This window comes from Sorex araneus, chromosome 3 (assembly GCF_027595985.1).
Source record: "Sorex araneus isolate mSorAra2 chromosome 3, mSorAra2.pri, whole genome shotgun sequence".
NCBI classification, from domain to species: Eukaryota; Metazoa; Chordata; class Mammalia; order Eulipotyphla; family Soricidae; genus Sorex; species Sorex araneus.
This window is the reverse complement of record NC_073304.1, coordinates 110,065,196-110,190,023: the sequence shown is the minus strand read 5'-3', so window position 1 is coordinate 110,190,023 and position 124,828 is coordinate 110,065,196. Positions and strand designations below refer to the sequence as shown.

Here is a 124,828-nt window from a genome sequence, read left to right as displayed (position 1 = left end):
AAAAAAAATTTTTTTTGACGATACTCTACCTGGTTTTCTCTTTTCCTGGACGGTTTAGCATTGCTTTCTATATGGACGGGTTTTGATTTTTTTGGTTTTTTTTTTTTTTTCATTATGTGTCAATGATCTTTTTTCTTTTTTTTCCCTGAATTACCGTGAGCTACAGTTACAAAGCTTTCATGCTTGAGTTTGATTGTTTTAAACCAATCAATATTTACCCTTTATGCTTTATACTTCTCCCATTGAACACATTTTACTAAAAAGAGCAAGAAATACCCAAGAAGCATATTTAACATTCAGTCTACAAATCTCCTTGTAAGACTTCCTGTTCATATGTTTTGTTTTCTGCTTTTACTCTTGGAAAAGAATTTCACACATGCATGATAGAACTATTTAAAGAGCAACTTTTTTTTCTCAGTCACCATAATAGACATTTTTATTGTATTGAATCTTCAAAGTAGTCCAGTTTTTATTGCTTATGGTAAAAGCAACATGTAAGAGTGCCGGTGAAAGCTCACTGGGCTTGGTACAGGCTCTGCATGCAGGGGTCCCCATTTGAATCCCAACATTTCAAGGTCTTCAAACCCCTCCAGGAGTGATCCCTGAATATCGCTCGGTGTGTTCCCCACACTGGAAATTAAAACAACAAAGTAAAGAAAACCGCTATTGTATCTGCTTTGGCTTTCTCTGCACACACATACAATCCTGCTACATCAGTTGAAGCTTACCTGCGGACAAGTCTCTGTGCTCTAGATACTTCGCTATGTGTGCACCTTCCGCAAATAGCAACCCCCAAGTAATCACGGCCAGTTCCATGCCAGAGAAAATGCCGTGTTTTCATAATGCTTTTGGATCTGAATCATTTTCATTGTGTTCCAGTAGATTCTAGAACATCTAGAAATAAGAAGACCAATCCAGACAAAAACACAAGGCAGGGAACTTGCCAAAACTTGCCATGTGGGGTCCCTGTCCCCGGACCTCGGGAAGGGTGTAGGGAGTGCTGTGGAGAAGCTGTGGCCCCAGGAATGTGAGCCAAGGGCCAAGGGGGCGAGGAAGCAGGGCATTTGGGGTGCAAGGGCACGGAGGGGTTGTGGGGGTGCAGTGGGCGGTGAGTTCAGTGGGTACAGGAGGTGCGAGGTCAAGTGTGTGTGTGAGGGAATTCAAGCCGAGCCACTGTGGGTGCAGGGGTGTGACTGCCCTCCTCCCTGCACGCCCACCTGCCTCGCTAGCCTCTGATGCAGCCCTGGCACTTCAGCCTGGGCATCTAGGATGAACCTTCTCTGCCCTGGCCCCGGAGCCCCTTTTGAGATAGAGACAGACTTGGAGCCCAGGCCCCCGGGCCTGAGACCCTGGCACATATTTGCCCCAGGTCGTGGGAAACAGAGACTGTCAGCTCTACCTGCATCTTTGGGCAGCAGGCCCAGATTTGGGGGGCCAGGAGCATAGGGGTGCAGAGCTGGTGAAGGGAGTGATGGCTTGTGTGGTGTGCTGAGCCAGTGAGTGGGCCATCAACCAGGGTGAGGGGACAGTCCCCGCCAGGGCTATGCACCAGCTCATCTAGGGCCTGTGGGCCTCCCCACATCCCTCCAGGTGCCCGTGAGTGGGTGGGCCCTGGAAGGGGTGTCCCAGATCACAGCCAGGGTGTGGGAGCTCGAGAGGGCAGGCTGGGGGTGGGGAGGCAGGAGAGACACGGTGCAGTGGGTCAGGCCCAACAGCTTCTGCCCTTGGCTGGGACTAGGCAGTGGGTGGACGCTATGTGGGAAGTAGGACTGGGTAGAGAGATGCCAGCTGGGCTTGGAACTGGACACTCACCCTCCAGAGTGCCCATCCCGTGGTCACTAACATCCCAAGCCCCACAACCGGCTCATGGGACCTGGGACAGCCCAGACCTCCGCCTACACCCTGGCCTCTCTCAGTGGAGAAGTCCATGCAGACTGGGGGGGCCTGGAGACACAATTTCTGCAAGACACATCTTAGATCTCTCCAGCTGCTTGGTCTGGGACAGCTCCTGGCCGTGACAGAGGGAGGAGGGGCTGCTGTTGCCTTGCCCGCCACCTCTATTCTTTTTTTTTTTTTTTTTTTTTTTTTTGCTTTTTGGGTCACACCTGGCGATGCACAGGGGTCACTCCTGGCTCTGCACTCAGGAATTACCCCTGGCAGTGCTCAGGGGACCATATGGGATGCTGGGATTCGAACCCGGGTTGGCCGCGTGCAAGGCAAACGCCCTACCCGCTGTGCTATCACTCCAGCCCCGCCACCTCTATTCTTAAACTACCTCTCTTCTTCCAGGAACGGCTGAGTCTCCTGTGAAACTCGGGAAAACAATGCAGCAACCGAACTGGCTGGACACTCAGGGCAGGAGAGCCCAGCGTTGACCCTGTATCCTCTGCCAGGCCAGGAGGCGGCTCTTAAGGGCCGCGGCACCTTCTCTCTCTTCCCTGGGTTTCTGGGCAGCGCTGGAAGCCTTTCCTGGGAGTGACCAGCCAGCGTGCGTGGCAGCACCTCTCACACAGCCTAAGGGCACCAGCAGGTCATTGTCTTTTCATCTCCCTGGACTGTTGATTTGCAACCAGATGACTCGGGATGTGTTACAGAAATCTGCGTCACATCTGAGTGTTTCCGCATGGGCATGTGCCCTGCCACTGTCCATCGCACACAACTCCCAGGACGTGCGGTGGCTAGAGATGCAGTTGCTTCCACACAGGATGCAGGAGAGTGTTGAAAAAGAATATGAAATTTATTTTAAATGTTGTTTATTTTGAAATGGTATTTTGGTATATTGGGCTAAATGTAAACACTGATCCTTTCTAATATAGCTAATAAAGCTTACCATGTGGCTTGTTATACACACGCTTTGTGTCACAGCTATAGTGCATTTTTATGAGAGCATGGGTCTAGTGTATCTATGAACATATACCTTAATAAACTTTAAAGACACTTTGTCCACAAAAACACGAGGGATTTTTGTGGACAGTGTAGAGCTGTGCGCAGTCTTCACAGGTATAGTCTGGATGTAAATGTCCTATTCTGTCTCATGAGGCCTAGATCTCTGGCAAGTGATTTGGGGGCATCTGGAATCACTGTCTGTGATTTCCAGAGTCTAGAGAGAAGACTCTATGACCACTCCCCGACCACTCTCACTGCTGGGAAGATCAAGAGCATTCCCTGAGCCCTTGGGATCTGCACAAGACATAAAATTTGCAACTAGAGAAATAGAGTGCAGGGCACGTGCCTTGCTCTCCAGGTCATCACAGAGCTGTGCCAGGAGTAGTTCCTTAGTGCAGAGGCAGGAATAGACCCCCTCACCACTGGGCGTGTCCCCCCAGTCTCCTCCCACCAAAGACACAAGGTCTGACTCTGCATGGCTGGTGTCAAAGGGAAACCTCCAGCAGGAAGACGCAGTGTACATTAGAAAATGCCTAGCCCATAGATTGAGTTAAAAAAAAAAGGCAGGCCAACACCCCCCTTCTAGCTCCCTACAGGGAGAGCCTGTGCTCCAGGTCAGGGCTCCCGCCTATGCTCTGGGTCGGTTGCTCTTGTGCTCCGGGTCCCGGGCTCCCGCGTTTTATCTGGGTCGTGAGCTCCTGTGCTCTGGGTGAGGAGCTCCTGTGAAATGACTCAGGGGCTCCCACATGTGCTTTGGGTCAGAGGCTCCCACAGGTGTTTGGGTGGGGGCCTCCGCATTTGCTCTGGGTTGGGGGCTCCTGTGCTCTGGGTCGGGGCTCACGCGTGTGCTATGTGTCGGGGGCTCCTGCATGTGTTCTGAGTCAGGGGCTCCCATGTGTAATCTTGGTTGGGGGCTCCCACCGCAGCACATGAGGCCGCGTCTCCCCTGCAGCTCCTGCCCAGCTCGTGGGCACCCGGGGACTCGCCTTCCAGTGTCTGTCTTCCCTCTAAGACTGTCTTCTCCATCGACCAAACTCCTGCCATCTTCTGCTTCAGAAATGATCCAAATTATCTGCTTTTCTTTTTTTGCTTGACAGCCATGATGGAGGTTTTTTTGGTTTGTCTGTTTTAAGTTGTGAAGTGAGATTTTGGAAAGGCTGGAAAAAAGTCAGCTCTCAGGGTGCTCTCTCCCGCCATGTAAATTTGACTCACAAATGAGTAAATGTGCCTGCTGCATTTTTCTTTTTTGAGAAGCTGAGGAGCAGAGGCCAGGGTGAGGTGTGTAAGTTAGCTCAGACCTCACCACCTGCACTCTGCTTAGCCTCTTCCCGAGAGAACAGGACAAATGCCTAAGTAAATGAATTGTAAAATTCAAATGAATCAACTACTGACTCATCTGAAAATACAGCCTGATGGGTCATTATATCCTTCAAGAGATTGGGGAGAGAAAGACAATTTCTGATGTAGCAGAGCCAATTTCTATAAAACGGAGCCCACTCCTGGGAGGGCAGCTTGTGGCCAGCAAGACTCCAGCCTGTGGTCTGAGGGGGGCTGGGGACTGAACTCAGGGCCTTGTATATGTCAGGCATGTGGAACAGAACTGGAATTTATTTTCGTTTCATTTTATTTTAAATTTTTTATTAGAAAATCACTGTGATGTACAGTTACAAACTTATGAACTTTTGTGTTTGCATTTCACTCATACAGTGATCGTTTACCCATCCCTCCAAAGCCCATTCACCTCCACCAATGATCCCAGTATCCCTCTCACCACCTCCACTCTACCCCCCCACCACCTCACCCTGCCTCTGTGGCAGGTAATTCCCTTTTCTCTCTCCTTTGGGGTGTTATAGTTTGCAATAGAGGTAGTGAGTGTTCATGTTCAGTCTATAGTCTACTTCCAGTTAGCATCTTCCAACCCGAATGGGTCGTCCCAACATCCTCTACTTGGTGTTCCCTTCTCTCTCTGAGCTGCCTTTTCCCCCAGCATGTGAGGCCAGTTTCCAAGTTGTGGGGCAGACTTCCTGGTCCTTATTGATACAACTCTTGGGTGTTAGTCTTCCACTGTTATTTTATATTCCACAGAGGAGTGCAATCTTTCTATTTCTATGTCTGTCTCTCTCTTTCTGACTCATTTCACTTAACATGATACTTTCCATGTTGATCTACTTATATGCAAATTTCATGACTTCATCTTTTCTAACAGCTGCATAATATTCCATTGTGTAGATGAACCAAAATTTTTTTAACCAGTCATCTGTTTTTGGGCACTCAGGTTTTTTCCAGATTTTGGCTATTGTGAACAGTGCTACAATGAACATACAAACACAGATGTCATTTCTACTACACCTATTTGCCTCTCCGGGATATATTCCCAGAAGTGGTACTGCTGGGCCAAATGGGAGCTCAATTTCTAATTTTTTGAGAAGCATCCATATTGTTTTCCAAAAGGGCTGAACCGTCGGCATTCACACCAGCAGTGAGAGTCCCTTTCTCCCCACATCCATGCCAACACTGGTTGCTTTTGTTCTTTTGGGTGTGGGACAGTCTGTGGTGTGAAATGATATCTCATTGTTGTTTTAATCTGCATCTCCCTGATTAGTGATGTAGAGCATTTTCTCATGTGTCATTTAGCCATTCGGATTTCTTCTTTGAGAAAATTTATTTCCATCTCCCATTTTTTTAATGGGGTTGGAAGTTTTCTTCTTGTAGAGTTCAACCGGTATTATCCTTAATATCAAGGATATTAACCCCGTATCAGATGGGTATTGGGTGAATATCCTTTCCCATTCTGTAGACTGTCTTTGTATTTTGGTCACTGTTTCTTTTGAGGTGCAGAAGCTTCTTAGTTTAAGTTAGTCCCATTTGTTTATCTGTTTTCACTTGCTTGGGAAGTGGCATGTCATCTTTTAAAATACCTTTAGCTTCAATGCTGTAGAGGGTTTTGCCAACCTTGTCTTCCATGTAACTTATGGATTCTGGTCTGATGTTGAGATGTTTAATCCATTTTTATCTGACTTTTGTACATGGTGTTAGGTAGAGATCTAAGCCCCATTTTTTTGCATGTAGCTATCCAGTTTTGCCAGCACCATTTGTTAAAGAGGCTTTCCTTGCACCAATTCACATTTTTTGCTTCCTTATCAAAGATTAGATGATAATATATTTGAGGATGTCAGGATAGTCAACCCTGTTCCATTGGTCTGTGGCTCTGCCTTTGTTCCAGTTCCATGCTGTTTTAATTATTACCACTTTGTAGTAGAGATTGAGGTTGGGGAGGGTGATTCCTCCCATAATCTTTTCCCCAAGAGTTGCTTTGGCTACTCGTGGAGGCTTATTTTTCCATATGAATTTCAGGAGTGTTTGTTCCATTTCTTTGAAGAATGTCATGGGTATCCTTATAGGGATCGCACTGAATGTGTACAATGCTTTGGGGAGTATTGCCATTTTGACAATATTAATTCTTCCAATCCATGAGCAGGGGATATCTTTCCAATTCCTCGTGTCCTCTATTATTTCTTGAAGTAGCGTTTTATACTTTTCTTTGTACAAGTCCTTTACCTCCTTAGTTAAGCTGATTCCGAGGTACTTGATTTTCTGAGGCACTATTGTGAATGGGATTGCTTTTTCCATGTCACTTTCTTCTCCCTTGTTATTTGTATATAGGAAAGCCATAAACTTTGGGGTATTGTTTTTATAGACTGCAACTTTACTATACAAGTCTATTGTTTCTAAGAGTTTCTTGATAGTTTTTGGGGTTCTCTAAGTATAGTATCATATCATCTGCAAATAGTGATATCTTGATTTCTTCCTTTCCTACCTGAATGCCCTTGATACCTTTTTCTTGCCTAACCACGACTGAAAGTACTTCCAGTACTATATTGACAGAAGTGGAGAGAGTGGGCATCCTTGTCTCATCCCTGTTCTTAGAGGGAAGGCCCTTAGTTTTTCCCCATTGAGGATGATGCTTGCCGTAGGCTTGTAGTAAATGGCTTTGACTATATTGAGGAAAGTCCCTTCTATACACATTTTGGCAAGAGTTTTCATCATAAATGGGTACTGGATCTTGTCAAATGCTTTCTTTGCATCTACTGATATGATCATATGGTTCTTTTCTTTTGTTGATATGATGGATTATGTTGATTTCTGAATGTTAAACCATCCTTGCATCCCTGGAATGAATCCCACTTGGTCGTGGTGTATGATCTTTTTGATGAGTTGTTGAATTCAGTTTGCTAATATTTTGTTGAGAATCTTTGCATCTGTGTTCATCAGGGACATTGGCCTGTAGTTTTCTTTTTTTGTGTGTTGTCTTTGTTTGCTTTTGGTATTAGGGAGATATAAGCCTCACAGAAACTGTTTAGGAGGGTTTCTGTTTCTTCAATTTCCTGGAAAAGCTTGAGAGGAACTGGCAATAGGTCCTCTTTAAATGTTTGGAAGGATTCGCTAGTGAATCCATCTGAACCTGGGCTTTTGTTTTTGGGAAGACTTTTGATTACAGTTTCAATTTCCTTGATATTAATAGGACTGTTCAGGTATTCCAGGTCTTCTTGATTCAGCCTTGGGAGATGATAGGAATCCAGCAATTTATCCATTTCTTCTAGGTTCTCGTTTCATGGCATACATATTTTCAAAGTAGTCTCTGATGATCTTTTGAATTTCTTTGGTTTCTGTTGTGATATTCCCCCTTTTCATTTCTGATTTGGTTTATAAGGGATCTCTCTCTCTTTGTGAGTCTTGCTAGTGATTTATCAATCTTGTTTATTTTCTTGAAGAACCAGCTCTTGGTTTTGTTGATCTTTCGGATTGTCTTTTGGGTTTCCATGTTGTTGATATCTGCTCTAAGTTTTATTATCTCTTTCCTTCTGCCTGGTTTGGACTTTTTTTGGTCCTTTTCCAAAATCTTAAGCTGTAAAGTTATTTATGTGGGCCCCTTCTTCCTTCCTGAGAAATGCTTGCAGAGCTATAATTTTTCCCCTTAACACGACTTTAGCTGCATCCCACAGGTTCTGGTAGCTTGTGTCTTCATTCTCATTTGTTTCCAGGTACCTTTTGATTTCTTCTTTGATTTCCTTCCTGACCCACTCATTGTTCAACATCGAGTTAATTTCCACGTGTTTGATTTGGTTTTCTGCATGATTAACTTCTATCTTCAGTACATCATGGTCTGAAAAGATAGCTGATACAATGTCTATCTTCCTGATTCTGTTGAGGTATGTTGTGTGGCCCAGCACATGGTCTATTCTGGAAAATGTTCCATGTGCACTGGAAAAGAATGTGTATTCTTTTTTGGGGGGATAATAAGCCCTGTATAGATCTATTAGCCCTCTCTCTTCTATTTCTTCTTTCAAACCTAGTATTTCATTGATGAGTTTTAATCTTCTTGATCTATCCAGAGGTGATAGGGCGGTGTTGAAGTCTCCACCTACTATTGTCTTGCTCACAATGTCCTTCTTAAGGTCTGTTCGCAGTTGTTGTAAGTATTTAGCTGGTCCCTCATTGGGTGCATACATGTTTAGGAGTGTGATTTCTTCCTGCTGTACATATCCCTTGATTAATAAAAAATGGCTTTCACTATCCCTTCTGATCTTTTTCAACCTGAAGTCTATGTTGTCCGATACTAGTAAGGCCACCCCACCTTTCTTGAGGGAGTTGTTTGCTTGCAGTATTGTTTTCCATCCTTTGACTTTGAGTCTGTGTTTGTTCTGGCTATTCAGATGTTTCTTGCAGGCAGCAGAATGTTGGGTTCAGTCTCTGAATCCATTTTGCCAGTCTGTGTCTCTTATTTGGTGAATTGACACTGAGAGAGATTACTGTTATGGGATTTTGCACCATCTTTCTGTAAGGGTTTGTTGTACTTGTAGGGGGTTTTCTTGTCTTACAATAGCCCATTTAGTCCTTCTTTTAGGTTTGGTTTTGAGTCTACGAAGTTCCTGAGTTGTTGTTTATCCACAAAGTAGTGTATTATTCCTTCGAGTTTGAATGAGATTTTAGCCGGATAAAGTATTCTTGGTGAAGTGTTCATTTCATTGAGCTTTTTCACTATATCTCACCATTGCCTTCGGGCTTGGAGGGTTTCCTCTGATAGGTCTGCTGTGAATATAAGAGGTGCTCCTTTGTATGGGATTTCCTTCTTTGACCTTGCTGTGTGCAGTATTGTGTCTTTATCCATGACGTCCATCATCCTAACTATGATATGTCTTGGAGTTTTTCTGTTAGGGTCTCTTTCAGCTGGCACCCTTCGGGCTCCTTGAATCTGGATGCCTGCATTCTCCAGCCTTGGGAACTTTTCAGCAATAATTTCTTTGACTGTGGCTTTTTCACTGGGGTTTCTTTCCTGTCCTCCTGGTACTCCAATGATTCTAATGTTGTTCCTCTTGAAATCATCCCCTAGGACTCTGATTCACCTTACAGCTATTTTGAGGTCTCTTACCATTTTTTGTTGTTGCCTGTAGGCTTCCTGCAGCTCATCTTCAAGCTCACTCATTCTGTCTTCTGCTGTAGCCATTCTATTGTTGAGGGCACCCAGTTTTTTTTTTTTATCTACCGAATCCTTCATTCGTGACATTTCTTTTTGTAGCTTTTTTATTTCTGCTCTCATTTCTTCCCATACTTTCTTGGCTGTCTGTTATATTGTTTCTGTCAGGCCCTCCTTTAATTTAATGGATACCTTTTCAATCTTTACATTGAGTTCATTGAACATCTTCAGTATTTCAACTCTGAATTTTTTATCGGAGAGGCCAAGTTTGTAGGAAATGCCTATTGAGGCATCTGGACTCCTTTCATTGTCCTCTCTTTGTGGTGGGGATTTGCACTGTTTCTTTATGTTTTTTGGTGGTATGGAAGCGGGACCTTCAAGTTCACTATCCCTGTTCCCTCTTGTTATGAAAAAGGATTCTGGATGGGCTCCGTCAGTGATGGTTGCTTTTTTTATTTTCCCCTTCTAGAACATGCTCTTCCTCTCAGATGTTCTTCTAATCCTTACGTGAGGCCTAAAGTGATGCTTTCGGAGAATGTGCTCTTTTACATTGGGCTTTGCACAGGTACTTGTAATCATTGGTATTTGGGTGAAATTAGGATAGACTTGTGGCCTATTGTCTTACTGTTTTTTGTATAGCTAGGATGTTACTCATAGACATGGGTAACGAGGCTGAGATGTAATAAAAGATTGCTGGGTGTCGAGAAAATAACTGCCGCCCAAAATTAGACCACGCCCACTTTGGCTGAGGCCACGCCCCTGAGGATTAGGCCATGCCCTTTGCCGCACTATAGCTGAGTCTGAGAGGTTGTCTGGGACATGGGAAGGGCGGGCCAGGGGATGTCACACACCTGGGCCGGAAGAGAAAATGGCTACAGTGCTGTGGATTGGCCTGCCACCATCCAGGGCGACAGTCTAGGGCAGGGATCATTACATTTTCTTTTGGTCACATATAGTGGTGCTTTGTAGACGAGTACCTGGGGCTAAAACTGGGGCTCCTGCATGCAAAGTATATGTCCTCGCTCTGTGAGTTATCTCCCAGGCCCAGCTCTGGATTTTGCAGGGGAGGGGTAGAATTTGGTCTAGAGCTGATGGTGTCCACAGCTTACTCCAGGCTTTGTCATCACCCAAGCGTTGCTGCTGGCAGTTCTTGGGGAACCATATGTGGCGCCGAGGAACACACAGGGTTAGTATACACGGCAACTTCTCACCTCTGCACTGTCTCTCCAGCCTTTCAGAGCTGAGCTTTTAACGGCGCAATGGAAAACAAGGCGAGGTCCCAGGTTAACCAATATCAATACCAACTGGTAGATTATCTAACTCATGCTTCTGTCTTACCAATCACCTCATAAGTTCAAAACTTAAAACGAGGGGGCAGAGCACAGTAGACTAGGGCTCAATCCCTGGCACCCTCTAGGACCCACTGAGCTTTCTCAGGCGTGGTCCTCGAGCGCAGAACCTAGGTGTGTGCTGTGAGAACCGCCAGGTATGCCCCAAACCAACTCATCAACTCAACTTAAAATATGCTGGTGAACCAAAAGTACCTTCTATGTTGGATGGGATCTAATTTCTGGTTCCCTCCAGAGGGCTGTAGCACTCCTTAGCCCCTCCCCACCTGTTGTAGATCCTCCCTTTCTCCTCGTTCCCCACTCAGGAAAGCAAAGCACATGTCCAAATTAATTTTTATTTCGCATACATAGGAAACAGAACCCTATCAAAATAGAACAAAAGAGACAGGAATGAGCCAAGTGCCACCAAGGAAAAACATGCATGGACCCTCTCCAAGTTCATGCTTAAGCACCTGGACCTGCAGGAGCCAGATGGCGCCAGCCACAGCAGCGCAGAGGGCAGGAGACAGCTGGGGATGTGACCCAGTGGGATTTCCACACGCAGCAGGAGTGGACACTGCAGCGGGCTCTCACTGTGGTCCAAGGGGGAAGCCACACTCATCTTAGACAAAGGTGGGCATAGAAAACTGCTCAGCACTAACCTCGAAGCGTCCAGTCTGTTATGACCATTTTCTATCAAAAAAGATAAACAAAATTTGGGGTGGACAATTGGGTGCTCTTCGGTGGCACCTGGGTGGAGTCCAGGCCAGCTTGAGTGTGCTTTCAGACCAGAAAAGGAAAGGGTCAAGTTGAAGTTGAAAAGGCAAAACAAATGACCTAGAGGAGAGACTGTTTGGAGCCCTGTCATTGTCCCTGGTTGTAAACAGCAAATGTTGTGCTTTGTTACCTCGGGCGTGTGTGAGGACTTGGCCATGGGCAGTCCTCCTCAGGGGCCGGGATCCAGAAGTCGAGTGAGGGTGGTCCCAGGGCTGGCATCAGTGTCTGCGCTCTCAGGGGCATTTCCTGTGCCATAACCCGAAGTCTCCCAGATTATCTGTCCTCTAAGGAAGGTGCTGGAACTCCCCCCTGCTCCCCTAGAAGCTGTCTCAATAGAGCAGGGTGCCAGATGCACGATGGAGAGGGATGGAGACACCCAGCATCCACCTCAGTAAGACACTTATTGCTCAAGTTCAAGGAACTGCACTTCTTCAAGAGGTTCCAATTGGTTTGTTTAAACCTTAGCTCAATCCCCAACCCCAGGCCCCACCCCCCACCCTGTCCCACTACTACACACATATGGATCTATGTCACTCTCCCCTTCCTGTCTCAGGCAGGCTAACCACAATGTCAACACCACTAACTCTGCTCACTGTCCGGGCCCGGGACGGTGGTGGGGGGAAAAGTTTCGGACCCAAGCTTGCCGGGCCAGCCACAGCACTTGCTGACGTGGATCTCGGGGCTGTTTCAGTACCTTCTGAGAGACCTACCGCAGTCCTGGATTCATTTGCCTACTCTGTCCGTTTCCTCAGCATCTCACCAGGTGAGGTTAGAGCACGGGCCATGGCTGGCGTGGACATGGAGGCTGCTGTGTGACCTCCTGCCTTTGGGGTGTCCGCCAACACACCCCAGCCAGGGAGCTGCTGCAGGAAAGGCTGTGGGGAATCTGAGCGACTGAGCAGAGGCCCTTAGAGGACAGCGCTCCACACATACCACAAAGAGCAAATGTCTCTCCAGCAGGGCAGATTGAAGCTCACAAAATGCGAGGTCTCTGGGCGGGGCAGGAAGCCGTCTGAATTTAGGTGGTTTTCCTCCGGTTTTCAGGTGACTGCAGACATCCAGCCGGGCCCAATGCTGGATTCATGTTACTGCAGCTCTCCCAGCCTCCCTCATCTCTGGGAAGCCAGTGGAGATGAAAATGTGCTAAGAGGCTCGCCCCATGGGCTGATTCTAAGGGCTTCTAAGTGAGCAAGACAGAGAAGACCATAGGCCCCTTTGGTTCTGCTGCTGCTGGCACAGCCCACGAAGCCTCTTTCACCTCCCAGTCTCTCCTGAGGGTCTTGGTGCACTCTGGGGATTTGGGAGGATCCCCTCTGTCCCAGCAGAAACAGGCCACAGAGAGACAGAGAATGGATGTGGACGTTGGTCCTCCTGGGGCAACTCGGGGCCGTATTGGCTCTGGAGGCCCAAGAGTGTTTGCCTCTAGTGGCTCACAAGACAGTTCCTGGAAGCAGATGACAGAGAGGGGAGCGAGGGCGGAGCCTCTGCCTGTGTCCCTGCACTTTCCATCACTGGGCGGGCGGCGGCCCTACTTGGCCTTCACCACTTGCTCATAGGGGGGCGGCGGGGTGTTGCAGTAGGATGGGGGCGGTGGGTAGGTGGTGCTGCCCTGCGGGGAATGTGGCTGCACCTGGAAAGCCATGGCCATGGCGCTGCCTGCAGGAGTCAGCACTGGTCCTCCGGGGTCGGCGTAGTACGGGAGCCCCGGGGGCTGGACACCTGCAAGACAGAAGAGCAGAGGTGACGCAGTGACAGAGCCGAGTCCCAGGGAGAGCCCACACAGGGAGGACCACAGCCCGGGCACTGGGAGCACTGGCGGAGGAACAAGCTCCGCCATGGAGCAGCTGTGCCGGGTGCGGCGATGGAAGGTGATGACTAGGGTCAGACCCAGAAATGGCATGAGGGCTCAAAACCATTCAGCTGAGGTTTGAATGACTCAACTTATGGGCCCTGGGAGGCTGCAAAACCATAGCTGGAGAGGGCGGCCAGGAGCACCAGCTGGAGAGGTGACCAGGGAGAAGCTGGGCTTCCTGGGCCCCTGAGAGTGTCCCTCACTGGCCTCTGCATGGCACAGTGAGATGGATGGGGAGCTGGTCCAGCTCTGCCTCCAGGCTTGCCTGCTGGGGCGGGCTTTCTGTAGGGCGGAGATTACTTGTCACTCAGGAGAGAGCCTCTAAGCAAGCCTGGGAAGGTGCTGGGTGCTGATGGAGCCCCTGTCTATGCTGATGCTACTAGAGGAAGGTGTTCTCGGGTGGGCTGGAGGTTTGCACAGAGCAGGCTCGTTGCTCGGTTCCCAAATCTAGCACTAACTCAGTCTAATCTTTGGGTGTGTTTGTTATCTGGCCACACCAGGTAATACTCAAAGTATCAAAGTTTTGGTGATATTCAAAACTTCTTCCTGACTCTGTGCTTAGAGGTTACTCCTGGTGGTATTCAAAGGACCAAACCTGGGTCAGCCTTGCTGGTAAGGCAAGCATCTTACCTGCTGTACTATCTCGAACCCCCTAATTTTTTTCTGCCTTTTGGCTCACACCTAGCATTGCTCAGGGGTTACTCCTGGCTCTGCACTTAGAAATTATTCCTGATGGTGCATATAGGATGCCGGGGATTGAACCCAGGTTGGCCACATGCAAGGCAAACGTCCTACCTGCTGTGCTATTACTCTGGCTCCCCTAATTCATTTTTAATGGGTAGAATATATGAGATACAGTTTGGAGTCTAATATTTGGACCTTGTTCCTCTGATAATATTAATAGCATGATAAAATACCAAATGAAAAAAATCAAGGCAAGGGCCAGGATTATAGTGCAGTGGGTAGGGCATTTACCTAGCATGTGGCTGACCTGGGTTCAGTCCCTGGCATCCCAAAAGAAGCCCGAGCCCGCCAGGAGTGATCCCTGAGTGCTGAGCCAGGAGTAAGCCTGAGCACTGCTGGATGTGACCCCAAAACAAAACAAACAAGAATCAATGCACTCGGGAGCTTTAGGGAATTGCAGGGCTACCCTCCTTTTCGAGAGGACTTGGGACTCGGCCTCTACTAATGCAGGAGCTCCTTGGGGCACCCGAAAAGCTGCTGGGAGTCTGATGTGGTACTAGGACACATGGATTTTCCCCCTCAAATGGCTCACTGCAAAAGTCTCAACAAAGTCTGACTCGTGGATGTCTCCACCTGCAGCATGAAGGACCCCCACAAAGGACGAACTGTCTCAGCCTCCAGATGGCATGAATCAGCTCATGGTACCTGGAGATGTACTGAAGAACAGAAACAAAGCCAGACATGCATGCATCCCAGGGTCAACACAGACTGTCAACCTCAGTCACTGCCCTGCTACCCTGGTGACCTCACCACAACTACACACCTAGTCTACCGTACATCTCACCTGCTGCTAATAAATATTTCTGTACAGTTCATGACTGGCTGTGACTGTGAGTTTTTCAAAGGCAAAGATTAATTTGGGGGACACATCCAGGTGTGCTCTGGGACTAGTCTTGGTTCTACACTCAAGAATCACTCCTGGCAGGCAAATGAGGTGCTAGGGCTTGGACCCAGGTCAGCTTGTTGGGAGACAAGTGTCTTGCCCCCTGTAATATTCCTTTAGCTTCAAAGATTAATTTTTTAATTTCTGGAGCAATATTTTATACAAACACAGAGCCTTAAACAATTTTATATAAATAAGAAATTAAATATTAAAGAAGAGATCATGTTTTTTCTTGTTGTTTTATAAGTTCTTTATATATTTTGGATATTATCCCTTTGTTAGATGAGAGGTGGACAATTATTTTCTCCTTATCTGTCAACCCCATGCAAAAATGGGGAAGAAGGAAAACAAATTTCCTCAAGAAAGGCATAGAGATGGCCTTTTTCTTCATATTGTGAAGAAGTGCTTTACATCACTCATCAGGGAAACGCAAATCAAAACAAAAATAAAATATCATCTCATGCCGGTAAGACTGCCGTACATCACAAAGAACAAAAGAAACCAGTGACAGTGTGAATATGAGGTTGAAAGGCCCCTCATTCACTGCTGGTGGGATTGCTGACAGGAAGGAGAGAGGAAAAGAGCGAGCATGAGGAAGTCTCCAGTGATCTGGGGAGGTCTCCATGAAATGCTGGAGATACCCAACACTGAAGATCCTCTGGGGCTATTTAAGTCTGAATAACTGAAACAGCCAGGAGGCTGCTAAGTCCCAGTGTGCCCGGGAACCCGCCCTACCAGGGCAGAACCAGACAACTTGGGTCTATGTTCCCCTGGCTGCAATCTGTCTTTTTTGCCTTACTCAATAATTTGAGGACCAAATGCATATGTGATGGAGTCGGCTGCCTGCAAGCAAGCCTCTGCCCTCTCTATGATTTCTCTGGGTCCTGCAGTTAATGCTTCAAATGAATACTTTTCCTTGCTGTGATTCAACCAGGATTCCAGTCTGCAGAAGAAAGAAGAGGTCAAAAGAAAAAAGAAAAAAAAGTTTCTTTCCTTTACCTCTAAACTCCAGGGTTTCAAAATTTGAGCTATCAATGACTTTGTAATACACGGTGCTTTAACAAAATAAAATCTGGGAAAGAAGAAAAGAGTGAAGGGCTACTTGCCATCTCTCTCAGGGGATCTACCAAGAGAGCCCAGGGGCAGGAGGGTGGGGCAGAAGGAAATTCAACCAGCTCCTGGGGAAGCCTGACAGCTCAGGGGTCTCTGTAGAGGAGGTAAGAAAAACAGAGATGTGATGAAAAACACCCATGAAGCGTGCAGGGTGAGAAAACACGGAGGAAAATACCGAGGCTGGCAGAGAACTGCAGCAAAGGCAAACACAAAGTGGAAAAGGAAGCAGAACATCTAAAGTAGATGAAAAGAATCCAAAGGAAACTGGGAAGAAACAGAACAGGGAATTAGGAGCTGCACTCTGGGAGCCAAGGGGGAAGAGGCATGTTTTGTTCTTGTTTCATGAAAACAGAGGCACCCCAGGGTCTGACTGAGTGAAGAATCTGGGACCCTGCCAGTTTTCCTCAATGCAGCAGGGCAGGGCACAGTAATGCCAAGGGTTACCAGGAACGGGCTGGAGCAGAAGGAGTCAGGGGCTCTGCTACCGGAGCTATATTTCTGGCCCTGCGAAAGAAGAATTTTTAAGAATAAAGAAGTGATTGGTATACTGTCTGCACCACGAGGACAGACCCAGATAAGAAATTTAAATTTCTTTTCTGGTTTTTGTTTTTGGGCCATAACCAGTGATGCTCAGGGGTTACTCCTGGATCTGCACTCAGGAATTACTCCTGGTGCTGCACAGGGAGCATATGGGATGTCAGGGATCAAACCCGGGTCAGCTGCATGCAAGTTAAATGCCCTCTTCATTGTACTACCTCTGCCCTCCCCTGCTCCGGGCCAATTTTTGTTTGCTTTTGTTTCTCTCTCCAGTCTTGAACTCCAGATTTCCAAAGGACATGGAGATATAGAATTTCCTGTACCCTTGCTGAATAGTTTTACTACAGAGCCAAGGCAGTCTCTCTGTGCTGTGCACTGAACAGCTGCTCGGAGGAAGGCATGGAGGCAGGGTAAGGGGGTGGTGGTAGTTAAAGAGGACATGCAGAGATGTACTGGTTAGGTGAAGTGCCTGAGCACTTCGACCCAGACCCATGTCTGGGCCTTCCTATGGGAGTAGAGACTTGTAACAGGAAACAGAAGCTTAGTGAGGCCAAGGACTTTATAATCTGGTGCAGTATTTGAACTTACAACCAAGCAAAGGACCCAGGACACAGGAGGGCTCCTAGCACCTATCCAGGTGGGTGGAGAACTGGTCAGGAGGAGTCTACAGCCCTGTATTCCTCCTGCTGGGCCAACAGAACATTCTCAGTGGGTAGCTGCTGGGGGAAGTCCACTTGTGCTTGGTTACTTGGGTAACTATTCAAGAATAGTGCTCTGTTGATGAAATTATCTGGCGCCACCAGAGGTGGCTTATGGGCATGACTGCTGAGTTGCCAGAAATGGGGAGACGGGCAGAGAACCTGTTTCCTGTTCTGCTGAACCCAGAGTTTTCAGTCATAAAGTTCCACATACCTCGGTTTTCTAAGAAATTACTTGTGGGTGAGGCTCAGCCCAAGCATGTGGAGAGTGGCCGTGAGCATGAAGGTGGTATTTTGATGAGAGGGCTCTTGGGTGCTGATGAGTTGGGAGCATAGGATCGGAATCTGATGGAGAGGCATTAGTATGGAAATAAAACAGCACAGAACAGGCCAGCCTACAGGATGCCTGGTGCACACATGGCCCACCTGGGCACCATACACCGCACTGCGAATGGTTCTGAGCTCTGCCAGGAGCAATCCTGGCACGATGGGTATGACCCCACACAAACAAACAAGAACAGACAGAAAACAGATCAGTTATAAACTTGTGGAGAACATGAACTGTTAGGTGAAAAAAACTTGTCACCCATGGGACAGAACATGCTGGATACTGGTATCTGAGGCAAAAGGTGAGCAGGAAGCAGGGGCACTGTCGGTGATAAGCAGCTAACGGCTCTGGCTAGGCAGAAGCAGGGACAGCGGCTCACACAGACAATATGCACAGCCTGGACATTCCCAGATATCTACTGATGATTAAGAGCAGAGCCCGGGAGCAGACACTGACCAGGCTGGCCATGTTGTCCATGAAACAGGGAGGAAGCTGGACTCAGTGCTGACCTTGGAGGGGAGACATCATGTTTAAGGAACTGGAACGAGGAAGACTTCATCACAGGTGTGCAAGTCATGGGGAGAAGTACAGGAAGGAGCAGGTCCATGACCACAGGACTGATAGAGATCATTTAAAAATGTGCCCATCCACACATGACTCTAGGAACTAAACATCTCAAATACTGAAAATTCAATTCTGCAATCAAGCATGGCGGCGGGGTGGGGAGAGGTGTACTGTGGTCAGTAGGTGTTGTTTCTGAACCACACCTAAGTGGACTAATGGGAATTATCACCAGCAAGAAAATTGGATGGAAACAGGTAAAACAAAGCCCAACAGAACTAAGGCTGATCAGGAAGACCCTGAGCGAAAAATGTGTTCAGGAGAACAAGAATGATGTTAAGTGGGATATCTAAGTCTACAGCAAGTACCGAAGAATTGCTTATCACTCACTTCGATGGTCAACTGAACTTTTATTAGCAATTAGTGTTCCTTTATGTCTCATACATTTTTTTATTGTCTCATAAACTTAAACAAATCAAGTCAAGTTTTATTTCACTTTGCCTTTTTGGATATACATTGCTTGGATAATTTGCTTTTGATTATTTGCTTTTCCCGTCTTTTTGTTTCCAAGCTGTTAAGTTTTTTAGAGGCAGCAGGTAGTTGGGTCATGTGTTTATATCCATTTTCTATCTTTTGAGTGAAGGGCTCAATTCATTTATATTGAAAGTAATTACTGATAAGAAAGGACTTAAGACCAGAATGCTAGTACAGTGGGTAGGGCACTCACTTTGTACATTGTAGGATAACGTTGATTTGCCCTTCCTCTCTGGCCGCTGGGAGCTTGTGTTTGTTGATTGGCCTCCAACTTGTCAATTACCTTTGTCTCCTGATCAGACTCTGACTTGTAAATATTGTATTTCTCTTCTCCTTAATGTCCTTTGCATGGTTGGTTATTTCAGAGCAATTGCGTTTTGTATGGATACAGGAAGACAGTTAAAAAGACAAGCCTGTGGCTTGGGAGTTGATTGATTCCAGATAATATTACCTCCTGGTCATCTGCCCTCTGGACTTAAGCCTCAGTTGCCCTTACTTCCTAGATCCCCAAAAGCAGGGTCCCGACAAGGGACTGGATGGACCCACGGCAAGAGGTGAGCTAGCTATCCTGGCATTGAAATGGGCCTGGCCAAAGTGCCATAATGTTTAACTATAAGTTAAGAGTATGGTCATGGACAAATTCTGTCATAATCCAAATTTGGACCCTGCTGGGGTTAAGAATGACTGATCCAGCCTGAGCAATGTAGTCTAAGTCTGTATTGAGATGTCCCCAGGAGAGCCACCCTACAAGCCTCAAAGTGTCTATTACCATGTCCAGTAAATATTAGGAAGGAGAATTAAAGACGTTAATAAAGTTGCAGTTCTAAGGAGAGGAGAAACGCACCTTAAGGGCTGTTTTGCCCTCGTGGACTGCAGGTGGTCAGGAAGACTGGGAAAACATGCTGTTTGTGCTTCCCGTGGAGAGGCTGGTTGGGAAGGTGTGGAGGGAGAAGAAAGAGCACAGTTGCAAGGAGACGAGAGAGACATAAAGAGAGACAGAAGAAGAGGGAGTAGATTGAGTGAGACAGTTTGAGGAAGACTGAGGAAGAGAGAGGCAGGGATGGAGAGAAGAGACACAGAGTTAGGGGAGAAGGTTGTGAGTTAGATAGAAGGCTGAGAGGAGAAAGTAAGAGGGGCTGGGGAGATTGGAGAGGAGTCACGGAGAGCGATGTAGAGCGAGTCAGAGACAGGATTGGAGAGAGCTGGGAGGGATGAGAGACTGAATAAACGGCAACTAATCAGCAACCAGTTTGGCCCTCGTTCTTCCTTCATCCATCCAAGGCAACAGCCGTCCCGGGTGGAGAAGCGGCTCAAGAGCACCCACTGCAGGTGGCAAGAAAGAGCTACCTGGAGAGCCCATGAACACCCTTTAACGTGTAATCCCAAGTGAAGGAGTTCACACAGCTGCGCGGGAGGGTTTTCACAGTACATGACCGACCCAGGTTTGATCTTTGGTGCCACATTTAGTCCTTTGAGTCTGCCAGGAGTGAACCCTGGGTGTAGAGCCATGCATGAGTAAGATCTGTGCACATCAGATTAAAAAAATTTTTTAAAAATTTTAAAAAAGGACTTCTGTTTTTGTGCTTTTTTGTCCCTCATTTTCTTGAAATAGTTCAATTTGTATAATGAATTAGTTATTTCCTTTTGTGTATATTCCACAGTAATTTTCTTTTCTGGTATCACTGGGATTGCATTCGATATCCTAATGTTAGAACACTGTATTTGTATACCAGCTTATTTTTATAATATATATAAAACTTGATTCCTTTACAGTTATGTTCCCCCCTTTTGGATTGCTGTATCTGTGTTCAATAAACATAAATCATCATTTTTGTGTTTCTTTATAAATTATGACAACTTTCAAAAAATAGGCTTGGGGGCTAGTGATATTAAGAGCTGGGTGGATAGGGTGCTGTCTTGCCTTGGGCACAGCTGACCTGGAATCCTTAAACACTTCCAGGAGTCATCCCTGAGCAACCCCTAATAGGTGTGGCACAATAACAAAAAATTTTAATTTTCTAATACATTGTAGATATTCATGCATCATTGAAATAAACTGTTATTTTTCAAGTTTCAAAGACACTGGGCTGAGAGAGCTCAGTAGGCCGGAGCACACCAGAGAGGCCCAGGCTCAGGGCCAACCTGGCACCACACCATCCCCTGAGAAGTGAGCACTGCTGGGAGCAACCTCTGAGCACAGAGCTGAGAGTGGCTCCCTACACTGCAGGGTGCAGTCTCCAAAATAAAAAATAAGAGTTCAAGGCACTACATGAATGTATAGCTATTCTGGAAATTAATTTTCTTAAAATTTTTCTTGAGTCTTTAAACTCTTGCTTAGAAGAGTTTTGGTCCATTGTAAACCTCAATGTTCTGATGCATACTTCCCATCTTATCAAGATTTTCCATCTCATGAATACTTTTATTGTGTGAATTTGAACCACAGTGGGACCTGCAGTTTTAATTTGTAATTTTTCCTTTTCCAGCTAATTAGATTTATCAGAAGTAAGGCCTGTGATGCCATTTCTATTTGTTTCTTTTTATCAAGCATAAACCTCCAGGTTTGCAAATCTTCTTTTTCTGTTTTGTGTAATTCATTTAAACTGTCTGCTGGTTCCTGCTTCCTGTGAATTAATCTTTTAGTTTTTTATTTTGGATGGAGTTCAGGAGGTGGGGGGTTTGTAGGGGGTGGTCCTCAAAGGGATTCTAGACCAACTGGACCAGAGGCTGAGTGTGGGGGCTGAGAGGAGACGCAGCTTGTGCAAGCAGTGCTGGGAGTGACTTGGATAGTGCTTGAAGCCTCTGGGGTCACACATGTGATGTTCAGGGGACCCTGGTGGTGCAGGAGGTCTCGCCAGTGTCAGTAGCATGCAAAGCAAGTGCCCTGACCCCTGTGCTGTCACTCCGGCCTTTTGGGGGTTGACTTTTATTAACTGAGGGACTTCTTTTTGGGAGAGGCCAGTTTGTGAGTTTGTGTGCTTTCATTTTAACTCCCCCTCTAAGATTTTCCAGTGTGGCAATGAGCTGCGGTTGCACACTTGATTCTGCTGCTTGCACTCTTGGTTGTGGCCCTCAGCTACTTTGGTCATGGTGCTCATGGGCAGTTGCTCACACACGCTCTCACAGACCTCCCCGCAGCACAGGCTGCACACTTCATCCTGTGCTGGGACCAAATGTCAGCCACTGGGACTTGCTCAGCACACATGGACCAGAGCAGGCGCTGAGCAACTCACACCTCCCAGGAGGAACTTTATCACTTATAACTGGGTAAGTGTTAAGACAAAAATGAAGGTGGGGAAACAGCGCAAAGGGCTGGGACACGTGTTTTGAAGGTTTAATCCCTGGCAACACATAGTCCACATTTGAAGGAAGCCCTGAGCATTGCTAGGTATGGCTCCAGAACACACAAAATAAAATAAAATAAAAACAACAGAGCAGAAGGATGAAAAAAGAGAAACCAGAGGAAGAAAGGAAGCACATATTTATATGTGTACACGGTCTCAGAAGAAGTTCAAAACAAATCAACACCCATGGGAGAGACAGTGATAGAGGAGCACACCTGTGTGCAGGGGGAGGGAGGGGCACACATGTGTGCAGGGGGAGGGGGGCACACATGTGTGCAGGGAGAGCAGATGGAGGAGGCCCTGTGTGGGAGGCGATGGAGGAGGTCCTGTGTGGGGAGGCGATGGAGGAGGCCCTGTGTGGGGAGGTGATGGAGGAGGCCCTGTGTGGGGAGGTGATGGAGGAGGCCCTGTGTGGGGAGGTGATGGAGGAGGCCCTGTGTGGGGAGATGATGGAGGAGGCCCCGTGTGGGGAAGTGATGGAGGAGGCCCTGTGTGGGGGAAGTGATGGAGGAAGCCCTGTGTGGGGGAGGTGATGGAGGAAGCCCTGTGTGGGGGAGGTGATGGAGGAGGCCCTGTGTGGGGGAGGTGATGGAGGAGGCCCTGTGTGGGGAGGTGATGGAGGAGGCCCTGTGTGGGGAGATGATGGAGGAGGCCCTGTGTGGGGAGATGATGGAGGAGGCCCCGTGTGGGGAGTTGATGGAGGAGGCCCTGTGTGGGGAGGCGATGGAGGAGGCCCTGTGTGGGGGAAGTGATAGAGGAAGCCCTGTGTGGGGGAGGTGATGGAGGAGGCCCTGTGTGGGGGAAGTGATGGAGGAAGCCCTGTGTGGGGGAGGTAATGGAGGAGGCCCCGTGTGAGGGAGGTGATGGAGGAGGCCCTGTGTGGGGAGGTGGTGGAGGAGGCCCTGTGGGGGGGAAGTGATGGAGGAGGCCCTGTGTGGGGGAAGTGATGGAGGAGGCCCTGTGTGGGGGAAGTGATGGAGGAAGCCCTGTGTGGGGGAGGTGATGGAGGAGGCCCTGTGTGGGGGAGGTGATGGAGGAGGCCCTGTGTGGGGAGGTGATGGAGGAGGCCCTGTGTGGGGAGATAATGGAGGAGGCCCTGTGTGGGGAGATGATGGAGGAGGCCCCGTGTGGGGAGTTGATGGAGGAGGCCCTGTGTGGGGAGGCGATGGAGGAGGCCCTGTGTGGGGGAAGTGATAGAGGAAGCCCTGTGTGGGGGAGGTGATGGAGGAGGCCCTGTGTGGGGGAAGTGATGGAGGAAGCCCTGTGTGGGGGAGGTAATGGAGGAGGCCCCGTGTGAGGGAGGTGATGGAGGAGGCCCTGTGTGGGGAGGTGGTGGAGGAGGCCCTGTGGGGGGGAAGTGATGGAGGAAGCCCTGTGTGTGGGAGGTAATGGAGGAGGCCCTGTGGGGGGGAGGTGACGGAGGAGGCCCTGTGTGGGGAGGTGATGGAAGAGGCTGTGTGGGGAGATGGAGGAGGCTGTGTGGGGAGGTGTGGGAAGAGCAGCCTTAGTCAGCGTCAGTCGCTGGTGCAGGGCCCTCAGACTCAGAGTCTTGAAGGAGCCACAGATACAGGCCTGGTGCTGGGAAAGAACTTGACCTCTCCTCTCTCCTTAACTCCTGCCTTCAATTTTATATTTACATCAATTAGTAAAAGTGTACTGGTATTCGTAAAGTTTCCATCATTCCTTTAAGTTTTGCTTTATATATTTTAAAATCATTCAATAACACTTCTCTTCATTATATAAAATTATTTGATTGAACATTCAAAAATCTTAAAGTGCATCTTTCTTTTTGTTACTGTCTCCCCCACCCCCGCCCCTTCCCCTGGGCTCAATGTGAGCACAGTCAATGTGAGTGCATCCAAGGAAAGGGAGAGGGTGAGGAACCCTGGGATCTAAAGCTTCCATGCTTTTCTGACTATTTGACTCTGGGCTAGTTGGAGCCCAGAGGCAGGGATGCCCCTCCCCTGCCCGACCAGGTCAGATGCACGTAGGGACAGAAATCCACAGTGAAAGGTTTGGGAGGCAGCTGTCAGGGGTTCCATTCCTCCATCCCTCTCGGAGAGCCTGGCAAACTACAGAGAGTATCCTGCCCACACAGCCGAGCCTGGCCAGCTCCCTGTGGCGTATTCAATATGCCAAAAACAGTAACAAGTCTCACAATGGAGACGTTACTGGTGCCCACTTGAGCAAATCGATGAACAACAGGATGACAGTGCTACAGTGCAGTGCAGAGATTATGAAGTTATTCATGATTGGGTTTCAGGCACACAGCATTCCAACATCAATCCCTTCCCAGTGTCCACTTCCCTCCACCAATGCCCGTCCCCTTTACCTTTCCCATGTCTGTTTCCACCAGAGGCGCTTCTTTTAAGTATGGTTTTGCACGTATCAATGACACGGCACTGCTGCTGGACCACCTCGCAGCACCCACTCTTCCTCCTCCCGGGTGAACAAGGCCCTCCCCGAGCCCCGCCCCGAGAGTGCTGCTTCCTGCTGAAGACCAGTTCGCAGGCGCGGCATCTCGGCTGGCTGTGGGCACACATCACTCCAGCATTCCGCGTCTTTCTACCCAGCCTAGGAGAGTCACTGCACTGCAGCCCCCCCATGCAGCTGCTCACCTCACCTCCCGGTTGGAGCGCAGGCCCGGAGCTCCGCCTGCAGCTTCAGCCCTTCAGGCCTGGGGCAGGTGCGGGCCCTCACTCCAAGCCACAGCCCCACCTGGATCCGACTCCAGCACTACTACAGCTAGCTGCCAGCCCCAAGAACCTTCAGGGCCACAGGCTCCGCTGTGCTGGCCTCGCCAGCTGGGCTGAGACGAAGCTGCCACGCACAGGGAACGCTGCTGCCTCCGCCAGTGCATGACTGTGCTTTGCTTTGCTCTTTGCAAAAACAGAACTTTTGCTGGCAACATGGTGAAAGGCAGGAAGTGATCAGTGAGTGAGAATTCCACTCAGGCAGGGAGCACTCCGGTGTGGGGAGCAGAGAAGATGAGCGCACAGAGAGGACGGTGGGGGGACAGGAGTGTCAGGGACTATGTAGCAGGGCCCACAAACATTACCTAGAAGGAGCAGCATGCAGGGCCTCAGCTGCACAGGGACAGAGGACACGAGGCCTCCTGCCTCTGGGACTCGGGGACAAAGGCTTCTGCTCTTGCCTGAAAACCACCCTCAGAGAGACGGAGACCAGGAGAGAGATGAGTCTGATCTACTGCCTCGTTGGGAACAAGATATCAAGGAGCTAAACTAGGGCTAATCTAGGCAAACCGTACCGAGCTCTGGTCTCCAATCCCCTCCCCACCTCTTCACTTCCCTTTTCTTTTCTGTGGCATCAGGGCTTAAGTCCGACACCTCACATATAAGAGACACAACCTCTACTATTGAACTAGTCTCCCGAGTTACCTATAAGTGGAAAACATGCACTTCACACTACACATCTGAAATTACTATTCAAATATTTCCAAATTTTCAAAGCCACTTACACATGAAACAATGTTACTAGCCCTGAGTGGAAGTTAAACTGCAGAAACCTCCAGACTATTGTCCAAAGGCTCTGAGCTACACCCACCCGTGCAGCCTTCACCCCCCTCACAGGAGCAGCTCTGACAGCAGGACTCAGCGCCTGGCTCCCGTCCTTCCTCAAGGCAGGACAAAGACCTCACAGGGAATGTTAAAATTAGGGAACTCACCTGTGTCCTGAGAAAGAATTAAATTCACACATCATATTCTGTTAGAATTTTAAATAATTCTATTTTAACTAATTCTTAATGAAACACAGCTTTGACTTAGAAACTACTAATTCTTTTGACCCAGAAACATCACCCTGGGTAATGGTCCCCAAATAAGTCAAACGTATAAAAATTTCTATAGCAGCAATATGTATAAGTCCTCAGAATACTAATGGTTCGTTTTATTAATACATTTGCTAATGCACAATAAATATCTGTTGAAAGAATGAAAAAATTAAAAAATGATCTGCAATGAAAGTATATCTAAGTAATTTGCCACTTGGTAACATAATTCTTAGTTCAAAGCATAAAAAATATCAGGGACATTCTTCAGAACAAAATGTATATGAGATCATTTTAAGAAATAAATGGAAATAATATGCATACACAAGTTTCATAAATGCATACAAGATAGACCGATAACTAGGTAAGAACATGAGTCAAGAGGCAGTCAGGGGGCTGGAGCAATAGCACAGCGGGTAGGGCATTTGCCTTTCATGTGGCCAACCCGGGCTCGATTCCCAGCATCCCATATGGTCCCCCGAGCACCGCCAGGAGTAATTCCTGCGTGCAGAGCCAGGAGTAACCTCTGTGCATTGCCGGGTGTGACCCAAAAAGCAAAAAAATAAAATAAAAAACAAGAGGCAGTCAGCCCAATAGTCATTGTACTTTTTGATTTTTTGGGGGGGCTACTCTTGGTGGTGCTCAGGGCTTATTCCTGGCTTTGTGCTCAGGGATCACTGCTGGTGGTGCTTAGGGGACCAGGTGGAATGCCAGAGACTGAATCCGGGTCCAATCTGTGCACAAGGCAAGCGCCTTACCTGGTATGCTATTGGGCCCCATAGTCGTACGTTTTATCATGACAAAGGCAGAATAAAATGTATCATCAGCCCGGGGGTCAGGGATGTGACTCAGTGCATGTGTCATATGCATGAAGCCTGGGCTCGTTCCCAGCAACCCGCATCAAAAACGAAGCTAGTCACCACAATGTAAAGGACGAAATGTAGCCTGAATACTTCTTCCAGGCCTAGTCTGCGACAGCACCCCTGCGCATGCGCACAGAAGCAGCATCGACTCTAATGCCCCACACGTCGGGAAGTGGCTTACCTGGAGCGGAGCTCTGTGGCTGCCTGGTATAGGACACATTAAACGCAGGCTCCTCGGTCAGCGGTGGGGGGTACATGCGCCTCCGGATGAAGAAGCCCGCTCCGCAGCAGAAGAGCACGCCCATCATCAGGAGGAACCTAGGCCAGAGCACTGCATGAGGAGGCAGCCGGGGCCCTGGGGCTTCCCGGTTTCAGAGAAACTACAGAAACAGAGAAATCCTCCTGAGAATAATATCTATACATGCGTGGAGGGGATGGAGAAAGAGCACAGAGGTTAAGGCGCATGCCTGAGAGTGGTCAGTCCTGGTTCACTCCCTAGCGTCACCTGGGCCCCTGAACATCTCTGGATGCAGCCCTGGAAGACCCTGAGCACCATCAGGGAGCCTCGGTCGCCCCTGGGGATGCAGTCCCGAGCAGCACTGCCCTGGGCATACACACTCACACACACACACACGCACACTCACACTCATACACTCACACACACTCACACTCATATACTCTCACACACACTCTCACATACACTCACTCACATACACTCATACACACACTCACACATACACATTCTCACACACACTCACAAACATACATTCTCACACACTCACACTCACACACTCATTCACTCACACATACACTCACAGACACACACTCACACACACACACTCATCTCTCTCTCTCTCTCTCTCACACACACACACACACACACACACACACACACACACACACACACACACACACCAGCCCAGCTGGCTGAGGACTGCCATGACTGATCCACTGGCCAACTTGGGAGCCCACCTGGCAAAGTGTAAATGTAAAGTCTGCAAGTTCAAAATATAACTGAATATCCTCCGACTGTGACACTACAAAGAGCACGGCCAGCAAATTCTCAGAGACTGGCAAACTCTTGCCCATCTCCGACCTGAAAATTTAAGGGACTCCTGGACAAGGAGAAAAGGAGGACAGGAGACAGGTCGGAGAGAAAGGCAGGAGCACTGCGAGGGGGAGAGGCTGAGGGGAACAGCCGCATGAGGGTGGGGATGTCCTCACTGGCAGGGCACATGCTTTTCATGTTGGAGACCCTGAGCTCATCCCTGACACCACATGGCCCCCGGGTGTGGCTACAACATCCCCCCCTGCAAAAGGAAGGAAACCCCAGCTGAGCAGAGGCCTGGGGAAGGGAAGGCCTGCAGCGAGCTTGGCCGCTGAGTCACCCTGAGGCCTGTTTTCACCATTTTTTCAGTATACAATTTAGTACAATGTGTACTACTATTCTTTATGTGCAGTGTAGTACAACCTAAGACACAGAATCAGTGAAGGAAAATCTACGAACCTCCCCAACATGGGCTCCTGCTAATTCACATCCCACCCTAACTCTCACAACCAACATCTGAGCAGGCGCGGAGGCACATGGCCCTGCTCAAGCCAAGTGTGCCCTTTCCCCCGCCCCCCAGTCAGCTCCTTTATGGTGAACACACAGCCCAGCACCCGCAGAGCTCTCCGGGAGGTGCTTCCAACAGGGCAACACAGACACTCCTGCATCTCTCAGAGACCAGAGGTGCCTCACACCCAGGGCCCAGGCACAGCACTGCTAAGCTCAGCTCAGGCTGACTGCTGCACGCTGAGGACCTGCCACTGCCAGGTCTACTTTCTTCTCTCCTTTTAAATTGAATTGCTGTGAATTATGAAGTCACAAAAATATTTATGATTTCAGGCATATATTGTTCCAATACCAATCCCTTCATCAGTGCCCCCAGTCTCCCTCCTGGCCCAGCCTTCCTCTGTGGCAGGCACTTCCCTCCTTCATCCCAGTGTCCTTGCCCTAGTTTATCCCTCACCCTTTCCCAGAGACAAGCTTCCTCCCGAGGACCAGTCTTCCTGCTTTTTATTTCTATCGCCTTTGGGCATCTGATATTCCCCAGTGCAGTTTCTTTATATGCCACATACGTGAGAGATCATTCTGAGTCTGTTCCTCTCCCTCTCAACATACTACTGAGTATATTCCACTCAACATACTACTCTCAGATCCATCCAAGTTGCAGCTAATTACATGAATTTATCTTATCTTTTCTTGTTTTTTTTTTAATCTTTATTTTATCTTTATCTTTTCTGATGGCTGAGTAGCATTCCATTGTGTATATGTACCATAGTTTCTTTACCCAGTCATCTGTTTGTGGGCATCTGTGTTGCTTCCATATTTTGGTTATTGGATAGGGTGCTGCAATGAGCAGGAGTGCAGATGTCTTTTCTGCACTGTGCTTTGAGGCCCTTGAGCCCCAATTCCAGGAGTGAAATTGCTGAGTCATGTGGAAGTTCAGTCCTGCTTTTTTGAGTAATGTCCCTGTTGTCTTCCCAACAGGCTGGGTCAATTGGCATTCCCACTAGTAGTGAATGAGGGCCCTCTTTCCCCACACCCTCAACAACACTGGTGGTGGTGGTTCTTTCTGATGAATGCCAGTCCTTGTGGTGGGAGGTGATACCTCTCTGAAGGGCCTGGCCCAACAGCTCAGCAATACCTGACTGCCAGCTGAGGAAAACCCAGTGGCCTGGCAGTACCTTTGATACCACATATACCCAAACTTTGCCCAGTTTTCATTGCTAAGAGCAGTCCAACATCCTCTTCTTCACCTACTGATGGCTCAGACCAGCCTGAATCCTCCTCAGCTCTTTACGTACTCATGTCCCAGATAGTACTGCTTACTCCCTACAAGACCAGGGAGGAAAATTTTGGATGAAAACATGCAAGCAGTTAGACACAGATCTGAAAGGTCAGCTATAGCCCCTCCCTCAGCTTCTGGTACTAATTCTCTAAGCCTGAAATGCAAAGATTTTAGCCACAACAAACAAACAAAAAAAAACCCAAATACTTTAAGAAAAAAGAGTTTTAGGTATCAGCAACTAATGTGGTAAGATAAGCAGGCACAAACATGTTCCAAGTAGTGACACTGAACCAGGGGATGCCTCAAACAGCCAGAAGGACAGGCCAGGATTGCCTGAGGCAGGGGAGCTCAGCCACGCACATGCCAAGTGACCACCAGGGCATGGGGGATGGGAACGATGACAAGAACCCCCAGAGCTGGAGGCTCTGGCCTGCAGAATCCCCATGGAGAGTTCCCCGCATCAAACACTGTGAGAGTTATCAGGAGGGAAAAACACAGGTGGTGCTGGAACATGCTCGCAAAGGTCTTACAGTCCTCAGAAGTCAGGAATGTCAGAACCTTAAAGCTGCACGGCAGCTGAAGGAGTGAAGTTAAAGAAGCGGTAACTCTGTGGAGTCGGCCTTGAGGTCACGTGCCCTGAGCAGAGCAGCAGAAGTGCTGGATGGTGCCAGAAACACTCGTTTCCAGCAAATCCCCACACCAGCTCCACTTTCCCTGATGCAGAAAGCAGCATGTTTTGTTCCTGGAGTCAAATGAGAACACACATCCCAGATGGTGATCCACAGAGGGTCCCCCCACTCACCGGAACCTCTGTATCCAAAAATTCCCTGAAAGTACAATTTTAGACTTCCTGGCTCTACCAGCTCCTTCCGTGGAGCCGTTTATGGGCAACGACACAGGCGGTGTGTCAGGATTCAATCGACAGAGTCTGAATGAGAAGAAACTGGACCTCAAGATTTGCTAATCTCTGGTTTTCAAAAGTTCCGTGACCTGAGAACTGGGATGCAGAGCTGAGCTTACCAGGGATGGGGGTTGAGGGGATGGTGGCTACGGAGTGGACAGGAGGGACCCTGAGACAATGGTGGAGGAAGGTGGACACCGTGGTGGAGCATGCAGTGTGGACTACTGGATGCATGAAGCTTTGTCATTAATGGTATCATAAATTGGGGTGTTTCAAATCAATAAAAACAAGAATTTTTTTTAAATGGGGGATGGGGAAGCTCCATTTCAGAAACAATAGATCAGCTACTTCAGGATGAACCCACCTTCCAAAAGATGAGCTGTTCTTTAGAGATCAACCACCAAAAACTCAAATCCCACCTGAAATTGGGAGAAGAATTGAATGGACAATTCTCTGAAGATAGGAAGATGGTCAATAGACACATGAAAAGGTGTTCACCATCACTCATTTGCAGGGAAATCCAAACCAAGATGACAATATCATGCCACAGCAGTGGGAATGACACGTATCAAAGAAGACTGGAAGCAATACCTGTGTTAGTAAGGATGTGGGAGAAGGGAACTCTCATTCACTGATGGTGGTTCAACCAGTATGGAAAACAGTATGGAGATTTCTCATAAAGTAAGAACGGAGCTGGCAAATGACCCAGCAATCCGTTTTCTAGGTATCTCTACCCAGGACACAAAAACATTCATTCAAAAGGGCATCATTACTTATCACAGTATGTAGCACAATAGCTCGGCTATGTATTCAACTTAGGTCTAGCAACAAGCAAGCAGATAATGAAGCTATGGTATATAAACAAAATGCAATACATTACTGCTGCAAGGAATGATAAAACCATGCAATTAATTCATTGCAACTTAGATGGAACTGGAGGGTCTCATGTTAAGTCTAATCAGTAGAAGACAGACAAACACCAGATTATCTCCCTTATCTGTAGAATACAGAATAACAGGATGAGTGAATATAAGGTATCAAAGAGTGAGGGTAGTAAATCTAGATCACTCCTCACTCTATATCATAGAAATGAGAAGGACAGAGAAGGAAAGAAACTGAGGGAGAGAAAGAAGAGGTACATGGAGGAGTGTCGGGGCAGAGATCTCTTCAATGGCACAGAGGTGTGCATGTGTATATATCTAAACAACTGAGACAACAAAATTGAAAGCAGGAGATCCAAACTATAACACCCAAACTTAAAAAAGTGCCTGTAAAAGAGGCAGACTGAGGGGTGTGGGAGGGAACCTGGGGACACTGGTGGAAGGTAGTTGACACTAGTGATAGAACTAAAGCTGGCGTATGTATGCCTGAAACTCTATTATGAAGAACTTTATAAATCATGGTGCCTTAATAAAGAATTAATTAAAAAAAAAACAGAGAAGAACTGTTCTGGGGCTGCAGAGATAGGACATCACACCTGGGTTTGAGCCCCAGCACCTCCTGAGATCCCTGGACACCATGTAAAGTGATCCCTGAGTGCAGAGCCAGGAGCAATGCAGGGTATGACCCCTGATACCCTCAAACCAGTAAAACATACAAAAGAATTCTTCTTCCAGCTGCAATTCCTGGGCATGGGAAGACCTTCCTCTAAATCATGAGCAATACCGGCTTCTCACAAGTCAACCTGCATGTACCTGTTTTCTTGACCAAGGTCACCCCCGAGTGATTCAAGTGATGAAGCAACTGCAGCTGTGACAATATTGACTAAGGGTGGAACAAGGTATCCAGACCCAAGTGTGACCTACCAAAAATACCACAGCCTCTGTATGGAGAGGGCCCGCACGCAGCACCTGGAGCCACAGCAGTCCTCGTAGGGGCGGCATCTGTAGAGAGAACAGTGAAGGCTGGTCAGTGACAAGGTCCAAGGAAGGCCACCCCACTCCTGGGGATAGGTAGATTTCCATGCGCAAGATGCACAGAGTAGACTATTGTTGGTCTGTGGCCCACACGGAAGGTGCTGAGAGGGTCCTGTCAGTGAGAGCCAAGCACACCGTGTTTGCTTCCCATCCCCATGTGCACAATCACAATGTCTCTTTCTGAGGAGTGCCAGGCAAGGTCTGCCAACTCTGCAACCAAAGTGAAGTAGAGAAACAGTAAGGAACCAAACACTGCTGACCCGCTCAGCACTCAAGCCAGATCTGCAGCATGGACAAGTCCAGGCAGGCCCCACAGAGTGAGTCTGTCTAATCTCTAGGTCTTTAATACACTTTGAGAGACTTTTATACATATACAGGTCATTCTCACTGTGAGACGGTAACTCATCAGAGTTTTTTGATCAGCATCTCCATGATAATCAGTGAAGACAACATTATTTTAAGCAGCAGAATTGGAGGTGAGTCACTGAGACAAGAGCAGCTATCTGGTACCACTCAATACAATGCTATTCTGGGGAACTGGTGTCACAGTCTCTCCATCCAGCCACTCAGGCACTGTGGCTACACTTATGCCTCTGTATATGTGTACATGTTGGTGAAAATGGGTGGAAATATTCTAGGGAGTTATAGGATTCCTTGCCTTTTTTTGTTTATTTGTATATGTTTGAGCTACACCTAGCAGTGTGCAGGGCTTACTCCTGGTTCTGTGTACTCCTGGCAAGGCTTGGAAGAACCTATGTGATGCCGTGCTGGGGATGAACTGAGTTTAAATTAAGCACCCTACCTGGCCCCAAGGACTTCTTGCTTTTAGGATAAATACAACGGAGTTCATACCGTCATCTATAGATAAAGAGTTAGAACTATTTCTACTCAAGATTTCATGAAGAGTCCTTAGAAACCAGATCAGAGTCTTGATCAATGTGATAATGTAGAAGACATAACTCAAAGGAGTACTTTGAGTATCTAAAAGACAGCTGTCCCTAGAGTACACAGCCTGTTGCAATCCCTCCTCTTGAGTGTGGAGGATCCTACAACTAGTCACAGATCAATTCCAGATTTGCAACATGACTGAAATTGTATAAAGTCATGTGCATAAGATAAAGCTTATGTGTAAGACTGCTGATGTATGTGGAGTCCCTGCTGGCTTTGAAGCAGCAGCTGCTTTTATAGCCTAGGGCTGGCACCATGCACAGAGGTCAGAGGCCAAGTGTTACCTCCAGATGCCTTCAAGGAAACCAAGATCTTAACCCTACTACTACAGAAAAATAAACTCTTCCATATTTTGAACAATTATGCAGGTTTAGCTCAAGATTTTGATGAGAAAACCTACTGACACATGTTTTCAGTTTTATGGGCTCCAAAGCAAAGGACCATCAACTGTAGTGCTGAGACCTGTTAGCTGCAGAAATTACAAGACAGTAAACATAATAAACAAGATAATAAAATGGCTGTCACACATATATGTTAAGGAAAGGTTTCTGGAATGACTTTCCAGTGACACCGGGATATATGGGAATATGATCTACAAGAATTATTTTGTGAAACTCGGATTTTGGTTCAATATACACTTGAACAGATGTATACTTGGTCGCAGGATAAAATGTATTTCTTCAAATTTCTTCCAAGTTATATTGTGGAAGCTACAACTCATAACTAAATACACTCATATTTCCTGGCATGTCCTGGGAAGCTTCTAGCCCAAATCTCCTGTCTTCTTGTTGTCACTGTGCTGAGATTCTTCCGTCTGCAGTGTCATCTGCCTGACACTACTGTGAAAGCGCTCCAAATTCTACCATGAGATATCTAGAATAATCAAAGGCCAGAAGGTACATCTCTCACAAAGATTCTCTTCAGTGGGAGGCCCCCTTCACTTGTCTACTCATGCACGTCCTCTGCTGCAGTTGAAGGTGTGAAGAGTGAGCATGCCTTGAGCTCACAGCCCTGGGAGGTGCCTCTGCCTCCATGTCGCTTCCTTTGTGTCTTTCTCTGGGTTTATTCCCAATGATCTTGAGCTGCCTCAACTCTGGGCACAGCTAGAACTAAAGAGTACTTGGCTCCCATCCAAGTAACGAGCACTTCAGTAACTAGCAGCTTGGTATAAACAAAGCAAGCAGGTACAGGAGTAAAAAAAGGATTGAGTAGATCCTATTTCAAGAGCTGAATTTGCTAACATTCTTCCCTTTCAGAGTTATACTCTATGAAAGAGTTATACTCTATGAAAGCACACTGTAACCTCAGTCTCAGTACCATTTTCTTTCTCAAGTTAGAGGAAGTATGACCCAAAAAGTCTACAACATTTATTTACTTATATTTTGGGTACTGTTCTTTGCAAACTGTTATTAGTAGGGTTTCATGCATGAAATATTCCAGCATCCACCCTCCACTCAGCTGCCCACTTCTCTCCACCATTGTCCCAGTGCCCTCTCTCACCACCTCCTTTTAATAGGTAAGCTTCCTACTAAAGACATGTTCTCAGCTTCTGCTTTTCAGGGGGCATTAATCCCTATTCTGTTTCTTCAAATCCCACATAAGAGAGATCATTCTGTGTCTGTCCAAGTAACGAGCCAATGAATGAAATGGCAAATTTCATTTAGCATGATACTCTCCAGCTCTATCCATGTGGCAGCAAATTTCATTATCTCATTTTTTTCTTATACTCGAGTTGTATTCCATTATGTACATATGTGTCACAGTTTCTTTTTTTTTTTTTTTTTTTTTTGCTCCAGCCCCAAAAAGAATTAATTTTTTTCTTTTTTTTTTTAATTTATTTATTTTTTATTAGTGAATCACTGTGAGGGTACAGTTACAGATTTATACATTTTTGTGCTCATGTTTCCCCCATACAAAGTTCGAGAACCCATTCCTTCACCAGTGCCCATTCTCCACCACCAGTAAACCCAGCCTCCCTCCCACCCTCCCCAGTCTCGTCTCTCCCCACCCCACACTGCCACTATGGCAGGGAATTCCCTTTTTTTTTTTTTTTTTAAATTTATTTATTTTTAATTAGAGAATCACCGTGAGGGTACAGTTACAGATTTATACACTTTTGTGCTTATACTTCCCTCATACAAAGTTTGGAACCCATCCCTTCACCAGTGTCCATTCTCCACCACCCGTAAACCCAGTGTCCCTCCCACCCTCCCCAATCCCATCTCCCCCCCACCCCACCCTGCCACTGTGGCAAGGCATTCCCTTCTGTTTTCTCTCTCTAATTAGCTGTTGTGGTTTGCAATAAAGGTGTTGAGTGGCCGCTGTGCTCAGTCTCTAGCCCTCATTCAGCCCGCAACTCCCTTCCCCCACATGGCCTTCGACTACAATGTAGTTGGTGATCGCTTCTCTGAGTTGACCTTTCCCCGGAACGTGAGGCCAGCCTCAAAGCCATGGAGTCAACCTCCTGGTACTTATTTCTACAGTTCTTGAGTGTTAGTCTCCCACTCTGTTATTCTATATACCATAGATGAGTGCAATCTTTCTATGTCTGTCTCTCTCTTTCTGACTCATTTCACTCAGCATGAAACTTTTCATGCCCATCCACTTGACTACAAAATTCTTGACCTCCTTTTTTCTAACAGCTGCATAGTATTCCATTGTATAGATGTACCAAAGTTTCCTCAACCAGTCATCCGTTCTGGGGCATTCGGGTTTTTTCCAGATTCTGGCTATTGTAAACAGTGCTGCGATGAACATACATGTGCAGATGTTGTTTCGATTGTACTTTTTTGCCTCTCTGGGATATATTCCCAGCAGTGGTATTGCTGGGTCAAATGGGAATTCAATATCTAATTTTTTGAGAGTCGTCCAAATTGTTTTCCAGAAGGGCTGAACCAGTCGGCATTCCCACCAGCAGTGAAGAAGGGTCCCTTTCTCCCCACATCCTCTCCAACAGCGGTTGCTTTTGTTCTTTTGGATGTGTGCTAGTCTCTGTGGTGTGAGGTGGTATCTCAAAGTTGTTTTGATCTGCATCTCTCTGATGATTAGTGATGCAGAGCACTTTTTCATGTGCCTTTTGGCCATTCGTATTTCTTCCTTGGTAAAGTTTCTGTTCATTTCTTCGCCCCATTTTTTGATGGGGTTGGATGTTTTCTTCTTGTAGAGTTCAACCAGTGCTTTATATACCATTGATATCAACCCCTTATCTGATGGGTATTGTGTAAATATCCTTTCCCATTCTGTGGATAGTCTTTGGATTCTGGTCACTGTATCTCTTGCGGTGCAGAAGCTTTTTAGTTTAATGTAGTCCCATTTGTTGATCTCTGTTTTTACTAGATTGCTTAGTTCCGTGTCACCTTTGAAGATACCTTTATCTTCAATATCGTGGAGGGTTTCGCCGACCTTGTCTTCAATGTACCTTATGGTTTGTGGTCTAATGTTGAGGTCTTTAATCCATTTTGATCTGACTTTTGTGCATGGTGTCAGGTCAAGGTCTAAACCCATTTTTTTGCATGTGGTTGTCCAGTTGTGCCAGCACCATTTGTTAAAGAGGCTTTCCTTGCTCCACTTCACATCTCTTGCTCCCTTATCAAAGATTAGATGGTCATACATTTGGGGTTGTGTGTAGGGATATTCCACCCTGTTCCATTGGTCTACGGCTCTGCCTTTGTTCCAGTACCATGCTGTTTTAATTGTTACTGCTTTGTAGTAAAGTTTGAGGTTGGGGATGGTGATGCCTCCCATCATCTTTTTCCCAAGAATTGTTTTAGCTATCCTTGGACGTTTGTTATTCCATATGAATTTTAGGATTGCTTGATCCATTTCTTTGAAGAATGTCATGGGTATACTTATAGGGATCGCATTGAATCTGTATAATGCTTTAGGGAGTATTGCCATTTTGACAACATTGATTCTCCCTATCCACGAGCAGGGTATATGTTTCCATTTCCTCATGTCCTCTTTGATTTCATGGAGTAGCGTTATGTAGTTTTCTTTGTAAAGGTCTTTTACTTCCTTGGTTAAGCTGATTCCGAGGTACCTGATTTTCTGGGGCACGATTGTGAATGGGATTGCTTTTTTCATGTCCCTTTCCTCTGCCTCATTGTTTGCATATATGAAGGCCATGGATTTTTGGGTATTGATTTTGTAGCCTGCAACTTTACTGTATAAGTCTATTGTTTCTAAGAGTTTCTTAGTAGAGGTTTTAGGCTTCTCTAGATATAGTATCATGTCGTCTGCAAATAGTGAGAGTTTGATTTCTTCCCTTCCTATCTGGATGCCCTTAATCTCTTTTTCTTGTCTAATAGCTATCGCAAGTACTTCCAGTACTATATTGAAGAGGAGTGGTGAGAGTGGGCATCCTTGTCTTGTGCCTGATCTCAGAGGAAAGGCCCTTAGTTTTTCCCCGTTGAGGATAATGCTTGCCGTAGGCTTGTGATAGATGGCTTCGACTATCTTGAGGAAAGTTCCTCCAAACCCCATTTTGGCGAGGGTTTTCATCATGAAAGGATGTTGGATCTTGTCAAATGCTTTCTCTGCATCTATTGATATGATCATATGGTTTTTATCTTTACTTTTGTTGATATGATGGATTATGTTGATTGATTTCCGAATGTTAAACCATCCTTGCATCCCTGGGATGAATCCCACTTGGTCGTGATGTATGATCTTTTTGATGAGTTGTTGGATCCTATTTGCTAGTATTTTGTTGAGGATCTTCGCATCGGTGTTCATCAGGGAAATTGGTCTGTAATTTTCTTTCTTAGTGGTGTCTTTGTTTGCTTTTGGTATTAGGGAGATATGTGCTTCATAGAAACTGTTTGGGAGAGTTCCTGTTTTTTCAATTTCCTGGAAAAGTTTGAGGAAAACAGGCAATAGGTCTTCTTTAAATGTTTGGAAGAATTCGCCAGTGAAACCATCTGGGCCTGGGCTTTTGTTTTTGGGGAGGTTTTTGATTACCGTTTCAATTTCCTTAACATTGATGGGTCTATTCAGGTATTCCAGGTCTTCTTTCTTCAGTGTTGGGAGATTATAGGAATCAAGGAATCCATCCATTTCTTTTAGGTTCTCCTTTTTTGTGGCGTAAAGACTTTCAAAGTAGTCTCTAATGATCTTTTGAATCTCACTGGTTTCTGTTATGATGTCCCCCTTTTCATTTCTGATTCGATTTATTAGAGTTTTCTCTCTTTCTTTCTTTGTGAGACTTGCTAGGGGTTTATCAATCTTATTTATTTTCTCAAAGAACCAACTCTTTGTTTCATTGATCTTTCGGATTGTTTTTTTGGTTTCGATGTCGTTAATTTCTGCTCTAATTTTTATTATTTCTTTCCTTCGGTCTGGTTTGGGGTCCTTTCTCTGGTCCTTTTCTAGGGTCTTGAGTCGTGAAGTCAAGCTATCTATGTGGATCCTTTCTTCCTTCCTGAGGAATGCTTGGAGAGCTATAAATTTTCCCCTTAACACGGCTTTAGCTGCGTCCCATAGGTTTTGGTAGCTCGTGTCTTCATTCTCATTTGTTTCTAAGTATCTTTTGATTTCTTCCTTGATTTCCTTCTTGACCCACTCATTGTTCAACATGGAATTGTTTAATTTCCAGGTGTTTGATTTGATTTTCCGTATTTGTGGGTGGTTAGCTTCTATCTTCAGCGCATCGTGGTCTGAAAAGATGGTTGATACAATTTCTATTTTTCCGATTCTATTGAGGTATGTTCTGGGGCCCAGTACATGGTCTATTTTTGAAAATGTTCCATGTGCACTGGAAAAGAATGTGTATTCTTTCTTTTTGGGGTGTAAGGCCCTGTATAGGTCTATTAGGCCTCTCTCTTCAATTTCTTCATTCAGAGTCAGTGTTTCCTTGTTGAGTTTTGTTCTTGTGGATCTATCTAGAGGTGATAAGGCCATATTGAAGTCTCCGACTACAATTGTGCTGTTAGTGATGTCCTCTTTGAAGTCTGTTAGGAGTCGTTTTAAATATTTAGCCGGTCGTTTGTTAGGAGCATATACGTTTAAGAGTGTGATTTCTTCCTGTTGTACATATCCCTTGATAAACAGAAAGTGACCTTCGCTGTCCCTTTTGATCTTTTTCATCCTGAAATCTATGTTGTCGGATACCAGGATGGCCACTCCAGCTTTTTTAAGGGGGTTGTTTGCTTGGAGGATTGTTTTCCATCCTTTGACTTTGAGTCTATGTTTACTCTGTTTGTTCAGGTGTGTTTCTTGCAGGCAACAGAATGTTGGGTTTAATTTCCGGATCCATTTAGCCACTCTGTGTCTTTTGATAGGTGCATTTAGGCCATTGACATTGAGAGAGATTATTGTGATGTGGTTTTGTGTCATCTTTCTGTGGGATTTGTTGTTCTTATGGGGCTCCTCCTTGTCTTACAGTAGCCCCTTTAGACCTTCTTTCAAGATTGGTTTTGAGTCTATGAAGTTCCTGAGCTGTTGTTTATCCGAGAAATAGTGTATAGTTCCTTCGAGTTTGAGTGAGAGTTTAGCTGGATAAAGTATTCTTGGTGAGGCATTCATTTCGTTGAGTTTTTTCACTATGTCCCACCATTGTCTTCGGGCTCGGAGGGTTTCTTCTGACAGATCGGCCGTAAATCTGAGGGGTGCTCCTTGGTATGTGATTTCCCTCTTTGACCTTGCTACTTGTAGAATTGTGTCTCTATCTACAGCATCCGCCATTCTGACTATGATATGCCTTGGAGTCTTTTTATTTGGGTCTCTTTTTGCTGGCACTCTTCGGACTTCTTGTATCTGGACGCCTGCCTTGTCCAGCTCTGGGAATTTCTTAGCGATGATGTCTTTGACTATGTTTTTTTCATTGGGGTTACTTCCCTGTGGTTCTGGTACTCCAATGATTCTTATGTTGTTCCTCTTGAAGTCATCCCCCAGGGCTCTGATTCGCTCTATAGCCATTTTGAGGTCTTTGGCCATTATTTGTTGCTGTCTGTAAGCTTTCTGCAGCTCATCCTCAAGCTCGCTGATTCTGTCTTCGGCTGTAGTCATTCTGCTGTTGAGGGCATCTAGTGAGATTTTTATTTCATCTACCGATTGCTTTATTTGTGAGACTTCGGTTCGAAGGTTTGAGATTTCTGCTCTCATTTCTGCTCTCATTTCTTCCTGTATTTTCTTGGTAGACCGTTCCAGCGCTTGATTCATCTCCTCCCTTAATTTATTGGATGTCTGTTCCATAGTTGCTTGGAGTAGGTCGACTCTCCTCCATATTTCCTCTCTGAATTGTTTATCTGAGAGGTCGTAGATGTTGGGAGACTCTTTTGAGGTTTCTAGTATCTTTTGTTCTCCCTCTCTTGGTGGAGGGGATTTTCGCTGTTTCTTCATATTGTCACGGAAGTGCAGAGTTGGAACCTTGTAGTTATTTATTCCTCTTCCTTTTTGTGGGAAGAAGGGGCTCCGATTGTGCTAAACTTCCCTTATTCACTGATAGGTTTTATACTGTCAGCCTAAGCTAATGGCTATTTTGCGTAAATGTTTGAGCTCGCAAAAGTGAGTTTTCAAAGGAATACACAGTACGGATTGAGCTGAGGTAGCAAAGAATAACTGCGGCCGCGTTAGCGTTGGCTGCTCTGAGAGGAGGCCACGCCCACTTTAGACCACGCCCACTAAGACACAGATAGAATGAATTCTATCAATTGTGGCCAAAGGAGAAGGCATGGAATGGTAGAAAAAAAAAAATAACTGCGGCCGAGTTAGCGTTGGCCGCTCCGGAAAGAGGCCACGCCCACTTTTTAGGCCACGCCCCCTGAGATGAGGACACGCCCCTAAGCAGCAGAGTGGGGATTGGTCAGGATCGGACGGCGGCGGCGGCAAGGTGCCAGGCAGGGGCTTCAGGAGAAGCCCCGAGCCGCGGCGGGCAGGGGGCGGGGAGGGGGGCTTCTCCGCGCTGAGGCAGGCTCTCCAAGGGATTGCCTGTTTACCTGCAGGATGGAGATTGGTCAGGATCCGATGGCGGCGGCGGCAAGGTGCCAGGCAGGGGCTTCAGGAGAAGCCCCGAGCCGCGGCGGGCAGGGGGCGGGGAGGGGGGCTTCTCCCGTATCACAGTTTCTTTATCCAGTCATCTGACCTTGGACACTTAGGTTGTTTGGCTATTGTGAATAGTGAAGCAATGAATACAGCAGTGCAAATGTCCTTCCTAAATTTAGTATTTGGACTCTTGGGGTAGATGCCCAGACACGGAATTCCTGGGAAGCTTGATTATTTTTTTGAGAAGTATTCATATTGTTTTCAAAAAAAGTTGAACCAGTCAACATTCCCATCAACAGAGAATGAGGGTCCCTTGAGGACAGATAATCTTTGATAAAAGAGCAAAAAACATATGTATATAGGTCAGAGAATATACCTATCTTAGAAGATGGGGAGTATAATGATTTTCTCACTCGCTTGTCAACATTCAACTTTAAGTGTGCAGCTCTCACTGTTTGGGATACAAATTTGGAACACCAGCAGCCATACAGATAATCATTGTCCACTGATTATCAGCTTTATTTCTCAAAACAGAGCACCCTTTATTTAGCTGAAGAGCGATTCACTCCAAGCATCCTTGTGGTTCATCTGCAGCCCTGGCCTGGCTCCCAGTGTGGATGCCAGCAAGTGTCAGACACTTGAAGAAGCACCAGTTACGCATGGGGTGACACTGTGACCCTCTTTCTTTCTACTGCTGTTTTCTTCCAACGAGCCCGCTCGTAAATGAAGTCCCACATACATACCTGCTGACATTCCAAATAGCTGGAATTATAAAAAGAAAGTGTAACATTGTGCTTAATTGTAAGTAGTAAACATTAGCAGGCAGTCTAGCATACCAAATAAATCACCAGGCAACATATCAGATCTAGTGATTGAGGCACAAGAACAGAATTTTCCTGCTCAATCCACTCTGCATGCCGCATTTGCAATGAAAGGAATAAGAATTACTCTTTTATATGAAAAACTCTTTATTGAATCACTGTGAGATGGAATCTTACAAAGTTGTTCATGGTTGGATTTCAGTCTTACAGTATTCCAACACCCATCCGTCCACCACTGTACATTTCCCAGCAGCAGTGTCCCCAGGTTTCCTCCCATCCCCCACCCCCATCCTCCGCCTGCCTCTATGGCAGCCACTTTTTCTTTTCTCTCTCTCTCTCTCTCTCTCTCCCTCCCTCTCCCTCTCCCTCTTCCTCTCCCTCTCTCTCTCCCTTCCTCTCTCTCTCTCTCTCTCTCTCTCTCTCTCTCTCTCTCTCTCTCTCTCTCTCTCTCCCTCCCTCCCTCCCTCTCTTTCTCTCCCCTCCTCCTTTTGGGCATTGTGGTTTGCTATATTCAGACTGAAAGGTTATCAAGAATATTTCTTGCCATCTTTTAACACTCTGATCTTGTCCAGCATGATCATTCCCACCTATTACTATCATACCGGTCTCTTCTCCACCTTACCTACCCTCAGCCCCCCCACACACTTGTGGTTAGTTCCAACCATTGACCAGTCCTCCTAGCCCCTGTTTTCCCTGGCCAAGGATATTAGTCTTCTGCTATATATATAGTTATATATATTTATATATATATTTCATATATATATTTCTATGTATCTATATATAGATACATATCTATATATAGTATAGTCTTCTACTATATATATTTTATATACCACAAATGAATACAGTCATTCTGTATCTGTCCCTGAAAGTATCACTCAACACAATACTCTCCATGTCCATCATTTTACAGGCAAATTTCATGACTTCATTTTTCCTAACAGCTGCAGAGTATTCCACTGTGTAGATGTGCCAAAATTTCTTTATCCATTCATCTGTTCTCAGCACTCAGGTTGTTTCCATATTCTAGCTACGGTGAAAACACACAGCAGAAACACCATCTGCATTCCTATGTTCATTGCAGCACTATTCACGACAGCAAGAATTACTTTTAACTCTATCCACTCTTCCACAAATCTCTTTATGGGTCTATAACTGAGACATGCAGGGTTCCTTTAAAAGAGGGAAAGACCATGTAGCTGCAGAAACTGGTCCTGAAATTTCTACCTGTTTGTTAGCAAGTGTTCTGTGCTAGGTGCTGGGATAGAAATAGAAATTTCTGATGAGATAAGAGAACAGTACAGGACAGCTCGTGTGAGCAGGAGCTAACTGTTATTAAGTATACCGCCGAGATAAAATCAGGTGTCATGTCTCCTGTAAACAATATGAGATCTTGTCCCAAGGGAATACAGTGTAAAGGAGGTGTTTGTCTAGAAGCAGCGCTGCCTGATTACAGTTTAACTGTCAGAAGAGCAATTAAAAGCAAATGCAGCAGAAGGGCCCTCTGGCTATGTCACATTTAGTGCTGTTCACGAGGAAGGAAGTCTCACATACTTATTCTGACATGGTTAGTCTAAGCCTTTGGGTCACATACACCTCATGTGTAGAAAAGATAGCATATTATGGCAAGGAATGGTCAATGTTAATAAAGTCATATAATCTTTCTATTAAAAAATAGCCAAAGTTTATAAGCAAACTTTGCCATGAGATGCAAAATAATAACACATATTTAAACCAAATGTTCAAAATTATGTCAACCATTGGAGGAGAAACTAAAACAATAAAGGAACTACTAAGGTGTTTCTCTTTACCCACTCTTACGTGGCTTTCAGTACCATGTGCGTTACTTCACAGAGGGGAAGCATGAGCCAGGTGTCTCCACACAGTTTCCTAGGCTAGAATCAAGACATTACATTTAGGGACACTGCGCCAGGCTGTCTCATCAGGGGCAACTCCCTGCCCCGAGAGAGCGCCGACAGCCAAAAACCTCCAGAACTTAATCCCCGTCATGGTCATGGCTGTTCCCCACAGGCCTGGACGAGCCTCATCCATGAGTGAATCTGCTGTAGAATTCCCAGAGACATCTCAGACGCCACACCACTGATGTACCAAGAGTAGTACACCGTATCTGATGGGATTTTAAGCATAAGGCGATATAACAATCTTCACACACTCTCCTCTATACAAAATTAATTATTTTGGTTCTGCTTTGGGGGGACAGTTTGGGATTTGGGGTGGAAACATTCGAAGTATGGTGGTGGGAAGATGCAAAGGTAGTGGGATTGGTGTTCAAATATTAAATGTAATGAATTATTGTGACAACTTTATACAAATAAAATGAAATAATTTATAAAAATGAAAGTACATTTAGGGACTGGGGCAGAGAGAGTATAGAAGGCAGGGTGCCGGCCTTGCAGTCAGCCTGACTGATTCCCAGCACTACACATGGTGCCTGAGCGCCTCCAGCAGTAAATGCTGGGCAATGAGATGGGCACTGTTGGGTGTGGCCCCAAAACAAAATTATTCAGGATAGTAAAGACCTTCAACTCACCTGTGAGAAATCAGCTCCTCGAAAAAACTAAACATACCCTCTGAGGTTTGGAGAAAATTCTAAAGGGAAATAAGAAAGAGGGTGCAGAGAGGGTGCGGTGGGTAGGGTGGACACTTGCCTGGCATACAACTGACCCAGGTTTCATCTCCAGCCACCTACTAACTCCTCCAAATCCCTCCAGGAGTGACCCTTGAGCCAGTAGTAAGCCCCGAGCACCACAAGATGTGGCCCAGCTACCTCCCCACAGGAGGAGGATAAAACTTGGGGGGGCTTGATCCTTAGCCCACTTAATCACTGTATCATTGTCATCCCATTGTTCATCTATTTACTCGAGTGGGCACCAGTAACGTCTCTATTACCCTCAGCCCTGAGATTTTAGCAGCCTCTCTTTACTTGTCTTTCCTAATGATTGGAGGTGCTTTCGGGGTCAGGGGAATGAGACCTATTGTTACTGTTTTTGGCATACCGAAAACTGGTAGCTTGCCAGGCTCTGCCATGCAGGCGGGATACTCTTGGTAGATTGTGGCTCTCCAAGAGGTATGTATATATGTTACTGTATTTTGGATATGAATACACCATGGGGAGTTTGCCAGGCTCTCCCAAGTGGGCAACAGACTCTCGGTATCTTGTCAGGTTCTGTAAGAGGGAGAACTAGGGTTATTAGATGTCGCATGGCCATATTACTTCTAGGAGTTTGGTTTTATAGTCTCTGGATGTTGGCCGTTGATGGGATTACATGGCAATGGGTGCAGTCCCTAGGTGTGACTGCCTAGCTACTGGAAAATGGGGGATCTGAGTGGAAGAGTCCCAGTGCCAATCTGAGCAGCCTTGGAGATCTCAGCCCCAGGTCCCGCACACCTGGGTTCTTCTGCTGGCTCCCCCATGTGTGAGGCTCATCTAAATGTGTGGAGATTGGCCTGAGCCCCCTTAATATCCTGTAAAAATATCTTTTATGAGCCCAAAGACCTGTGTGTACTCTTTGTACCCAGTTATCCAGCCCTCAAACATGGGACTTTCTTGGTCTACCAGCCCACAAGGAAGCATCCACTGTCGACTGCAGGGTTTATTACATTTTATTTCTAAAAGATCCGGGTCTGGTCATATTCTTTGCATGGGTTCACAGGGCTTTATTTCTTCTCTTCTCCAGGAAACAATCAAGCAATCCAGTTGGTTAAACCTTCGTTCTCTGGCATCAGCAAGAATGCCGGCTTTCTCTCCACACTACGGTCTCCTACACTCACCATTTATATGGCTGAATTATAAATAACTTTCCATTAATTAAACATTCTAATCTATTCTTAGTAAGCTAAGTCTTCTCATACTGTGTTGGTACAGCACAGCCTCGGGCCCTAAATATGGGACATAGAGTATAACAAAAAGGAAACTTAAGTCTGTTACTTATTTCAGCCAGTTAGAAGTCTACCGCTTAAGATAGTTACTATTACTATTAGTTTAAAGGAAGCACCATGCAAAAGAAGCACTTTCTGTTGGGACCCAGCTCCTTCTGGCCCTCTCTGGAGGAGCCACAGAGATAACCCAGCACAGCTTCAGCCAAATGTGAAGTGGAATCTCCCCATTTCTGAAGGCTGTCTAATCCAAAATCTGAGATCCCCCAAGAGTTTGTAAGCTGCCTAGACTAAGACCAAAGGAAGATGGAAAAAGAAAATCACCTGGGGCTGAGCAATAGCACAGCGGGTAGGGAATTTGCCTTGCACGTGGCTGACCAGGGTTCGATTCCCGGCATGCCATATGATCCCCCGAGCCCTGCCAGGAGTGATTCTAAGTGCAGAGCCAGGAGTAACCCCTGAGCAGCAAGAAAGAAAGAAAGAAAGAAAGAAAGAAAGAAAGAAAGAAAGAAAGAAAGAAAGAAAGAAAGAAAGAAAGAAAGAAAGAAAGAAAGGAAGGAAGGAAGGAAGGAAGGAAGGAAGGAAGGAAGGAAGGAAGGAAGACAGAAAGAAAGAAAGAAAGAAAGAAAGAAAGAAAGAAAGAAAGAAAGAAAGAAAGAAAGAAAGAAAGAAAGAAAGAAAGAAAGAAAGAAAGAAAGAAAGAAAGAAAGAAAAAGAAAGCCACTTAACAAAGTGAGTCCTGGCCCCCTGCCTGGAATGAAAACTGAGGAAGAGATGGATCTGGACTGAGAGTTAAAAGGGAGGCAAGCAGGAAGAGAGGGAAGGTGCAGGATGTACCCGACCCACGCTCTCTTCCAATAGGCTGTCCTAAATCTAATCAGTGAGGTCAGCTCGCTGTCATGATAAAAAGAAGAAAAACTAATTTTTATGGTACTTAAATTATATGTTAATTTGGAAAAAATCATAAGAGATTTTTCCCAGATCTTTCCCTATAGCTTGTGAACAACAGGATCAATACAGGATGCTGATCCTGTTTTCAGTCAAATCAACAGCAAAATATCAATGATGAAGTCAATACTGAATTCACTAGAGATACTTCTTCCAGGCTGATATTTTCTAAACATAAATGAAGGACATTAGTGAGATGAGTATGAATTAGTGCCAAATAATCAGAAAACATTGGTACCTTCTCTTCTACAGTATCCTCCAGAATCCTTCACAGAGGCCACACCATGCTCTATAGCCCTAAAAATCACTGTATTATGGTATACTGTCATCCCATTGTTCATCAATTTGTTCGAGCGGGCACCAGTAACATCTCCATTTGTCCCTGTCGTGTGTTAGTGTAGCCCAATGGCATATTGGGGGCTCTTTCAGGATCAGGGGAATGAGGACCATCGTTATTAGTGTTTTTGGCATATCGAGTATGCCACGGGTAGCTTGCAGGTTCTGCCATGAGGGCGGGATACTCTCGGTAGCTTGCCAGGCTCTCTGAGAGGGATAGAGGCTTTGGGGGCGGCCTCTAATCACCTTTACAGGTGTTCCCAGTCTACCAAATGTAAGCTTTTGGTCAGCTGGCATAAGATACTCCCTACCCATTTTTCATAATTACCACACCACATTTGATTAGAGGCAAGAAGATGGTGCCGATGCCCCCTAAACCCGGCTCACCATCTTGCCTTAGACAACACATGGCTCAGCACGCCAGGCATGGAACTCTATGCATGATCTCTGCTGGAACTCTACGTGTGATTCCTGATGGATTCCTCTACACCGGCTGTTTTGCAAGATTCGGACAGAATGTGCCAACGCGGGGCACAGAGAAACAGCAGTGGTAGCCGCAGTGTCACTGCCTGCCCCGGCCAGGGAGTCGCAGGGCCATCGGACATAGAGCGGTGGTGGCAGTGTGTGCAGTGGCTCATCCACTGTGGGATGCTGTCGTCAACCACGGGCTGACCTAGGATTCAGCGCAGCTGTTCGACCTGGCACAGACCCTCCGAAGTAGAATCCTGCTCTGCCAGCTGCTCAACAACCTCCGGGCGCACTCCATCAACCTCACGATCAACCTGAGGCCATAGATGTCCCAGGTGCTTCCCAGAGACTCAGGCAGGTGTGTGTTTGTCAGTGTGCAGATTGTTATAACATGCCAGCTGACCAAAAAAAAAAAGTCCTAAAAATAGCGCTGTTTATTTTTCAAACAAGTCCTTTTAAATTAGCAAAGTGGGCTGTTTGCTTCCTAAGGATATTCTGCCTCTGAACCTTGAAACATTTCAGTTTCCCATCATGGAGACACTCTAGATGTCTTCATCCAGGAGCTACACTCCTCCTTTCCCCAGTACTGGGTCGGTCACAACCAAGTCTTCCTTCCTATAAGAAGCATCGTTGATCTGAAGTAATTATCTATGGCATAATATAACAGACCATTTCCTTGGCCTTGCTCAGAGCTCCAGTGTGCATGCGAGGGACTCACCTGAATGAGGAAGCAGAAAGTCCTCCTGTGGGACACGACTCAAACAGGAGCTGAGTGGTCTGGGAGGAGGAATCTGACTGCTGTCTTATGCTGCAGTTCTTGGTGGCTCTTGACTTTGGCTCACACAGGAATTACTGGGAAGCTTTAAAAATGCTTGTGCTCACTAGCTGGGCATGACCTCTCAGATACTCTGCAGCTGGATTGAGAACCAAGGTCCTAAATTTGGGCATATCATCCGTGTTTGTGTTAAGCAGAATGACCTTAACATAGAAAGCTGACCCTGCACAATGGGCAATACATGACCTACCCCATAGTTGCACTTATAGTACACTTTGTCACTCCTAACCCCCTAATGCTGCTGGAAGGCTAGATTAGGTGCCATCAGTACTGTAGGATGTATAGAATCTAGTATCACCAGGCTATTCATTAAAATGCAAAATGAGCAAGAACTTTTCTCAGCGATTCTATTTCTGCAGTTCCCCCATGACAAAAATAAGCTTTAATGTTAAAGACACAGTACATAGGGAGACTTTTATTGAGTTCTGGAGCACAATATAATTCTTTCTGCAAACTCCTGGGACTAAAAAACATTTGAATTCATGAATGATAATATATGTAAATCATGTCTTACACAAATACCACCAGCAGGATCTGCACTGAAAGACACAAGGAATCTGCCAAAGTAATCAAACAAGCAGGAATCAAACAATGAGGACTTGTTTAATCAAACTGAACTGAGAGGTCTACCTTGGTAGCTATGTAAGCAAACCAAAACCTGAGCCAGAATCAACTATCAGTGCCTCAAGGTTAAGAAGAACAATCACAGGCAGCCAGCAAGCTATCCCTATCTGGGAAAGTTTGCATGTTTGTGCAAACATGCAAAAGCCACAATCAGTCAAATCATTTCCTTATCTGCTTCTCTATAAAATCTCCCCTAACTGCTGTCAGTGGGGTGTTCCAAACCACTTCTGGTTCAGTGCTGCTGAATCTGAATCAATGTTCGTTCAAATAAACTCTGTTTTTTAAATTTTAGCTGAGGTGCCATGGTTTGTTGTAGGATAACATTGGTTTGTCCTTTCAGCCTTGCTGCCGGGAGCTTAAGTTTACTGGGTTGCTCCCATAACAGTGCTCCAATTCCTCTGTGTTTATTTGTAACTTCTTTATTTGTGCTGTTGACTTGTAAATATTGTTCTTCTCTTCTCCTTAAATCCTTTGCATGGTTAATTCAGAGCATGTCCTTTTTGTATGGACACAGGAAGACGGTTAATGCTATGCTTTTGTAACTTGGGAGTTAATTGACTCTGAATGATATTCTCCCCTGGGCATCTATTCGCTCCACTTAAGCTTCAGTTGCCCTTCCTTCCTAGCACCCCGAAAGCAGGACGGATGGATGGACCCAGGGCAAGCTATGAGCTACCCTGGCATCAAAATGGGCCTGCAAAGAGCCATAATACTCAACTACAAGTTAAGAGCATGATCGTGGACAAATTCTGTCATGATCTAAAAAGTAATAACTAGAATTCGGACTCTGCTAGGGTTAGGAAAGATTAATCTGGCCTGAGCACTGAATTCTGAATCTGTGGCGAGATGTCCCCAGGAGAGCCACCCTACAAGTTCAATGTATCTCTTACTGTGTCCATACAAAATAACTAATATTAAGAAGTAAAATTAAGATGCTAATTAAGATGTTAATTAAGTTATTGGATTAAGGAGAGGAGGAACACCTCTAGGTGGTATTTCTGCCCTTGAGCCATATGGGCAATCAGGAAGGGCTTTTGATATGTAGATATGCTATCCCCAAATGTTGGGGAGTTGGAGAGAGACAAGAGACAGAGCAAGGCAGCAAGATGGAGTGTGGAGAGACTAGCAAGGGGGACAGAGGGAGAATAATGTAGGGAAGAAAGCAGGAGCAGGCGCGTGAAGAGTGAGAGCCCAGGCTGTGAGAGGGAGCGTGGAGAGATGAGCAGGAGAGACAGGAATGAGGAGCAGTGTGAGACTAGAATCGTGGGCTTAGTGAGACTGGAACAGGTGCGTGGGAAGAACGGTATAAACAGCAACTGATCACCAACCAGCTTAGCCCTCGTTTCCTCCTTTCCACCACAACCAGTGGTATTTTTCAGCTTATTCTAAGGACAAGAAAATGCAACCAACCTATACAAAAAAATCCTCTTTTATAAATCCAACATGAACCAAGAGAAAAATGAAATTTTCCTTTCGAGTATCTGTCCCAAACCTGATACCCTCCTCACCTCCAGGCTGCAAAGCAAAGGCTGTTCCAGGTGCTTCATCGTGGACTGTAACATGGCTCAGAAAAGGGGCTCATGGAGGGATGTCCAGTGAGCCCTCTGCTCCATTCCACCAGCAGCCAAGCCTTCTGGCCCTCCTCACTCTCCAGCAATTCTAGCCAAGTAGAGCACATACTGTGGCTGACCTGGCTGGGGTCTGACAGCAGTGTCATGGGGCCACCCCACTCAATAGCACATCCAGGGCCAGTGGCCACCTTGTGTTTCAGGGAACCCAAACCTGGTGCTAGTACCTCCAGCATCACCTACCAGATGGCCTCCAGGTACTATCTCTACTGGGTCTTTTTCTGGGATCTTAATCTGACACCTGGGAACAACATTTCGCCTTTTCCCTGAATTAATTATTTACAGCAGACGAATGATACCTGAGAAACACAATAAACCAGAGTACCATGATGCTTTACCAGAAGCTTCCTCCCCCACAGCCATCTCCACCTCAGGGTCTCCTTTGCTAACGGCAGGCAATCAGAAAGTGAGTGACTGACTCCCTCCCCTTCACCTCATGGTCCCAACACGCCAGCTCCCTCCCTGGAGGTGCTGGTGTGCAAGTGACAGCTACTGGACACATGCTGAGGAGTCACTGTGTGACAATGGTGTGTGGCCATCGATTATTTCATTCTTTTGCCTTTGTATGTAAGCAAATGTTTCCCCTCCACAGGGCCCCTCCCACCCTCTCCTCTGAGCTGGAACATGGACAGATGCTCTTGAATGTCAGTAGAGCTGACTTCACAAGCTTCAGGCTCTCTTTCAATGGTTCTGAGATCAGAACCAAAAACTGAAATAAATGAGCAAACAGAATGTCCAGAAGCCCAAAGCCCTGCACCACTTTTGCTTACTTCATGGAACAAATATGACCCACTTATGCAAGAGACCTCAGAGAGGCTGGGGTGCAACATTAACACCTGCTGTCAGTGATTTTATCTATAAAACAGGGTCAGGATAGTCTCAGTGTTCTAAAAGATTACAGTAAATCAAGGATTATCTTTGAAGTTAAACCTCTCAAGCAGTCAACTCTCTAGAGGATCACTGTGTTATTCTTACTCTTAAGTCACTGATTCAGGAGACCTCATCTACTCCAGCCTCTCCTCTGCTTCCTAGGAGCGATAACCAGTTTCACTGGTACCTGTGAAGAACAGGATAAACAGGAAACCTACACACTTAAACCACTATTTTTCTGGTCTATTCAAAATCTTGGGCCTATTTAAAATCACATGGAAAATGTTTTCAAGCAACTGTTCATGCACCTGACTTTTGGGAAGCCCCAATATGTCGCCCCTAAGTTGTCTGGAAGTTCAGTGAGCTGTTGGTGGCCCCCAGCTCATCCCCCACCAGACTGTGCTCAGTGTTTCAGTTTGTTCTTGGCAAGCAAATTGGCCCCTAATCATCTAAAATCCATAAGTAAATAAGCTTGAATATTTGTCTCTGCTACAATACCAAAGTTTGATTAGTCATCCATATTTTGTTCCCTATGCTCTAAATTATTCTGAACAGTAGAAAAACATGTCACAAAATAAGCAAGATTAGACTATAGCAGAGACAGATGAGAAACTTTAACCAAGAACACAGCAGCCTATGGGCTGAGCTGAACTGCTGAAAGTCTGTTGACTTCTCTGTCCTAAACACTTTCCATCACGGAAGCATGTGGCCAGATTATCTGCACCTTCTCCAATCTTCTCCTGGTACAAAATCCAGATAACCTTCAGTAGTCACTATAAATAGGTTTCAATCCAGAAACCTGGAGAGACCAAGTGGAGCGAGGAATAGTCTGCTTCCTGAGAAACATTTCAGAAAAATTTACGTAGAGCTTGGCTGTTCCGCACACTCCTAAGCTCCTGGATAATTTGAAGCAAGTATTTACACAAATATTTGCAGACAAAATCCCCACTTGCAGGATTAAAGACCTCAACATCAGACCAGAATCCATAAGGTACATTGAAGACAAGGTCGGTAAAACCCTCCATGATATTGAAGCTAAATGTATCTTCAAAGATGACACACAACTGATCAACCAAATGGAAACAGAGATAAACAAATGGGACTCTATTAAACTAAGAAGCTTCTGCACTGCAAAAGATACAGTAACCAGAATACAAAGGCAATCTAAAGAATGTGAAAGGATATTCACCCAATACCCATCTGATAAGGGGTTGATATCAAGGGTATATAAGGCGTTGGTTGAACTCTATAAGAAGAAAACATCCAACCCCATCAGAAAATGGGGCAAGGAAATGAACAGAAACTCTCTCAAGGAAGAGATGAATGGCCAAAAGGACCATGAAAAAGTGCTCTTCATCACTAATCATCAGGGAGATGCAGATCAAAACAACTATGGATACCACCTCACACCACAGAGACTTGCACAATCCAAAAGAAAAAAAGCAACCGCTGTTGGAGAGGATGTGGGGAGAAAGGGACCCTTCTACACTGCTGGTGGGAATGCCGACTGGCTCTGGCCTTTTGGAAAACAGTATGGATGCTTCTCAAAAAATTAGAAATTGAGCTCCCATTTGACCCAGCAATACCACTTCTGGGAATATTAATCCCAGAGAAGCAAAAAAGTATAGTCTAAATGACATCTGCACTTATATGTTCATTGCAGTACTGTTTACAATAGCCAGAATCTGGGAAAAAAACGAGTGCCCGAAAACAAATGACTGGTTATAGAAAGTTTGGTACATCTATACAATGGGATACTATGCAGCTGTTAGAAAAGATGAAGTCATGAATTTTGCATATTAGTGGATCAACATGGAAAGTATCATGCTAAGTGAAATGAGTCAGAAAGAGAGAGACAGACATAGAAAGATTGCGTTCATCTGCGGAATATAAAATAACATAATAGGAGACTAACACTCAAGAATAATAGAAATAAGTATCAGGCGGTTTGCTCCATGGCTTGGAAGCCGGCCTCACATGCTGGAGGAAAAGGCTCAGATAGAGAAGGGAACACCAAGTAAAATGTGGTTGGAGGGCCCGCTCGGGAAGGGAGATGCATGCTGAAAGTAGACTATAGATTAAACGTGATGTCCACTCAATACCCCTATTGCAAATGACAACAACCAAAAGGAGAGAGAGAGAGAACAAAAGGGAATGCCCTGCCACAGAGGTGGGGGTGGGGGTGGGGGTATGGGACTGGAGAGTGGGAGGGATACTGGGTTCATCGGTGGTAGAGAATGGACTCTAGTGGAGGGATGGGTTCTTGAACATTGTATGACAGAAACACAAGCATGAAAATGTGTAAATCTGTAACTATACCCTCACAGTGATTCACTAATAAAATAATAATAATAAACTAAATAAAAAAGTCCCCACTGCCATAACCAGAGGCTTACACACCCCTGAACGTGCTATAGGAAAGGGGAAGGAGCATTCACCTCAGGAAGCGGTGGCACTGTGGACCTTCAAAGAAGGCATGACTTCAGGAGAATTTGAAGAGGACAGACTGAGTGCTAAGAATAAGTCAGCTACATACACGGAAGCCCTGACTTTATTCAGTGCTTTCATGAATTTAAGTCAGGACTGTGACTCCACCTGAGGTAGAAGTGAAAGCATTCCTGTGGCTTTTCTTGTGGAGATCCACCGTCTACTCTGAAAATGCTGCTGTGGGAGAGTCAGTTTTGAATATCCAGTATAAAAATGATTTTTTCTCAAAATAACCAACTACCAAGTAAGAGTCAGAAGCTCTGGTTTGCTTTCGATGTGATTGGGGGGCTGTGGTCAGAAGAACACTGACAGGGTTTGTTTCATAACCACCAGCCAGCATCATCTGGGTAAGTGAAGCCATGTTTGAACTTTACAGCTGGACATTTGAAGTGAGGTGGGTTAATCAATTTTTTGATTTTCCTACAAAGAGGCATGTCTACCACTTTAACAAAATGTCTCCTAGGCATTCATTCTGTGTTTCATAAGCCCCAGAGTACACAGGAAGCTGGCTTTGAGCATATGAATAGGAAACTTCTCTGGCATGGTTTTGCTAACCATGGTTTTTCTTTTTGCTAACTTTCTGGTTTTTCTCTTGCCCTTTATCAATACCCAAAAGTTTAAAGCCAAGTTATCCTCATGGTATCCCTATCACTGGTGCTCCTAACAGCGACAGGACACTAGCTACCACTGTAAAGAATGCTGGCTATGTGGAGAGTGACCCACCATGCCTCACACCGTAGGCTGCAAGTAGACCTTCTATTACTCCTGTGTCAAGAGCAGTTTTGTGTGTGACATCAACTTTACTTGTCCCAAGTGTGGTGTGAAAGTATGTAGTGTGCAGCCATTGAAAGTGGGGCTTGAGGTGCCAGAGGTGAGAGCTCTTTAGACACTGAAGTGCTCTCTCTGAGGAAAATAGTATTACTATATTTAAATCCTTGATATTAATCATACCAAGGACATCTAAATGTCTCTCATGAGGGCATGCTGCTTGGCTGCCATATTCTATCTTTCCAGATAAATTCTTATCATCAAAATCATGTGATTCTAAGTATCTTATGAAAATACTTTTTTTTAAGCAAATGATTGCATTCAATTTTAATGTTATGGATAACAAATAGTTTTTGTTAGATGATCACTAGGAATGCTTCTTTATTTTGCTGCTACCTGAAAAGAGGTTAAACTGTAAAAATAAAAAAGGATTTGAGTTCTTCTATATGCCAGCATGAAAGAAGGGTAAATCAACAGGACGAAATGTGTTTCCTTAACAACTTCCAGGCAAGGAAGGAGGCAACAGAGATTATCAAGAGTAGGTTAGGGGCTGTGCAATGGAGCCGACTGCCAAAGGGATGTACTCCCTCCACTCCCATGACCCCCAGACCATTCCACTCCCAGCAGCTGACACAGAACAAAAAGGTAAGAAAGATTTTCTGGAAAAAAGTGTATAGATAACACCCTGACAAAAAAGATGCTTGCACACAGTCATCGTTCAGCTCCAATTCTGAATTGGAGTATCAGCTCCAATTCTGCTGGGCATTTGTATTACAATGAATCCTGTCACTGCTGCCTTTGACAGTGGAGGGTTGGTCTCACTACAATTTGGGAAGACTCTGAGAAAGAGTCTTCTTTGCTTTGGATCACTGGGAGGGGTGCCGGGACTGTGGGTGAGTGTGCCAATAACAGTGGGGACCGGGGCTGTGAGGCCCTGCCAGGACTCCAGGGGAGATTTCCCTCCACTGTCAACTCCAGAGAAGGGTCCATGGCCCCTCAAGTTCGGAGACTCGTGCCATCCTGCCATCTCCTTCCTGCACTTCACTCCCCAGTCACTTCCCACCTCTTCTCTATGGCCCCGTCAAGGCTTGGAGCTTCCAGCTATGAGTGTTGGCCAGAGGGGCAGGAATACGTGCAGACATGTGAACCCCTGCTCCCACACTCAGGGCCTGCAAAATGGGCTGTGTATGGCTCTGGAAGTGTCCACACAGGCCCTTCCGCCTCTGAGCCCTGTGACTGAGAAGTGTTGAAAGGAAGCTCCAGAAGAGCTAAGCTCTTGCCAACTGACGAGGCACAGTCACCTAGTCCTCCAGCCATCTAGGAGGGGTCTTTTCTGGAAAGTTTTGGAAACAGAACCACCTGACTTGTGCCAAACCCCAATGAAACCACCAACACTGGTGACAGTAAAGCCATTGTTAAGGGAAAGACAGCATCGACCACCCAAGAGTAGACTGCAGCAGGCAATGGCATCACCCCCACTAAGACTAGAGCCAGAGCGATGGGACAGTGGGAAGGTGTGTGCCTTCCATGCAGCCTACCTGGTTTGATCCCTGGCATTCCACATGGTCTCCCAAGAACCAAAAGTAAGACCTGGGCACAGCTGGGTGTGGCCCAAAAATCAAAATTAAAACAACAACAGGAGAGCAGATAAGACCAAGGATCTGGTGAGTGCAGGTGAGACAAAACTGAATTCCTGCCACTCGCTGTGCTCTGCGCACCAGGGCCAGGTCTGGCAGCCAGGCCGACCAGGTGCCGCCTGCCACGTCCTTCAGAGCTGCTCAGGCAGCAGTGAGCTGTCAGATGTGTGAAAACACATGCTGCTCGCTAAGGACAAAACCTCCTTTTCTGCAGTACTTTCTAGAATTCAAGTAACAAGAAGGGAAAGATTATTGCTTCCGATCTGTCCAGCTCCTGAGAGCTGCGGCACTCGGCCCCCACCCCTGCTGCTCCCCACAGTGTGTCTTAGTGTTTCATCTTGTCCTTTTTGAAGCTCGTGTTCCCGTCCTGAAATCAAGGGCAAAGGACTGGCCAAGTCCCCTCCCGGAAGAACAACTATGCTAGAGAGTGAGAGCCAAGAACTAGACTGGGTAAACCACATGGTCGCCTATTTCTAAATGGCATGGTTGCTAAGGGAAGATTTAAAAAGAGCCCTAAATAAATTTTCTTTTTTCTTGTTCTCTCTTTTCTCCTACCCCCTCCTCCCAACTCTGCCCCTCATTTTGGTGCAGACAAGGGATCAAACAAGAGTCTCGCAAAGGCAAAGGCAAAGTTCAAATCAACAGTTGAGCTATACCCTTGGCAAAAAAAAAGACAACATCTTCATTAGACGCTTCTCAAAGGGAAGTTGATAGGAGGAAAAAGAAAGGTAGTGAAGGATACAGAGGGAGGATGAAAAAAAATTTTCAAGGGAGGTTTGAAATCAGTGTTGCATTTTTGTTTTTATCCCAGAGAAATTTTTTTTTCTTCAAGAATAAGAATACTTTGTACCTACACATATGCAATCTTCCAGTTCAACACTGGTTAGAGGAGGGCCATCAGGGGTTCTGGTGAAACCAAAAAAAAAAAAAAAAAGAAAAGGATTTCAAGAGTTAAATAGGAGTAAAATCTCCAAAACAGTTTGCGGCCTAAATGCTCTGTCCCCAGTGTGCCCCATGGCATTATAAACACAAAACTGGGGTATTGTAGGGAATATCTTTTCTAAAGGGAGGAAAAGGCCACTAACAGAGTACAGGCACAAGGAAATCATCTGAGATGGCATACTGTTATTAATAGGGAATTAAGGAGTTGCCTATTTTGAAGAAAGTTACATAAAGGTTTTTTCCCAGAAGAAAATTAAAATATACTGAGAATATATATATTTAAAATGAGATAGTTATGAACATCTGTCACTGTCACTGTCATCCCGTTGCTCATCGATTTGTTCGAGCGGGCACCAGTAACGTCTCTCATTACTTATTGTTACTTATTGTTATTGAGACTTATTGTTACTGTTTTTGGCATATCCAATACACCAGAGGTAGCTTGCCAGGCTCTGTCATGCAGGCGTGATACTCTTGGTAGCTTGCTGGACTGTCCGAGAAGGGCGGAGGAATCGAAAACGGGTCGGCCACATGAAAGATGAACGCCCTACAGCTGTGCTATCGCTCCAGCCCAGTTATGAACATAAGTTTCTTAAATTTAATGTCAATGATGCCTTAATAATAATGAATCAGCTATTACTACCCTGTCCACAGGACAAACCTTGTCGGCCCTGCACACACAGTATCTCAGTAAGTGACATACAGCAGGTACTCAGCATGTGTCCGGGAATGGATAAAATCAGTGTACTTGCCACAGCCCTGACACTGGGCTGCAGATTAGATGTGTGTTAAGAGAGGGTCTAATGCAGTGAATTGGGAGAAGATCAGCACCGGGTCCCCAGCATGGTTGAGCTGGGCTGGGTCAGTCACCTAACCTGCAGGGTCATCTGTGGCACCCTGCATAGGTCACCACACGTCTGTTGTTTCCTGTTGAGCGACCACCACCTGACTGCAGCAGATGTGGCCTGAAGAAGGTAGGCTGTCCCAGAACAGAATACAGCCAAGTGATCTCTCTTCAGTCTGTCCCTCCTGGGGTAGAAACACTTCACTACCCCATGTGACAGAACACAGGGAGAGAGGCTTCCAAGGCCCAACCCCAGTCCGCCTAGGGCAGGGCTGGTTAACCGCAGCCTTTCTCCTCAGAGACACTCCCAGTGCCCCAGGGCGGCACTGAGGCTCTGCAGGGCCGGGGCAAGCTCGGTCTGCAGAACCACTATGTGTACCGAAATAGCAGAGACACAGCTGGGCTTTGGTGCAACATGTTCATATGTTCTCAGGCTTGACCACTCACAGACCCCATGTAACTGTTAGAGAGCCAGAACAGTGTCCATGGTTCACTAAAAAAGCTACCAAGAAGGTCAAAATGTCAGTAACATACAAAAGAGCAGAGAAATAGTTGAAGTAGATAGTGGTACCGACTTTACATTACTGTGAATATACTCTAGGTCACTGGCTGGCTCAATGTAAAACGGTTGATTTTGCTATGACAATTTCACTCCAATTAAAAGAATGAGGAATAGAGCAAATATTTGGACCCTGACATCTAGATTCTGTTATCTATATTCTTAAATCTAAGACTAAAGACAGGTACCAAAATATGGAGCAGAAACACAAGGAGAAATACTCCAGTTGCCAATCACCAAGCTAAACACTAAGGCTAAGTAAACAGGCAAGTCATGGCACCATGGAAGTGTTCATAAAACACATAATGTTGTGTGAAGGTTATCCAAGAAACACACCAGAGTCACAAAGACGAGGAACCAGTCCTGCTCAAGGGTTAGCCATGGATGGTGTCCTAGAGGGTAAGGACTGCTGGGCAAAGACCAAGGGTGGAGTCAGCAGAAGGCAGCGTCAACGTATAGGGTCTAGAAGGGACAGCTGCGTTCAACAGGGAGCTCGGCTGTCCGTGTTCACCACAGACCCCTGAGGCATTTAAGGCCAGACAGGGACTGTCAGTAAAAAGAAAAGATAAAAACCAGCTAGGTGTCTTGGATACCTACAGCTCCAAGATGTTACACAGCTGAACTTTGTTCCTGATGTTTTTAGGTAGGAAACAACACAATCTAGTAATTTACAAAGGAGTGAGGAACAAATGGGGAAAGAGAATGAAAAGAGACCCATCAGAGTACCATTTACAAATTCAACACACTCTAAATTCTAATGACATTTTCATTCTTTGCCTTTTATTTATTTATTTACCCAAAGTATAAGTAACCAAAGAATAAAAAATAGCTGTTACTTCACCAAACCAACAAGGTTCTGCATAACAGCAGCAACAATAATAACAACAAAAGATTTGCAAACAGTCTAATAAGGAATTAAAAGAAAAATATACAAAGAAATTTAACTCAACAACAAAAATAGTCCAATTAAAATGGTCAAAATATTTGGAATAGACAGTTTTATAAGAATACATTAAGATGGCTAAGGGTATATGAAAAGGTGCTCAACATCACTAGTTGAGGAAATACAAATCAAAATCACAAAGATATCTGGTAGGATGGCTAATGTTAAAAAAAGGTAATAAGTGTTAGAAAGGGTGTGCACACTATATCAGAGAAAGTGTTTATATCCAAGATATACAAAGCACTCACAAAGCTTAGCAACAAAGACCTAATAATCCCATCAAAACCTGGGGAGAGGACATGACCATACACTCTAAGAAGAGGACATACATCAGGCCAGGTGGCTTACAGGAAGCATCCATTATCCCTGATAGGAAGGGAAATGTGAGTCAAAGCAATGAGGCATCCCTTCACACTAGGAAGAGCGGCGTATACCAAAGGCTGGAAACAAGCAGTTCGGGAGGGGATGCAGTGAAAAAAGGGACCCTCATGCACTGTTGGTGGGATGTTGTCTGGCCAGCTTCTGTGGGAAACAGTACAAAAATTTCTCAACACAAGCCTTCCACGCGAGCCTGTGATTCCACTTTTAGTCATTTAGTCCTCCAAACACAAAGCATTAACTTCAAAAGTTGTATGCATATCTATGTTCACTGCAGCACTTCGCACAATGCCTAGGATATGGAAACAACCAAACGTTCAATGAGAAATTAATGAATAATAAAATTGTGATTATATACATAATAAAATATCACGTGGCCACACACAAAAATTAAATATTACAGGTAGCTTCAAGACAGATGGAACTGGAGCTACCAGGTTAAGGAGAGTCAGAGGGAGAAGTATGCATACTAATGGCCTACTCATCTGTGGCACACAAAGAGAAGGAAATAGCCATTACTTTTGTTGTACAAAGTTACTGCACTTAACACCATCAACACAATGCCAAATATACTCCACCACTCTCCTCACATCATTTATAATCACCCCTGCCTCACCTACAGCATGCGTCCTCTCACCTTGGTAACCTGAGTTTTGTTATGAGAGTACAAAGGTTTGCTTTCATTGGATACTAACTATTCCTTTACTTGGTTGCTTGCATTCTACATACAAGTGAGATTAAGCAACACTTGTCCTTCTGACCTTTCATTTGACTTGATATACTTCAGTTTCATCCAAGATAGGGCAAAAATCCAAAATGTCCTCTTTTTTACAGCTGCATAATACTCCACCATTTCTTCAATGATTTGTTGCTGATCATGGCTACTATAAATTGAAGCATAGATGTGCACATACCTTTTAAAATTTATGGTGTTGTATTCTTTTTTTTTTTTTTTGCTTTTTAGGTCACACCCAGCGATGCTCAGGGCTGACTTCTGCCTCTGCACTCAGGAATCACTCCTGGTGGTGCTCAGGGGACCATACGGGATGCTGGGAATCTAACCCGGGTTGGCCATGTGCAAAGCAAATGCCCTACTCGCTGTACTATCGCTCCAGCCCTGGTGTTGTATTCTTGGGATAGTTTCCAAGAAATGAAATTACTGAATCACTGATGTTAATTCTATCTTAATTTTTATTTTGAAAAGTCTCCTTACCATCTTTCATGGTAGCTGAACCACATGACATTCCCACCAACAAAGCCTTTGGAATCTATACCAGGCTGTTTTCACTCAGGGTGCCCCAGAAGGGGGTGGGTGAGAGCCCTCCCCGCCCAAGGAACCCAGCCCCAGCAGCTGACCTCCACTGCTCAACCGCCACCACGCTCCAGGCCGCTTTCCAGACTGCTTGGCCGCTCTGCGCGACACATTATAAGACAATTCCTACTCATTTTCCATAATTACCACACCATATTTGATGGAGTTCAGACAGTAGGCAACAAATCATATATATATATATATACATATATATATATACACACACACATATATGTATATATGTATACATATACCTCTCGGAGAGCCCAGCAGGCTACCGAGAGTATCCCACCCTCACGAACAGAGCCTTGCACGCTACCCATGGTTTATTCAATATGCCAAAAACAGTAATGATAGGTCTCAGACCCCTGACCCTGAAAGAGCCTCCAATAGTTGGGAATGACAAGTCAGAGAGGCTGCTAAAATCTCAGGTCTAGAAGGAATAGAGATGTTACTGGTTCCCACTTGAGTAAATTGATGAACAATGGGATGACAGTGATACAGTAATCTTAAATGTTTTTCCCACAAAAAAATGGTTATTTTGTGACATGATGAGGGTGTCAGCTAGTATTATGGTGGTGATTATTTTGCAATAGAAAAATATCAAATTAATGTTTTAAACTTACACAGTGTTATATGTCAGTTAAACCTCAAGAAAGCAAGAGAAAAGGTTTACACAGTGGTTCTAGTGAGTACTAACAAAAGAATGGATTTATGTGAGGGCACTGGGGGCAGAAACACCCTTCACAGAATCAAAAGGACCAGCATGACTGAGGTTTTCAAGTGACAAGGGATTAATGATATTCATTCACGTCAGAGGTACAGCACAATGCCTGGCCTAGAGTAAGTGCTTAAATAACTGTCGTTGATTTTATGTTGGGCTTCAGTACCCTATCTTTACTTTTGTTGATATGATAAATTATGTTGATTGATTTTTGAATGTTAAACCATCCTTGAATCCCTGGGATGAATCCCACTTGGTCATGGTGTATGATCTTTTTGATGAGTTGTTGGATCCTATTTGCTAATATTTTGTTGAGGATCTTCGCATCAGTGTTCATCAGGATTATTGGTCTATAATTTTCTTTCTTAGTGGTGTCTTTGTTTGCTTTTGGTATTAGGGAGATGTGTGCTTCATAGAAACTGTTTGGGAGGGTTCCTGTTTTTTCAATTTCCTGGAAATGCTTGAGGAAGACTGGCAGCAGGTTTTCTTTGAATGTTTGGAAGAATTCGCCAGTGAATCCATCTGGGCCTGGGCTTTTGTTTTTGGGGAGATTTTTGATTACAGTTTCAATTTCCTTAATATTAATGGGTCTATTCAGGTATTCCAAGTCTTCTTTGTTCAGTCTTGGGAGATTGTAGGAATCAAGGAATTCATCCATTTCTTTTAGGTTCTCTTGTTTCATAGCATACAGGCTTTCGAAGTAGTCTCTGACGATCTTTTGAATTTCATTGGTTTCTGTTGTGATGTCCCCCTTTTCATTCCTGATTCGGTTTATTGGGGTTCTCTCTCTCTCTTTCTTTGTGAGTCTTGCTAGTGGTTTGTCAATCTTGTTTATTTTCTCAAAGAACCAGCTCTTGGTTTCACTGACCTTTCGGATTGTTTTCTGGGTTTCCATGTCGTTAATTTCTGCTCTAATTTTTATTATTTCTCTCCTTCGGTCTGGTTTGGGTTCCTTTTTCTGGTCCTTTTCTAAGGCCTTGAGCTGTGAAGTCAAGCTATCTATGTAGGCCCTTTCTTCTTTCCTAAGGAATGCTTGCAGAGCTATAAATTTTCCCCTTAACACAGCTTTATAGCTGTGTCCCATAGGTTTTGGTAGCTTGTGTCTTCATTCTCATTTGTTTCGAGGTATCTCTTGATTTCTTCCTTGATTTCCTTCCTGACCCACTTATTGTTCAACATTGAGCTGTTCAATTTCCAGGTGTTTGTTTTGATTCTCTGCGTCTGTGATTTGCTTCTATCTTCAGTGCATCGTGGTCTGAGAAGATAGTTGATACAATTTCTATTTTTCTGATTTTATTGAGGTATGTTTTGTGACCCAGTACATGGTCTATTTTGGAGAATGTTCCACGTGCACTGGAAAAGAATGTGTATTCTTTATTTTTTGGGTGTAAAGCCCTGTATAGGTCTATTAGGCCTCTCTCTTCTATTTCTTCCTTCAGAGTCCGTGTTTCCTTGCTGAGTTTTGTTCTTGCTGATCTATCCAGAGGTGATAGGGCAGTGTTTAAGTCTCTGACTACTACTGTGGAGCTTCAGTACCCTAATAGGGTGATTTTACTTTTTAATTTCAAGATTTTTACTCCCACTACCACCACCATTGGTAGAGAAGAAAATCAAAATGCATTTGAAGCCACAGTCTAAGCAGGAGAATAAGGCATGTCTTTGTATTCCTCTCTGCCTCCGTGTAAAAACACACAAAGAGTACATATAAATAAGGTAAAAAAATAAGGAAACAGAGGAACAAGTAAGCAGGGAGTGATTCCCTCCACCTCCCAACCTCTGATTAAACAGAAAAGCACTCATCAGAAGCCCTAGAAAGCAATTTGAGATTTTTATCCCGAGAAAGATATTAGAGAAACACAGTTGATCCATACTTGCATAAGCTGACCCAACTAAATAACATTTACTAAGGAAAATTCACTGTAGCAAGAGAAGCAAATGGTTTTATCTTCCTATTATACCAATTTTTCTTCAACCTGACACCTCTGTAATTAGAGTCCAAGTCCTCTGCTGTTAGGGCTTTTTCCAAGTTGCTTTTTGCTTTTGTTTTTTTATAGCTGCAGAGGGTTTTTTTTTTTTTTTTTTTTTGCCAAGACTCCCACAATGTGGGCAGTAAGAATTCCTGCTGGTCACATGAGACTCTGCTGGGGAAACTGACCAAGCCCCTGGGCTTTAACCCACCACAGGCTTGCAAGGGTCTCTACTCCTCTGGTCTTTCCTGACGAATTGGAACTCCCAAGATGACAGGGAGGAAATATACATCCTATTCCATGAAGATAGATTCCTTTTGACTATGACGCTGTAGTTCCTCTCTAGCTGCTGTAGAAGCAAGAATAGAGTGTTCCTGCCATACACAATTATATCCATTACTAACAAACAAAAACCAAAATCTCATAGTTTGCAAAATTCAATACTAAAAATAATTGGAGGGGGGTATGGTGCCATGAGCAGGTAAATCTGTACCTGTGGGGCGAGTGCATCAGCAGCCTGATGATGCCTTCAGACTTTCAGATACCCCAAAATTGCTGCTGTGCCTTTGGCCAGACCCAAACAACTTGGGGCCAAGTTTACCAAATAATTAAATGGCCAAAAGTTAGGTATGTGGGAGACACACCCACAAATCACCTCCGGCTCAGCTATATAAGATTATTGGCCTTATTTCAGAGACTCATAAATCTCGAAAGAGATCAAAAGATGCAGTCAGAGCCTGTAGCGCAGAGGTAGGCGGGAACCCATGACAGAGCTCTAGGCTCGCCTGGATCAAGACTCAGTCTCCTCCCCCCAGGTCCCCAGTTTTTCAGTAGCTTGGCAGTCACACCCACAAACTGCCCCTGGGACCAATGGCCCAGACCCAGAGACTATAAAGCTCCCAGAAAAGAATGACACAGAATTTCCATAACAAGCAGTACAAAACAAATCGTCTAGCATTGCCTTTCCAGCAGGTTTGATTGGTGGTGAGACTGTTGTTGAAATATCGAATGCAACCAAAGTAGAGAGAGAGTATGGGGAAAATTGTCTGCCACACAAGCAGGGGAAGGGTTGGAATGGAGGAGGGGGATACTGGGAATTTTGGTGGTAGAAAGTGTGTACTGGTAAAGGGGTGGGTGTTAGATGATTATATGACCGAAGCTCAAACATGAAAGCTTTGTAGCTGTATTTCAAGGTGAATCAAAAAAAAAAAAAGGAGGGGGATAATAATGAAATAAAATTAACATTCAGAATAGAATAAAAAAAGGAATGTGACATTCATGCCCAATTAGATCACCTTAATCAATGGCTGAATAAATAGCAGTACTCCTACATGATTGAAAAATAATAATAAATAAAAATAATTGGGGGAAAACAGTTTTGAGACTTTAAACTTTAAACCTATGAGACTTCTGATCAGAATGAAACATAGTATTTGATAACTGGAGTGTCAATCTGGTCACTATGATGGCAGATGGCTCAGCATATAAGATGAGTAAGAGCAGATATTAAACACACATGAAAACAGTAAGAGGGAATACAGCAAAGCTTTAATTAGAGTCAAGACTGGTGGGTACTGAAGGCACAGAAAGAGTCTTAAAAAGATGTGAGTAGTGAAGGACCTCTGAGGCAAGAGTTCCTGAGACCACACATAAGTACACATCCCTGGGGCAAGTACACACACACACACACACACACACACACACACACACACACGTGCGCGCTCGCGAGCAGACACACCCCAGAAGATTTTTTCCTATCCTCCTCCCATCCCCACTTATTCCTTCTGCCTACAAAATTGAGCATAAACCCAAATCCCTCTGCTAGCCATCCTGCCCCTTTAGACCACTCATGGATGACTCAGTAAATGAGAGAGGGAAGAACAGCTGAGTTTCTCTGGGTCCCTGCAGGAAGTGGTCTGAGCAGGTAAATGTCCTCTGAAGTCATTTCATGGTTGAATCCGATTCCCTTTAGAGAGATAATCCCCAGAGAATGATCACCACAGAATCAAATAGGAAAGCACAAAAACACTTACATGTAATACGTTGGATAGAGTCCTTCAAAATACCAGCAATGTTTTTTGGCCTCTGTGCACTAGAAATAGAAGGAAGCAAAAGTTTGTCAATAGCAGTTAATCTGCAAACTGTTGAGACCTCATCAAAACAAGCAAGAAAGGATGAATGGATTTTGTTTAAACATGAAAACCTGAAGCCTGAGGAGATAACAAGTTAGCAGAAGAGCCACTCCACCATGACTTTTTATTTCTTACAATTTTTAAAAGAAAAACTCCCATCAGGGCTAGAGAGAGAATACCGCAGACATGGGGCCTGCCTTGCACATGGCTGACCTGGGTCCAATTCTGGGCACACCATGTGGTCCCCAACCCCACAAGGAGCAATTCTTGAGCCAGAGCAGGAAGGAATCCCTGACCACTGCCAGGACTGCCCCAAACAAACCAGAAGTGGGGGGACACCACAGAAAAGTGTCTGTTCTTTTTCCTACCTTTTCTCATCTCTAAATAAGTCAGGTGTCACCAATTCATTAAACAGGCCACTCAAAGACAATCCATTCTTTTTTAATTCAGAGAACCTCAGCTATGTAAAAACTTCAGAAATGAAATATCACAGTTTTTCATTTCATCTTAATACTTATTTCTGCAACATTTCCCCAAGGTTTCACACATTTCTAGATGTTTATGTATCCGAATATACCCAAAGTTGTATTCGTATCACTGATCCCCTAGTGATTCTAGGGTGCTCTTGCCTCAGTACTCATTACGTCAGTGCCCCCAGAAGCAAGAAGAGGCAGAGGAGCCCCCTGGCCTCCTGGGAATCCCAGTGTGACACTCATAAAAAAAGGAATGTGACATTCATGCCCAGTTAGATCACCTTAATCAATGGCTGAATAAATAGCAGTAGAAAAGATGATTAAATGATTAAAAAATAATAATAAATAAAAATAATTGGGGGAAATGATTTAAAAATATGATTAAAAAATAATAATGAATAAAAATAATTTGGGGAAAACAGTTTTGAGACTTTAAACTTTAAACCTATGAGAATGAGCCCCCCAGGAGCAGTGATCCTCCACCCCGCTGCTGGGGGCGGCCCATGAAAGTGTCTAAATCATCCACTCGTGCTATGACTATTTTAAAACAGGGGCCCTCCAGTTGTGCTGGGGATGTGGGAGGGCCCTGGAGCCATGGCCCGTACCCTGGCAGGTGTTCAGGAGCCACGCAGCACTGGCACACAACTCGTGCTCAGCCCCTGGGCCCTGGTCTGTCATTTTAATTCACACCTTCAACCTCCATGAACCAGGTCACTGGCCCTGTGTGTAGATAAAACTTTGAAATAAGACAGAGTTAAATTTAAAAAAAATTGTTTTCTATCAACAAGAAAACAGGGACAGACAAAGGCAATAAAACATTTCTGGACAGGAAAAGGTACTCTGTGTTGCCTCCCAGCCCCCTGCCCCATGCCCACCAAGGTAGTCAGCGGGGCTTCTGAGACCAGCCAGGGCATTCTTGACCTTTCCCAAGCCCAGCACGTAAACAATGGCACCCCTAAGCCCGTCCACCGACAACTGCATTGACTTCAGAAACAGGCCCAGAGCTGCAATGCTGTGCCAAGGACGGGGGCACAGATGCTATGCTGGACACCGACTAAGTCAGATGTTACGGAAAAGGCCAGAAACAACACTGAATACTTAGAATACAAGCTTTCAGACCTCCAGAGGCACACTTAGGAAGTCAATGTGTTCCAGATTTGTTACTAGAAAAGGACTGTAATTTAGAATTTGTTGGCATTTGTCTGATTCAGAAATGTAGTTCAGGTCATCCATTTACTCGGGCAAGGAAAGCCCAAGGGAATGTTCCTCACACAGGTGACAGTTCATGCCAACGATCTCTGTGACAGATGCAGACAGACCCTGGGTCTTTCTTCCAAACGGCATCTTCCATGTTTCTCTTAAAGACAAATCACTTTAAATCTCTCCCTTACCACTAGGGAGGCCACTTTCATAGAGCCTGCAGCTCCCGCTCCGCCTCTCCTCCCTGAGGAACCCCAGAGCTCCAAGAAACCAGCACCCAGCCTCAGGCCTCCCTCCTGCAGGCCACTCATGTCCGCACAGCGCCCAGGATCAGGGGACGGGCCAAGTGTCCAGTGGGGAGTTTCCCCTCTGTTGTCCTCTATTCTGAAGCAGCTGCTTAGTGGCTGAGGCCTGGGCATCATGTCTCCCAACTCCACACACGACACAAGTAGCACGGGAGACTGCTTTCCAGAAATGAAGTTTCCTCTGGGTGTGAACATCGGGAAGACCATTTCATAGCCTGGAGAAACAGGACCCTGAAGAGAGTCTCTCTCAGGGTCACAGTTTGTCAGGCAGCACTAACCGCAGGCACTCTGTCTTTCAAGGGACACACCATTTTTCTCTACAACTTACTCTTCCTAGGTCCAATTTCCCTTAAAAGTTCTGTGAGTACAGAGAGCAGAGGTAGAAGCAGACCAAGAACTGCAGAACTTGCTCCAGTCTCCAACGCCCTTACTCCAGGGAGGCGGCTCTCCTGGCCTGCAGCCCTGCAAATCTGTGGCCTGTAGGGTAGTCACATGTGAATCTGCAGATATGTGTGCATGCACATGCATGTGCGTGTAATTCCTACGGGAGCATGGGTGTCACAGCAGTAACAGGGTAGATGAAGGCACTGACTGTTGCAAACACAGCACAACTTTAGACACTCTCATTTAAAAGGAAATTTAGCAAAAACTGGAAAACTACTACCAGTGCATTTCTCTTTAGTCATTGCGCTTTTCTCTCCACAAATAAGAAACACTGCATGCATAATATTAATTAATTCGTGGCACTGTTCCTAATGGCAGAATTCTCAGCATGATGCAAATATCCACTCACAGAAGGTCAGTTAAATAAAGAATAATGGTGCAGTAATGCCACAGAGCACTGAAAAGTCACCAAGACAAGTTTATTAGCAGTGTGAAGTGATTTCCAAGATGAGGTGTTAGCTGAAAAAGCAATGTGCAAAAGGCTGTCTTCAAATGCAACTTTTTTGTGGAAAAGAAAAACTGTACATTTTGCTAATTTTATTTTTAATAGAGACTAAGGAATTATTATATCTTTCATAATAAAAACTAAAAAACAAGATGCTTACCCTACGGTAAATGAGTGAGGGGAAACCGACAAAGGGGCAAAACCGAGACTTCGGTAAGTATACTTTCTCCTAGTTTGAGTTTTGAATCATAAGTATTTTTCATATTCAAGACAATAAAGTTAAGTCGAAATGTGGGGTTGTTTTTCTTTTTTTAAAATCCTCTCTTCATGTGGCCCAGGATGTTTGGTGATCCACGGCCTTCCTCCCTGAATGAACGGTAGAAAGGGGAGCAACTGCTAGAAAACAGGGCTGAGTCCCAGGGTTGGGGGCCATGCTCTGGCCAGCGTTGGTAAGCACCAGGCAAGTAAGAAAGGCACCATTCACGTTCAAATCCAGCACAGAGCAATACTAGGGTCTGGGGCAGTGCGTGGGGTGGGAAGGAGGGCAGTACTGGGGGTGAGGACAGTGCTGGGGGTGGGGGCAGTGTTGCGGGGGAATTGCTGGGGGGAAGGGCAGTGCCGGGGTGGGGAGGGTTTGTGGTGGGGTCAAAAGGGGATTTGCAGGGAGGAGTGGGAGGCTTCAGTTTCCAGAGAGCGGCCTGGCTTGAAAGAAGATGAGTGGTCAAAGGCCAGACATAGGGCAAAGATCAAGAGCACCATGCCAGAACCGACCAGAAGCACTCAGAGCGAGGAGCCCAGACCCCAGGGGACTGGATTCTAGTCCAGACTGCCCAATGCCAGCCATGTGACCTATGTGTCTTCACATCTACAACAGGCTCTCTGCCGAGTTCACAGGTGGCTCTATGAAGTGACCGAATGTATCAAAACACCTGGTCAGAGGGGGGTCAAGTTCACGATCAGGGAGAAGCCCCGGCGCAGGCAACAACTTGATCCCCAAATACGAGTTCCACTGGCTTCCAAAGCTCATTGCTTTATCTGCCAGCAAAGCAGAAGCAATGTATCCAAACATCTTGAGAACAAGGACTCTGTAATGTATCTTACATTTATCTCGCATTTAATTTTCCAAATTTCCCCCTAAATAGAACAAGAATAATTATAAAATAATTTTAAAATAATTTAAAATAAATTCAAAAATAATCAAAAATCCAAATAAACTAAAACAATTAGTTCCTGGGTTGAATGTTTACTCCTAAAAATAGGGCTACCATTCAGGAAAGATAATATCATGCAATTCCACAAACTGACAGCAGATGAACTCTCTATTCCTAAGGATTGACAATTTTTGCAAAAACCACAGATTCCTAAGCCCACCACAAGTGACTCCTGACCACAGAGCAGGAGTCTTTCAAGAGCACTGCTGGGTGTGACCCAAAAAAACAAAAAAAGGCAAGAAACTTCACTGGCAAAGCTAGTGGTCCTCTGTTACTGACAGAGAATCCCTTAACCTAGGCACTGAACCAGGTTCTGGGCAAACAGGAAGTCCTACCTGACCTACAAATAATATTTTTTTTCTTAAATGTGGAAACATTCATAAAAATAGTCATCTATCTGCTTCTTGGAGAAATGCTAAAGAGCAACTACAAAGACCATACAAATTATCAGCCAAAGAATGGAAAATGTTTATTATAAAAGCATTTCAACAAAGTGAACTGGAATTCAACTGCAAGGGTCTGAGAGATAGTATAGGAGGTGGGACACTTGCTTTGCATGGAGCCAACCCAGGTTGGGCCCCTCTCACCACTCAAGGTCCTCTGAGTTCCACCAGCAGTAAGCTCTGGGCACATCCAGGTATGTGCCCCTTTCCAATAAATAAACTGCAAAGGTTTATAAAGTTTACACACTCAGGAAGAAACCTTGAGAATCTATTATTCAAGCATTCAGACATCTGAAAACTAAAATGGAGTCCTCTAAATATAGCTATCCATATTTAGCCAGAATCTCAATAAGCCTGAAGGAACAAATCCCTGATCCAAATAATATTCCTCATATCAACATGAATCAGTCTACACTTAGTTGTACTGAATATGAAGGCCCAAGATGCAATCATTTAATAAAATGATGCATCCTTTCTCCAATCAAAGTTTAAAAAAAAGTTGGAACATAGTCAAACACAGTCAATTTGCAGAAAAGTAAGACTCCTGGGAATAAAGAGCAAGGACCTAGGGAATTCAAAAGCCTGTGAAGGTACTGAAGTCCCACTCTCTCTCCCTCCAGGGCTGGGTGGAACAGGCTCTCTAAAAGAGGGGAAACCTGGAAACCACCCTTCCTGCAGAGAGCTCCAGCTAGTCTCAGGCCTCCAACTGCACAATTCGCTCTAAAGCAGTGAGAAGGCCCCAAGCAGGTCCGTCGAGAGAGCTCCGCTGAGGCTGTGTCACTGTCACATCCATCACCACGAGCTTGACACACACACCAGGAGGCTGCACGGTGTGCAGCTCCTGTGCCGTTAGAGCAGGTGGCCAGCCCGGGGCCTTGACAAAGACCCTCTAGGAAGGCTCAGCACCAAGGACAGGGGCAGGCGCAGAGTCAGAGGAAGAATTTAGGGGGGGGGGGGTCTGCTGGTCATTCTCTCAAGGTCTCTGATTTAATCAGCAGGAGTGGCTGTACTTTAATTCTACTAGGGTTTTTTCAGCAGCTCCCCAAATGCTGATGTCCTGATCCTGGGGGGGAGAGTGAGAGAGAAAGGGAAGGAGGGAAGGTGGGAGGGAAAAGTAGGAGGGAGGAAGGAAGGGAGGAAGGAAGGGAGGGAGGGAGGGAGGGAGGGAGGAAGGGAGGGAGAGAGGGAGGAAGGGAGGAAGGAAGGAAGGAAGGAAGGAAGGAAGGAAGGAAGGAAGGAAGGAAGGAAGGAAGGAAGGAAGGAAGGAAGGAAGGAAGGAAGGAAGGAAGGAAGGAAGGAAGGAAGGAAGATGCCTGTCATAAAGACAGGCTGGGGGGATGGTGGGTGGAGGGAAACTGGGGACACTGGTGGTGGGAAATGTGCACTGGTCGAGGGATGGGTGTTGGAACACTGTATAACTGAAATCTGACTGTGAACAGCTTTGTAATTCTGTATCTCACAGTGAATCAATTAAAAAAAGGAAGTGAAAAAAATTCTAGTTTCTTATTGAGAAATCCATACCAGAAATTCATTTATTGCCTTCAAAAAATAAAAACCCACCAGAAATGTAGTACAATTTACTGATCCCTTGAAGATTCTGAGAACGTGTACACAAGATGCAAATTAAGCCCAGCTGCATCCCTTGAGAAAATTCTGTGAATTCTCATGTTTTACACCAAATAAAGCTTCTTTGTTTACCTGCTGTAGTTCATAAAAGCATGGTAGAGAAACAGACTTCCTCAAGGTACCTAGTTCAAACAGGTAAAAATCCTCACCTCTAGAAGAAGAAACTTAGTCAATAACCAAAATTAAAAGTCAACCAATAAAGGAAAATATTGTTTAAAGTTTAGTATCTTTAAATAACAAGGCTCTTATATGATTCAAAGAGAAACATTTAAAAATCAAAAAACCTGAAAGTAAAAAAATGAGAAATTTTTGAAAAGAAAAAGGCCAACAAAACCTATTTTAAGTATATAAGTATATCAGTTATCAAATAAGCATAAATTCTAATAAAATGGTTTTAGCAATCTGTTAATAAAAATAGTATTTGCTGTTGATGAGGGTATAAGGGGAAAGTACCATCACCTAAAAATATTGAGAATATAAGTGTATGGCAATATTTATATTTACATATTTATATATATATAATGACAATATTCAATCCATATTAAAACATTTTATAGTGTAAACAACCCTAGTAGGGATTGTTACATGATACATATCTTACTGAAATAATATAAACAATCTGGGTGTTATTAAGAAAAACTGAAAATAGCCAACATTTTCAGAATATTCAATCAGTTAACAAATTATAATGCACTCAAAATATGTGACACATCCTATCAGATTGTAGAGAAATATACAATATTTTGCTTTCCTATTAATTGTTCAGTTCACTTTTCAATATTTTTTATTGTTCATTATTTTTCTGTATGATATTCATATTCCAAAATAATCAAAAATAAGAATGGGGCTGGAGAGATAGTACAGCAAGTAAGGCGCTTTCCTTCACATAGCTGACCCTGTTCAATCTCTGACATTACCTATGGTCCCCAGAGCTCTGAAAGGATTGATACCTGAGCACAGAGCCAAGAGTAATCTACATTTTAAAACCATAACCGTGCCACCGGACTCCACACCAGGGGTGCCCCAGAGTGGGGGCGGGTGAGAGCCCTCCCTGCCCCAAGGGACCCAGCCCCTGCAGCTGACCTTTACTACCCCAACGCCACCACTCCAGGCTGCTTTCCACATGCTCTGGCCAAGCCTCACACATGAGTGAACATATTCCTGGACACATCATCATAAAGGGAAATATGTGTGTGTGTGTGTGTGTGTGTGTGTGTGTGTGTGTGTGTATACTTGGAGAGCCCGGCAAGCTACCAAGAGTATCCCGCCTGTATGGAAGAGCCTGGCAAGCTCCCTGTGGCGTATTCCACATGCCAAATACAGTAACAATAGCAAATCTCATTCCCCTGACCCTGAAAAGAGCCTCCAATCATTGGGAAAAACGAGTAAGTGGTGGCTGCTAAAATCTCAGGGCTGGGACGAATGGAGACTTTACTGGTGCCCGCTTGAATAAATCGATGAACAACGGGATGACAGTGATAGTGATACAATGATAATATTCATAAAATTTTACTATCATTATGCTAAAAAAGTAGATCCCCTGCAATACAATAAAGAAATGGAGAATGCATATAAAATATTTAAATTAAGAGAGCATAAAATTGTCTAACAAACATTATTCATCGGAATTAAAACAAAAGTAATAGGACAAAGTTTGTGAAAGATAATATACAAACATTCAGAATTAACCCCACTAAAAATCTAACATTAAGGAACACAGTCATTTTATATATGCTTTATTTTAACAAAATTAAAATATTTACAGGGAAAAATAGAAAAATAGGACGCTTAAGCCCATATTCATAGCATTAGTTTTTGAATGGTATGCCTTCTCTTGGGTCACTTTATAAATAACTCTTCTGGAGCCTTAAATTTGTCTCATAATCAAAGGCTGCTGCAGCCAGAAGCAACTGGCCCAGGAGTTGTAAGCAACATAAAAGATGGAATATGCAGAAAGAGTCAAATGCAAGGGGAGCCACATGCTTATTTGTATGAGTTCTAAAAGCATTCTTTTAAAAAACACAATATTTGATTTCTTTAGAAAATGTGTGCCAATCATGTGATGCAAGTGCGAGCTTAGCAGAAGTTTTGTTGATACACCACTATGCTGGGAACCTCTGCCCCTCGTGTGTTTCTCCAGTGCTCTTCCAGTGTTACACACTCACCACACCGGTGATACACAGGCATTGGGTTTTCAACATTCCAGGCCATTCTGTGACATCAAGTGAGTGATCCACAATTTAGTTCAATTCTGACAGCTTGTACTTGGAGAGTGTCATATCCCACAGGTCCAGCTGTTGGGCTGGCCTTCCCCTCTCACATGCTTATCACAAGTCCAGATAGTCCCAGGTGAAAGATAGGGATGCCCATGAGTCCTTCCCAGTGGTCCTTAATTTGCTGGAGTCCCCCCACAGAACTATGAGAAATGATTTACTCACTAAATGACCATTCTTCTTTAATCTCTGCCTGTTCACCAACTTGAAGCCTTCCAGACCATGTTCTCTGGTGGGGGGTGGTGTGTGGGGGGAACTATGAAGGCTTGATAGGAATGACAGAGTAAACCCTTGACCACTGATGACTCAATTCCCCTACCTAGGGGAGGGGTGAGAAGAAAAGTTCTGATCCTCTAATCACAAGACTGTCCCCAAGGCAATTCTTAGACTGCCTAAAGACTTTTGAAAAGTCACCTCATTGATATAAACACAGATGTCTTTATAGGGATTAAAAAACCATATGTACAGATTTATAGGTGGATAGATTTTATTAGTCACAATAACCCAAAAATAAGTTTCAATGTAGTTTGAGATGAGTTGTAAAATGCAGAGAACTGTTCATGCAAATCAACAATCTAGTTTTGCTATTTTTATCTTTACTTCTACCTTAATTTTTTTCGTTTTCGAACCACACCCAGAGGTACTCAGGGCTGGCATCTGGCTCTGTAATCAGGGATCATCCCTGGTGGGGAAAATATGGGTTGTGCCAAGAATAGAATTCAGGTTGCCTATGTGCAAGGCAGGTGCCGTACCCCTTATACTATCTCTCTTCCCACCACAATCCAGTTTTAAAACAAGTCCATCAGGTGAAAAAGTTCTCTCAGGTCCTTCTTTAGCTAATTCCAACTTCCACCTCTCCAGTAAACAATGAGCCACAGTTTTATTTTTCTATAGTCACATTGATTCTACAAGGTTCACTCAAATGAAATACTACACCTCAACATATCTTATGTCTAGATTCTGTCCATCTGTGTTGTTGCAAACCAGCAATTCACTCCTTGTCAATGAATCATATTACACAGAAAGAATATGCCATATTTTGTTTTTCCATTCATTGAACTGTTTCCCTGTGTTGGCTAGTAGGAACAAGGCTGCTATGAACATTTATCTGTGGATCTTCACGTGAGGAGGGGACATCAACCTTTAGTTCGGGTTGATACTGAGGTGTGGAACTGGTAGGTCCTATGGTTAATTCTACATTTAATCTTTTGGAGAGCCACTAAACTATTTCTCAAAGCAATTGCATCTTTTACTTTTCCACCAGCAATGCATGAGGGTTCCAACTTCTCCACATTCTCACTAACATTCATTAATACCTTTTTTATATTATCTGTCTGGTATTTATATCTCTCCCAATTTGGTGTTTCCCCCAGTGAGTAATGAGGCACAGCATCTGTTCACCATAGCTCATTGCAAGGTAAAAGTTATAGCTGCCTTTACTGAATGCTTATTAGACCAGGTGCTGTTTATATTCTCACAGAAGTTAAGTGAGAATATAAAATATACTACACTGAGGTCTTCTGGAGGTGTATTAACTGGCTAAGGTAACACAGGAAACAAGCAGAAAGCAAATTTAAATAAAGTTTGGCAGCTTCTAAAACCTTCCTATCCTTGAATATACAAATGTTGACATTTCTTGTGTCCCAATAACTCACAATCCAATACTGGAATGTCTATTACATCTCTTACAAGAATCAGAATGAGGCTTATTTTAGGTATTATTTCATGGTCTAGAAGAAAACTAAAATGATGACTAAATCTACACGAAATGTCCTCTCACTCCCCCCCCACTCCATCCTCCCAAAATAACCTTTGATGAGTCTTTAGAGATTATACCTTAGAGCCTCCCTAATTCTCAACACTGTCCTTTATGGCATCTCCAGAAGCAAAATAAAAGATAAGAGCATTTATCAGCTTTGCACTGATTAACCTGCCATGACCTATCAGACCAAAAGAGCTGCTAAAAATATTCAGACATGCAACTTCAGGACAAACTAACAGCAAGTCAAATGCATGGGCTGCAGCCAACAAAGCCAAAAATATGACATATTTCTCAAATGCCACAAAACATCATTCATTCAAAAATGGTGACTGGAAGATTTAATTAGAATTATCTGAAAGTGGCTATGACAGATGGAAATAGCAGTGATACTGTTATTTGCTGGCAACAAATTTAGGCAATCAACTGTGGTGATGGATCCAATTCCAACAAAAGTAGTCAGCAGACATCAAAAGTGATGCTCTCTCTGCTCAGGGCCAGATGCAGGAATGCTGCCTCTCTCAGCGGAAACAATCTCTCTGAGCTCCACACAGCAGCCCTACAGCCACTGGGTCTGGACTCTGTGTTTCAGTACCACAGGAAGAAGCAAGGACAGTGACAGGCGGGTTGTTACCAGTCCTCCCACACTGCCCCAAAGTAAATAAGTCAAATGGTCTCCCATATTCTTAAATTTCCCCTCTCCTGTTTCCCACATTCTACCATGGTTGAAAAATACTGTGAAAAATAAAATAATCTGGGGGAGAGATGGAAGGAGAGAAAGAGAAGTCAAGAGAGCACATCCAAGTGACCATTATTACAGTATTACAATTGTTCTATTTTATTATTGATTTTAGTCTTTTATTGTGTTGGACTTATAAAGAGTATAAATAGGTATGTTCATACAGTAAAATACAGCATGTACAAACTACTACAGCATGCACTTTAAGGCATTCACAGATGGGCGTGGACTGTATCCCTCTCAGGTGATGGGGAAAAGTGCACTTAAAAAAGACACTTCAGGGGCCGGAGTGATAGCACAGTGGGTAGGGCATGTGCCCAGCCCGGGTTCATTCCTGACATCCAATATGGTACCCCGAGCACTGCCAGGAGTAATTTCTGAGTGAGAGCCAGGAGTAACCCCTGAGCATCACCAGCTGTGACCCAAAAGGAAAAAGCAGGGGGAAAAAAAAAAGACCACATTTCTCCAGTCAGACTGAAATCTGCCTGCAGAGACAAAACTTGACCACCAAACTGAAGAGCAAACACCATCTTGGGCAGACATCCCCAAAAAGATTAATACACTGCCAGGGCAAAATGCCAAAATATTTAGACCAGAATTTCTAAACTTGCATTAGAAAACTGTATCTTTCCTTCCTCCCTCCCCTTTCACCTGCATAGGAGGAAAGTGTGACCTAAGGTTTTCTGAAAGCCCAAACTCTTGAGGGAGCACACAAGGTTTGACAACACCCAGTACCACTCAGGGTCTGTGGTCAGGGGCCACTCTGGTGAGATATCAGGGTGCCATATGTGGTGTCAGGAATCAAACCAGACTCAGCCTTCACCGCTCTACTCTCTCTATCCCACAAACACGTGTTTTTTAAGCCCAGGGCGCTGGGACGACGTACCTGCTTTGCTCACCTATGACTAAGCTACACTAATTTTTCTGTCAGGCCTCAGTATCTCGCTCTTTTTTCTAAAATTGAATCATTATGAGATACAGAGTTAACAAAGCTGTCCATGGTCGCCCAAATACACACAGCAGAAATGCCATCTGCACTTCTAGGTTCATTGCAGCACTGTTCACAATAGCCAGAGTCTGGAAACAACCCAAGTGCCCAAGAATAGAGGAATGGATAAAGAAACTATGGTACATCTACACAACTGAACACTATGCAGCTACTTAGGAAAAATAAAGTCATGAAATTCACTTGCAAATGAATGGACATGGAGAGTGTCATGCTGAGTGAACTGAAGCAGCAAAAGAAGGATAGACATAAAAAGATTACACTTATTTGTGGGATATAAAAAAACATGAGACTAATATTCCAAGGACAGCAGAAACAAGGGCCAGGGGATTGGCCCACAGTTGGAAGCCTGCCTCAAGTGCTAGGGAAGAAGGCAGTTGGGCCAGAAAAGCATATGACAATAACAGCTGGAAATGATCACTCTGAAGAAGAACTGCGTGCTGAAAGTAGGTAAAAGGCCAAACATGATAACCTCTTGGTACCTGTATTGCAAACCTCAGCATGTCTTAGTGCTGTTTCAGGACCTAACCTCAGTTTCCTCTCACCCTCCCAGCATTGTCTCCTGACCTTTTGTCTCTTGAATATTGGGCTGGTACTGTTCACAATAGCCAAAATATGAAAACAACCCGAGTGCTCTAAAACAGATGACTGGTTAAAGAAACGTTGGTACATCTGCAGAATGGAATACTACGCATCTGTTAGGAGAGATGAAGTCATGAAATTTGCTTATAAATGGATAAACATGGAGAGTATCATGCTAAGTGAAATGAGTCAGAAAGAGAGGGACAGACATAGAGGGACTGCACTCATTTGTGGAGTATAGAATAACATCACATGAGGCTGACACCCAAGGACAGTAGATACAAGGGCCAGGGGGATTGCCCCATAGCTGGAAGTCTGCTTCATGAGTGGAGGGGAGAAGACAGATGGAATTAGAGAAGGGATCACTAAGAAAATGATGGCTGGAGGAACCAGTTGGGATGGGAGATACATGCCAAAAGTAGATAATGGACCAAACATGATGACCTCTCAGTGTCTGTGTTGCAAGCTATAATGCCCAAAAGTAGAGAGAGAGTATGGGGAATATTGTCTGCCATAGAGGCAGGGGGAGGGTGGGAAAGGGGGGGTATACCCAGGATATTGGTGGTGGGTAATGTGCACTGGTGGAGGGATGGGTGTTTGATCATTATGAGATTGTAACCCAAACATGAAAGCTTGTAACTACCTCACGGTGATTCAATAAAATTAAAAAAAAAAATTTTAAAAAAGAATATGTGGGCTGGGCAGGGAGGGGTGGAGTGGACCAATGAGAACACCAACAGGGAGGAGGATGGCAGAACTCAAGCCTAAAAGGAAAGTGAGTTTTTTGTTTTAAGTGTTATCAATGGCAAGTTTCCACCCAAAATAACACATTTTTTGGAAAAATATCAGAAAACTTTTTATAGGTCTGTCTCTGAGCGCTGTAAGCTATCATTCTCATAGCTGTCACTGTGTCCTGCTTTTTAAAATCTGTCATAGAAATCATTTTCTGTAGCTTTTTTTTTATATCATGGCCATGGAGGATGGAGAGAAAAGGAAGATGGAATGGTCTCACAGAAAAAAGCAGAGGCAAGTAGAAGACAAAAACAGCTCTAAACACCACAGATTGTTTTTAAATTAACTTTTTATTTTATAAGGTAGTTCACAATATTTGATTACATTTAATATTCAAACACCAATCCCACCATCATTACACCTTCCCACTACCATATTTGGGATGTTTCCATTCCAAGCATCAATACCTGTCCCAAAGTACAACCAAAATAATATATTTTGTATAGTTTGTTATGAAAAAATACTAAAAATGCTACAGAAAAGTATCCATAGAGGAAACAGTGTGAAGATTGTTCTATTTTGGCAGGAGCCGTTAAGACCTTCTTTAGGATATCACTAACATGTTGTGAAAGGTTGAGTGATGTGAACTTTCGTACATATATCTGAAAAATATATATGCATATATGTATATGTATTTCCCTCTATGATTGGTAGCCTACTATTTGAACCCTACTAAATGTGGTGTGATACTCTTAGAGAATGGGTAGGGAGCATCTTCCGATGTGTGGCACTGCCACAGGATTTCTAGTTAAACTAAATTGCATAGCAGAGTTCACGTCATTTCTCCTACAGTTTTTGAAATCCTTGCAGTCTTGGTAAGCACTGTTGCATTGGCCAGTCCTCGCCCAGGTGAGCTACTATGGCACACATCCAGTGGTCAAAAGTCTCACTCCAACTGAAGCAAAGCTGCTGACAGCATTTCCACCCCTGCCGTTCAGAGCCCAGGACCAATTATTTCTCCCCACTGGATTTCTGTTTTCAAGCTCATTCTGGTTTCCTCAGTGCAGACTGAGCGTCTGCCTTGGGTTCCTCCAGCAGATGTGCCAAGCAGCAGTGCAGTTACACTGAATTACACTGTAGGGCACTCTCCTTGGTGGAGGCCTCCTAGCTGCCGCTGGCCATCCTGGACATGTGTCCAAAGGACCGCAGGCTAAAGACAAAGAACCTCCAGCCCCTCAGCACCCTGGTTCTTCCCAACAATGGGCACTCTGCCACTGCCCATTGTACACAACACTTGGATGCTCCTCCCCACTCCACCCCGCATGGTCTTTCAGTCCCGTCCCAGAGGGACACTGCACTCCCTGGCAGTATTAGGGGCCAGAGGGAGGGTGTGCCTGCGTGCCTGTGTGCGTGCATGTGCATGTGCATGCATGTGTGTGTGCACGTGTGTGCGTGTGAATGTGTGTGCATGTGCATGCACGTGTATGAGTGCATGTGTGTGTGTGTGTGTGTGTGTGTGTGTGTGTGTGTGTGCGTGCGCACACTTCCTGGCAGCAGAAGAGGATTAGAAAGGTGCTGGTGCAGAGTAGTGAAGCCAACAAGCAGAACCCATTCCAGGAGGAGCCTGACAGGGGCGCTGGGGCAGGGGTCTTCCTTGACTGTCTTAGCATCCACTACAGGAAAAGCCACTCGAACCATCTGGGCAGATGCAGGCATTCAGCTTTGCTCAAAGGCCAGGAAATGCACTGGAACCACCAGAATTTTAGTAGAGCATGCACAGAATACAATTCAGTGAAACACACAGAGCTCTTTCAACACAACTGGATTTAAACTAATGGCTGGAAATTTCGAAGGTTTAGACCAAAACTCTGAGTAGTCAAGAGCCTCTGGGTTTGCCATGTCCAAGATAGGTTGAGTGCTGAGTGGACCAGCACCTTCGACCTACCACTGTCTGCCCCCCAGCTGGGGGGGTTCTAAGGGTTCCTCAGGACCAAGTGGGTGCACGTGTGCGATACCAGCAGAACTCTGGGTCTCAAGACCTAGAGCAGCCCGTTTATTCTGTTTTCTGCTCTCCCTGGCCTCTGCTCATTTCCCTAAATAAAGCAGAGCACCTGTTTGCTTATCATTATCAGTAAAGAGAGCAGGGGATTTTGTTCACATCTTACAGCTAGGAGGCTTTTACTAGAGGAAAACCTACTTAAACCAAACCCAACAGGTAACAGCTCTGAGTAAGAAGAGACAAAGTGACTTCACAATGGAATTTGAGGAAGATAAGTTACAACACCCCCACAACACTCCTCTGAGAACTGAACCCCACACTTTGCAACAGGCTTGAGCAGACTCAACAGTCCGTGAACAACACCTGAACATTAAGAATGGTCTGTGTTGAGTATCACACATGGTGCCTTAAGATGGAGCAAAGGCCTACAGAAGGGGCTGTCACTGAGTAGGTGTCACTGACGAGTTCGCTTAGATAAAATCAGTCACAGAATGACCGCAATATGATGAGGAAGAGACTGCACCTCAGTTCTTCTCTGGGAACACCCTCACCCATAAAACACATACAATAATCTCAACCTCAACTTAAGGGTATTACAAGACTTCATGAGCTAAACATATAAAAACACAAAAAAAAGCAGGGCCAGCCCTACTTACAGACTATTAAGTCACCTTCCAGAGTCCCCACTTCTCTCCCACTTGAACCACTCCAAACACACTGTCATCCCGTTGCTCATCGATTTGTTCGAGCGGGCACCAGTAATGTCTCTCACTGAGAGACTTATTGTTACTGTTTTTTGGCATATCCAATATGCACAGGTAGCTTGCCAGGCTCTGCCGTGCGGGCTCCATACTCTTGGTAGCTTGCTGGGCTCCCCGAGAGGGGGGGAAGAATCGAACACAGGTCAGCTGCGTGAAAGGCGAACGCCCAACCACTGTGCTATTGTTCCAGCCCCTCCAAACGCACTTCAATGAAAATTCAACTCGCAAACCGCCCACAAAAGCCCATTCTTCAATCCACAGGGCGAGTCCATACTAGGAAGTGGCGGAGTCTGGGCGACTCACATCTCTCTCACTCCATCTCTCTCACTTCTCTCCTTCCCATCACCCCACAAGTCAAGAAGGAGGGAACAGCCCCCTTCCTACAGGGAAAGCAACAGCACTGAGCAAGGAACTCACCAGGCCAAACGGGGGTCCCTTCAGAGTCCGCCCCGGGCCTGGGAGACACCCCTGAAGGGAGGCTACTGTGATGAGAGGCGTGGCTTCCTGAGATCCTGTCTCCAAGCATCAGACACACTGGAAAAGTGTTTCTCGAACCAGGTCTGCTAATACCAACCTGAGGAAGAGAAGACTGAACCCGTGGCAGCAGTTTTAACCCAGAGAGCTATGAAAACAGAAGAAATTTGTCAAGGATTGATAAAGCAGGGATTTTAAAGGCATTATTAAAGCCTTTTGGGAACACTGTCCAGCTGGCGACATGATCCAGGTGTCCCAAGTATTAAACAGCAAAAACTTTCCCCACCAACTGGTAGGAAATTCCTCTGGACCATCATGCTCTCTACTCTTCTTACAAGGAACTATTTTCCTGAACTAGTCACCACCCTCTAAGCGGTCTCCAAGCCCAGGTGAAGTAATTAAATCTAACACCTTGCACGGGTATTTGAGGCTTGATCTCTACCTTAATATTTAACTTTTATTCTCAAAATCAGATGTCTTTTCTACAAAGTATGCCCAAGTCAGAGACTGAATCACCACCTAATCAAATGTCTCATGATTCCAAAGCCTTTTTGAGAATTACTATTAAAAGACTTTTTAGTGTAATGACAATATAATACATCAATGCAAATTTGCAAAAGAGCACAGGAGAGGCACTTCTCCGTGACTTAGATGGAGCACTGTGTACAGTAGTAAAAAGCTAGAAACGTTTTTCCTCCAAACAAGAGAGTTTATTAAATGAATCATAACGGAACACTCAGTATTTCTATGAGGTATGCAGTGTACTTATACAGCTGAAATGAAAATATCTCTTAAAAGGAACAAGATGTAATACACTGTGTATAGTATGATCTCCTCTGTATACTTATAACAAAGCACCTGTGTTTTCAAATTAAAAGACAAATATCAAATAACTGCAAAAAAAAACCCCTTAACAATAGTTACCAGTGTTGAGAAAACTACAGGTAATGAGGGGCTCAGGATGGAAGCTTCACAGTCTTTTTTTAAACATATATATATATGTATATATATATATATATATATATAGATAGATAGATTCACTGCCTACTAAGAAAGCATCAAATCAATGAAAATAAGGAACAAGACAAACGTAAATAAAATCCCCAGATAATTTTAAAATGCCATTTTAACTGGTATTTGCCCTTTATAATAAAGCTTCAAAGAACATGAGTTCATTTCCTCTCTTTTCTTCTCTCCTTCTATTGTTAAAACAAAACCAATGATCTGTGAAACACCCAAATGTGAGGCCTAGAACAAGAGAAACAAAGTCTCTGAATAATCTGCCATTAGATAATAAGCTCTACTCCAACCACAGCCCACACATCTGCCTTGGGTGGAGACAGATGGGAAGGGCAGAGGCCCCAGTCGGACACCTCTCAGGCCCAGGTACAGCTGGAAAATGATGGCCATAGATTAATCACTGAACTTCCTAGACTGAACTGGATGGACAATAACTGGGATAAACAGATATAACAACTTTATATAGATTGATGGTCTATGTTTCACAGAGCGTATGGAGGCACATACATTTACACAAATAGCCCTTCCATGTGATGAAGAGTTACTGAAAAGAACACCCATAAGTTAATACAGATATGTATCAACTTAGTGTACTCCTAAATCCATGTTTAGGTATGATCCATTTTCTCACAGAAATATCGGTGAATTATTAAATTATTAAATTCCCTCATTATTCAACAAATTTCTATTTAGCTCATGAAATAAAGAACTCACGTTTTATACTTTGTCAGTCCAAGACTACTTCTGCTGAGAAAGTCTGCAATTTCTGTGTCTGCTCTTGCCATAAGCAACAATAAAACAGATGTGCTGGGGATGATGGCCAGCTGGATTTGCAGAGTATTCAAGAGCAGCTGCTGGCACTCATCTCACTGGGATCAATCTCACCCAGCTTCTCCAATCTAAGTCAATGTTCGCCTGAAGCAGAGATTGAAAACTAGAAATATTTAGGGAAGAGAGACTCCAGACACCAAGCAGGCCACGTGGCAGCACTGCCATATCTTTACCTCTCTAAGGAACCATCCTAATTGAACTTCCTGCTGAGTGTACTCTAACCAAATCAATGACACTGTTACACTGTCTTATTTAATTTTGTCTTAAACCTCAAAAGGAGGCTTACAGAAATAAATTTCAATCAACAAAAAGACAATCACCTAAATATTCATCTTAAGAATTAGAAAAAAAGGAGCTAGCACAGCAGGTGAGGTGCACACCTGGCATGTGGTTAACCCAGGGTTAATCCCCAGCATCCACCTATGATTTCCAAGGCACCACCAAGATTGAACCCAGAGCAGAGCCAGAGTAAGCCCTGAGAATCACCAGATATGGCCCCAAAACAAACAAGGAACAGAAAAGAAACAACTGAATTCCCAAACTACAATGAAGAAAATAGTAAAAACTAGAGCAGGAATCAATGATACAGAAATAAAGAAAATAATACAGGTCAATAAAGCCAGGAGCTAGCTCGTTGAAAGAATAAACAAGATAGAAAAAACTTTAGTTAGACAAAGGAGGGGGGAAATGCAACAAATAAATTGGTTCAGATGCACGGGAAGAAATTACAGAATCCTCAGAAATACAAAAGATGCTAAGAGGTTAATATGACCAACTCTATTTTGTCAAGCTGGAGACCAGTAAGAAATGGATAAATTCCTGGAAGCATATGATCACCAAAAACTGGATGAGAAGGAAGTAGAAAACCTGAACAGACCAAATAAAACAAAGAAATTCAAACAGTAATTAAAAATATCCCCCAAGGAAAACCTGGGTTAAACAGGTTCACTGATAAGTTCTATCAAATCTTCAAAGAAGACTAAGGACCTATACTCCTTAAGGTCCTCCAAGATATTGAAGAAACAGCAGTCCTTCCTTACAGCTTCTAAAAAGCACATTATACTAATATATTTCTGAGGAGTCTTTTATAATTTCTTCTCTTGCATCTCTGATCCAGTTTATTGCTTGTATTTTAATATTTTCTGTGTGCCAAAAGAAGTGTAGCTAAAATAAAAAAAACCCAGCTGATCCCTTTGGCAAACATATAATAAATTTATAATATAAATTTATAAATTTATATTATATATATAATAAATTTATAAATCTATAATAAATTTATTTCATACAACTTGGCCCAATAAAACAAAGGATTGGCAAATAGAATAATTATAAAATAAAAATAAGTCAATTAGTGATGATGAATTACTTTATGTTTTTAACCTTTCTTCATCTGAGAGAAGACAACAATATGCACCATTAGTGATGTCATACTCAATGCCAGAAGATGGGAAGTTCCTCCTGTCCTTTAAAGGAGCTCTTAATACTTCTTGCAAAACTGGTTTCAAAGCCACAAATTCCCTAAGTTGTTGCCTGTCCATGAAACTCTGTGCAGCTCCTTCAAATCTGAACAATAATCTAGCTGGAAAGAGTATTCTTGGTGAGATGTTCATTTCTTTGGGTTGTGTGCTGTATCCTTCTCTATTCTTCTAGCTTGTAGTCTCATTTGATAGATCTGCTGCACATTTTATCAGCTTTCCTTCATTTATAAGTTTCTTTTTCAATCTTGCTGCAGTCAACATTCTGTCTCTATTTTTCAATTTTGTCATTTTGAGTTACTGTGTCTTGGAGTTTTCATAATTGGGTCAATTTTCACTCAGACCCTTCAGGCCACTCAGATCTTAGTGTCCATAATCCACAACTCTGGAAAGTTCTTATAAATTATTTTTTTAACTAATGTTTCTTCATCACATTTGCCTCCCTACTCTCTTTAGGGACTCTGATGATTCTTACATTGATCCTCTTGAACTCATCCTATAGTTCTCAGGTATGCTATCCACTTCTGCTGTCTCCCAGTGGTTCGCCTCTTGGAGCCGCTTAATCTTTCATTTGCTTCTGTTATTCTGTTATTGTTCAGAGCTTCTATTAACTTTTATTTTTATCACCTACCATGTTCTTCATTTCTGACTGTACTAGTTTCTTCATTTCGACTCTCATAATTTACTGTGCTTTGCTGATGACCTATGCTGTCATTTCTTTGAATTCATTGAACACCCTTGTCACAGTGTGACTAAAGACACTGGGGATTTCCTGGTTGTTGTTTATATTTTTGGTGATATTGTTTTTACTCATTAAGTTTGGTGGACTTTTATGTGTTTTCCTCATTGTTTTTTGTTATTCTGGGGCTAAGTCTTTGTAGTTACTGCCACATCCCCACCCCATCTATTGATTCAGGAACTGTTCTGTGGGCCCTTAATATAGCGGAGACCAAGTGTGGAAGGTGCTGGGACCCCCTATAGGGAGGGACTCTGCCTCTCATGCCAGAACAGGCCCACTGAGACCAGGTAGAGGCAAACTTCATCTGGGATGGTGGAACAGCAAGCAGAATGTCCACAAGTTTTTTTAAGGTGGTGTGATCCTATTTATTTTTGTTTCTATTGTCTTTGCTAATGAAGTCATATCATTGAAAACACCTTTGATTCAAGACTGGAATATTCTATTCTTCCTATGTTCCCTGAATGTATTTTATGGAATCTGGTCTGATTCTAATTCTGGTTCTTGAATGTATTAAAAAACTGAAATGTAAACCTTAAATATGTACATGGCATGTATGTGAATTATATGTCAGTAATATTATTCTTTAAACGGGCAAAGGATTTAAGTGGTATTTCTCCAAGGAAGAGATACAGATTGCCCATTAGCAAGTGAAAAGATCATTAGACACTAGGTAATTACAAGTCTAAACCACAATGAGATGAAAATTCACACAAACATTAACATCATTTAACAATGTTATCTCTAATACAATCTATCTCTCTCTGGGAAAAACGTGAAGTTAAAAATCAGTTAAAAAGTGAAGTTAAAAAAAAAAGTCACACACATACACAAAACAAAATCCTCAGGTCAACAGCCTGAGGTCCAGTCTAACTAGGATGCAACACAGACACTGAGGCTAGGCAGGACCTATCAGCTAATCGTTTAGTGAAGTCCTGTTCTCCTCTGACACATAAATATAGGGGTGGGGCTGTATGATTTCAATAAGCACCTGTGCACAAATAAATATTGTTCATTTCTTGAGAATTACATTGTGTACACTCAAGGAAGCAGGAAAATGGCCTGGCAGAGCTCTTTGTACACACTGAACTAAATGTGCCAATCATTCAAACACTTCCTGAAAATGGAGTTGATAATGGTCACTGTCAATTAGCCATCAAAGATGTTTTTATTTGGCCCACCATCATTGTAAGATCACCATATCACTGTCATCTGCTTGCTCATTGATTTGCTCGAGCAGGCACCAGCAACGTCTCCATTGTGAGACTTGTTACTGTTTTTGGCATATCTAATACGATTGTGAGACTTGTTACTGTTTTTGGCATATCTAATACATCACAGATAGCTTGCCAGGCTCTGCCATGTGGGCAGGATACTCTTGATAGCTTGCCAGGCTCTCTGAGAGGGACGGAGGAATCAAACCCAGGTCAGCTGCATGCAAGGCAAACACCCTACCCGCTGTGTTATCGCTCCAGCATTTTAAGATAAAGAAACATTACAGAAGATTCTAGATTTTCTACTTTTCATCAAAGTTCTAAAGCCTGTCAGCAGTCAACTAGACACAAGTGGAGACTCTCTTGCTCCCCTCACACACACACTTCTTTTCTTGTATGGTGTTCTATTGCTTTATTTTTTTCAACTTCTTTTTTTTTAAATTTTAATTTTTTAATTAATGAATCACTGTGGGGTTACAGATACAGGTTTACATGTTCTTGTGCTTGTGTTTCAGTCATATACAGCTTGAGTATCTATCTCTCCACCAGTACCCGTCCTCCACTGATGACCCCATCATCCCTCCCACCCCCTCCCACTCCAATCCCCTCCGCACCCCGCCTAATTGGCAGAGCTGTTCCTTCTCTCGCTTTGGGCATTGTGGTTAGTTATGGAGGTCTTGGGTGGCCAATGTGTTCGGTCTATAGTCTGCTCCGTGCACACCTCTCCCATCCTGAACGGGTACTCCCACCACATTTTTGCTTGGTATTCCCTTCTCTATCTGAGCTGCCATTTCCCCCAGGATGTGAGGCTGGTCTCCAAGCCATGGAGCAAATCTGGTACTTATTTCTGTTATTCTTGGGTGTTAGGCATCCATTCTGTTGTCTTATATTCTGCAATTCTTCTATGTCTGTCTCCCTCTTTGACTCATTTCACTTAGCATGATACTTTCCATGTTGATCCACTTGTATGCAAAGTTCATGACTTCATCTTTTCTGACAGCTGCATAGTATTCTATTGGGTAGATATACCAAAGTTTCTTTAGCCAGTCATCTCTTCTTGGGCATTCAGGTTTTTTCCAGATTTTGGCTATCGTAAACAGTGCAGCGATGAACATACATGTGATGTGCAGATGTCATTTTGGCTATATCTTTTTGCCTCTCCGGAGTATATTCCAGAAGTGGTATTGCTGGGTCAATTGGGAGCTCGATTTCTAATTTTTTGAGGAGTGACCATATTGTTTTCCAGAAGGGTTGAACCAGTCGGCATTCCTACCAGCAGTGTAGGAGGGTCCCTTTCTCCCCACATCCTCTCCAACAGCGGTTGCTTTTGTTCTTTTGGATGTGTGCCAGTCTCTGTGGTGTTAGGTGGTATCTCATAGTTGTTTTGATCTGAATCTCCCTGATATTAGTGTTGATGAGCATTTTTTCATGTGCCTTTTGGCCATTTGTATTTCTTCCTTGAGAAAGTTTCTGTTCATTTCTTTGCTCCATTTTCTGATGGAGCTGGATGTTTTCTTCTTGTAGAGTTCAACCAGTGCCTTATATACCCTTGATATCAACCCCTTATCAGATGGGTATTAGGTGAATATCCTTTCCCATTCTGTAGATTGCCTTTGTATTCAGGTCACTGTGTCTTTTGCGGTGCAGAAACTTCTTAGTTTAATATAGTACCATTTGCTTATTTCTGTTTTTACTTGATTGCTTAGTTCCGTGTCATCTTTGAAGATACCTTTGGCTTCAATATCGTGGAGGGTTTTTCTGACTTTGTCTTCAATGGACCTGATGGATTGTGGTCTGATGTTGAGGTCTTTAATCCATTTTGATCTGACTTTTGTGCATGTCGAGGTCTAAACCCATTGTTTTACATGTGGTTGACCAGTTATGCCAGCACCATTTGTTAAAGAGGCTTTCCTTGCTCCACTTCACATTTCTTGCATCCTTATCAAAGATTAGGTGTTTATACAATTGGGGTGGTGTGTAGGGATATTCCACCCTGTTCCATTGGTCTGTGGCTCTGTTCTTGTTCCAGTAGTATGCTGTTTAAATTGTTACCACTTTGTGGTAGAGTTTAAGGTTGGGGAGAGTGATGCCTCCCATCGTCTTTTTCCCAAGAATTGCTTTAGCTATTCATGGGCGTTTGTTGTTCCATATGAATTTCAGGATTGCTTGATCATTTCTTTGAAGAATTTCATGGGTATCCTTATGGAGATCGCATTGAATCTGTATAGTGCTTTAGGGAGTATTGCCATTTTGACAATGTTAAGTCTTCCTATCCATGAGCAGGGAATATTTTTCCATTTCCTCGTGTCTTCTTTTACTTCATGGAGTAGGGTTTTGTAGTTTTCTTTGTAGAGATCCTTAACCTCTTTAGATAGGCTGATTCCGAGGTACTTGATTTTCTGGGACACAATTGTGAATGGCTTTGTTTTTTTTTTTTATGTCATTTTCCTCTATCTCACTGTTTGCATATAGGAAGGCCATGGATTTTTGGGTACTGATTTTATAGCCTGAAACTTTACTGTACAAGTCTATTGTTTCTAGGATTTTCTTAATGGAGGTTTTAGGATTCTTTAGGTATAGAATCATGTTATCTGCAAATAGTGAGAGCTTGATTTCTTCCTTTCCTATCTGGATCCCTAAATGTCTTTTTCCTGCCTAATTGCTATCGCAGGTACTTCCAGTACTATGTTGAACAGAAGTGGTGAGAGTGGGCATCCTTGTCTTGTCCCTGATCTTAGAGGGAAGGCCCTTAGTTTTTCTCCATTGAGGATAATGCTTGCCACAGGTTTGTGATAGATAGCTTTGACTATCTTGAGAAAAGTTCCTCCAAAACCCATTTTGGTGAGCGTTTTCATCATAAATGGATGTTGGATCTTGTCAAATGCTTTTTCTGCGTCTATTGAAATGATCATATTATTTTTATTGAAAGTCTGTATGCCATAAAACAAGAGAACCTAGAAGAAATGGATAAATTCCTGGATTCCTACAATCTCCCAAGACTGAACAAAGAAGACTTGGAATATCTGAACAGACCCATTAATATCAAGGAAATTGAAACTGTAATAAAAAGTCTCCCCAAAAACAAAAGCCCAGGCCCAGATGGCTTCACCAGCAAATTCTTCCAAACATTTAAAGAAGCCCTGTTACCAGTTCTCCTCAAGCTTTTCCAGGAAATTGAAAAAACAGGTACTCTCCCAAACAGTTTCTATGAAGTACATATCTCCCTAATACCAATAGCAAATAAAGACACTGCTAACAAGGAAAACTTCAGATCAATATCCCTGATGAACACGGATGCAAAGATCCTCAACAAAATACTAGCAAATAGAATCCAACAACTCATCAAAAAGATTATACATCATGACCAAGTTGGATTCATTCCTGGAATGCAAGGATGGTTTAACATACGCAAATCAATCAACATAATCCATCACATCAGCTTCTTTTCTTATTGATTGAGGCACTGTGATCTACAATATTGTTAATGATGGTCTCCTGTGTGCATGATTCCAACACTACACCCATCACCAGTGTACCCACCTCTCTCCCCCAAGGATCTGAAAGCCCCTTCCTTTCAACTCCCTGCCCCCAAATCAATTATGTGGATTTGTTTTCCTGTTATGCTGTATTTGGCCTTTGTTTCTACCTTGCAATGTCTCATTAAGTTCCACACGAGATATCATTTTTTATCTATCCCTTTCTGAGTAACTTCACTCAGCATTTTATCTGCTAGTTCCATTCAGGTTGTGGCAAATTTTATGAGTTGTTATTTCTCAGAGCTTCATAGTATTCCATTGTGTATAAACAGCCCAACTTCTTGATCCATTCATCTAAAATTGGGCATTTAGGTTGTTTCCTTATCTTGGCTATTGTACTAACTGCTGTGATAAACACAGATTGCATATATCCTTTTCGTGTTTTAGGAACAGATGGCAAGAGTGGTATTGCTGGGTTGTATGGTAATTCTAGTCCTATATTTTGAAGAAATCTCCATATTACTTTCCATAAGGGCTGAACCAGATGATATTCCCAACAACAGTGGATGAGAGTTCCCTTCTCACCACAATCCCACCAACACTGGCTGTTTCCAAATGTTTTAATATGTCACACCATTCTCACTGGTGTGAGAAAATATCTCATTGTTCTCTAAATTTGTATTTTACTAATCATGAATGATGATGAGCACTTTTACTTAGTAGACACCTCTACATCTTGTTTGGGAAAGTGTCTATTAATTTCCTTGCACCATTTGTGGATAAGATCAATGGATTTTTGTGTTTTGTAAGTGCCTTGCAGATCTTGGACATCAATCCATTATCATGTACTATGCACAAATATTGTCTCCCATTCAGTAGGTTGTCATTCTATTATAGATTGAATTTCTTTCACGATGCAGAAGCTTTTTAGTTTGATGCAGTTCCATTTTTTTTTTTTTGCCTTTGTTATCTTCGTTACTATGGTCAACTTGTTGAAGACTCCCCTGAGGTCAATTAATTTCCTAAAAGGTTCAGCTGATGTTTTCTTCAATGTATTTTATAGATTCTGGTCTAATCTCAAAATTTTCATCCACTTTGAGTTTACTTTTGTGAATGGTATGAGGTACAGTATAATTTCATTTTTTTACAAGGGTCTAAAAAGTTTTTTCAGCACCATTTTTCGAAGAGATTCTCTTAGTTCTACTTCATAGCACTAATGACATAGGTTAGCTGTCTATAAACTTGGGTCTTAGTTCAGGACTTTCAATTCTGCTCCACTTGTGTACATCTATATTTAATACCATGCAGTTTTGGAAATAGATGCCAAATCTTTTGGCATCTAGGCTTTACCTTAAATTTTTATATATCTTGTGTTTTCATTTACTAATATCACATTCAAGTCCATAAAATATTTCCATTAAATCTCACGATTTTTAAAAAATTTTCCATTAAATCTCATAATTTTTCCATTAAATACATGATTTTTTTCAGCTATTCAACAATTAAAGGTCTATCTTGCTCCTTAAAGTTTTCAAGTTGAAGAGAGACTTTCAGTATGTAAATCAAGCTTAAACTGAATCTTTCTTTCTCAGAACCTATTTAAAAATAAACAGTTTAAACTGTTTTGAAACACATCCTAATACAGAACTGGAAATTGAGCAGACTAAGCGAGAAAAAGAGGGTGCAAGGGAGAAGGAACCATAGAACAATGGTAGACAGATTGGTATATCAGCACTGCTGGCATAGAATAATGATTTCAGTACAACCATCAACTAGGCTCCCTCAATAAAATAAACACATAAAATTTTTAAAATAAAATAAAATAGAAAAATTCAAAATGCATAAATGCTGATTTTAGGAATCTTAAAATACAGGAAAGTGGATATAAGATAAACAATGTGAAAAGAACTCAGGAGTCAATCATAAGCCATATTACCCAATATTATATCACAGAAATGTTTCCAGGGAATGTTTCGCAGACAGCACATTCTCTATAGAAGAATGCAAACCCCAACATGTTACAAACACAATGACAAAGCATAATAGAAAAGGCTGGAAGGAAAGCATCATGGCATGTAAATGGTCTTACAGTGACAGGGGCGGGCGCTAAGACCATTTATACCATATCATGCTTTCCTTCTAGTCTTTTCCATTGAATTTGTTACTGTGGCCAAAACATATTTTGCTTTCTTTGTGCAATTCTATACTTCCAAATTATTTTCTACTTACCAATGATTCCATAATTAGAATGCAATAATTTTATTTTTACAATAAAGCGATGGTCTAAGGAAGTTTGAAAGTCAAAGATAACATTGGTATAGTAGGGTCAAATTGGTTTTTGGAGGAGGATGTCTTACTGAAATAAGAACATAAGTACAGATAGAGAGAATTATCCTGAAGCATGACCCAAAGCAATAAAGCTGCTCATGGAACTCTTCACTTGGCAAAGAATTAATCTGCTAATTGTAGATTAGCAATTACCTACAAACCTCATTGATCCATCCAGACTCTGTATCTAGGGACTAACCCTCTCTGCCATGCTTGCTATGGTTTTATCATTCTACAGTTGATGGGGGTTTTCATGTAGAACGAAGTACTGCCTGAAATATTAGGATAGGAACCATTAGAATTCAACATTTACAGTAGCCTTACCTTTCTGTTTACATTACTGAGAAAAATGTACTAATGAGCTGAAGCAGTACAAAATTTAATTCATGCCAAATCAGATTATGAGCATTCCCTAAAGCATCTCTCAAAGGTCAATTTTCCCTCCCATCAAGCAAAAGTCTAAATGAATTACATATATGTGTGTGTTTATAGAGAGAGAGAGAAAGAGAGAGGGGGGTTTTGTTCCTCTCCTCTTCTCCTTTAGGAAACAATGAGCAGGGGAGAAGGGAGGTGAGGTGGAGAAAGAGTTTGTTTTTCCCTCTGTATATAGTAGGCAGGCAAAAAAAAAACAGCATGGGAGAAAATGAAAACCAAATACCAAATCATGCAGAGCTGTCAAAGAATGAAGAGTAAGAAGGACAAGGCTGGGAGCCATGTTAGAGACCAAAGAAATGGGAAGAAAGGATATTGGCAGTGGGTCCCCTATAGTGGTTGTGTTGTAACAGAGCTCACTTAATCACACCAAAAAGAACTTTAGGTGAGAAATCAAGGAGATTTAAATATTTAACATCAACACATATCACACTAGGCAATCACCTGACATTGCAGTCCAGAACAGGGGTACAGAGTACAGAGCACTTTAAAAAGGAAGCTTCCTAGCAACATAGCACACCTGTGGGGAAAAGGGGAAAAGAGCAAAAGACTAAGGGTTTCCCACTTAGTCATTTGGTGACAATACACTGAGGCACCTTGAGGAAAAAAGGGCACAACACAGAACTTAGAGGGGGACCCTTAGTGCTGGGAATCTTGGTCACAGATATCACAAAGATTGGTTATCTACAACTGTTTTAATTTTTTTTAATTGAATCACCATGAGATACAGTTACAAGCTTTCATGTTTGGGTTACAACCACACAATGATCAAACACCCATCCCTCCACCAATGCACATCCCCCATCACTAATCTTCCCAGTATACCCCCTTTTCCCACCCTCCCCATGCCCTCATGGCAGACAATATTCCCCATACTCTCTCTCTACTTTAGGGAATTATGGTTTGCAATACAGATACTGAGAGGTAATAATGTTTGGTCCTTTACTTACTTTCAGTACACATATCCCATCCTGACCAACCCCTCCAACCATCATTGTCTTAGTGATCCCTTCTCTATTCCAGCTGCCTTCTCCCCCAGCTCATGAGGCAGGCTTCCAACTATGGAGCAATCCTCCTGGCCCTTGTATCTACTGTCTTTGGGTGTCAGTCTCATGTTGTAATTTTATACTTTACAAATGAATGCAGTCCTTCTATGTCTGTCCCTCTCTTTCTGACTCATTTGACTTAGCATGATACTCTCCATGTCTATCCACTTATAAGCAAATTTCATGACTTTATCTCTCATATGCTATTTTAGATTTCATACAGACATTTAGTAATCTACTAATTGTTCTGATGGTCCTGCTCCCTTTCCTGTCTAGGTCCAACAGATGAGTTTTGGCCCTTCTATTCTGTTCTGGTCAGTTTTCTGATTTATGATTATTCATCTCTGCCTCAGAATGGCCCACTAAGAGCTCCCGCCCCTAGCTGCTTTCCTAGTTATCTGTGCTTAGTTATCTGCTCATGTTTCTAACTTTCCCATCACTGTAACAATGCATCAAGACAAAGCATTTCTTAATTCAGAGGAGTATATGGGAATCAGAGAAACTGCAATTTAATCCTTACATATCACAGTTGTATGAGGCTTCTGTTGGTTCTGAACAAGCACCACCTGGAAAGGCATTCCATCTTATCTAGAGCACTAGGTGACATAGACAAATGCATCAGTTTTTGGATTTAGACACAGCAATGAGAAGGAATATAAGCTAGTTGATTGCACAAGATTCGTACACTATGGCTCTCTTCTCAAAAAGCTTAAGTTGATCTTAAGAGTCTGTTTTTCTTCACATTGTCTCTACCAACAGGGCAATACAATTTTTTCACTTCCATCTTTAGTCAGTGTCTATCCCTGTCAAAAAGCAAATGTCAATGAATCAAGACAGCAATGTTGTTAGATGGTAGGCCTCCACACTCACACAGATCTCTAACTGTGAAGAGCTCCTGCAAGATGAGATGACTCCCCAAGACCAAAGACTAGCACAGGGGTTAAGGTGCTTGCCTTACACACAGCTGACCCCAATTCAATACCAGGTACCATTTATGATCCCACAAGTACCGTTAGGAGAGATCCCTGTGCACAGAGCTAAGAATGAAGCCCCAACCTCCACTGAATGTGACCCAAAAATGAAACAAACAGAGATGACTTCCTGTGATAGATGAAGATTAGGAAAGCTAAGGGATTAGGAGATCTTCTTGTGCCCAAAGAGGCTGCCCCAGCTTCACAGTCTGGTCCTTTTCCTAACACCTGAGACCACTTCTAAAAACATGAAGAGACCTTAAATCATTGGGTTCAACTTCCCCCTCCTAAGACAGGAGTCACCTACTGACTGGATGACTCACTCATGTAGGAAGTGATCAGGAAATCAATTCTCCCAAGAAACACTTAGTGTCTAAATCACTAATTCCCATCAGCCCAGTAAGGTGACATCTCCAAATGGAGATTGATACAGGATTTTCTAGGCTGTGCATGTAACCCAAAGAAAGAAATAGACATTCTACTTGCTACAAACAGCAGCTGAGGGCTCACAGTTTAAGAAACCCATGCAGCCAAGGGCTGGTCCTTGTACTATCATAGTCTAAATTGGATTGGAGCTTTCGTCCGGGTGTCCATGTTGTTGTTACAGCAAAAATGACAAAGTCTTGATAACTTAATTACAACTGTCAGTCTTCCAAAAATAAATGGATCTTAGAAATATTCAGGAGTAATAGTAAAATCAAAGAAGTTAATTATATCTCATCACTTCATTTCCAATGTTATCTCTCAACCCAGAATGTTGCAACAATGTTGCAGTAAGGTTTTACTTGACAGCCCGAGGCATTTAAGACATACAGGCGAAAGAAATATACATTTTTTGGGAGGATCACATAACTGTCTCCGGAGGTTTTTGTGTTGTAGCCTGCCAGAGCAGCCTGTTCTGCCCCCTTTTATTAACTAGGTTGTTTTAACTAATGATATTCAGCCACATAGGCAGAATATGCAAAATAACCTAGTAAACGGAAACAGTATCAAAGTCAGTTTCACAACCGGCAGTATAGTCAGTTAAAGTAACAGTAACAGAAAAGCGACGTTTACATTCAAGCCTAGCTAGGCCAGTGATTATGGGATGTTGTACACCAACACAGAAGCACTGTTCATCTGTTAAAATGCTCTTAAAAAAAACTTTTTTAAAAAGGAGGGATTTGGGGAACAGGGGTTTCCCCCCCCCAATCCCTAGTTCTACCATTTAGAATTTGATGGGGATATATTTTTATTTCCAAGCTTTATTTGCTTTTGGACACACCCAGCAGTGCTCAGGTCTTACTCTTGGGTCTATGTTCAGGGGTCGTGTGTGAAAGGGCTCTTTGACCCTGTTGTTTTCATCTGTCTCTTCCCCCCATCACCACTTGATTTCTTTCCTTCTCCTCCATACACTCTAGGGCTAAGGGTGAACTAGTCACCCCCACCTTTAAAATACTGCACTTCCTCATCCAGGTGTCCGAAATACCACAGATAGGTGATATCATCCTGCTTATCACTTTCTGGCTTACTTCATTTAATGCATCTTCCAGTTCCATCCATGTTGCAGTGAATGGCATTATTTCATCATTCCTTACATTGAATTGCATGATTTCATCATTCCTTAAAGCTGCGTTGTATTCCACTGTGTATATATAAACTATGGACTGAAGTGATAGCACAGCGGGTAGGGCATTTGCCTTGCATATGGCTGACCCGGGTTCAATTTCTCCGTCCCTCTTGGAGAGCTCGGCAAGCTACCGAGAATATCCCACCCGCACGGTGGAGCCTGGCAAGCTACCCGTGGCATATTCGAAATGCCAAAAACAGTAACAACATGTCTCACAATTTTACTGGTGCCTGCTCAAGCAAATCGATGAACAATGGGACAACAGGGCTACAGTGCTATATATAAACCACACCTTCGTGATCCATTTATCTGTTATTGGCCATCTAGGTTGCAATCCAGGAATTCCACTTTTGGGAATCTACCCTCAGGATAGAAAAACACTCATTCAAAAGGATGTATGCACACCATTACTCACTGCAGACTCAGTACAACAGCTAAGAGAAATGCACTTTTTGACAATTCAAAGTCATTTTTTGAATTGTATGTCTATCTGCAGACTGGGGAGAAGTAACACAAAAAACAAACAAAGCAAAACATAGAAGTTTCGACGAATGTCAGGGAAGGGAAGGGGCTAGGAAGTGGGCATGGGGAACAGGGCAAAGCCCTGTGTCGAGAGCAAAAGCTACAGCTGTCTCTGCACCTCAAACACCAGCCCCGGTTTACAACAGCCATCAGCCTTTAGTGCCTCAGTTTCTCCACATAAATTCTAGAAAGAACTACATTTCTTTTTATTGACCTCCCTCCCTCCCTCCCTCCCTCCCTCCCTCCCTCCCTCCCTCCTTCCCTCCTTCCCTCCCTCTCTCTGCATGTAGCTATCAGTTTCCCAGCACCACTTGATGAACAAGATATCCTTGCTCCACTGAATGTACCCAGCTCTTTTGTCGTAGGGGTTATTCTAATAATAAATCTGAGTGTTTATCTCTAGGTAATCAATTCTTTCCTATTTGTCTAAAAGTCTATCTTTATTACATTTATCCAAAATCTACAAAGTACCCACAAGCTCAGCAAAAAAAAATAATGAAAGTACTGGAGAGATAATAGAACAGGTAGGGTGCTTTCGTACATGCAGCTAGCCCAAGTTCTATCTCTGGCACCACAAACAATTCCCAAAGCACTGACAGGAGTTGATCCCTAAGCACAGAGTCAGGAGTAAACCCTGAGGTTCCAGACATGACACCCAAATAAACAAAAACCTAATAAATACATCAAAAAATGAAGCAAGAGAACAGAGAGTACAGTGAGTAAGGCACTTGATGTGCATGAGACTGACCTGAGTTCAATCAAATCAAAAGCACCACATATGGTCCCTGAGCATTGCCAGGAGTGATCTCTGAGCACAGAGCTGGGAATAAGATCTGAGCCCAAGAACAGGTGTGGTCCCACAACCAAATCAAAGGAGCAAGAGATAAGCAGGCACTTCCATGAAGAGGACCGGTAGGTATATGAAAAAGTGTTCATCATCACTTATTATTAGGGAAATTCATATCAAAACAACAATAAGATACCATCTTATTGGTATCTTATGTGAGAATGGCAATTACAAGACTGGAAGGAGTGGACATCCTTGCTTTTGCTTGATCTTCACAGGGGACACCTTCACCCTGAAGTTTTTCACCCTGAAGAATGATACTGGCTGGGGGAGCGGAGCAATAGTATAGCGGGTAGGGCCTTTGCCTTGCACGTGACTGACTTGGTTTCAATCCCTGGTGTTCCATATGGTCACCCAAGCACTGCCAGAGTAATTCCTGAGTGCAGAACCAGGAGTAACCCCTGAGCATCACTGGGTGTGACCCCCCCCAAAAAAAAAGTGATACTGGCTATGGGTTTGTTATAGATGGCTGATAGCTGTTATCATCTTGAGGAAGATTCCTTCCATCTCTAATTTGTTGAGGGTTTCTTTTTTTATCATGAATGGATATTGAATCTTGTCAAAATCTTTCTCTCCATCAACTGATATAATCATATAATTTTTTCTTTTATTGCTGTGGTTTTATGTTAATTGATTTGCATACATGAAACCACCCTTGTATGCCTGAGATAAATTCAATTTGATCATGACTTTTGCCTGTATGATCTCTTTGATAGGGTGTTGGATTTGGTTTGCTAAGATTTTGTTGAGTGTTTTTTGTGTACGTTGATGTTTATGGGGAAAATGGTCTGAAACTTTCTTCCTAGTAGTGGAATACTACATGCCTAAAACTCAACTATGAATAACTTTGTAAATAACAGTGCCTTAAAATTATTTAAACAAAACCAAAAAAATAAAAATAAACCAGATTGCAAATAACTATTGTAAATAACTATTATTTGTGAACCATCAGTGGTATAATTCTGGTTCAATGTAATGTTTTCAAAGGCTCTTTTCCTATGCCTCAAAGTATTAAAACTCTTTAGGTTTGCCTCATTCTCATTTCCCTGTCCCACCCTAATTATTAAAATAGTGGTAGAGAGGAACAGGGATTGAGATTAGAAGTTTAGCATATTTACGAGGTTCAATTCCCGGCACCCTACCTGCCCCCACCAAAAAGAGTGGAAATGGCCAATAACCTACATTTAACCAGCATTCCCTATTCTAAGAGCATAAATTATAAAGGTGAATTTTACTGCCAAAACCCAAATCTTTATCAAAGAACTCCTACTTACAAAATGCTTTCAAGGACATAATTCTACTGATAAAAAGACTTGGTGTGCTGAAAATCCTTTCATGACAAATACCAGTTGTTTTCACTTATCTGTGGTATTATCAAGTAATAAGATAAGGGGATAGAGGTATCAATGTGGGCAAGCCCTTGTTCCTAGATTACAGAACTGAGAATGCCAAGAAAGAAGGGAGTTGGCATTTGCCTTACACGCGGTCGACCCGGGTTCGATTCCTAGCATCCCATATGGTCCCCTGAGCACCTCCAGGAGTAATTTCTGAGTGCAGAGCCAGGAGTAACCCCTGTGCTTTGCCAGGTGTGACCCAAAAAGAAAAATAAAAAGAAGGGAGTTGGTGAGGGTGAAGGATAGAATGGAGGCAGATAGGTGAGGCAACTATGTACACCAAAACTAAAAGTAATCATGTGACCCAAACTACAAGCATTAATTTTAAAATTAAAAAAAATCTGTGAGTTCAACTAATAAAAATAAAACCCATAAATAAATATAAATTTATGAATAATGAAAACAGCCCATAAACCAAACCCCACTTGTTTTCCATTTTGTGTGTTCTAAAATATTCCTCAGTAAATTTTTCTTTTCTAGTAACTGGTACATGTCAATAAGAAAATGAATTTCTGTGCCAAAAAATTCCCAATCTGCTATGTAGTGATCAAACATCCACATTTACAACACAGAAAGCCAGCAAACACAAGAAGCACATTTGCAGGCTCTTTCTAGGGTTAGTTAGCCCCTCCTTCCCCAGCCTGGCTAATTCCTTTATCTTTCCCTTGACTCCAGCCTGGCCAAAAACCAGGCTGGTAACAGACTGCATTCTCACTAACCAGGGCGGGACAGAGAAGTTGAGAAAGGACATGCATCCCAGAGAGAGAAAGCCACAAAGCCTCCCCAGCCAGGAATCTTGATCCTGAGTCACCTTCTGGTCCCTGGGCTGGCTTATCTGCTCTAGATACTAAGACAGAATTCTCACCTTCCAGTTGTCCCCACATGATACACATAAAACAGATACAGAAATTACAGTAGCACAACTAAATTTCAGTCTCTACACATGAACTATTCAATAAAAAATTCTTTCAGGTCAAACCAGATGAATCCAGAGAAGAAACTATTATTATAAAAACTGATATACCTAGGGCAGAGATGTAGAAGCATATTTACAAACAAGTACTGAAGGAGATGGGGTTGGGATACTAACTATAGTTAATCTTAGTTTCTTAATCTGATCTCACTTCGTTCATAAGAAAATATACATAAACGCATCAGTGAACTCAGGAAGGTTGCAGAGATAAAATGCCATGTGCTTAACACATTTTTGAGGACATCAATCAGATGGTAGAGAAGGAAGGAACTGCCTGGGCTGGAGGCATAGTACAGCAGGTATGTTGTCTGCCTTGCACACGGGAGACTAGGCATTCCATTTGGTCCTGCGAGCACTGCGAGCACCACTAAGAGTAATTCCTGAGTGCAGAGCCAGGAATAACCCCTGAGCATCACTGGGGTTGACTCAAAAAGCGAAAAAAAAAGAGAGAGAGAGAAAGAAAGAAAGAAAGAAAGAAAGAAAGAAAGAAAGAAAGAAAGAAAGAAAGAAAGAAAGAAAGAAAGAAAGAAAGAAAGAAAGAAAGGAAGGAAGGAAGGAAGGAGGGAGGGAGGGAGGGAGGGAGGGAGGGAGGGAGGGAGGGAGGGAGGGAGGGAGGGAGGGAGGGCGGTAGGGAGGGAGGGAGGGAGGGAGAGAAGGAGAGAGAGAGGGAGGGAACTTCCCGATTCACATATCTGCTCCCCTATCTGGGCAGCCATTCACAAACAAAATATTTCTGGAGGAAGTTTTAGAATTCATTGCAAAATTCTGGAGACGCCTAGGACCAAGAGTGGTCAGAGAGGGGAGTTTCAGTGCCCTGGTTACTGGTCATCAGTTCTGTCTTTCTATGGACTTGGCTCAAGACCAGGCTGACTATAGTCTTGCAACCAGTTACAACTTCCAGGGCACTCAGTTTTTGACCCAGTAAATAGCTTGGCAACCCCGAAACTAAAATAGCCCTGTGACTAGGTACCAGTCCCACTGTACAGTATCCTAGAATTACACCTGCCTGGCAGAGGCCTTGCAACACTTATCACCCCAATAGCATCTGTGATCTTGGTCCAATTGTGAGCCCTGAAATGGCACTGTCACTGTTTCAAGACTGATTGACTACAGTTTCAGGTACTGAAGGGTTATCATGTGTGTCACTTTACCTACTTTCAGCACTCAGTTCTAGTCCAAAGTGATCAATTCCAACTATCTTTGGCCTAGTGGTCCCTTCTCTTCCTAGCTGCCCTTCCCCCACCATCACTTGTGGCAAGTTTCCAACAGTGGACCATTCCTCGTGGCTCTTGCTTCCACAGTCCTTGGGCATTAGTCTCATATTTTGTTTTCTTTATGTGTGTGTGTGTGTGTGTGTGTGCATGCACATGCCACAAATGAGTCCACACACTCTTACAACCAATTTCCCCTCCACCAATATGCTCAGGTTCCTTACCACCCCCTCGCCTTCCACCTTGGCATGTATATAACAAATTTATTTCATTTTACTTGGTCCAATAAAACTTAAAGAAACGGCAGATTATCAGAAAATAAATAAAAGTCAATGTGTGATGAAGAACTGCTATATGTTCTTAATCATTCTTAATCTAGTAGAGGACAAGCATATGCACCATTAGTGTCATACTCAATGTCACATGATGGGAAGTCCTGTCCTTTAAAGGAGCTCTTTTAATACTTCTTGCAAAATTGGTTTCACAAATACAAATTCCCTAAGCTGTTGCCTGTTCCTGAAGCTCTTTATAGTTCCTTCAAACCTGAATGATAATCTAGCTAGATATTCTTGGTTGATTTTATTTCATTTCATTGAGTTTTGTACTATAGCCTTCCATATTCTTCTAGCTCAGTCTCATTTGATCTGCTGCACATTTTATCAACTTTCCTTCATACACAGTTCCTTTTTTAATTTTGTTGTATTCAACATTCTGTCTCTACCTTTGGATTTTGTCATTTTAAGTACAATGTGTCTTTTGGAGTTTTCCTAATTGAGTCTATTCTAACTGGAACCCTCAGGCCTCTTGGATCTCAGTGCCCATAATCCTCAATTCTGGGAAGTTCTTAACAATGATTTCTTTAGCTCTTGTTTCTTCATCACATTTGCCTTCTTGTTTTTCAGGGACTCCAATGATTCCTATATTGTTCTTCTTAAACTCGTTCCATAATGCTCTGGTGTGCTGTTAGTTTCTTTCCAGACCATTTCCCACCTGCTGCTGTTTCCTAGTGACTTCCTCCGTCTCATCTTGGAGCTTCTTGACCTTTTGCTCAGCTTCTGTTACTCTGCTACTCAGAGGTTCTACTGATCTCTTTTATATTACCTACCATGTAAGAACGTGTATTTCTGTCATTTCTGACTAGTAGTTTTTTCATTTTGATTCTCATACTTTCCTGTGCTTTGCTGAGTACCTATGCTATCATTTCTTTGAAGTCACTGAACATCCTCATTATAGTGTCACTAAACACACTCTAAGGAGTTACTGGTGTTGTTTATATCTTCAGTGATGATGGTTTTGCTCATTGAGCTTCGTGAGCTCCTATCTGTTTTCCCCAACTCATTTCTATGTGAATTGTTTTTCTAGTGTTCTTGCTGTGCTGGGAATGAATCTTTGTGGTTCTCTTGCACCCACCCCACCCCCAAAGATACTGAGATATTAAGCTGGAGATTGCTCTCTGTAACCTCTGCCTGTCCTCACAGAACAACATGAAGAGCAACTGTTCGAGCAGATGTTTCACAGCTGCGGTCTGGGAGCTGTAGTATGGGTCTTAATATGGAACAAGTAGGATGTGGAGGCTGCTGGGACCTGCCCAGCAGGAAGGGGTTCTGTCCTCCATTCCAGAATAGGCTTTGTGATATCAGCGAGTGGCAAGCCTTACCTGGTATGATGGATCCAGTAAAGCTTCTTTACACTCATCTGGCAATGAATTTTTTTATATGATAGTAAAAGCACACTCTACTATTTTTATATGATATCAAAGCAAAAATTGTTGTGAGATTACATCAAAGTACAGAACAGGAAAATAAAAAACAATCAACAAAATGAAAAGACAGCAGATTGGGAGAAAACAATTGCAAGCCATATATCTAGTAAGAGGTTAAGATCCAAAGTATACAATGAATTAATACAACTATTCACATAAGGGAAATGATAATCCACATAAGGGAAAGTATCAGAAATAAACATTTTTCCAAAGAATACAAGTGGCCAACAGGTACTTGTACTGTGGAAAGCTATTCTTGAGGTAACCAAATCCTACTCACTATGGCAATTAAAAATTATTGCATATATGTTTATATTATCACAAAAACATTTCATAAAGGGTTTAACAAAAAGGAAACCCCTTAACACTATTAATGAGAATGTAACTGGCACAACTGTTATGAAAGAGTATGGAAATTCTTCAAAAAAGTTAAAAATAGAACTACCATGTAATCTAACAATCCCACTTCTGGGCACATATGCAAAAGAAGTAGCTATCTTGAAAAGATAACTGAACACATATGTTCATCATAGGATTATTCACAAAACTTTAAAAGGTCATGGAATAGGTAAGAAAGCAATTTAAGAATACAGTGATAGGCTGGAGCCACAGCACAGCGGGTAGGGCATTTGCCTTGCACGCAGCTGACCTGAGTTCGATTCCCAGAATCCCATATGGTCTCCCGAGCACCGCCGGGGGTAATTACCCCTGTGCCTTGCTGGGTGTGACCCAAAAAGCAGGAAATAAGAAAGAATACAGTGATGAGACTTAATAAAGAAAGTAAAATTTGATATGTTGGTCAACCTTAAAAAGGAAGTAGATACTGCCATTTTGACAATACAGAAGAACCTGGAGGACTTTATGCTAATGTGAATAATAAAATAAGTCAACTACACCAAGATAAACTATCTCACTTCTAAGCAAAATCCACAAAATTCAAAATCATCAAAACAGAGAACTATGACTGCCAATGAATCAACTGTCAGAGAGGAAATGTAAATGTGAGCTATTCAATGAGTACAAAAGTTCAGTTAGGATGAAGGATGAATAGAATCTGGAAGACTAGTGTTATGCAGACTATAATATGGCAACTGCAGTTAACAGCATTGTTCTGTATGCTTGACATTTGCTAAGAGAATCACCTTGAAGTGTTCTCAACACAAACAATATGACCATGAAGTGATAAATCTGCTAATAATCTTGATAGTGGCAATCAATTCCCATAATCGAATGTACATATATTTCAAATGCACATATATATCGTTATATGCATTAAACATACACTGTAGCACTGTCGTCCCATTGTTCATCGATTTGCTCGAGTGGCACCAGTAACGTCTCCACTGTGAGACTTGTTACTGTTTTTGGCATATCAAATACACCACAGGGAGTTTGCCAGGCTCTGCCATGCTGGTGGGATACTCTCGGTTGCTTGCCGACCTCTCTGAGAGGGATGGAGGAATCAAACCCGGTTCTGTCGCATACAAGGCAAACACCCTACCCACTGTGCTATTGCTCCAGTCCAAACATACACTTCTTATACTTACCAAATACAGTTCAGTAAAAGTGGAAAAGAGAAAAAAGAACATCTGAAATTATAAGAAATTTCTTTGAATATGTATTTAGGGGCAGGAGAAATAGTATAGCAGTTAGGGGATTTGTCTTGCAAGCAGCCTACCTGGGTTTAATCCCCAGCACCCCATATGGTTCCCTGAGCACTGTCAGGAGTGATCCCTAAGCACAGAGCCAGGAGTAAGTCCTGAATACTGCTGGGTGTGGCTCAACTCCCTCCCTCAAAAGTACTTAGAAAATAGTACTTAGAAAATAGTAATATATCAGCATATGCTAGTTATTAGAGAAATAATGTTGAAGAATCTAAATATTATTGAAATGCAAGATGATTCAAGAGTTCTTTTAAAATCTCCACTAGAAAAAGGCTTCTGTGTTTAGATATAAATTACTAGAATGATTTTTTGGTGTTTTTTTTTTTGGGGGGGGGGCATACCTGTTGGTGCTCAGGGTTGCTCCTGGCTCTGCACTAAGAAATGCACTTCTATGGTGCTCTGGGGACCATGTGGGATGCCAGGGAATAAACCCAGGCTGGCCACATGCAAGACAAGTGCCATAACCCCTGTACTATTTCTGTAGCCCCAAAATCATCTGAATGACTTACAGTTTTAAAACACTCATTTATTAGTCATATGCAAAAGAATAAAGCTAGATCACTACACCTCGCAATATACACATAAATCCAAAAGTGATCAAATACTTGAATATAAGAGTATAAAACACATAGAAAAGACAAATGGTCAAACACTACATAGTAATAGCTACAGCATGTTCATGTGGGGACTTAGCTCCAGCATAAAAGGAAACAAAAGTCAAAGTAAATACTTAGGAATACATGGAATTGGGTTTGGGGACACACCTGCTGTGGCAGGGCTTACTCCTGTCTTTGTGCTCAGTAATCACTTCTGATGCTATTCGGGAGTGCCGGAGGATCAACTGTGGGTCAGCTGCAAGCACAGGAAGAACCCTACCTGCTATAATATATCCCAACATAAAACTTTTTAAAAACCTCTGAACAGAGAAAGAAACGTTGGTAGCATGGGGCACAAGAGGAGACGGGAATGAGGGGTAGTGTGAGACTGGAATGGGGAGCTCAGTGAGACTGGAACAGGCGCACGGGGAGAATGGAGTAAAGGGCGGGACAGAAACTGGAATGAATGGCAAGCAATCACCAACCAGCCTGCTGGTCCTGTTCCCTCCTTCACACATCTGTTGGCGGTGGCTGCAGGCCAGGATGGGGAAGCGGTTCCTGGTCACCAAATGCACATGGAGAGAGCCCACAAATATTTTGTGAACATACACAGGCCCAGGACAGAAAAATGTTGTTGGAAATGTAAACTCATCTATGAGCATTCGTATGCTGGTTCCTCAAAATGCTGAAAATGTACTTACCATATAATTCAGCAATTTTGCTCTAGGTACCTATCGCAATAACATGAAAACATTCATTTAGTGATTCAAGGATAGATGAAGAAGGTGCAAAAGCACCTGTGATGCAAGCCTGAAGCCAATGAGTCCTTGAGTTCAATTCCTGGCACTGCCCCAAATTCCCAAGTGCAATCACAGGTCTTTGTCATTTGGATTTCCAGCACTATTACCAAGTGTGTGATCTCCAGGTGAGTGATCTCCAGGTGAGTGATCACCAAGTGAGTGATCTCCATTCAGACATCACAACCAAGTACTTGTATCCTCTGATCATCCAATATTAGTAGAAACAGAGAAGTTTAAACCCGTTAATTTTAAAATATACACACATGCACTACTATGTTAACTGCATCTCTGCTAACAAGTTATGATGTGGAAAAGACCCAAGAGTCCAACAACAGATGAGCAGATAGAGAAGTTGTAGTATTAATACACAAGGGAATACTAGTCCAAGTCCTGCTGGAAATAGCCCTAATGACCCTCAAGCACTACCAGGAGTAGTCCTGCCTCCCAGAGCAAATGGATATATTTTTTACAACAAAAATACAACAACAACAAAAGCACCTCTGAAACATATACCATGATGCAAAACAATGTTATAGTAATGGAAAAAATTAATAGCACTGTAGCACTATCCTCCCATTGTTCATCGATTTGCTCAGGCAGGCACCAGTAATATCTCCATAGTGAGACTTGTTACTATTTTTGGCATATCGAATATGCCATGGGTAGCTTGCCAGGCTCTGCCGTGTGGGTGGTATACTCTCGGTAGCTTGATGGGCTCTCCGAGACAGGTGGAGGAATCAAACCCGGGTCGGCCTCGTTCAAGGCAAACGCCCTACCGGCTGTGCTATTGCTCCAGCCAACACTTCTTAAGAGCACCCTGGTACACCTGACACCCCATAATCCATAACTATAACCTGCAAGCAGCTCCACAACCTCTGGAGCACTAGAGGCTCATAAGACAGACACAAAAATACCACACAGATTAACTGCATCTCTGCCGAGATAGTACTTGCATGAGCCAGCCTAGGCTCAATCCCCCACACCTGGTATGGTTCACTGAGCACCGCCAGGAGTGATCTCTGAGCACAAAGCTAGGAGTAAATTCTGACCTCTGACAGGTGTGCCCCCCCAAAAAAACACACAAACAAATGAACTGCAAAACGATCTTGCAAATGATACAAACATGCAACATCCCATGAAATTTTATGAAAAGGACAACATGGCAGTTAAGCCATGAATAATAACCTGCAGACACTCAAAGGCCAGAGAGACAAAAAGATCAAGAAAAAAAAAAACCTAAAGGAGGAAAACAGGTAGGTAAGGGTATTTTATTATTAAGTAAAACTTTAGTTTGATTAATAAAACAAATTATTGGAGCACAAAGAAAAATGACTATCCTGTGATCATGCCACTTAATTCCAGTGTTAATTAAAGACTTTTCTAGCACCTACTGCAGAGTCTGCCTAAGGTGCCTGTACTGCTCCACAGCCACGACTGGTGTCCCCACTTGCCAAAAAAGCTTATTTGCTGTACTGCTTTTCTTCCTTCAACACCAGCCTTTCAGGGACCTTCAGTGACAAGTAATTCCCTACAGACTTCATTTTTAGTCAAATAGCATGTTGCACTGATCTCACTCTAAGGAATGGGAAGGTTGAGACGATTTGTTTCAGAAAATGGTACCTCTGGATCACCACATTCCACGGATTTCAGGATGGGAAATAAAAGCCCACTCAATTTTCGGCTCTAATTTCAAAGTTCCTGGGCATCAAAATTCATAGAGCATAAAAAATTCTCAGCATTTCCTATCAAAAGATAATGTTCACTTTCCAACACTCTAAGAAAATTCTTTCCTTTCTCTCCACTAACTAAGAAAGCTGCCTGTTCTTTCCAGCACACTGCTGAGCTGTTTGGAGCCTTGGTTACAGCTGCCGGCTCCTGCTTCCAGAGGGGGCTCAGGAAGACCCTCACACCCCTATGCAGGGCTGTTCTTCCCTCATAACTCACATCCCTTGCACTGAGGAATTTTATACTGAATGGTTGACAACACATTTGTGCGCTCACTTCACAGTCTTAGAACAAACAGTACCAAGTATATTCCAAAAGTGTCAACACCCTAATGAAAGCCCCTGGGAGTGTGTGCTCAGGGCCCAATTACTCCCAGGTTAAACTGCAGAAGAACCAACTTGGAAAACTCTTCACTTTCTGTATCTAAGAAGCCATCTTTGTTCTGTCTAATAGGAATCACACCTCCAGGTGAAGACGTGAAGACGCCATCTATATGTTCAGTCACTGTTATTTGTGGGACCAAACTGAGCAACCAGGCAGAGCAGAAGCACAGGACATTTTGCTTTAGTTCTGACCCCAAATGGGCTCTGCAGTAACCCTAGGATATGAACCTAGGGGGCGAGGAAGGATTGTGAAGAAACGGAGCTTCTGAAGGCTCACAGGACACTGAATTAACAGGAAGGAAAGGTAGTAAGGGTTGCTTCAACAAGCCAACTCCCACCTGGCTGGGGACGTTGACCTGGAGTACAAGATAACTGTACACATATACAGTACAGTGGGCATCCTCACATCCAAGAAGGGAAGCATGCAATTCAGTTGGTTGTAAAAAGGGAAAAGTTATGGGCCCCTTGGAGATCTGCTCAAACAGCACCTTGGGTCTGGAATTCCAACATCAGCTCTTCATGGCAGCAACCGCTGCTTCTAGAGGCATTCTCCAACAGCAGCCTTCAACCCTGTAGGCAGCTTCAGACACCCACAGGTGTGGGATCCAGAATCCACCCAAATTGGCTAAATTCAGCTCTTACATTTTTATCACTTCACAAGTACGTTTTAGAGCCTGACCAGTTGGGATTTTCTTTGGGGGGATGGAGGGAGAGTTGATTTTTTGTTATAGCTAGGATGTATTTGCTTTGGCTGTCAGTTATCAACGTCCTCCTATGCAGGTGGCCAGCTGTATTTTAAAATTGCTCAGTCATTTCAAACCAAACCTATTTCTGGATCAGCGAGAACATCACAATCTCAATACATATAATATACACGTGATAGTATGGACACATATGTAAAATCAGTATACATATCATACCCATAGACTAGAGCAATAGCACAGTGGGTAGGGTGTTTGCCTTGCACGTGGCCGACCCGAGTTGGATTCCGTTGTCCCTCTCGGAGAGCCCAGCAAGCTACCAAGAGTATTCCACCCACACGGCAGAGCCTGGCAAGCTACCGTGGCATATTCGTATGCCAAAACAGTAACACAAAAGTCTCACAATGGAGACGTTACTGGTGCCCGCTTGAGCAAATCGATGAACAACAGGACAATGAGAAGACAGTGCTACAGTGCTACAGTGCTACATCCCTACCTCGCAGGGAAGGGACAGTACTATCTCCGCTTTTTTTTATTGCCTGGGTTTTAGGATGTTCTCCTGACCAGAACAGAGCTGTCAAAGCCTGCTGTGCAGGGGCTGTTACACAAACAACTACCACTTCCTTTAAGGAAGTGCTGGATCTCAGATGATCCTCTGGATGGCATGGGTCTGAGTTCTGGAAAAGTATTGGCTACTTGACCTCATGAGAACACAGCTCCCCATCACTGGATTCACTCTCTTCGTGCCATCCTCTTGGCAGTGGGCCAGACTGAGCTGGGCCAGACTGAGCTGGGCCAGTCAGCCTGGGTCTAACCCCACATTACAAGCCCTGGCAGTTAACAACAGTGAGACCACGAACAAGTTCTGTAATGTCTATTTGAAATAAAAAATGAAAACTAAAGCTAGAGCTAAAGGCTCTATGAGATATCTGCTGTGCTTGGAGCAGAGTCCGGCTGTCTGGAGCCCACACAGAAGCACGTGCTGTCTCCACAGGGCCAATAGGTGAGCTTCTAGAAAGAGACCGGAGCAGGGGAGGCAGCGCGCTCAAATCAGAGGGTAGGTGACTTCCTTTCCCCTGTAAAGGCTTTCTGAGTCGCATACACCCCACCCAGTCCGCCCATCCTCCCCCAGACTCGCTGCATGCCCATGGTGAGGTGACGCCGTCCAGCAGCAATCCCTCTTACTCCAGGTGGTTAAGTATCGACTAGGCAACAGTGCAACAAACCAGCTCAAGTACAAGAAAGAACCGTCCTAAGTTGCAGCTGGCAGTCAGACGCGATCAAATTTTTTTCTCGACCCATGATTACATCCTCCATTTGAAGAAAACCCTTCACTTCCCACATACAGAATGAGGAGAGGGTGTGCAACAATAGCAGATCTCGCCGAGTGATTCAGTCTCCGGTGTGCTGTTCACTTTGATGAGACTCGGGGCAACCAACGAAACATAAACACATCAGATTTATGTCTCACCTACAACATTGCATGTGAACCGTAAAGAAGTCGCCTTAATTCCTCAGAAAGACACCAGCCCACCACAGACAAAACCGGGAGTTAGAAGGGTCCCAGAGTACAGGTGGGTCAGGTACTGCCAGGATAAGGGGGGCAGACCAGGTGCGGGCTTCCCGCGAAGGCTGCCGTCCACTGTCCACCCACAGTCCACCCACTCTCCGTCCACTCTCGGCTGCCAGCTCTGCTCGGCGTCCTCGGGGCTGGCTCGTCCCCGCGGCAGGCAGAGCCGCGCACCTCAGGGGTCGGCGGGAGCGACACGCGCAGGGGGGGACTCGGTCAGAGCGGGAGGGGCCGGGCGGGCTCGGAGCCGCCCCCACCACCCCGGGGCCCGCGGGCGCCTCCGCCCCGCGCGCCCACCAGCCCACCGGCTCTGAGCCCGCCGCGTCCGGGGCGATGGGGCAGCTGGGTCCACCTGCCTTTTGTTTCCCGCCAGTCGTGGACACCCCAGAGCCGAGCCCAGGCCAGGGCGGGGCGGCGGGCACCAGCTTCCCCGCGCCGGGACCAGACGGCTCGCGGGGTCCGGCCAGCAGCGGGCGGAGCCGGCTCCGAGCAGCCCGAAGCCTGGGTCTGACCCCAGAAGGAGGCGACTCTCCTCCCGGGAAGGCGCCGCGGGCCGGACAGCGGGCGCCGGGTCACCTCAACAAGTGTCCCCTCAAGGCCGGCCGGCCCCGCCCCCCTGCACCCCGAGGCCCCGGCCGCTCCCGGGCCGCCCCTCGCCTCCACTCTGCGCCGGCGCCGCCCGCCCCAGGAACCCCGACCTCGCCGGGCCACAGGAGGCTCTGCGGGTCCCGCATTGTCCGCGCCGGCCGCGGCTCCTACCTCGGCGAGCAGCGCGAGCAGCAGCGCCGCCACCGCGCCCGCCTCGCGACGCATCGTGCGGGTCCTCGGGTCCGCCGGGCAGCCGGACGCCGCTCGAGCCCGCGCGCACTCCCGCTCCGCCCGCGCGCCCCGCCCCGCCACGCGCGCGCCCGCCCCGCTCCGCGCGCGCTCGCGCCCCGCCCCGCCACGCGCTCCTGCCCCGCCACGCGCGCGCCAGCGTCCCGCCCCCCGCGCCCAGCCACGCGCACCCGCCCAGCCACGCGCGCGCCAGCGCCGCGCGCCCGCCCCGCCCCGCGCGCGCCCGCGCCCCGCCCCCCGCACGCGCCCCGCCCCTCCCCGCGCACCCGCGCCCTGCCCACCCACACGCCACGCCCTGCGCGCGCCCGCGCCGCTCGCCCCGCCCCGCGCGCGCCCGAGCTTCTTCCAAGTCTGGGGCGCTCCCATGCCCCCCACCATCCCCAAGTGCTCCTGCATCCTGTCTGAGCCCCGTGTTGTGTGCTGTAGACCTGGCCCAGATGGAGCCCACTTGCTCCTGCGCCTCCTGGGACTCCCAAGGCCTCGTGCCTCAAGCTTCTCCTTTTCTCCTCAGGTGGCCCCACAGATCATGAAAAGGAGTTTTCAAAGACCAACCCAGCTCTACTCCCCTTGGTAACCTCCCTAGCAATGAACTCACACCTAGGTAGAAAGCCCCATCTGGAGAAACCCTGCGCACGTGCCTACCCCAGCCCACCCATGTGCTGCTTGTGTCCATGGCCAAGCACACCTGCTGCCCGCATCTCCCTCTTGAAAGCTGTGCCGGGGTGTTCACCTATGTAAGCACCAAGCAGCTACGGAATCCCACAGCTCTTTCTCACTGCCTGCGTTTGGTGGTCTCCGGCCACTCCCCTACCCAGGACAGCCAATGCCATGGTCAGACGAAGGAGGAAACAAGGGCCAAGCTGGTTGGTGATCAGTTGCTGTTTATTCCATTCTCCCCACGTGCCCAGCCTCACTAAGCTCCCATTCCAGTGTCACCCTGCCTCTCATTCCCGTCTCCTCCTGTCTCTCTCGCTCGTCTCTGTGCCTTGGTCTCTCTCTAGTCTCTTTCCATCTCCCAGCATTGTAGCCACCACAGACCAGGTCCCAGAGCACAATCAACATATAAAAGCGCTTCCTCCCTCTTCACCCACTCTCCCACAGACCTGGTCTTATCAGATCCATAAAAAAAAAATTCAGAAAGGCATCATATAATCCCTTGTGCACGTCCAGGAGTAATTCCTGGTACCCCTCCCACCACTCCCCAAGGAAAGCAATCCCACATTGTCCGATTCCGTTTTCTTTTTGTTATCTGGGAGCCTTAACAAAAATCTCCACAAGATTTACTTGCCTTCCACACAGCTGACCCAGGTCCAGGTTCGATCCCCAGCACCCCATATAGTTCCCCGAGCCCCGCCAGGAGTGAGCCCTGAGCATAAAGCCTAAGCAACGCTGAGCATTGTTCAGAAACAAAACAAAACAAGCATCTGAAATTTCATCTCTGTCTTCCTCTAAGATGAGTCTCCTTCCTTCCTTCCTTCCTTCCTTCCTTCCTTCCTTCCTTCCTTCCTTCCTTCCTTCCTTCCTTCCTTCCTTCCTTCCTCCCTCCCTCCCTCCCTCCCTCTCACATCTCCCTCGATGTGACAAGAGCCACTTAAGATAAAAGTATTTAATCCCATTTTACAGATAAGGAGAGAGGCTTGATCAACATCTAGGAAATGGTAGAACTGGAATTGGAATCAAGGTCACCTCCAGACGTGTCCACAGACAGGAATGCTTCACTCTCCCCTGAACTCACTCTGAGCTCCTTCAAGGGAGAGCTGAGACTCCCCATCTCCTCCTCCCTTCCTGAACCACCCAGCAGTTGTCTCAGAGTCACACTGTTGTTCACTAGCTTAAACCAGGCCTGGCCCCCCAGTAGGTAGGCTCATGACCAATCTGGTATCTCCGAGCACCAATTTCGCTACCTAGAATAGATTCATGTCGATGCTTTACCAAACCCTCATCATGGCTGCACCCTCTGCTCCTGTGTCAGCTGCAGTAGAGATTAGACTTCCATTTTCTCTCAGTTTAGGTCTCCTAAATTATCCCAAAGAATAAAAGATATGCTGGTTCAATGGAACACACTCTTTCATATTCATATCTTATGTAGCACATTTCTGTTTTCTTTTTTGTTTTGCCTTATCTATTTATTTACTTCGGTTTTGGGGATACAACCTGGGGGTACTCAGGGCTTAGTCCTGGCTTTACCCAGGGATTACTCGTGGAGGGGTTCAGGGAAACATATGGGGTGCTGAACATGGATCCAGGGTAGGCTGCACACATGGCAACACCTTATATCCTGCACTCTCTCTGGCCCATGCTTCTGTCTTCTAATTTTTATCACCTCTTCTGCCTCAAACTGATGAGTGGTCCTTATGAGTGGACCTTGTTGGTCATGTTCAGTTCTGTATGCTAGGAATATGGTACAATGTCCAGGAAATAGACACTGAACAGGTATTTAAGGAAAGATGAGTGATGGTAAAGAAGTAAAGAAAGAAGGAATTAGGAATATGGGCGTGTGACTAAATGTGTTTTAAATTCTTACTGAACTCCTTCCCAGAATACTTCTTTGTTAAATTTTGTCATTTTAGTGTAATCTGCATTATAATTCTACCTTAAGGATTAAAATTTAGAGAAAGTTTTGCTTATAAAAGATTTTGAAACAATATAGCAAATAAAATTCTCAAAAATCCCCTCAGTGCTGTGCTGTTGAAATTGTGGCAAAGTTTAGGAATACTGACTCCTTCCGGTCTCTTCTAGAAAATATTTGACTGCCCTTCAAACTCACCTGTAATGTGTTTCTGGAGAAACTAAGCACATTTGACCTCTTCCTTAACTGTTTAATTTGATTTGATAACTCCTAAAATAAAATATATCTGCTTGATCCTTTCATTTCCTTGTTTGTTTCGGAGTCACATGGGCAATGCACAGGGCTTATTCATGGCTCTGCACTCAGAGTTCATTCCCAAGAGGACCAGGGGACCATATATGGTGCTCGGGATTGAGCCTGGTTTGGCTTCATGAAAAGCAAGCACCCTGCCTGCTGTGCTCTCTCTCAGTCCGCTTCAGTTCCTTAGTGCTAGTTTTGTCTTCCACAAACTCCTTATAAAAACCCAACATGCTGGGGCTACAGCAGGTAGGGCGTTTGCCTACCTAGCAGCCGACCCGGGTTCAATTCCCAGCATCCCATATGGTCCCCGAGCACTGCCAGGAGTAATTCCTGAGTGCAGAGCCATGAGTAACCCCTGTGCATCGCTGAGTGTGACCCAAAAAGAAAAAAGTTAAAATGAAAAACCCAACATGCAGAGGAGTCAGTGATTATTTCCTTTTCTTACTCTCAAGAAAATTCTCCTATCTAAACTCATGTCATTCCAGGAAAATGTCTGCCAATGTCAAAGGGAAGATAACTTGGTAAAGATAACTCTGACAAGATCCAGGCCTCTCTAACATGGTATATTGAACATGCTAAGCAGTGCCAACACCACCATATTCGTGGCTCAGATGTGAATCAATATCTTGGAAGGATAATATCCAACTTAAAGAAGAGTTGGGAAACTGGCCAGATTCAAGAGTATATATCTTGCCAACAACCCATTCAATTATTTTTAGAACATTGGACTGGCCAGACAGCTGGTTAACACTGCTGTTGTGGGCTTCATTCAGTGCGTGATTTCTGTTTTATAGTGTAAAGCTTGACCTAAATATAGTTTTATGAAGAGACATTTGAACTGTCTTTAAAAAAAAATAAAATTCTTGTCATCAGTCCCAGATTTTCACACCCTCTAGGAATAGTCCACTTCACGTCTATCCAGTGGTTTTAGTCCGCCTATGAGGCACAGTGATCACTCAATCAATACGAAATAAATATTTAGAAGAATTGCAGTTTCTTATTTCTGGGCTACTATAAGTCCATTGACCTATAGAATAGATGCAGCATCAGTTAGTCCTTAATATCAAATGTCTATGTATCTTAGCTTCTTCCCTGCCTCCCTCCCTGGCCCCCTCCCTCCCGACTCCCTCTTTCTCTTGTTCCCTCTCTCCCTCCCCCTCCTTTCTCTCTTTCTCTCCCTCTCCCTTCCCACTCCTCCCTGCCTTCCTTCTTTCCTTTTCCATACCCAACAGTGATCAGGGATTACTCTTGGTAAGAGATCACTCCAGGCTGATCAAACCTCACATAGCCATGTCTGTGCAAAGCATGCACCTTATGCATTCCAACCTCTGAAGTTCAGTGTTTCTCTCTTTTTTTTTATTCGTGCTTCTGTATGTAAAGCATCATCCCATTTTATTGATCAAAACTCTATTAACATAAATATTTTAAAACGTATTCAGCTGTAACATGACTTGTTTATACATTGACAGGTATTTTAATTATTACATCTGGTTATTATCAATCGAGATGCTTTAAATTCATACACAAGTTTTGTGTGAACCTGTCTTATTCTTCTTAGTGGATACTTAAAAGGAAATTGTTAGTAGGAGTAAAATTAATTGAAGAAAATGTCTGACTGTTTTTCCTAATGATTATATCATTCTGAACTAACACAGGCAGTTGTAATAGTTATGGTTCCACACTCTTGCCAAAATTTTCTCTCAAAAGTACTTTCTCTTAAAAATGTTTCTGGATTCAGTTGTCAAATAGCATCACTTTAGTTTTGATTTTCACTTCTATAATCTCACTAAAGAGATCTGTGCCTTTTCAACGGAAGCACAAAATTACTTATGTCATAAAAAATAGATAAAAATAAAACGTTTGCATAAAACAAATGTGTTCCAAAACCTTCTAATTTGTGAAATCGCAAAGTTCCATCAAAGGGAAAAAAGATCAAAATAGCCTTGCTTTCTTTCTTATATAAATGTATATTGTAATATTAGACTAATGAGCAAGATATCTTCTTGCACTACTCACTACAAAATTCAATATACTATAGACTTTTTCCAAGAAAATTTTTGATACCGTGTCTAATCACACCTAAGTTTTTAAAACCTAAAATGTCCATTCACACAAAATGGGTAAAATGAATTGAGAAATATGCAATAAGAAAGATAACTAACCACAAAACTCTCACTTTTTCTTTAATTCTGAATGACATACAAAAAATATAAAATTATTTTGTGTGTGGAGAGAGGATGGTGAGCTATACGTAGATTGATAGGGTTATAGAAACAACCAATCTCATTGCAAATGAAGAGTGAAATGGAGAACTTGCTGGCTCAGTCAATTCTTATAAAATGAAGGAAGGTAAGTATCTTGAAGTTCAGTGTTTTTCATACTTAGACATTTTATGGCTCTTTAAAAGGAAAAATTCTCTCCTCAGCAAGCAGAATCTCTACAGGGTTATAATGGTATCTGTTACCCTACACTACAGGGCTCTTATTTTATTTCATGGAACTAGGTATCGGTTGTTAATTTTTTAAAGAGAGTTGTACTTTGAATGTCCCTTGCTCTGTGCCTGCACATGTGCCTGACATGTACATTCCTTGTACATGTCAGTTGTGGCCTCGTAAGATTAAAACATCATAGATTTTAATGCCCTCATAGTTCTGAAACTACAAGTTCAGATGAGGCATTACTGAGTTGGTTTCTTCTGAAGAACCCTTCTGGGAAGAAGGCAGTGTGCCTGTCTTCTCACTGCCTCTTCACACAATGGACCTTGGTGACACAGCTCAGGCATATTGAGGGGAGACTTTACTCTCACAAAATCAACAGTCAGGATCAATTCAGATCTACCCTAATTTCCTCATTTTACTATAACTCTTTTTCAAAGATGCATATCTCCTAATTCAGTCACACTGAATTAGATTTCCAAAATAAAAATTTATTCCAAGACTGGAGACACAGTACAGCAAGTGGGGGGCCTGCCTTGAATGTAGCCACCTGAACTCAACCCCCAATATCCCAGTGATTTCCTGAGCTCTGTCAGAAGGGATCTCTGAACACAGAGCCAGGAGTAATCCCTGAGCACTATTGGGTGTGGCTCAAAATACCAACAAAAAATTATTCCATATTTTTCCACCTATAACTCAATTTACTATTCTTTTCACATGCAAAAAGCGTTTATGCCTGACTCAGTAGCCCAATCATTTTAATATATTCTAGCATAAAATCTAAGCCTCAAATAAAATCTAAATATCAAATGTGGGTGAGATTTGAGGTACAATTCAACCTGAGGTAAAATGCTCTCCAGCTGTGAATCTGAGAAACCAGACAAGTCGCCTGGAGGGAATAGCTGAGTACAAGCATCCATTTGAAATACCACCAATGAAGAAACAGACAATTTGCGTCTTAAATTGATGTGTAGCAAATTATTGAATTTAGTTGCAAGGATTGGAGACCCAAAATATCTGTGGTTTGACTAAGATGAAAGTTTAGTTCTCTCTTAGCAAAAGGCCAGAATAGACATGGAAAGACTAGGAGGAAACTGCATCTGTGGGATTACTGGGGAGTTGGAACTGCAATGTACCTGCTTCCAACTACCTAGAGTGAAGCCTTCTCCTTCTGCCTCACAAGCAGTTACAGGTCTAGCCAGTTGCTAACTGAAGGCACACATAAAGAGTAAGTTCTTTGTTTTCAACATGGTTGTGGTGGTGAGGACTAACTATGTGAGTTGATGGGTTTTAATTAAATTTCCTGTGGTGGTTATTTTCTTATTTTGGTATGACAAGTTATGTTGCAAGTTAAAACTTACACAATGTTGTATATAATTAGATTTTAATAAAATGGAAGAAGGAACATGAATGATCTTTGGTTTTTGTTTCACTTCTTTATTCAACTTTGTATAAAATTCTCACACATAGAAAAATATTAGAAATATACAGTGACCACCCACATAGGGTTTGGACCACAACTGCTTATAATGACTTCTTAATCTCTTAAAAGAACACTTCTAGGACCAGCGATGGCACAGTGGGTAAGATGCTTGCCTTGCATGTGGCTGATGCACAGCCAGGCAGGAGCCTTGAGGAGCCCTGAGCACTGCTGGGTGTGGCCCAAAAGCAAACAAAAAAGAAGAGCTTTCATTTAAAAAAATACAAGAGTAATTAACTATATTCATGAATCAATACCAGGTAACATTTCCACCATCTGGAATTGTCTGTTTCTTCTTTGGTGGTATTTCATTTACTTCGTTTATTTCTATATACTCTAAGATATTGTGTCAGAGATCCAAACCCAGATCCTGTACATGCAAGCTACACGCTTTACTATCCAACACACACCCAGGGCCCAAGCCCTGTATTTGTATAGCAGTATTTGATTTTTCCTTGTTAATTACAAGTTAGCACAATGTCCTGTGCTCCAGATGTTGGACCCAGAGCGGCATGCTATCCTCAGAAGGTCAGGAGAGAGAACTTCTGTCAGGTTTCAACACAGAATTTCCCCTGCTGGATTTGAACTTCTTAGTCCCATCATCCTGTTTTTCTATTTTTTAATTTTTTTGTTTGGTTTTTGGCCACACTGGGCAATGCTCAAGGCTCTGCATTCAGGAATCACTCTGGTGTCCTCAGGGATGGGATGTATGGGATGGGATATATGTATGGATGTATGGGATGCCGGGTATTGGACCCGGATCGGCTTAAAGCAAGCATCTTACCGGCTGTACTATTGCTCTGCTCCCTCTACTTCTCTTTTTTGAAACAGGATGCTTATAGTCAATTTTCCATTGTCAGTTTAGAATAAAATAATACTTATTTAATTATATTTTTTGTTTTTGGAACATACCTGGTTGTGCTCAGGGCTTATTTCTGGCTCAGAACTCAGGGATTAGCCCTGGAGGTCTCCGGGGATCATATGGGGTGTCAGGGATTGAGGCCAGGTGGTTGGTTGGCAAGGCAAGTATATTACCCACTGTTCTATCTCTCTGGCCCTCCAAACAATATCTTTTTAGATTATATATTGTTATTTACATGTTCTGAAGAAAAATCAGCTTTGCTGTTTGATGCATTTTGTTTATAATTCTTTGACTATTTATGTTACATATTTCATGCTGTTTATTTATGTCATAATATAAATATTTTAATTTTGTGTTGTCTTTAGATGAATTGACACTTATAATTCATGATTTTTGTGTTGCCAATAATTATTTTGGTTTAAGTCTGCTTTGATGTTACTATAAACATTCTAATTTTCTTTTGGTTACTATTTACAGGGTGTATGTTCTTTATCCTTTTACATTAAAATCTTTTGCATCTTTTAATTGAATGTGTTTCTTAAATAGCAAAAAGTTTGCATCTCCCTGTTTTTTTACAAATCCCTGCTATTTTTAAAGAGTTCATATAACAATTAATAAAATTACAATAAGGTAGGATTTACATTTCACTTTTGTCATTTTCTGCTTTTTCCCTTAATGTATTATGGTTTTGCCCTCTAGTCCTACACTACTACTCTAAATCTACTTATATATATATAAAATCAATATATATATCATCATCATCACCCCATTGATTGTTAATTTTCTTGAGCAGTCTCAGTACCGTCTCCATTCATCCTTGCCCTGAGATTTTAGAAGCCTCTCTTTACTTGTCCTTCCCAACGGAAGGCTGCATTGGAGGCTCTTTCAGGGTCAGGGGCATGTGACCCATCATTGTTATTGGTTTTGCATATGAATATGCCACAGAGAGTTTTCCAGGCTCTCCCATGCGGGCAGGAAACTCTCGGTAGCTTGCCAGTTTCTCCAAGAGGGAGAACTAGGCTAGGGAGAAATAGGTCTCGTGGCTAGTTAGAACTCGAGAACTAGGAATCTTGGTTTTATAGTCTCTGAATGTTGAACATTGATGGAATTACATGGTACCAGGGGCAGTTTCTGGGTGTGACCACCTAGCTACTGGAAAATGGGGGATCTGGGTGGAAGAGGCCCAGTCCCGATCCAAGCAGGCTTGGAGATCTCAGCCCCAGGTCCCACACACCTGGGTTTTTCTGCTGGTTCCTTCATGCGTGAGGCTAGTCCAAACATGTGCAGAGAGGTCTTAAGCATGGCTGTGGCTGAGTTCTGGAGGTCTTCAGCTGTGGGGGCTCTGCTCAGGGCAGGGAGGGAAACTCAACCCACCCTTTCTAAGGGGCCCAGGTGAAGACAGCCCGGTGCGGGGGCAAGAGACTCTGCTATATATATGTGGCCCCAGTACAAACAAATGATTGATATTGATACCAACTTAATTAAAATAGTATACCAAAAAAGTTGGCCCTATATAGTTTTACTACTTTCAATTTAGTATTACATTTTTAAACAAATGCAACTTGTGAATTTTATGTCCATTAACAGATATATGATTACTGATTTATGTGATTGTCTATTAATCCATATGGGAGAAAACTTTAATGCAAATATATACTGACATTGCCTTTAAATTGTATTATGTAATTACATTTATCTATGATTTTTGAAAAATGATCGTATATGCTAGCTATATGATCCTTTTTCTTTTTTTCCCCTACTTTTAATTTTTCTTATTTTTTAATTGAATCACCACAAGATACACAGTTATAAAGTTGTTCATGGTTTGGTTTCAGTCACACAATGTTCCAACACCCGTCCTTAACTAGTGCACATTTCCCACCACCAATGTCCCCAGTTTCCCTCCTCTTGCCTGCCTCTAGGGCAGGCACTTTCCTCCAACCCACCTCCTTTTGGGCATTGTGGTTTGCACTGCAGGTACTGAATGGTTATCATGTACATCTCTTTACCTCCTTTTAGCACTCAGTTCTTGTTCAGATATAATCCTTTTTTTCTTTCCGCATTTTTTGTTTATTTTCCTTTTGGTTTTGTTTCTCTTTTTTCTTTTACTGGCCTATTTAAATTTCATTTTGTTTTGTTTTGCTACTCTCATTTTATATTATAAGTAACTTTGAGGTGTTTTTTTTTCCTATTTAATCTGGTACTATAGTGAAAATATATTTATTTAAAAATTAGTTTGGGGCTCAATCAGCTTAATCAATGGCTGAATAATAGCAGTACTCCTACATTATTTAAAAAATTAGTTTGGGGGCCAGAAATATGGCGCAAAGGGCCAAAGGACTCTAGCATATGCTTTACATGCCGAAGCTCAGAAGTTAATAGCAGGCACCACCACATGGTCCCCGAAACAGCAGCAGTGACCTCCAAGCATCCAGCCAGGAAGGGTCAAGCATCACCAAGTGTGACCCCAGAACAAACAAATGATTGATATTGATACCAACTAAATTAAAATATATACCAAAAAAGTTGGCCCTATATAGTTTTACTACTTCTAATTTAGTATCACATTTTTATACAAATGCAACTTGTGCATTTTATGTCCATTAACAGATATATGATTACTGATTTATGTGATTGTCTATTAAGCCACATAGGAGAAAACTTTAATGCAAATATATGCTTACACTGCCTTTAAATTGTATTATGTTGTTACGTTTATCTATAATTTTTTTTAAATGTGGATACATATTACATTCTAGTGTCTTTTTTCTTTATTTTGAGGAACTCCCTTAAGCATCAAGACCAAATCTTTTAGTTTTTATCTTTTTCACTAAGCTATGGACTGGAGCAATAGCACAGCAGGGAGGGCATGTCTTGTAAGTGGCCGACCGGGTTCAATTCTTCCGCCCCTCTCGGAGAGCCCGGCAAGCTACCAAGAGTATCCCGCGTGCACTGCAGAGTCTGGTAAGCTACCCATGGTGTGTTCGATATGCCAAAAACAGTAACAACAAGTCTCAGAATGGAGATGTTACTGGTGCCTACTAGAGCAAATCAATGAACAACCAGAGACAACAGTGCTACAGTGCATTAAGCTATATTAATTATCTGGAAATTCATAGTATCACCTTTGTGCTTTTTTTGAAAAAATAATTGGCCAGGACAAAGTTCTCTGGCATGCTGATCATGGTGGGATGTGAAATTCATCAACCACTTTATTTATTTATTTATTTATTTATGTATACTTTTGGGTCACACCCAGCAATGATCAGGGGTTACTCCTAGCTCTACACTCTGATTACTCCTGGTCAGGTTTGGGGACCCATATGGGAATAGAACTTGGGTTGGCTGAGTGTAAGGCAAATGCCCTACCTGCTGCACTATAGCCCTGGCCCACATTTGTGCCTTTTTTTAATGTGGAAGTACTGCTATGTATTCAATCACTGATTAAGCTGATTGAAGCAGGCACAAACTCCATATTGTTTATTTTTTTATTTTTAAATTTTACTTTCATAAAGTTGTTCACAATAATTATTTACACTCAACATTTCAACACCAATCCATCACCATTACACCTTCCAACCACCATTATTTCAAAATTTACCACCACCACCCAAGCCTGCCCCATAGGCAGATGCTAAATAATTTAGTTTGTATTGCCTGTTATAAATAGTATGGAATGTCATGAGGCCATGAAGTGGCTGAGCACTCCTGGAATTCTAGAATTTTTTAAATATTTGAGTCTGGAGGCCTCTCTGTGGCATGCAGCTCTCTTCCAAGATTCATTTGTGAGTCTTCGAATCATGGCCATTAGTGCTCTTAAATGACACCCAGAGGCAGTTCTTGGACTCACCTGCCAAGGAACCGGAAGTGTAGGAAGATGGGAAGAGGTCACCTACATCCAACTCTGTGAAGGCCGGAGTTTTCAGTCACTGGTCCTGCATCCTGGGCTTTTCAGTGGGTTCATTCTCATGCATGGGAGCGAGCCTGTAAAGATTGGCTGTGTGAGCATGGCTGCAATTGGGTTCTGGAGGTTTGCAGCTGCTGGGGTTCATTTGGGGCAGGCGGAAGGACACACCGGCCCCACTCCGAGGTGCCCTGACATGGGGTGGGGAGGCATCTTTGCTGCGTGCTGCTCTTCTCCTAGATTCATTTGTGAGTCTCTGAATCATGGCCATTAATGA

At 43.9% G+C, this 124,828-nt stretch overlaps 1 protein-coding gene and 1 pseudogene across 1 annotated transcript; one reads left to right on the top strand and one right to left on the bottom strand.

Annotated features, from left to right (window-relative positions):
• Window positions 1–11,031: 11,031 nt before the first annotated feature.
• VOPP1 (VOPP1 WW domain binding protein) lies at window positions 11,032–113,063 on the bottom strand. The gene is made up of 5 exons (XM_055130610.1): window positions 112,924–113,063; window positions 66,308–66,366; window positions 32,248–32,325; window positions 26,889–27,025; window positions 11,032–13,185 (listed from the first exon to the last, which is right to left on the bottom strand). Exons 1-5 carry the CDS (start codon window positions 112,975–112,977, stop codon window positions 12,995–12,997), a joined length of 519 nt encoding a protein of 172 aa, XP_054986585.1. The 5' UTR covers window positions 112,978–113,063; the 3' UTR covers window positions 11,032–12,994.
• LOC129403326 (peroxisome biogenesis factor 2-like) lies at window positions 32,648–55,086 on the top strand (annotated as a pseudogene).
• Window positions 113,064–124,828: the final 11,765 nt, after the last annotated feature.

Bases quoted from the DNA above. Each gene is read 5' to 3' on its own strand.
- VOPP1 (XM_055130610.1), bottom strand. From the start codon at position 112,977: ATGCGTCGCGAGGCGGGCGCGGTGGCGGCGCTGCTGCTCGCGCTGCTC. The intron at 32,326-66,307 runs GTAAGTGTTTTT...TTCTCTCTACAG, and splicing joins CTCTATCCAACGTATTACAT to ATGCCGCCCCTACGAGGACT. The intron at 27,026-32,247 runs GTAGGTCACACT...GCTCTGGCCTAG, and splicing joins CAGAGGCTGTGGTATTTTTG to GTTCCTCCTGATGATGGGCG.